This window comes from Ambystoma mexicanum, chromosome 3p (assembly GCF_040938575.1).
Source record: "Ambystoma mexicanum isolate Mex_15411 chromosome 3p, UKY_AmexF1_1, whole genome shotgun sequence".
Lineage (NCBI taxonomy): Eukaryota > Metazoa > Chordata > Amphibia > Caudata > Ambystomatidae > Ambystoma > Ambystoma mexicanum.
This window is the reverse complement of record NC_090925.1, coordinates 651,973,445-652,095,340: the sequence shown is the minus strand read 5'-3', so window position 1 is coordinate 652,095,340 and position 121,896 is coordinate 651,973,445. Positions and strand designations below refer to the sequence as shown.

Below are 121,896 nucleotides of genomic sequence, written 5' to 3'. Positions count from 1 at the left end.
CTTTTGAGATGCAATTTAACAAGTGGGACTGGTGTAATTACTATACCCACCTTTCGAAACTAAAGGGATATGATTCTGTGTCCCATGTGTTGCATCGTTATGGGAGGACCCAGCCATACTTGTTATTGTGCCCACATCCTGCAATAAGGCACTTTATACTGCAGCTACGGACAAACCAATTAGCAGTACTGGCTGTCCGCTGTCGGTCGTAGCTGCTAAGGGCCAATTCTGTCGTATTTGTGGTCTGCCTGACAAAGCTGAAGCTGCTAGGCATGCGCTTACCCTCTGTCTCCAATTAGGCTCTAGATATACATATAATCTTAGGAGCCTCGTTCACAAGTGTCAGGCTATTGTATCAGGGGTACTTCTGGGACTATTGCCTAAATATGGACAACATTTCTTCACAAATTTCCTTATATCAGGTTTGGCTACAAGTGAAGAAATTATTATTACTATCACATCTGCTCGATAAGGTAATTATTTCAGGGGAGCTAAGTTATCCTTAAAATACTTAAGGGCTTGTAACAAATTATGGGAGAACAGATGGCTGCAGCAATACAGTATTTAAGTTTGATGTTTCTAAATGAACGGTAAAACATAATGAACTGTTTTATTATTTTAGCAATGTTTAATGTTTAATTTAAATTTTGGAACTTTCGTAAAATTACATCTGAAAATGAATTGTATGGATTTTATGGATTTGCATTGTATTTTATGACATGTTTTCTTTTGTGTAAAGTTCAATTTGAACAAATAATAAAAAAATATATTATTATTATAAAGTCTTTATACACAGACAGCAGTTTTACTATCCATCACATACATAAGGATAGAGCCCTTGTGTTACAAAATACAGATTAATCAGCAATGGAGTGTTTAAGACACTTAAGTGAAACAAACATTTATTTCAAATTTGGGACTTATCCACTAAGATCATTCAGACTGGCCTCTTTCAGATATTAGAATATACTCATTCCCATGAAGAATGGATCAATGACAAGACTAACGCATGTTTCAATGTAATATATTCTAATACACCTATTTGTAATGTATTGCCCAACATTCACAATGGTTCACTAACCCCCTCCCACAGCAGAGCAGCTGTACATGGTATTTTAAAACTATTGGTTATATACCTGTCCTATTATTTGCAGCTCCTGATTCAGAAGACCACTGTCTATATTTAGGATACAGCACAGATTTTGTTCAACTTTTGGAAGGGAAAATATTAGAGTGTGGCATGACTCTTTGGAAGCCATACAGGGCCTCCTTTGCTATGCTAATGTGATTAAGAAACATGTTCAAAAGAACTGGAATATGGCATCACTTAATTCATTATTAAGATGGTTGTATAAGGATTACTTTTGAAATGTATTGTGTGCAAGACATAATTATTGATGAAATATCAGAATATGTGCACAATAGTAACTATAATAGTATTGTTTAGTTGAAACAAATGAGGAGTCAATACACAAAATGAACACAATGTTATATCCTTACATTCTTGAACTGTATTTGTACCCATTTGGAATTGCTATTGTTACATACCTTTGTATTAAAATGTTTTGAGAAAAAGTGGCTTAATCAGATGAAAGTTTATGAACGTACAGTTAATTTAACATTGTGAAATAGACAAGCTTGGAATAACAATACACGATTGGAGTTGATGTATTTCTAATGCTCACTACTCAGGTTTGTTTTGTTTTTAATTCTGTAGTGTGTACTGTGTTCATTTCTGCTTTGTATGTAAAATGAGCAGAAATGAACACAATCTGTTGCCATCAGATATCTGATGTTGTAAAACATTGTGGTACTGATGTGATATATGTACATATGTTTTCTATTTGTATTTTGCTTTCATGGCTTTTAGCTGAAATAAAACATATATGTATATCTTGATATTCTTTTTATTTTTAAACAATTTTTTCATTTTTCATTTTTGATTAGCTTACTCTTTATCCTAATTAGTTTTCCCGGTACATTTTGCATATTTTACTTTAGTTTCTTTTATGATTTGCCACCATTATGCTAACGTCATCACTTTTCAAATGTGATGATACCATCATCACTAATACCAGACCATGTATCTGGTCAGACCACTTACTTGTGGAGTTCTATGTTCAGTTCCTGGAGCAATTGGAGACAAAATTAAACATGACTAGAAGGATCTTTAGCAGGAACTTTAAGATCAAAGCAAGTTAGCTCTCTGAATGTATTCATTATATTTTGGAATCCACTTTTGACTAAGATTTTCTGTATACCCTAGCTACCTCAAGATCTTGACCAATAAGGTGGGCCAAGTGTCTCTAATGAGAAGAACAACCATTGGTGGCGGTCCACCCCAAGATACCTGGTTTGCCTAAGACCTTGGAGTTCTCAAAAAAGAAATAGGACAAGCTGAACGGATATAGCAAAAACTGAAAATCAAAATCAATAAAATAACTTGGAAGGTCCAGTCAAAACCTACAAGTTTGGCATTCATGAAGCAAAACATATTTTTTTTCAAATGCCCAGATAAAGAATTCAGAAAACACATTTAAAACACTCTTTGACATCTTAAAATAATAAGCCCAAAGCTCAACCCTTTTCTTTCCTCTGACACTGAGTGTATCAGGGCACAACAGGCATTTTCTGATAAAATCATGAATGCTCGAGAAGATTTGAGAAGGAGCTGCGACACATAGGGCAAATTGCCAGGTGAACTGAGTAATATATGTTTGGAAGTTACACATTATGTTGGGAAGTTACACATTCCCCTTGTCACTTAGAATTATAATTCCATCATATTACAGTGACTGATATGGAAGTTGTCTTAAGGAAACTACATCCCATTTCTTGTTTAAGAGATGTTATTGTGGCAAAACTAATTCTTTAGAACATTAAAAACGTTGCTCCCTTAAAAACAGTGTTTTGGTAACTCGTCCTTTGACTACAACAGATTACCTGATGTTATCAAGGATGTCTCTGTTACCCCATTAGTGAAGAAAACAGGACAAAACCTGATGGACTCTGCTAACCTCAGACCTATCACTAACTCTCGCTTCTTACTCAAGATGATTGATAAGATAGCCAGTATTCAACTCCAAGAACATCTGGAAGCTGTTGCTATTTTACATTCTAAGCAATCTGGTACCAGGAGCACCTTGTGGGACCTACTGTCAAACATGTTGAATGTTATGGATCGAGGGAAATCAGGACCGTTGATACTGGTTGATCTTTTGGAGGCATTGAACCTCCTCAACCATGACCGTGTAAGGGAGGAAGGGTCTCCCAGGCCCCCATTCATTCCTACTGAATGCACACAAAATGCTCATTTCATGGTTGACAACGCGCCTTTGGCCAAGGTGTGTGGCACCCATTGAATGACAGATAACCGTGCTTGGCATACAAGCCATGGGACTCCATTTTGTTCATTTTGTTCCATTTTGTCCAGTTGCTGACTCCATTTTCTTCTAGGCCACATGTAAACGCTAAAAGACAGTCTGCATCTCTCCCCTTCATTGTCCGTGCACAGTCAGCAAGCCAACCCCCCACCTCCTCCACTCTGCCGTCCCCGCTGCTGCCCCGTTCTCACAGAAACTTGGGCAAGAAAAGCAACAAACGAAACACTGTATCTCTCGCCCTCTGTTTACATCACTGCCCTGTGAGGACCCGGGCCGCAGCCTGGTACTGGAAAAAAACATTTGTCTCCACAAACCTGCCTCTGCACCAACAGACCCCTTAAAAGAAATATAGACCACAATCCCCCTAACCCCTCAGTCTTTTGATGTAACAGTTGCATGCCCCTTGCCCGTGTGCCACTCCAGTTCACCCCCTTCACTAATCCCATGTGTGGCCATATGTTCTTCTCGTACAAACAAACAGTAAAACTTCCTCTCAATAGTTCTAAGGAGATACTTGATGAATGTTTATTGAAATACTGTGTTAGACAAGCCACCTGGACCCATGTACCCTCACCTTTATTGTCCAGGTCAAACATCTAGTAATGTAGTTATTGCATGTTGAGATGTATAAATAATATTAGGATATGTGTGGCCATAAGTGCAAATGTTAGACAGCCTAAATCACAGCAGCATGGACATCGCCTGACCCCGCACTCCTCCCAGATGAGCCCAGCTGACCTGTGCGATCCACAATGTTACAACCTGGAACCAACCAATCAAGGAACACCATCCATATGTGCTACATATTGCCCAGACCTCTTTGTCCAATGAATACTACTAAATGTATCCCCTATAGCAGTTTTTGTAATATAACATGTATTTTCTGTTGTCTGGGCAGAGCGCCCTCGGAGTAAGCAGAGTCCTCTGGGTGCCCCATTGTACTTTATTTAATGACTTGTCTTTTACCTCACTTGCACTTGGTCCTGGTCTCATTCCCTACTGGGGTGTGACCATTAATGTCTCTTATCTGGTTATTTTGCTGTAATTGTGGGGAATGCCAGCTTTCAACCACCTTCTAACTACCTTAGCTACAGTGGATAACTGCTCAGAAAATGCTACCTACTGGGTTCTGTCATTCCTGAGAAATAGGAGGTCTGCAGGGCATTGGGGAAATGCTTCTGCCTCAGTCTCGATATTGTACAGGGTCTCTCAGGGTGCATGTTTGTCGCCGGCACTGTTCAATATCTCTATTAAACCACTTCGTGACATTCTTGCCAACATGGGTGCGCACTTCACTAATTACGCCAACGACAAATAACTGTTGTTTGAGCTCGAGGGGACCTACAAGACAGATGCTGATAACCTGAGTGTAATTTACCAAACTGTTAACCACTGGATGTCGGCCCACTGGATATGCCTTTACAGATATGAAATGGAGCTGTAGATATTTGGGTTCTCCCATTCTAGGACAGAACTCTCTCCAAGCTACTCCAGCTTCACTATTGAGAACTGTTTGATCAGTGTTCTTGAAAAGGTGAAAACACTGGGGGGCTGATTCATGGAATTATGTGCGCCAAAAAAACGGGCCTTGTGCACCGTTCTGCTCGCAAATCCCCATTTGTGAAACAGGGATTTGTGGGCAGAATGGCGCACAAAGCCCGTTTTCCGGCACACATAATTCCATGAATCAGCCCCTGGGTGTCTTCCAAGAAGCATCATTCGATTCAGAGTCACATGTGAGCCAATAAGAGTGTTAAGGTCTACAGGCACGCGGTTGCTTACATGCCCAAGAACAAAACGAATTATGGGTAACACAAGATCTTTCTCCACTCTGACTCCAAGGGCTTGGAAATTCCTGCCTGTAAATCTTCGGCAGGAGCACAACCTGCTTCTTTTCAGAAGTGGTTTAAAACCTCCCTGTTTGAATAAGCTCTTTAGCGTAGCTGTTCTACTCTTGTTGTGGTCCCGGCCTTTATGTTATTGACTCAAGTCTTTATGTGCGCACTGATGCCTGTGGGCTTTTGGTGCATTATAAACAAAGAATAAAAAAAGCTATCATCCACACTGCACTATTTTATGAAATTATGAGAAATACTTGTTACATATATTCTACATATTAAGCCTCCTTTGGCTCAATCGGATGTTTTTTGCTCCTGTGTTCTGCATTGAGTCTTTTTTGACAGACTTTTCTATAAGTGGTAAGTCTTGGGATGACATATATTTTGCTGTTAACAGCTAAGTAATAACCCATTTTATCTTAGGTTGCAAAAGATTTGATCCACAAAAAATATATTTTTAACCGTTTTTTTGTTGTTGTTTGTTTTCACATTAAGAACAATTTTGAGAGCGGAGAATAATGGTTGGGCTCAATTGATTATTTACATTTCTTTAACTGTGAACCACAGTATGATGTTTCATATTATTTTTCTTTAAGGTACTTTTTGATTTTGGAACTACTTTGATGCTCATTTATTCACTTATTTTTCAGAATCTCCACATTCTGTGTATTTGTGCACCCTACCACAGGTATGCTTTAATATTGACAAGCCAACACCAACAACGCTTTTCTGAGTTTAAAAAGGCTTGAACAAAAACATCCACCTGAAATGTGAAAGAAGAATGAGTAATTTAAGCCAAGTCACGCATGCCACGGCACCACATCAGTTGAAGTTAACCTCAAATTAAGAGCGACATAAGCAAATCATTGTGTTTATGCAAATTAACCAAAGTGCAAGCCCTTTTTTTCTGAATATTGTCTCTGCTTGCAGAGCAGTGCTATTTTATAGAGAGCTTAATCACTACGAGACACGAAGTTCTCAAAACTGTAGACAACTGTATACCTGGATTAACCCTTATTAGGCATAATCAGTATGGTATAGTCTGACAGCTTTGTGGTTAGAGTATCGGGGCATGTTTAGCAAACATCAACATCGATCTTGTGGGTTTAGAAAGGCTTGGAAATATCATTCCACCAGAAATGTGAAAGAAGACTAAGTCATTTGAGCCAAGTAACACATGCCATAGTGCCATCAAGTAGCCATCACTGGAATTTCACCTCCAATTCAGAGCCCAATGAGCAAAGCATTTTGGGCATGCAAATTAGCTCAAATGCAAGCATTCTGCACCAGGCAAGGGCATATTGACAAGGACAGATGTTTATTTATTTAGCCAGTTATGCTGTACTATTTTTCTTAATAGTGATTATCTTTTGTTGTTCATGGAGATTTCCCTGATGATGGATCATGTTGATATGAAATGCATTGGAATTATTGTCTGTCTCCATCACAACTAATAAACTGATACACCTCTAATAAATATGTTAATTTTGTGTGTACTTTTGCTGTGACTTTGTTAGAATATATGATATAAAGCAAAGTGCTTTGGATTTTCTGATGTGAATACTAAGCTGTCATCCCCTGTTTTACCACTTAACCTATGCTAAAATAGTAAAAGCCTCATTGTGGACAGTAGGTGTTGCCCTTAAAAAAAAAATGTGTGTATTATTTACATTCAAGCATGGATGAAGGGGATAAGCAGAGTTCAAGGGAGTGTTTATTTAATCCCTGCCAAGGCAACATACCAAGTCATAGGTTGTTATTCTGACAACCATATCAGAAGGTGATTCCTGGGAGCCTTGCAATCTATTCTGTTTTTTGGTTTGTGGGTCAGCAAAGTTGCCTGTCTCTTCAGCCCGCAAACACTTAATGATACTCCTGACTTACAAAGTGTCAGAAAAAATCTCAAAGAAGACACCACTGGACAGTAAAAAAACACCTGATGCCCATCAGCGGTTCAGTGTACCCCATTGGATAAAATAATAAGATTTCACCAATATATGTGCCTTCTGTGGATGAAAATGGAGCCTGAACACAAGAGTAAACAAACATCTAGTTGGGAAGTATTTCCCTACTCTGACAGAATTATGTTGGATGTTCATGCTACATTGCGCACCTGCTCACAGGAGTTGAACATCCATTTTATGAGCTCTTTCCTGCATTGAGTCCACCCCATAAATAAAAGTACTGGAAGTATTTATGGCATCAAAGATGTGTTGCTAAAGCAAACTATTCCCAGCCCTGACCCAAGCACACCGCTTTCAATGGACACCTCATGCAATACTGTACATATTATGCAAAGAACCAATAGACTTGAACCTGTCGATAGTGATTACAAGCAGGTGACTATCTCAAAACCTCTTCTGGGTTGTCTATGAGTCTGAAAGAAGTAATGGGGTATGTAGCTTAAAAGATTACAAATTGTACCATGTTAGGTGTTAAATAATAAACCAGTTCTGGTGTTTAGATTCACTACATATGACATTTTACAGACTGCACATTTCAGTCATCATGAATTCTACTAAATATTTTTGTATAGGGGCACCAGCGCAACACTAATACCACCCCTTACCCCTTGACCCCATTCTACACCTCCCTAAGCCCCTAAACCCCTACCCCAAAATACATATACACATAAACATATATACGTATATGTAATTGGTCAGATTTTACCATAACTGCACAAAATACAGACTTTAAAAAATCTTTTAAATCACATATTTTTCTCTGGTGCATGTAGTCCTGCATTCATTGTATTTACAAAATACAACATGACATGTGGTACACATGATGGTTGCATAGAACATGATTTGAGAGTTCTGTTCTGTCATATTTTAAAGAAAACGACATGCAATGAAAAAATGAAGTTAGGTGAGAAAAGTGGATTACATTTTTTTGACATGTCTATCTTTAGCAGGCATGTTCATTTTCATATTCAGCATTTCCTTGTCATGCATTTTACTCTTCTATGTCAGAAGAGAAATAATACGTATGCTTACAATTCTGCCAGTGCCAACCTGTTCTTTTATCATTAGGAGACGATGGGCCTCATTACGACCCAGGCGGTAAGGGGTTTACGGCAGCGTAAACAGCGCCGACCCTTACCGCCTGATTACGAGGTCCCTTAGTGCCATGGAGGTTTTAACACCTGCTTTTAGCAGGTAATTTACGGTGGCGTAATTAACGCCTTCCCCACTCCCATTATGCCCTATGGGGCAAAAATGGGAATGGGGAAGGGTAAATGGGGATTGGGGACTTACCGCCCCGCCAAGGTCAGAATGGGGCGGTAAGTCCGCCAACCACCATGGAGTAAACATAGTTTACGCCATGGTGGTAAAGTCACGGCCCAGGCGGTAACTTACCGCCTGGGTCGTAATGAGGCCCGATAACATTAATACTGCTTAGTTGCGGTAATATTAACTCACATTATTAATAACGTTTTGAAGCTACTGGTATTCACTGTAATATGCTGAATTTAGCTTCTTTACATGTGATGATTTCTCTAGTAAGTATGAAGGTTGAGTCATTCGAATTGCAACACGTTGCTTTTGACTCACTTCACAATTTTCATCACATCACATCACATAAAATAACAAGCTGCATTACCTTGTCAAACAATGACTACAGTTGGATACCCTAACCAATCAATGTCATTTGTTGTGTCTCTTGAAAGTGCAGTCAAAATAATCAGAGAAATTGCTTTTTTAAGGTCACATTACTTCTTGTTCTAAGACAATGACAATGGCTGTTTGGTTCACTTGCGTCTTGTAAATAGTTAACATGTATTGCCATAGAAAAGTTAAAACTTTGGCCTAGTCAACTGAAAAATTGATAAAAATAAAATCAACAAATGCATATATCTTCTTTAGTTGTGGAAGCCGCTGCCCCATGTGTTGAATGTGCAGGCCCAACCTGGCAAGAAATTCTTACTGTGCCACTAACCACCTACTTCTTCTCTGACATAAATATCATGCATTCACTATAATCCAAATGATTCAGGAGATACAACTTCTGTCTGTGGACTCACTTAAGGAGTGAGTGACAGACTCAACACTTGAATAATCTACCAGTAGTCCTGTAAGTCTTTGCTGTAGCCAAACATTTTCAATAAACTTCTATTTTACAAGTATTTATATACGTTTCTTCCAATTAAGTGCCCCCACACAGCTTTAGTGTAATGTTGGTGTTATTAAAATCATTAATACTATCATTATTGCTGATCACCTGGCAATAAAATGTTATTCCGATAGTCAACAATAGTCATTCTTTTTAGAGTGAAAGGTGCAGAAGAAGTAATAAGAAACTATTTGAAAGTAGTGTCCTATTTATGTGTCCAATTTATCTTTGTGAGTGTCTAGTTATGGACTAAACACTATAAAGATACAGCACTTTCCATTCAACACCATTCATCATACGGATGTAAGGAACAACATCAAGAATTGTGATGCATTTGCTACTTTATTGAAAAGTCACGCAGGGGACAAGAATAATCATAAAAACATTAAAGAGAATAGCCAGTTTTGCATTTGAACATGAATGAAAGGCTGTCCCCTGTGTAAAAAGCAGAAGAGTAGAGTATTTGGAAGGTTCTTATCAGCTTTTTTGTTTGAACCTCAAGGAGATGCAGCAACCAGGTTTAGTATTTCCTTAAAAAGAGAAGAACGCACATTATATTGAGCCAATCATTCTTGATCGTAAACCTAAACTCAAACAACACCAACAAAAGATGCACATCTATCCAGGCTCAATTGCAAGATGATTTCCTTCAAAGCACATTCAGTGAAATAATTCATGTAAAAATGATCACTGAACATAACTCATAGGGAGTACCCACTCAAGTACCAACCATAGACATCAAATCATTCTTAATAATTGTAACAAATAATAGAAATAATATCACATTTTAATGGAGATGAAGAACACTGTGTAAAAAAGTGTTGCTATTGTGGCTGCTGTGTCTGCTATGGCTGTCTCTTATCCACAGAGGACCTATGAGCCATTCAAGGAAATCTTATAGGATATTTGATACTGGGATTATTTTCTAATTATTCCCATGTACACCTTGCAGAGAGGTAGTTGGGTTTGAGCCTTGCCCACAAATCCCTTCTTATCAGTCTTCAGTCGCTCCTGCATTTACACATGCCTACTCTGGCGATACTTCAAATAAATTATATGAAGGTGTTCAAATAGACCTGAGTACATTGGTTATCAAACAAAAACATATGTTGCAAATTGCCTGCCTTTTCTATAAAACTGTTGTCGATATTCCATTCAAATTAGCGGATCAGTATTGACAATATTTTATTGGAGAGCATAACAACGATTTGCAAGAGACCTGGTTGATAGATAATGGGCTTCATTACGAGCCATACCCTTAATAAGGGCATGACTGCCTCCAAGCTCGGTTCCGTGTTGCCTGAATGGGGAAATACCGGGGCATTCCGACCTTGGAGGGCCTGGTATTTTCCCATTCAAGGAACCCGGACCATCCCCATTCCCATTTGAGCCCCCATAGCACCCATAGGGCTCAATGGGAATGGGGAGCATGCTAACAACGGGCCCATTAATAACAGGCCCGTTGTTAGCATGCTAGGCTGCTCGCGGGACCCGCTAAGGACGTCTGGTAAAACCGAGTGTCCAGAGTGGGTCCCGTGAGCAGACCTCGTAATAGGGCAGTAAGGGGTTAACGGCTCCGGCACCTTTACCGGCGCCATTAACCCCTTACCGCCCACCTCGTCATCAGGCCCAATGTGTTTAAACCTGGTTTTGTATGCTACCACAGTCCAGCTATTAAATGTTCGTCAGGATGAAAAGGTTGTGAGCTATTTATGAAGATTAACATCAAGCTCCGGTGTATTACAAAGTTTGTAAAAATTAATTCCGTTGATATGATGTCCTTAACTATTTCCTTCCCGATAGCTATACAACCTATATGTTTAATGTGTACTTTAGGCCTCAAACAAGGAAACTTAAAGTCAAGTTTCGTAATTGTTTAGAAACTGTGGCAGAGGCCCCCGGCAAGGAGATCTCAATACAGATCTTGCATCCACACGCTTGATAGCTGAATGTGAACAGGATTCAGATGTTGCATGGGCAATCCCTGATATTCAAATTGTGTCCCTGCCATTTCTCGTAGTCCGTACTCACTGATGTCGGCTAAAACATTCTATTGCTTGGGACAAGGGCATATAATGGCAGTTTAGATGTGGCTGCTCTGACCTATAGAAGAGGTGAGAGTAAAAACCACCTGGATTATATTCTCCTCGAAATACCTGCTTGGAAATATGAAAATTACATGTTCTCTCACGAGTAGGGATTTATCATGAGCTATTAGTCCCAACACTATATTTTGAGGATACTTTAACAAGCCAATCTCCTTCTACTCAGGATAAATTAATGATAAGATCAACAAATAATAGGAGGGTGAATTGAATAAGTGAGTAAATGGAAGGTATCATTCCCTATATTTAGGCTGCAGTTTTACATATAGTCGAAACGTGGTCTAAGGAAGGTTACCCTTTGTGTATTCATGTAAAAGAACCCTATCAGGAGCAGTTATCTGCAATCGTGCCCTTAATGACTATTGTGATAACTGAGGGAATCAACACCTACAATCGCTGGTACGATAAAGAGTGTCATAATGCCAAATCAAAACTACTTAAAAAGGAAGAGAGATAATGCTGGTAGTTACATTGAAGATTTGGGAGCTCAGTACAAAATATGGTACAAAGAAAGTAGGTAAGGAGGATGAATGGAAGAAAGTGAATCCCTTCAGTTGGCCTTCGTACTGACAGATTTGCACTGTTTCTGGAGATTACCGGACAACTATTCAGCTTTAGAAACAAACAAGTCACAGGACTTGGAGATAAACATCCCAGAACATGAATGGCCTGCATACTGTGGCAAACTGCAGGCAGCCCTTCTTCTTACTAATGATATTATTGTAAGAGCTGGAAGGAGTATTAATGCATAAGACACTTCAGGGCCATTTTGTCAATGCCCACATCTATATTCCAAAGGAGATGTGAAAGCAGGTGTAATGGCTCAAAAAAGGGTTAAGAGCCAGGCACAGATAAATTCCCAATGAATTATTTGATTTCTTTTTTGATACAGAAGAACTGATAGTTTGGGTTCCATTTTTAACATCCTGTTTGAATGTGGTCAATGTTAATAATAGGTTTGCACCCATGCCCAGCCATCAGGCAATAATTGTGCAGTTTTTTTTTTAAATAAAAAAAGGTGAGAAATGAGTCCTGACTTATTATAGACCAATCACCTTGACAGATGCCCTAGGTGATTGAGTCATTGAGAATGATATTATTATGGATGCCAAGACTGGTTTTATGAGAGGCAGACGGACAGTAGACCAGACATTTTATGTATACATAATTCCATTAAAGCTTAGAGACTGTTTAAATAATGAGTTTAATACAACTTTCTACTGTTTGAACTGGACTGTGCTTTGCAAAGTGATTTTCCACCTGTGTGGACCAATTCCTTTTCTTGGAGTTATCAGATTAAACAGCAATAACACAGCAGTGGTAAAATGGGGTGCAGGTTGTGTGACCATTGATTAATTTCCTATCAACACAGGTCTCCAAAAGGGAGGTGCTTTGTTTCAACTACTCTGCTTGTATATGTTAATGAATTGGCTCTATAAATACTCATTTCTGATAAAGCTCCCCCTTTATATAAAGAACACGATTTTACTGTACAATGATAGTGCTATTTACTCAAAGACTCCAGTGGGTATAACAAAAATGCAATTAGACATTGTACCTGACATGTGTATAGTACACTGTTTAAAGACAAATCATTCTCAAACATTGGCTTTAACCTGTTACAAATCGAGGCGACTAAAAGTCAAATTTATAAAACACGCTTAGCAATTCAATTATCTTTGGGTTAGGTTTTGTTTTGAGGCTTAAGGTCCCCCAGATTGACAAAAGCAGACTTTTTTCCAAAGTGTTGTTTAGGTGCAATTCAATCCTGAAAGAGAAAATGAGGAGATGGCATCTTTACTGACCATTAAAGTGACCATACAGCAACTGTGTTTGCATGCAAACTTTGTATTTATAGCTCCTTCAAAAATTGAAAACTGTTGAAAATAATGTTTTTAAAAGAAGTCAGACTGCCTAGTGTCTCATCTGTAATATGTGCATCTGAGGTGATCTCATTTATTTTAAAGTAAATGTGGCTTCTCTAGGCTGCATTCATCTAATAAAAGAGGATATGAATATGCAAGATCAGGATTTTCTAGTGGTCAAAGAATCTCATGAGAAGACTATGTATATGAGTTCTTCAATTTCATCACCAGGGAACAAATCCAGATGTGTCATTTAACAGATTAACAAGGAAATTGGCTGTTCCCAGCGTAACATAAGCCCTCCTAGCATACCTTAAAGGTCAATATCGGTCGGTAAGTATTAGGGTCACTTCTGCCCCCCTTCTTAAATATCAGAATTACCACTGATCTCTTCCAGCAAGGGGGCGTAGTTCCCTGTCGCTTATTAATAGTTATTGAAAAGGCTAAATCTATCAGATGGAATGAGAGGCATGCGCATTATTAGAACAGTATCTAAATCCCATCGATCAGACAGGCCTCCATGATGTGTCTTTGTAGACGTGTTATTGTCAACTGTGTTCCATTGCTGAGTTGCTGAGTTCATGTGATGGCATAACACATGAAGCAAAGTTACAGCACCTACTTTCAGATTGAGCTCGTGAGGAGGCCTTTGTTTTATTTTTTGACAAGTGTCATGATGTGGGTACAAAAATAGTCATATACCTTTGGTGACTAAGGTATAGTCTGTGGCCATGGGCAATAGCCAGATTGTCTGGGTCATGGCATAAGGTAATGACGGGGACAATCTGGCTACTGGCCATGACAGTTAGGGACGAAAAATGGTGTGAAAGTGGCTATGTGAACCTGGGACTGGCTATGTGGTAAAGATATTATGTGGTAAAGATATTCGAAGTTAGGATAGGTTTGAAAGGGAAAAAAGTGCTTGTGGTAATATGTTCATAGGATTTTGCAGGCTGCCATGGCAAGGGAAGTGGGGCTGTGTCCGGAGCCTCATCTTCTCTTTCCATGTTGGCTCTCTTGGAAAAGGATTTTCCTTCCTACAGCTGGATGCTGAATGCGTCCCTGCTATAGGAAGAAAAATCTATGTTTTAGCACACTGGATTCCCGCTTTGGGAACCAGGGGTGCTAATGGCACTTATCCCCCATTTCAGGGGCAGCAATGGACGAAAATGGTCCGTAGACCTCCTTATTTATTCATTAAAGCCTGCAGATATCAGGCTGTGTGGTTACAGTATTTGTTGAGGAAGATGAGGTGGATGAAGGCAGTTTACTACTTGCTGAGAAAGGAACAACCTTTCTGAGAGCATTGCAGTCATTGGATTTGGTGTGGCGCTACATGGAGGTGGTCCCGTAGGAGTACTGTCCTATGTATGTGCATCATAAGGCGCGATTGAATTCTAAGGAAAGTACTGTAAGAACATGTGAGAATAGCAACGTCTACATTTTTGACTGTCAGTGAATAAACTCACCTGGCCTAGATATGCCAGTGAACAGAAAAAGAAGGAGCTAGACATGTGGTGTCATCAGTGATGTCATCAATCATATTTTTGATGTCATCTTTGATGTCATGGGTGTTATTCTTACCATTGCACGGTGGTGGCATGAGTTATGGATGCTTAGCTTACCATAACTGGCAAATTTCAGGGATTTTTCGGTTTTACTTTTAACCATAATGTCCCTTTAACAAAGTTTTTTCACCAAATTATTTAGGTTTTTAGTAGCACAACTTAACCATAACACCCCGTTAACAACGTTTTTTTATTGAGAATATATATATATATATATATATATATATATATATATATATATATATATATATATATATATATATTTGATTCACAATCATACATCAACTACACTGACCATCCAGACATGCAATCTCTATTAATTTTCACATGAACTCTACCATTGGTATCTTTTACTTCTGAACTTGTAATTTGTTGAATTGTCCATTTGGTCTCAATCAATGGGAAACTGGAGAACATGTTATATTTTTCTGGGCAACCCCAGGCTCTCCCCACCAGATGTTAGCCTGCACCTTGTGTTTTGTGTCCTTTTTCTAGGTCCCCTTAGTTGTGGTTACTATTGTACTGTGATCTGTGCCCCTTAGGCTCTCTCCCACTCCCTAGGGTCTGATCTACTGTGGTTTCTGTTGTACTGTGAACTGTCAACTGTCCCCACTATGCTCTCTCCACTCTCTAAGATCCCACCGTGCTGACGGTACCATTTGTACTTTTGAGTGTACCTGTCTGGCCCTTTTGTGTGTTCTCAACTTTGTGATCCCCCCTCTGTGCATCCTGCAGTGCTGGGCTGTGCATCGCTCTTCTCGTTTTTTAATCCCTCCTCCTCCTACTTCCACCTCACATGCTCTATTGGGCTTTCGGTCTCTCCCCTCTCTTCTCCAACTACTACTCTATCTCCTAGACTATCCCTCTCACTATGTTGGGAAGGAAGAAGTTCAAGAAGGACATCCTGGTTTCCAACCTAGTGCTCCCTATCGCTGATACTTACATCAGTGCTTCCTCCAGACAGACTCTTACCAACATCCTCTTTGTTGTTTCCTCTCCAGACCTATGGATCACTCATATGGTTTCTATTATCTCTCCTTTTTCCTCCTCGCCTATTAATGGTGGTACTCAGCGGAAAGTCTGCCTGCCTTCTTCCACTCCTCCAAGACCATCATTAATGTCTATCTGAATGGCACCATCTTGTTCCAGTGCCCTCAGCCCAATCTCCTCCTTTTCGATAGTCGCCTCCTCCATTTTATCAACTGGCGTCCTTCTCCTGCTACTCCTACCAGCACCTCACTGGCTCTTCCACCACCTCCTTTTTCTGTCGCCTCTTTGCCACCTTGTTCTACCACCTGTGCCCACTCTCAGGCCCCCTGCCACTTCCGCAGGGCTTACCTCAATCCTGTACCCCTCCACAGAAGTCTTTCAAATGTCGCAACCTGCTCCATGTTGCTACTCTCAACTCTTGCTCTGCTGTCAAACACTCCTCTGACATCTGCCACCTCCTCAAAGAACTTGACCTGGATGTCCTTGCTTTCCCTGAGACATGGTTCACGGCCAGCTATGTCATTAGTTTTTACACTCTCCTCCCTTATGGCTGCAAGATCCGCTCCGAACCCAGCACCAACTTTACCAGAGTTGGAGTAACTCTGATTTTTGCAGAATCGGTCCCTGCTTCTGTCATTCCTACTAAGGCCTACTCTGCCTTTGAATGCCTGGTCTACAGGCTCTCACTCTTCTGGTCTCTCTTGGACTGTGGCCACTATCTACAGGACTGCTGGCGAGGTCGCCCGCTTCCTCTCACAGTGGGCTGACCTCACCTCTTCTCTCCTTGCCTCTACCTCTCAGCTTCTCCTCCTCTGAGACCTTCACATCCACCTGGATGCTTCTAATCCCTCCTCAGGGCTCTTCTGCAACCTCTGCAACACGCTCTCTCTTTCCATTCTACCTTCTGGTGTGACACACTCTGCCGGGCATACCTTGGATGTTCTCATCTCATCAGACATCCCACTCTCAAACCCACTCACCACTCCTCTCTCTTGGACTGACCACTTCCTGCTCTCCTCTCACCTGACTCTCTCTGTCCCCCAGGCTAAGCCCACCCCAGCAATGCCACTTACCTTCCCGGTCATTCAGTCCATTAAGCGCGTGTCAGTGGATGCATTTGTCACTACTTTCTCTGCTCTCCTGTGCCTGTGGTTGACTCACACTCTGACACAACCCTCTCTAACCTGTATCTTTCTATGTCTTGGTATGACTCTGACCTCGTAACCCCAAAACCCATCGGGCGCATTCTCTGATAAAATGGCTGGCTACCTTCTCCAAAGGCAATACAAACTCTCTGCCCTGTCCAAGAAGAGAGCTCACATCCAAGCCTGTGTCTCTGCTGCCAATAACAACAGAGCACACTCTTTAAAATCTGCAAGGAGCTGGCCAATCCTTCTGTAGTCTCCACTTCTCCTGTTCCCTTCCATGCCCTCTGGCTTTTCACTTCACCACTTAAACTCAGAACATCCTGTCCTCTCTCTCCTCGTCCTCTCGCTCTACCTCTCTCGTCCCCACTGGCTGCCTCTCCTTCTCCACCTCCCTTCTCCTCTTTCTCTCTGACTATACCCGATGAGGTTTCTAGACAAGTCTGATCTATGAAAGTGTCATGCAAACAGGTGCTCCCCTGCTCCTCCAGAACCATCAAGGACCACATTGACACCCTCACTCTAGACTTGGCTGATTTCTTCAATCACTCTTTTGCCACTGGAAATGTCCCCTCTCTCCTCAAACACTCCCTTGTACTGCCCCTCCTTAAAAAAACTTCTGCCAACCCTACCTGCATGGCAACCTATCGACCTATCTCGATCACTCCTTTCCTGGGTAAACTCCCGGAAAAGCAGGCCATCTCCCAGCTTAATGTCCACCTTGAATTTGGTGGATGTCTCCATGACCATCAGTCTGGCTTCAGAGCAGCCAGAGGCATGTAAACTGCTCTCCTGAACACCCCTGAAGATCTGATTACTAATCACGATTCAAGCCTTCCTTCTGTCCTCTTTCTCCTTGACTTTTCCTCTGCTTTTGACATGGTCATTCATGCCATCCTGATCAATCTACTCTGTGAGAAACTGGACATCTCGGATCAGGCTCTGAATTGGTTGTCCTCCTTGCTCGTTGTCCAACATGGATCTTTTCTCTTCACCACCTCTCTCTCCACATGTGGTGTTTCCCAAGGCCCTAACCTCTCACCCTGGTTCTTCAGTGTCTACTTGGCCCTTTTGGCTCACCTTATCTCTACCTTCTACACTAACATTCAGTGTTATGCGGATGACACTCAGCTCTCTGTCAGGCTCCCTTCAGCCTCCTCTCCTTTCTCGCTCTGTGATTTTAATCCTATGGCCTTGTAGACATCTCTAATTCCACCCTCACTTAATCGGGTTGAGCTAAGCGCACTGTTGTATGCAGACTATACAGGCTTACAGTATAGTCTGCATACAAGGCTATACAGGCTTACAGTTGAGTATGGATTATGCTGATATGTATTTTAAAGACCATCCTTCTTGAGGAACGGGACCTCGACGTCCTCTGTCTCACTGAGACATGGTTCACAGCCAGCTCTGCCACCAGCTTTGACACACTCCTACCTGACGGTTACAAGATCCTCTCCATGCCCAGGCCTAACCGTGCAGGGGGTGGTGTTGCCCTTATCTTCCCTGAGTGGATTCCTGCCACTGTCACTCCTACGCAGACCTACTCCTCTTTTGAATGTCTTGTCTGCCGACTCTCTCTCTCTCCTAGCCATTCCCTTACCGTGGCTACTATCTATCGGCCACCTGGTCAAATTTCCTCCTTCCTCTCTGAGTGGGCTGACCTCTCCTCCTCACTCCTGTCCTCAACCACTCAACTCCTCTTTCTTGGCGACTTCAACATCCACCTTGATGCCCCCAGTCCCCCCACTGCTCTCTTTCGTGACCTCTGCGACTCTCTCTCACTCTCTATTCTCCCGTCTGGGCCTACTCACTCTGCTGGGCACACTCTTGATGCTATGATCTCTTCTGACCTTCCCCTCTCCGTCCCTCTCTCCATTCCACTCTCCTGGAGTGATCACTTTCTCCTATCCTCCCACCTCACCCTCCCTACCCCAAAGGCAAAGCCACCCTCTTCACTGCCACCCACCTTCTCGGTCATCCGACCCATGAAGCGTGTGTCAGTTGAGGCTTTCGCTGCTACCTTCTCGCCCCCCCCTGCCCCTTCGGCTGACTCCCACCCTGACACAGCCCTCTCCATGCTCCACTCTGCTATATCTGTTACTCTTGATATCCTTGCCCCCGTCATGAGAATCCGCCTGAAGCCCAAAGCCAAATGTAACTCCTGGTATGACTCGGATCTCGCCACCCTAAAACGCAAGTGCAGGGTTGCAGAGAGGAAATGGCGTGCTTCATGTTCATCCTCTGACAAACTGGCCTGCCGCCTGCTCCAAAGGCAGTATCGGCTCTCCGTTCTCACCAAGAAGAGAGCCCTTATCCAAGCCCGCATCTCTGCGGCATCTAACAACTCCGCCGAACTCTTTAAAATCTGCAAGGAGCTGGCCAACCCTGTTGCAGTCTCTACCTCTCCTGTCCCCTCCCAGGCCCTCTGCACTGCATTGGCCTCTCACTTCATCTCTAAAACTCAGGACATCCTGTCCTCGCTCTCCTCCTTTCACCTCCCTCCCTCTCTTCCCTGCTCTTCCTCTGGCCCTTCTGCAGTCACCCCTCCTCCCTCTTTCTCTGCCTTTCCACTTTTCTCTGCTGACGAGGTTTCCAGACAAGTCCGATCTATGAAAGTCTCGTCTAAACAGGTTCACCCCTGTTCCTCCAAAACTATCAAGGACCACATCGACTCCCTGGCTCCTGCCCTGGCTGACTTTTGCAAACACTCCTTCGCCTCTGGAGTCTTCCCTTCCCCCCTCAAGCACTCCCTTGTGCACCCTCTTCTCAAGAAACCCTCTTCCGACCCCTCCTGCCCGGCTAACTATCGCCCTATCTCCATCACTCCCTTCCTGGGCAAGCTCCTGGAGAAACTGGCCATCTCCCAGCTTAACCTCCATGCTGAATCTGTTGGTAGTCTTCATGACCATCAATCTGGTTTCAGAGCTGCCAGAAGCACGGAAACTGCTCTCCTGAACATCCGTGAAGACCTGCTCTTGAACCTCGATTCCAACACTCGTTCTCATTCTGCTCGATCTCTCCTCTGCCTTTGACACTGTCAACCATGCCATCCTGCTCAACCGTCTCCGTGAAAACCTGGGTATCACTGGTCAGGCTCTGGCGTGGCTGACCTCTTTCCTTTCAAATCGACCCTCCCAGGTCCAACTGGGGTCCTTCCTCTCCGACATCTTTTTCTCCACCTGTGGTGTCCCCCAGGGATCTAATCTCTCTCCCTGGCTGTTCAACCAGTATCTGGCACTCCTTGCCCACCGCATCGCCGCTCTCTGCCCTAATTTCCAGTGCTATGCGGACGATACCCAGCTCATTTTCAGGCTACCCTCAGCCTCCCCCTCTCCTTCCCTCATCTCTGACTGTCTGTCTGCTATCCAGGAATGGTGTGCCGCCAATGACCTCTGCCTTAATGCCAGTAAGACTGAGATTCTACTCATCGGTACACCCACTCCCTCCTTCCCTGCAGCTCTCTGGCCTGCCTCCCTTGGCCCCCTCCCTGCTCCTACCTGCAATGCAAAAAACCTTGGGGTCATCTTCGACTCCACACTCTCCTTCTCTCCTCATATTTCTGACGTCGCTAAGAAGTCACACTACCAGCTGCACCTCCTCAGAGGTATTCTTCCCTTCATCTCCTTCCCCCAGAAGCTCACTGTCTCCCGAGCCTTGGTTCTCTCGAAGCTGGATTACTGTAACAGCCTCTATCTTAATCTGCCTGCCTCCACTCTCCGCCCTCTGCAACTCATCCAGAACAGAACTGCGAGACTTGTCCTTGGCCTCAAGCCAAGGGACCGTATCTCTCCAGGACTGAAATCTCTACACTGGCTCCCAGTGGCTGCGAGGATAAAGTTCAAAACCCTCTGCATTGTCCACAAGGCCTTCTGGGGCCTTGGTCCTAAATACCTTCAACTCTCTCTTCCCAAATATCTTCCTTCCCGAGCCCTTCGCTCATCCGCCTCCAACTCCCTCAGGGTCAGCCGCTTCTCGAAGCAACGAGCTGGGGGTAGATCTCTCTCCGCGGCAGGGGCCTCCCTCTGGAACAGCCTTCCTGCCTCCCTGAAACTTGAGGAGAACCATCTCCGGTTCCGGAAGCACCTCAAAACCTTCCTGTTTGCTTCTGCTTTCTCTCTCCCTCTCCCCTGCTGAACAGCTAATATTCTTCACTGAAACTGCACTGACTCTGCAACTGGACCACTCTTAACGGCCTCGATCCTGGGCCCAGCCACTCTCCACTTGCACTGATGCCCTGGAACCCCTCTGCACTGCGGGACTGTCTCTGTATCCCTACAGCCCCCCCCCCTTTTCCAGCACTTGTTCTGCACTCACCTTGCACTTGCCACCAGCTGGCCCTATTTATTTATTACTTTACGCCACTTACCTTGTACTGCACTTCCCCCCCTCCCCTTCCCTTTGCACTTTTCCCCCTCCCCCACCCCTGCACTTGCGCGATCTGAATGACACCTGGCCTAGTAGGATCGATGTCTGTCTCCCCTTGTTCCTCCCCTCCCTGCCTCGTCGCGCCTTGAAACACCTGTGTATAGGCGCGTTACAAATGCCATATCATATCATATCATATCATGGGCTGACATTAAACCTTGTAAAATCAAAGATCCTGGTTTTTGGAGAAATAAAAGAAGCACACTCCCAGATGGACACTTCAGAGTCAAGTGCTTGATTTTGTGAATGAATATAAAATACTTTGGCCTTCTATTGTGTTATAATGGGTCCTGGAGAAATCATATAAGCATAATCTACAGTCAGGCCCAAATCGCTTGGGTGGACTTTTGTGTTTCTACCATCAATTTGGAGTGAAACGCCTGGATAAATGTTTACAGGTAATACAGGTCAAGATTAACACAGCTATTATCTATGGGGTGGAAGTGTGGGGCGCTACACTGTGTAGGCCTGTGGAGGAGGTACAAAACAATGTTCTTTGTAGGTTAATCAGCCTACCTCCGAAGTCTCCTGTAGCTGCTGTATGCTATGAATTGGGTGTGATAAATGTCTCCCTTTTAGCAGAACTGCGTTTTTTGGACTGAAATCCTCACCAACAATAGTTGGATTACATTCCCCTGACAGCCGCAGGTTACTGCTTATTGCATGAATAAATGTATTATCTTTGCAAACGTGAGTCCCATGATTGAGGTTAGAGAAAACCTGCCCCTGTGGTTTGGGTTGTATGGGGACCTGATTCACTTTTGAACTTTATGTAGGTTTACAATGTACTTGTGGATACGCTAGCTTAGGCAGCATTTTAACCATTATAACATAAGAACCTGTATGGGGCAATGCACATTTTTATGAAAACTAACGATGTAACATTTTTATCTGATGCAACCAATTTTATTTAGAAAGTTTTTAATGTATCACATATTTTATGGGATAAAGGAATCTAGTTTTATATGCTGTCTAATGATGATGTTAAGCATTGTTGTATTATTGGGGGTCATTACGAGTTGGGTGGTAAGGGTTAACTGTCACCGGTAATGATGCCAGTGCCGGAAACCACTTGCCGCCCTATTCCGAGCTCCCTTTCTGACCAGCCGTTCTCTGCGGGTCCTGTTAAGGGACCTTGGAGCTAATAACGGGCCCGCAATTAGCGGGCCCGTTATTAGCGCCTTCCCCATTCCCATTGAGCCCTATGGGGGCTCAAATGGGAATGGGGAATGGTAAACTGAATGGGGACTTACCGGGTCCGCATAAGTCGGAATGTCCTGGTAAGTCCCCATTCAGCCAGACCGGACCCGGACCCAGGTTTGGAGGCAGCCATGGCGTTAATAGCGCCATGGCTACCTCCAAACTCGTAATGACCCGGTCATGACCCGGTCATTAACAGTTTGGAGGTCACAGGTCCACCAAATAATTCCAAAGTTGTCATTAACTAGAACCAAGATATTACACCAGAGAAACACTTGTTATGAATTGCCATAACTCTGACTTTGTTTACCTGTAATTATTGTATCACCAAAGAATGCCTCCAAGAAGTCCTCATCCTAATAAGCCACCAAGCCCATTTTGTCCTCCAAGTACACCACCAACAATCTCATTTTGTTCTCCAAGTAGACCACTGAGAGGTCCACCGTTTCCTCCTCCAGCTCCACCACCAAGTACTCCTAGTATGCCATCAAGAGGTCCACCGCCGTTTCCTCCAAGAATGCCTCCTACAACTCCACTAAGAATTCCTTTAGGTCCAATAAGAGATTCCTGAAACAAAAACAAGAATGACAATTGCATAATCGTTACAGATAGCAATTTATAACTGGCCACATCCACCTTTTCAATATTTAACACGAAGAACGAATTACATAATAATATAGATCCAATGAATGACAATTTATTTTTTCGAAATCTGATAAAAAAAAGACCACCCCATTCAGTGTGTGATATCATTAAGTGAAATTAGCTGGTAGCTTGGGCCATGGAAGTCGTGGAGGAAGGGATTATGAGCCACATTGAAAACTAATATCCTCAAGGATTTCCCAATAGTTTACAGAAAAACAAATGTGTTGGTGATCACCTGGATCCCTCCAGCATTTCTGAAAGAGACGAGCATGTAATGCTTCAATGACTCAAGAATGAGCTGTCCTAAGCTATGAAAATAGTACTTATTCATTTAGTACAACTCTCTACATATATTAATTGCCAAGTACAGGTAGTAGGGTCTTCATAACAAACAACACTTCACACCAACACTTTTTGACTATGGTGGATATATGAAGTATCATGTGCGAAAGACCATGTAAACATACTTACTTGGGGAATAATTTAGCTCTGAGCAATTTAACATGGGTCCACAGGTGTCTGTGCACCAGAAGCACAATAGCATGGGAGACGCCAGTGCATATTGCTGATATGAAGCTACAATAATATATAGATTTTGATTTTAGATTAGGATAAGGATCATGTTCTTCCCATACCCTGTCACAGCCTGAAAGAATGAACTAGAGCATAATTACATGGTTTACAGACTGTGAGCACAACATGTCCATTTATTGTGACAAATGAGAGGCAGGGTGAAGAAGCTTAGTTGTGGGTAAGCTTATCTACACTTGCTCTCTGATGAGCAATTCATAAATAATTCCAAGGATGCCTTCCCATGCACAACTCATTATTTCTTAACCAATGTGCTACAGGAGTTTCTAATAATACAGCCTCTAAATATCAGTGGATGACATCTAATATAAGCTTATACGAACCTGTGTAATCTTCTTACTATTATTATAAAATACTTCTCACCCTTGGAATGAGAGTTAGTAGGGCACAAAGACCACTCCAATGTAGCTAGATAACTCAGCAAGTTAAGCTATTGCCACTGATATCTCTGTACAGCCTTTGGAATATTGGTAAAGCTGATTGAACCCTTCATCCTTCCAGTGTTGATACATTGAGTACTGTTGAAGTGGGTGGTAGTCACAGGTGTAAGACTCGATTTGAACCAGGGTCAATCCAGTTTGTAATACTGTATAAATATGTGATATTAACATTTGAAAATAACTTTCCACCACATGGGCTGAAAAACATTTGGTCCATCCAGAATCCAGGTCCTGCTGGACGATGAAAGCTGAATGAAGATGAGCAGTTAGATCACCCATTCTGCTTAGACTGTCTTTTTGTTCCTTCATTGCTAGTATGTGCTTTTCCACGAGTTTGGGAAGAGACTAAATAGTGGGGCTGTAATTATTTTAAGGACTTTAATTTTGCCTCATTAATATAGAAAAAGAGGACTTCAGTTCTGGGTAGCCTCCGTAGGCTTATCTATCATTTTAATGTTATGGTATCAGAAATTGTGCTTGGAACGATGACTCCCAAGCATTAAACATTATCCATGCATCATAAGAGGCCAGTTGTGGGTTTTCAAAGTGCAAGTGGAAAGAATGTAGGCTTTGATTTGTTCAGAGAGTGCCTCGATATCTCAGTGTAATTTTCAATGGGAGACTTAATGTGTGTCATTAGCTTTACTGAACAATTATGGTGTTACTGCGATTAATTCCTTGTTTTTTATTTATTTTATTTATTGGGTATATTAATGCGCATATACAGCAAATCGTGTTACAAGGCACAACAAGGCGGGTGGGAGGTCAAGGATGAAGCAAAAACGGTCCTACTAGGCCTTGTGTCATTCGGATCTTTCAAGTGCAATAACAAGAAGTGCAGGGGGGAGAGAAGGTCAGAGCGGAATGTACTAATACTAAGGAGGGAAGGGAAGTATAGGTCAGAGGGGAGAGCGTGTACATTCTGGGGGGATAGGAGGGGAAACGGGCTCCTGACCTAGCCAAGTGCTAAGGGGAGGCCAGGTGGACACGTGCCAGGGGAATGCAGAGAGTGCAGGGGAATGGAGATCCACATGCTAAGTGTGAGGACGGGGCTGGAATGGCTCAATAGGGGTACAGGCCCAGCCAGGGTATTGCAGGGGGAGGGAGCCCGGAAGGGCAAGTGCAGGTTCGAGGATGTCAGGGGAGAATGAAGTGCTGGGGTAGACTGGGCAAGTAGGGCCTCATGCCTTGTGCGAGTCGGAAGGAACCAAGCAGCCAGTCAAAATGCGGCAGAGGGGGACATTAACAGGGGAGGAGGTGCAGGGAAGGAAGAAGATAAAAGGATTGTCTTGAGAAGCTTCCGGAACTTAAGGAGATCCAGTTTAAGTTTGAGATGGGCAGGGAGGCCATTCCAGAGGGAGGGTCCTGCCGAAGAGAGAGATCTTGTCCCCACTCTCTTCTTGGAGAAATGTCTGATCTGCCGAGAGTTGGAGCTTGAAGCCCAAAGGGCTCTAGCAGAGAGGTATTTGGGTAGAGAGAGTTGGATATAGCGGGGTCCCAGGCCCCAGAAAGCCTTGTGGATGATGCAGAGGGTCTTGATCTCCGCAGCAACTGGGAGCCAATGGTGAGATTTTAGGGGTGGAGAGATGTGGTCCCTGGGTTTGATGCCAAAGATAAGTATTGTAGTCCTATTCAGGATAAGTTGAAGGGGACGAAGGAAGGATTTAGGCACATTTAGAAAGAGGCTGTTGCAGTAATCTAGCCTAGAGAGGATCAGAGCTCTGGAGACATTGAGTTTCTGGGGGAAGTTGAGAAAAGGGAGAATGCCTCTGAGAAGGTGCAGCGTGCATTAGGCCTTCTTGGCAAGGTCCATGATGTGAGGAGCGAAGGAAAGAGAGGAGTCGAAGATGAAACCAAGGTTTTTTAACTCAAAAGAGAGTGAGCGGAGGGGGCCCATGGAGGGCCGCCAGAGAGTACAAGGGAATAAGACTGCTATGGTCCCAATGAGAAGTATCTCAGTCTTACTGGCATTAAGGCAGAGATCATTAGCAGCACATCATGACAGAATAGCAGTCAGACAGTCATGAATGAGAGAGGAAGAAGAGGAGGCAGTGGAGGAAAGCTTGAGGTAGAGCTGCGTGTGGTCCGCATAACACTGGAAGTGAGGAGAGAAGGTGGAGATGAAATGGGCAAGGGGGGCAAGGTGGATGTTGAAGAGCCACTTCGAGAGGATAGAGCCAAGAGGAACACCAAAGGTGGAGAGTGTGATGGAGGCGAGGAAAGGGCGCAGTTGAACCTGTGATGGACGGTCAGAGAGAAAGGAGGTCAACCAGTCCATTGCCAGGTCCGTGATCCCATGGGTGTCACAGAGCTGATTTATGAGGGTGGCATGATTGATCATATCAAAGGAGGATGAAAGATCAAGTAGGATAAGAATGGAAGGATAGTGGAATTGAAATTTGAGAGCAAGTCTTCACGGGTGTTCAGAAGTGCAGTTTCTGTGCCTCTGGTTGCTCTGAAGCCAGACTGTTGGTCGGGGAGACAAACAACAGATTCAGTGTGGTGGATCAGCTGAGAAATGATCAGCTTCATCAAGAGTCTGCCCAGGAAGGAGGTAAGGGAGATAGCGGTAATTAGCCAGGCAGGAGGTGTAGGCTGAAGGCTTTTTGAGTAGAGGGGGTTTTTGAGGAGTAGATAGAATGATCTAACAGAAAAACTAGGATACTAGCTCTGATGGCATTTCTCCTAGTGCAAGTACGTGAAGTGTTTCAGTTGCGGCCAAACTAGGGGGTGGGGATAAAATGGGGGTGAAGGACAGACAAACTTACTAATCCTGGTACATTTAGGTCATGCGTACGTACAGACCGAGGTGCAAGGAAGGGGGGTAGTGGAACAAGCGCGTCCAGTCCATCAGGACCCTGGGTAAAGTGCAGAGAGGTTGCAACGCTCATGGAATGTGTGCTGAAAGTGCAGTTTTGCTGAATATAGTGCAGCTGTCACAACCTTGTCCCCACCAAGTGTCCACGAAGCCCTAAAGACTCTGTTCGGCCCCCCTCGAATCCCTTGGAGCCAGTCCTAGCGCTGTTGGCATCGGAGACACATGCTCGGATGGGGTTTCAATGGGCAATGGACAAGCATGGCCGCCCCCATGCGGAACACTTTGGAACTGCATTCGGCGGTCTAGCATCTAGGGTGGGGCTCGCCCTGAAGGCACCTGGGATACCTGCTGGCTATTTAAACCATGCCCAATTGAAGGCACGTGCTTCGCGTTATTCTGCTTTAGCAGCGTGACGTTCACCGGGTCCTGCTCAGCATCCTGACCTGCAAGGGCGAGAAAAAGACAAGAAGCATTTCCAACTTACCTGTTCCACGGCATCCTTCAGCTGCTGAGACCATCCAACCCTCACCATCTTCCTCCGTCTCCATCCCTCTCATCGTGTGAGCAGCTTACCCGTCTGCCAGGAGGGTCATCTTCTATGAGACATTTTCCGCTTTGGTGGTTTCTTAAGACCCACTCCTTGTTTATTCTTCTCGAACTGCAAGACAACAATATCACAGGTTAGCCATTTGCAAGGACGCTCTCTTCGCCACTTGGCATTTCATCTTACCTTTTCACTCCCAGCTGTGGCCTCCACCTCGGCCTCCAACACCTGCAAGAAAAGGGGAGAAGGTTATTTGTGCTTACTTCACCAAAGGCATTATCGCAACTTCATCTACGAAGACTTACCTGAAAGTGCAGAGTCGCAGCCGGTCTGGACTCCGGCCCTCGCCAGTGTAGAAAATCGCCAGTACGGTGCCATTGACGATGCGCCCCTGCCCAGCGCGGCAGGATGGAGCGCACTCCTTTATAGAAATCAAGGTGAGAGACGTCCCAGGGGAGCCGCACGGGAATCGGGAGCCTGGGAGGCGGGTCACCAGGGAAAGTACAACAGTTAAGATTCATCTCCTGTCTCCTTGAGCCAACCCTCGACATCACGAACTCCAGGGAAGGGGAAGGGACCGAAGAGTATCCCGGCCAGACGAGAAGGTGTCCCCGTGGATACAAGGTGAGCATTACAGCAGCAGCCCAGAAGCAAGTGCAAAAGACTGATGGGGGGGAGCCTGGGACATGCAAGGCTCTGAAGGTGAACCAGGTAATCAGTCATCAAAAATTGAACAGAGTTAGGAAGGAGAAGGAGGAAGGAGGGTGGGGAGAAAGAGAACAGAGGTAAGCAGGGTAGAGGGAGAGAGAAGGAGGAAGAGAAGAGGAAGGTCTTGAGGAGTTTCCGGAACATAAGGTGCTCTGGCTCAAGACAGAGAGAGGCAGGGAGGCACCTGAAGAGGATAAAGATCTACCCCCAAATCTCTGTTTGTGAAAGAGGCTCACCCGCAGAGAGTTGGAAAAGGATGAATGGAGGGATCTAAAGGGAGAGTATTTATGAAGGGAGCATTGTACATAGTGCAGGCCCCGTCCCCAGAAAGCCTTGTGTATTATGCAGAGGGTCTTGAACTTGATCCTTGCAGCCACATGGAGGTAGTGGAGGGATTTCAGTGCTGGAAAGATGTGGTCCCTGGGCTTGAGGCCAAGGATAATTCTTGCGGTTCTGTTCTGGATGAGTTGCAGAGGACAGAGAGTCGAAGTAGGAAGATTGAGAAAGAGGTTGTTGCAATAGTCCAGCTTACAGAGAACCAGGGCTGTAGAGGTGGTGAGCTTCTGGGGGAAAGTGAGAAAAGGTAGAATGCCTCTGAGGAGGTGCATTTGGTAGTGGGACTTTTTGGAGATGCCTGAGATGTGAGAAGAGAAGGAGAAAGTTGAGTTGAAGATGACCCCTAGATGTTGTACCTCATTGGTAGGTGAGGGCGCAGACATGTTTGCAGACATCAACCATGGCTGGAGCAATTGAGGCAATGTTGTCCTTGATAGTTCTGGAGGGACAGGGGAGCACCTGTTTGGAAGAGACATTCATAGAGAGGACTTGTCTAGATATTTAATCTGGTGATATGGGTGAGAAAGAGGAGAGTCAAAGGGAATGGCAGAGGGGGGCCAAGGAAGCCTTGAGAGCGGGTGAGGCAGTAGGGAGGGGTGTAGAGGAAATGAGGACAGAATGTCCTTAGTTTTGTTATGAATGGAGAGGCCAGTGCAGTGCAGAGGGTCAGGAATGGCACAGGAGAAGAGTAGACTGCACTATGATTGGTGAGCTCCTTGCAGATTTTGAAGAGTTCAGCTGTGTTGATAGTGGCCCCAGAGATGCATACTTGGATATAGGCTTTCTTATTCGAGTGGATGGAAATTCTGTAGTGTCTTTGGAGCAGGCGGCTGGCCAATCTGCCAGAGGATGTGCTCCAAGCCTGCCACTTCTGCTCAGCAGCCCTGCACTTGTGTATCAGAGAGGCTATATCGGAAACATACCAGGTGTTTTGCTTGAAGGCAGGCTTCATGTGGATCCTCATGACAGCGCTAAGTATGTCTAGAGTGTTGGAGATGGAGAGGTGAAAGTTAGGAAGGAGTGTATCAGTTTAAGAGTCAGTAGCCAGAGTGGGCGGGGGAATAAAGGTGGTGTCAAAAGCAGTAAATGACACTTGCTTCATCAGTCGAATGATGGAGAAATAGACTGGCAGTGTGGGCAGAGGCTTAGCCAGTGGATCCAAGAGATCCAGGTGAGAGGAGAGGATAGCATGATCAGACCAGTAGAGAGTTGTAGTGAGAGGGTTGGAGATGGGGATGTCTGCTGAGATGAGTGCCTCTAAGGTGTGTCCAAGCTGTGGCCGGATGAGTGCTGGGACCATAGGGAAGAATGGTGAGGGAAAGAGAGTTGCAGATGTTGCAGAAGAGTCAAGAGGCCACATCAGGGGCGTCAAGGTGAATATTGAAGTCTGAGAGGAAGAGAAGCTTGGAGGTGGAGGCCAGGAGAAGAGAGGTGAGGTCAGACCACTCTGAGAGGATGAGGGAGGCTGGAATAGGAGTCCTGTAGATGGTGTCAAGAATCAGTGAGAGGATTGGAGAGACACTGAGAGTCAGTGAGAGGACTGAAGAGTCAGCCCTCAATCAGCATAATACCATTTTCAGAGTGCAGTAATAGCAATTGGTGTAAGAGACAAAGGGTGTCATTATAGGTTTGTCGGTGCAGTCAAAATGCCAGAAAAAGATGTAATTCCATTACTGGCACATTTACCACACCGCCAAACCACAAGTTTGCCAATGGGGGTCACTGATTTACCTGCAGCCAAGAGCTGGTAATATCTGCAACCCCCTCCTTGCCGTTTTATGGGACTCAATGGAATGGGCTTTAACGCCCTTTCCGCTGCCTGTAATAGCCCAGTAATACCTGGATATCAGCTGGCAGAAAGGGTATGTAGGTTTGCCCATAGATAACCCCAAAGACTGGTCATGAAGACATTTTGAGAATGATTTAGGTTCCTGCAGTGGTGAAGAGATCTTCAATCTAGTTCAGAAGTACACATCCACATTATAGACTTTGGGTGTCACAATCATGAAGGACCATATAATATAATCAATGTTTTTTTATTTTTTTATCAAGAGTTTCAAGCACCCAGGGAGAAACATTGGAAGACGTATTGACATAGAACACATGGTTTACCCATCCATTTTGCATTAGTGACGTGTTCTAGTTGATATTTCAAAATGTTAGGCAGAGCGAAGTTGTGGAGTTCTGCTTACACAGCAAACACTTTAGCAATTTTCAGAAGTCCAGTTGTTATTATGTTTGCAGATTGGACCTTTACAGTGACAGGCTTTCCTCTCAGACACACTTTAGTAATGTTCCAGTTATTTGTGACATTCATATTGATGGAATCAAATAGATTTGTGTCACTGTGTTGAAATATAATAAAATCAACATTCTGACCAGCATTTGATCATTTGATCTTTCTGTGCTGTTTGTAGATTCTGTATCATGCTGCAAAAAATAATGCAAAAGAAATGGGTTTCTTGTTGCGAGAAACCCATCCTTGTATTACTTTGAGCGTGCACACTTAAATCTTGCCAATGTTCAGGTAGTGAGTTGTCTAGATATATTTGAGCTACTTGACCTGATCACAGTCATCATGATTCTGATTTTAAGACACAAAAGAAAGAACACAGTTTACCAGTACTCCACTCAATGCTCCAAGAAGAGGTCCTAGAACATCTGTCTGCAAAGCAATGAAGAGTTATAAGTACAGATACATTACACAATAGCTAGCCATTGCAAGCTAAATTCACTTCTAAACAGGGACTAAATAGTGAAAGCCGTTTAGTAAACTGGCACTCTCTGTTGTTAAAAATTCACTAATAAATGCATACAAAGTGTCAAGTATTAAATGTGCTTTTACCACTAAAACAAGGACTCCACCCAACAAGTTGCCAAGGACATTTTCACATTTCTTTGGATCCAGATTTTCAACAGATCCTCCACTCTAAAATAATCGAATAGAAGCAAAACAGAAAACAGTTGGTAACGTTTTTTCACATGATTTAATTTCAAACAAGAATGCACAAAACAAGCTCATATGCACAGTAACAGGATTGTACATCATATACCAGTTAAAACCGTGAATATACGGTTCAGCAGTGATACAGTGTCCATGTTCCTTCCACTTAGGAAACATCATAGTTTCTTAATGTTCTAGTTGTGGTGATTTTGGGACAGGTAAAGTTTGGGTTTGGCATAATTTGGACTGATAACATTGTTAAATATCGGTATTGGTGATGATGTCGTACAGAAACATGGGCACCAAACATGGTAATGAGCTGTGGCCCCAAACAAAACCTTCATCAGTGACTGGGTTCAGAGAGGCAGAAGGCATGGACTAAGTCTTTAATGACATCAATGAGAGGTTAATGAGAGCAGCTGATAAGGGGCAGGCAGCTTTTATTATGCCACTCGATTGCTCAGCCACCTTTAAAAAAAATGGAGACCACTCGAAAAGTCCAATAAATAGATTGGAATTAAATGTACAATTTGGATTGGGTTCACGGAAATAAAGGTTTATCTATTTTCTTTTCAAATTAAAAGAGACTCGTTTGCCAAAAGGAACCCTGCCGGGGCCCTCCTAGTACAACTTTCTATTGAACTGGTGTATGTATCTAGTAACTGAGTTTGTACCTGGTCAGTGTACATGGGGTCCTAAATGGTCAGAGACTATATTTCAACATATATGTCAATTATTATCATCTGGTGGATTGGTTGGCTTGGGTAGAGAGGGCAGGTACGTTACTTATGTTCCTCTTCATGCTGTCTATAATTGTCTTCAACATCTACAACAAGTGAGAACTGACTCCCCCTCCGTTATTGGAAGACTGGTAATATGATCATCAGACCCGCATTCATTTGTCTGAAGCAGGAAACCTCATTTTATGGCAAATCTCTACACAAGGTGCCCCAATAAGAAACATGAAATTCACAAAGGACATGAACATTGATCATTCCAATCCATTCCATAAAGAATTTACAATTTAATTCCACATCTAAGGGATTACAAGCGAGTCCAACTAATAAAGTCGCTGAAAAGTGGAAATAATGTTTGAGAACTGTGCCTCTGAATCAGAAATGAACCATGAATCTGCATGTAGAAGGATTATTCTCCCAACAAAATCAAAATATATACCTCTCACCGGACGACTGAGGAATTATGGGGAATATATGGAGGCCAATTCACTAGCACTTGCGGGGGCAGAGAAGCAAGGACAGATTGCTAACAAAGCTCCCTGGATCACATTTCACCTCCCACATCTCCAATTCAGGTAGGCACTGCTGTTTTCCCTGCTAGCTAGAGAGTTTCTGGCTATAATGGCCATCCCTCCGCCCCTGGAGTTGAGTCTATTTTGTCTGTGGATTGTGGAGTTTGGGGAGGGTGGCTAGTGAAAGGGATGGGCCTGAAGATGAGTGCAGCCACGATTCTCTGATTGCAAGTAAGTCGTGCTTAAGCAAAGAGATGAAGTCCCGTGTTTCCACTGATTGTGCCGTTATGGATCTAGTGTTAAAAAGGGATACGTTTAAGGTGCTAGCTGAGGGGCACCTTGATCCTTTGCCATATCTTGCCGAAGACAATGACGCGGGGCAGTTTTTTTGCAAGGGGTGGTAGGGGAGTGCTGGGCTAACTTGTTGTTTCATGAGGTGGGCGGTGGTGGTGTGGTCTGGGCATTGAGTGGTGTGAGGCTCTTTTGATCCTGTCTGCACTAGAGGTGTCAGTCCACTCCGGGAAGTGCTGGCATGAGGGAGCGCGGGAAGGTTGTCAGGTATTTTTCTAGGGGGTGAAGATATGCGATTGTTCATGTGGTGAGGCCACGTATTGTGCCAGTATCATTCGGAACGTCATACGTACGTTAATTTCTTCGTGCTAGTGGCAAAGAGCTGCAGGCTGTGACAAACAGTTGCATAGCGTGTGTTATTCGGCTGTAGTTGTGCCTTGAAACACATTGTGCATAGACGCATTATAAATGCCCAATAAATAAATATGGAAATGCAAATGTACTTTTGAGGGTCGTAACAAGGCTGAGCAATGGATGATGTTCAGCTGTTGGTCCTAGAAGGGGCGGGCCATAAGGGATCATACCTGGTAAAATGTGCAGTGCAGCAGGAGTTCCGTAAAAAGGGATGATAAATTGTAGGGCCAGAAGAAGAGCCTGCATCGATAGTGTCAATATAGAGCGAGTCGGCTGGATGAGGACGTATCTTGGAAGGTGTAGATGGCTGAGCCCATCCATAGCAAGCAGGGCCAGACAGGCCAACGCCTTTCCTGTCGCCCTTCCCTTGAGAACGCCATCTTTGACGGCTGGTTGTTCTCATTTGAATTAATGGAGGTAGAGAGTCAAGCAGCAGCCAATCAGAGGCTGTTTTAGGCACCATAGAGAACTCTGCTTTGCAGTCAACGTCGCAGGACATCTTCCCTTTGAAGAGAGCTTACTGCTCTGCTGTATATCTTGTCGGCCATGTTGCAAAGAGTCTCTGGACATATTCCTAACCACAGAGGTGCTGACGATTCCATTGTGAGGGTGGTTGTGGGTTTGCAAGCACGGGCATTTTGTGGTCGTCCTTTCGTGCAGATAAGGGGGCCGCAGGGTCAGACAGGCATATGCATTTCATGTCGGCCTTCCCTGGAGGAAGCATGGCTTAACCTGTTGGTTGTTCTCATTTGAATTAGTTTGCACTCTGACTTGTAAATGTTGAAAATGTAAGGGACTGATAGAGAATTTATGAGATAAAGTGTGCAAAGAGTGTGTGCAGTATGTGCATTAACATTTAGAAATGTGAGCTGAGTAGAATAAGGTTAGTGGACAACTCAAATTCTAGCCTGGCTGCAGGTGCATAAATACAGCAGGGTTTCCGAAAACCCAAGTAAAATCAAACGTGAACAGCAATGCTTCATGAAGAAAAAGGTTTGTAGTGTGGCACTGATATGGCAGAAGTGACATTGGCCTTGAAAAAAAACAGTCATTGTTCATGCAAGTTAGAACAGAAGGTAAGTAGAAGGGATGCCGATTTAGCTAATAGATTTGCGCGCAGCATGCAATTGTGCCAAACGGAATACTGTTGAAAGGTTGCCATGGATGGAAGTTGAAACTAGAAAATTACACAGTTTAGTACATGGCATGGTGAGGGATGACATTGCATGGAGAAGGTTGAAGTAAGGCAAAGAAAATGTACAGAGAACGGATATGAATGGATGGAGTTGAAATAGAGGAGAAAGGAGGAAGTAGGCTGCTGACGGCTGTGACGGGGGAGAATTAGGGGATCAGTGCATGGGTCTTGGTCTGACAAGGGCGAGCTGAGGAATACTGAGTAACGCGAAAGGAGCTGACTTGTGGCGAGGGTGGGGGAGACATATGAGGGCCGGAGAGCCCATCCAAGTTACAGGAAGGTACGAAAATCATTCTGATGATGAATATAAATATAAATGAATACCGTCAGCAGAATAATTGGCAAGGTTTCAGATTTGACAAAAAGCAGAATTTAGTTTTTTGTCAGACTGCGATGATATAACATCTTTATCTTTTGACCACCTAGAAAGTGCTTTTACTAATGTCCTTTCTAAGAGCTGGCTTAAATGGGAGAGGTTTAATCCTACTAAATTGGATCTTAGTGTGGGTCTAATGTGCTCTGTGCTTATGTCTCTGATTCTGAAGGAAGGGCCTAACCGCCCTGCCCAACTTCCATTGTTTATTGAACTCATTGGTATTGTGTCCAATTCATTTCTGGTGGATAGTCGTGAGAGGAAACAGACCTGCAAGGCATGGTTTAATGATCACTGTAGAGTCACCAAACAAGTGCTTCTTTTTACTCTCCACTCATCAACGAGGACTAAACATGAAATTATTAAGGCTAGAGTAGAGTACCAGACTGCTTTAAGACTTAGGAAACAAGAACTGGAGGAACAAGCTTGGGAATCCTTGCTTACGGCGTTGGAGGCCAATGACTCTTGGGAGTGTGTGGACTGGGACCCAAATATTTGTTCATTAGCAATGGTAATGAGGCTTTGGTTCACGCTTCGTCCTGGGTCAAGCATTTCCCACTCTTGTATTCTGGCCAGCCTGAGCCCAGGGAGCTCAGTTCCCATACTACTTCTCTCATCTTCTCTTCAAATTAAGTTATGTTGGCAGTCTGCAGCCAATCTCGTGATCGAGCCCCTGGCCCGGATGCAGTCCCAGCAGACTTTGTTCATGTTTTCAAAGAGTTATGGGTGCCTTTACTTTCCTGTAGCTATAATTCCATCTTAGCCACAGGGAAAATACCACCTTCATGGAAAAAGGCCATTATATATCCTATTTTAAAATGGGTAATCGGGGCAGCAAAATGGCATATTGACCCATATCATTATTGGAAAAATGGATCTCCTTGAATGGCATATTGATGAATGTTCAGTTGGGATTTGGGACAGGAGTGGGTACGAGGGAACAGGTGGTGAATATTTATCTGCTGATAGCTGAATCAGTTTTTGTCAAGCGGGAGTCCTATGGACCTGAGCACCGCGTTTGACAAGGTGAATCGCAGTAAGCTATGGATGGTGCTCAGGTTCATGAATTTCCGAGGGAGATTATTGACATTCTAAGCCGCATTCATTCTGATAATGAGCGGTGTGTGCATTTTGGGGTCAAGGGTCAGTGCACTGCCATTTTTTACATGAATCTGGGGCTATGGCAGGGCTGTGTATTGGCCCCAGTCACATTTCCCTTGTATATTGATGGACTTCTCAATGCCATGGTGGAGTATGGCATAGACTATCTGATGGCAGGGTCTATGGCGTTGACTCTTTTGGCATACGCTGATGATACTGACCTCATTGCCCGGACACTGAATGTGCTTCAGAGGCTGATTGGTGAGTACACCACTTTCATGAACACATTGTATTTAAAGATTAATACTACGAAATCGGCAGTCATGGTTGGTGGCCCAGGCAAGAAGAAATTCAGAATGCATCCCATGTTGAGTGGCAGCCTGATGATTCCCAGGGTGTTTGCATTTTACTACTTGGGGATTCGTTTTCCCCCATCATTCTTAGGCAAACCCCACATAGCAAAAAAATATATGTGTACGGCTCAATCCCTAGATGCAGTTTCTCGCTTTACAGCTATGTGTTGTGGAGAACCTCTAATAAAGATCCTGAAAGTTTATAGGACACAAAATAAGGCTGTGACAAATTATGGTACCTTTTTATGGGGCATTGAAAAGGTGTGTTCTTTACAGTTGATTTAAAATACATTCTCAAAAAAGCTTCTGTACCCACTTTGTCTGTCCATTCAGAACTGGGTCTCGGTTTCACAGAAGACAACTTGCCTTTGGTTTTTTGAACTATATCAATAGCCACGTCATGGAATTGAATGGCCCACCCCCTGTTTCTTTGTGGTTTATTACATTTCAAATGTAAATACAATTTTAAAAAGGTTTTGCAGTCCGCATTAAAGATTTCCGTGAAGTTAAAGCCCTACAAATTCCTGCCAATAGAAGGTTAGAGATGATTCATTCTATGGACATCTTGCATCTTATGGTGACCAACTATCAGACTGATGGGCAATCATTAGGGCACGTTTCAATCTATAGAATCTTAGTTCAGATATAGCAAAATTGGGAGGCTTTTCGAATTCATCTAGTTGTCTCATTTGTAAATTCCAATTATAGGACATTTTACATGCTATGATGGTCTGTCCATTTTACTACTCTATACACCAGTTTTGACAGCTAAATTATAACCAGTTTTTTTGGATTTATTACTGGCTTATTCAAGATATGAGGCATGGCCACTGCTCTCCAATCTTGAGGGAGACATGAGACTGACAAATAGATACATGGTTCAGTCTATTGTACTTAGTGAGCCAGGCCTCCTTCCTAATATAGATATGGAGTGGTGACCGGATGTTTTATTGTTACCTATGACGGCTGTTTTCATTTTATATTGTTGGATTTTACTGTTTTAAGATGTTACAAGACTTTTGTTTTATGCTTAGGGAATCTTCTACAGCACTCTGCGCTTTAATCGATAGAGCGATTGTTTTTATTTTTTTTATTCTGAATGTTGTATTGTTTATATATATTCTATTTAATGTTATCTTTCTTGTTTATGTAAGTTTTATGATTAATGTATTTGTATTTTGTCTTTTCTGCACAAAGACGCTGAAATAAAGTAGGAATTGTTTGATTGAAAATGATATTAACCTTAACAGGACCAACAGGTTAAGGAATAAGCTTGGTCTAAATATGAGTGGAAGTTTAAAATATAACCAACCTTCTGATGGTGAATGAGGTTGTGAGAAAGAGAGAGGAAGAGACACAGAAATTTGAAAAACAAATGGTTTTATATATTGTTTCAATAACCAATAAATGCAGAAATCTAGCAAATCACTCATGTTATGAATGTCATGCCAATGTAAATGTTGATTTCCAATTGTAGTTTGAAACAGCTATTTCATGTGAAGTGGAGTCTGCACAACAAGTTATGTAACAAAATGGACGGATTCAAGTTGATGAGATGACATGTATGAAGTGATTAATTAGCATGTGTTTCAGAATTGTCAGTGTGAGATTATTTTATGTAAAAGCAAACTTTTTTTTTCAGTACTTTGAGCTCTGATCACCTGCAAGTGAGGTAATGATTTTATGATTCAAGAACATCATTTTTTCAATAGCCTGGCTTGAGATGATCCTTCTCCTTGTCTAAATAGCCAGGTCTTGTATTACCGCTGTGAGATGAGAAATGCTCACCCAATGTTAAAAGGCATAATAAGCAATCTAGTCATCCAGATTCAGGAATATGATAGTAGAGTACCATGAACACTTAAAGTGTAGCATGAAAGCATCCTGAAATCACATAACTCACCAAAGTGCATAGGTGAGTGATCTAGGTAAGAGGTAAACAAATAGATCACGCACCATGTATTCTATGCTACTTGTATACACTGCATGGTGGCATGAAAGAAAGCTGAACGTCAAAAGAATAATACTTACAGGAAAAAGAGAGATAAAGGCAATAGAGGATAGGAGTATACACACTTTCTGAACAGCCATTTCAGGTGCACATTTCAACAATATGCTGATCAGCTTTAGAGCAGAGAATAATGCATATAACATCTCACGACAGCAAAGGGTAATTGTACCTGAATCATTGCCTCCATTTCATAGAAATTTAACCCGGAGAGACCCTAAAAAGGAAAATATAAACCACAAGGTCACATATTAAGGCCAAATTTTAAGAGATCCAAAGACAAATGATCACAGACTTATAACTCAGAAGGGAACCCCTGTGTCTGACTTGCTACTGAGTTCTATGCCAGAGGTCACACAGCACCTGTCTGCAAGGCCTGGAGCACCTTTACAAGCAGCCTATAAATTAATATTGTTGCTAGCGCTATGTGCTTTGCTCAGACAAGACCATGATTTGCAACAGCGATTTGGCAGTTCTGTTAACGTTTTGCATATGTTTTAACAATATTTATGGGCGTTAAACTCTCTGATTTTTATAATGTGTACAGTGGCACTTACTGTCATAGTGTTTGCAGTATGAGATGATATAAATAGGTCTGTGCCATGCTGCAGCCTTTCTCCCTTTTACACTTTGTTTTCTCAACATCAAATTCCTCCTGTCCTTTGGCCTGCCTTTGGACTTTCATCATGACCATCAATATCAAATCTACCTTGTTTCATATTTCCCAATAGCATGATTGCATGAGCGCAATTGGCCTCCCTTATTATTGTAATTGAAGGCTATGAATGCATCTGTAGTCAACATATAAACAGATTTTTAGATAATAAAGTTGATTAGGAGAAGGTATGCTAGAAATTGTAACAAGTCTACCAGGTTATTCATCCAACTTTTTAATAATACTACTAAATTGCACACACCACAATCTGAACTGATTTGAGGTATTACATTTTGGATGCTGTCATTACCTAAATCAATGGAACTCATTTGATCAAGCTCTGCCGAATAATAGGCTGAGTCAGATTTGTGCCTATCTGGCATGGAGATCTGTTGGTAGACATGAAGCCCCATTCATTATCTTGACAGCGTACCAAATGTAATATAATGAGATATCCTTTGTTTATGCTATGCAGATTTATATTGTGATATGGATTTGTAGGTATGGCTGGGGGCTCTTCCTGAAGAGGGACCTTTGGATTTCTACTGGTCACTGATTCAAAAGGTTTGAAACCATTGAATATTTGTGGCCACTTTTAGTTGCATGAAAAATAGTCCAAAGTCATCCCTTTTATCTCCTCAGCCACCCACTGCACCCGATGGCCTCACACCCAAACCAGCACACCAAGAAGTGCTTTAAATAGCTTGCCACTTCTTGCAAGAGGGCAGAAAATAAAATACATAAAAATAATATTATGTACATGTCCCACTACCCTGCTCGGGCCTACCAGGCCCAAGTTGGACAGTAGAACATCCTATAGAACATTCTGGTGATTACATCTTTGCTTCCCTTACAGAGTCCTAAACGTCTCCAGACAAGTTAATTGATATATTTTAAAGGTTTCCTAGATATCAAGCCACTCACAATTCAGGTGGTGCTACATTTCCATGAGCTTGATAACCCAACGTTATTTATAAGTAGCAACCATGATTCTACAGTGCCTATACGGTGTTAGAAAGGAAAGAAAAGCTTGGAAAGCACAATTACTCCAGAAAACCCTCCCAGATTTTTGAAATAAAGGATTTGAAGACAGGGATAATCATGAATATCCTGGGTGACTAGAGTTCTGGAGTCAAAGTAAGACAAGGTCCAATCTCACAGTAAACGTCTCACAGACAGCAGATGGCTGTTACGATGGTCAGCAGCCATGCCTTTCAGCCATCAGACTTAGCTCACTAAACCCGATATATGCCATGCCAACCCAGAAACTCATGCATAGGAATGGAGAAAAGAACTGACGAACTAGTGTGCTGTTACGTGAGCTTTAGTCTGTGTTAACCGTCCTAAACTATTCTGTGCATGTGCCTGAAGCAGAGATAGAGAGGGCAGGGGTGTGCTCAGTAGTGTGCCAGGATACTGATTATTCTAGAATGCAATGCCCATATCAGAATGCATATCACATATTCCGAATCTGAAAGATCTCCTTACCATTTTATGTAATATTTCTTCAACGGAGCAGTTGAGCTCATCAGCCATTTCTTTCTAAAAAAAAAGAAATGTGCTTGTTAAGACCACACTGTAGCTTTTCTTTTCAAAGGAGATACCATGCATTCTAGCACATATAGTCCAACAACGTGTGCACAAAAGAAAGATGTCATGAATAATCCCACAATACTCAATGAGGACTAGATTTGCCAGTGATTCCTGTAGGGTTAAATGCACTGCATTTGTTACAAAACGCACAGAAGAGGCGAGACAAAGGGGGTCATCATAAAACAAACGAAAGGTGTGTTCAGGGACCACCAACCTTAGCACCAGGGGTGTTGCTAGTTCGGGAAAAGATCTGGGACTACACTCATGTTGGGACTGTCGGGACTCACTAGCCAGTCTTTTGGTTGCAGCCCCTGAGTTTATATCTATGACCAGGAGCTATACCCCCCCTTGCAGCAATGCCCCTGGTTAGCACATGCATGCAGTTTCGTCCCCTACATGAAATTATAAACATTTGCAAGGCAGAGTTGGATAGTGAAGAGTACACAAAGGCAAAGTCTCCTTTACCTTTCAGTTTTACTCTCCATCATTCAAAAAGTAAATGCACCCTTCAAATGACGCTTTGCAGACAGCCTTTACTAATACATTCCCATGAAATCTGACTTCTCTTGAGCAGGTTCTAATTCAGGGTGGATTCTATTTGAATCTATGGATTTTGCGCTTACATGAACATCTCATGCAAGGCATAAGACAAAGTGCACTCCCAAGACAGAAGAGGAAAGCATGGTGGAGATGCAAACTCTGCTTCATGACCCTTTACATTGGAAGCAGACGAACATGTATTGGAGTTGAAAGCGGAGGCCTAAAAACATGACTCCTTTCTTTTGTGGTTCAGTGTCATGCATGGCCTATTATAAAAAGTCCCCCAAAGTGTTGCACGTATATCTCGTAAATTAGTATGTATTTACATATCTGTCTAGACCGAGATTAAGATAGGCAAGCATAACAATAAATGTATGAACATGTGGATATATACAAGGGTTGACGGAGAGACTGCTAATAATAATAATAATAATAATAATAATAATAGAGAGTTAGATTTATGGGCCATATTTTTGTGGTCATCAGTTAACATAGTTGAAAAAAGTGGACAGGATTTCTTACCACGACTGAGATGAGACCATGCAAGTTGCATTTCATTTGAAAGTCCTTGTCTTTTGGAGCACTTTGCTGAAAGGGAGAATTGTGCAGGGAAATATTTATTTCATGGAAAATGGTCTTAAGAGGGATATTTTCTGATGCATTTTTCATCGTGCTTCAAAACAGTTGCTTTTGTAGCTCTCCTTTCATATCAAGAACATTAAAAGGTGTCAAGGATATGTTTCGTTGTACACAGGTGTCTCACAATTGACAACAAAGTTGGGTTTCCAATATCTGCTTCTCAAGAGTATAAGTATGTGTCAAATACAAAAACTACAACCCAGTGATACAAACATTCACAAAGACCACAGCAAGCGCCTTAACCACTTGATCTGTCTTATGAACCTCTGAAGTCTGTGAAGGATTAGGTTAAACTAAACAGTACAGTGATCCGTTCTCTGCCATTGCAGTCCATGCTGCTCTCCCCTTTCTTTTGCTAGGGCTCTGCTAGATTATTAGCCATTTGACAAAATTCACATTTACCATGAGCATCTGGTACTTCATCGTAGCTTTAGTTACGTATTGTACGTAGCAATAGGCATCTTCTTGCTGAAAAAATAGACATGTATTTGGAAGTTAGAAACAAAAGAAATAACACTGTTTTCAATGAATAGTTTGCTGAAATGTAAGGCATTCTTGTTAGCCCTAAACCTGGCTGTGGTCTTCGTGACAGAATATTCACTCTCCTTCGGGGTGGGCAGTAATTATTGTCATTGCCAGCAATAATTATTGTCATTGCCAGTTAAGGGTACATGAGTTAACACCACACTGCCACAGCGGGAGACTGTCACATTTAAACACTTGCCAGATAATTCCAGCCCATGATCCTGTGGACGATCAGGTGGAAATACCTCCACAAAGGCCTGGCCCATCTGGGACCACCCTCTGCTATGGAACGGATGTTTGTGGCCTTATAACCCGTGGAGAGAGCTGTGCCCATAGACCTCATCCCCCATATCATGGTTTAACTCATGATCTGCATGAGCCCCAAAAAGAATCCTCCCTCAGACTATGAGCTGCCAGAAATGGCATAGATGTTTCTCCATTTACACCAGTCCTGTAATACTGATCTGGCATGCATAGTGTGCATAACTAGGGGCCAAGGGTCCAATTAGTTTGCAACATGATCCTATGCTAATGTGGTTCTGCCCTCCCTGCTCTCACAGGTGGTACCAGGTGGTACCAGGTAGAATTTCACAGTAGTTGGATGTGTACTCTTATGGGATCTTACATCCTTTAATGACACGCCTGTATAAGGAGTGATGGTTCACTTCCAGGCAGTCTCGTTGCACCAACATATATATTGAGGTCTGCAATGTTATATCAACGTTTTCTTTATTCTAACATCGTGTTCGCTATTGGATAAAAGACGTTAGTCGCTTTGGATAAGCTTAAGTGAACAGCATCTCAGAAACAAAAGAAGGTGCCATTGGCTCTTAGTACAATTTCATACCGATTCCAGCACCTGTGAGTTACACTCACCCAAGCATTGCCTGCATGTCCCATGCTTCTTTTACTCAATTACCTTTGGCACTTGCTGAGTGGAAGAGCATTACTGAATCCCGCTCCAACATCTTGAACCTTATTTAATATACCGGAAAGAGCCAGGCGCCCAGCTCAGCATTGTGGCGCTCCAGAAACAAGAGTACCAGATATACCACAGTGCTTCTATCCCCCTGACCTGATTCCATTGGCCCTAGTGACAATTAAGACACAACTCCTATTTAGTATACATATACCAACAAATGAATATTCCTGAAAATAAAATTACTTACCTATGCTTGGCTTCATACCCACAGTGTCCCTTTCATCTAAACATCTGTATATTTCATTGCAGGGTAGGTATTTAGTGTTTTGATTAGTGTGTATGTCCTTTTAGTTTGATGAAAGTCTTGTATTTTTGTCGAACCTTGTCTGGTTAATTATTTTATTTTGGTACCTTAGCCCTATTGTTGTTTTCGGATATTCTATTTTTCGCTCACAGCCTTTTAAAGAGAATAGCCTTTTCTTGGCTACCTAAAAAGTGCCAAAGGAGGTGCAGCAAATAGTTTGTGCCTATTTCATATTTATGGTTGGACCACTGCTGCTTTAATAGTAGTGTGGGACTGAGTAGGAGGTTAAAAACCACTACTCATCCCTGTACTCCTGCAAAGAGATAGTCAATTCGTCACAGCGATATTGTTGTTTTCTAGCTTCCCACATTTACATAGAATTTGTGAACAATTGTTGACATTGGTATTTCAATTAATACCGTTTTCGCCCGATTTACTTGTGTAGTAAAGGGCCTAGTCTAACAACCCATATGCTGGCACTTGTTTCTGATACTCATGCATGATCAACATTTGCAGCATGGAGGTAAGTCAATGCAGAACACATCACTTGCTTTCACCAACCTTGATCTGCTCTAAAGATCTCACTGTGGCTCAGTGGAGAAGTGCAGTCACTGGTGGGATTTGCTTCAACTCTTAGTAAGAGGTTTGAATCCCAGCAACGCAATTCATGCATTCATTTTACTGAGGTTGCTGCATTGACTTAGGTGGCAAGCATCTCCTATCTGTGGATAATGCCAATGGTTGAGGAAGTAGCAAATAAACCTGTCAAGTTATTAGTGTGAGAAAACTTGAAATTATATAAGGGGAGGCATTCATTTTATTTAAAAAAAAAACAAAAAAAACAAGCACCAAATTTATATTTATTTAAAAGTTAACACATAATTCATGATTACTTCAAATTAATGCAGTTTTAGATTTGCTGAGGACAAAAGGTCTATTGTTCCCCAAGTTGGATCATCTGAAATTAACATTAAAAAAGAAAGAAAAAAAAACTAGACTCACATGTCAGTGTCGGCATCTTAAAAAGTACTGTTCATATTACAGGTTTAGAAAGACTTTGATAGAGTTACATATGGGCCCCAAATGCTACAATATTATTATGGTACCCATTGGACATATACACTAACGGGAAGGGATCACTGCTGGCCTTGCATGTTCACCCTGATTCACCAACTGCCAAAGGGCAATAAATGAGTACAGACCTCAGCATTTACAAATGGAAAAGAGAGATCTGCTAACCAAGAAATATAGAGCATTTAAATGAAGTGCCTCCAAAAGGATTAGATCTTGCTGTCCCACAAGTGGGACCTATTAACACGCCAAAATAGTGATGAGAACTATCATAGTTATATGAAATGGTCATAGAAACAAATGAGAAGCAAAAGCATTCCCCATTTTACCCAGTAAAATGGTACACAGATCTTTGCCTAAGCAACACGTGTAAAAGACAGAACATGTCTATTATCTATCAGAGGCTAATGGCATGCAGGGTATGATGAACAATGCTTGTGCTTACTTGCTGCCGGGTCCCCTGCATGTAAATTGTATCATTCACAAGAAAGGGTGGCTGGTTCAGAAAAGACTAAAACGAGACAATCCAGCTTTAACACTTTCATTTTAATCTTCATCTTGTGAAATAGCTAATGTTTTTTAGGTGGCTTTTATAAAGGATTTCTATGGAATCTCCATGGTGTTTAGCCTGCGCAAAACTGAGGCTGATTTCAAAGGAATACATTAATTTTACATCTACATGAAAATATGCATGCCCGCCACCGCCTGCCTTTGTCTCTTATCAAGAGACTTCAAGTGTACAGGGAATGATGTTTCTTTGGCAAATGGGAGAAGTGTGTGTCTCTCTAGCTCTAGGATATTTCTATTGTTCCCCTTCAGCAATTTGCCTAGTGATCGACCCCATCCAATTGTGGATATTTTCCATAGGTGCACATTAATGTTCTGTGGAATCTTTGTATTTAAGGAGTATTCCATGAGAAAAGGTCAATTTGCAATGGTATGAAAGCTTTCTTATGGGACTGAGCGAAGTGAGGGCATATGCCGCGCATTGGGGATAACAATTTCCTGTGATACTGAGAGGCCCTTGAGCAGCCGGGTGCTCAATATTTTGTCTTGAAGATGTTGAACAGAAAACAAACAATCTCCATGGTCATTCATCATCAGTTATAGCCCTGCAGTTTCTTCATCACAGTCCAGGGATTGACAATATGAGCCAGAGTAGAGGAAGTGGTAGGTGGTGGAGACAGGTGCACGGTGGAACGGAGCACATGGCTGTCCATGTGGGTAGGAGTTGAGCCAGAACAAAGGAAGTGGCAAGCTGAGGCAGGGGCCACTGGAGGAAAGGAATCTGTGCAGTTCAATTGTAGAAGTAAGTGGTAGAGAAGGAGAAGGGAACATGGAAGGCACCTGGTGGCATGGCAGATGCTGTCATAATCCATGACCACACCACAATGAAGACTAATCCCAGTTGGTGCTGCATATGGACTCACACAAAGAATTACAAATGTCTGCTCTGGGTGCTAATTTGGGATAATGTAATTCAGGAGCTCATTGTCTTGCAACTGCAATTCCGGTGTGTGGTGCATTGCTCTCCAGGGACACTGTTGCTTTCAGTGGGATCTCCAGAGAATGAGGTTTGATGTTGTTTTGTGGAATTGCTGCAATGTGGGGCACAGTTTATCTGAATCACTTTGACTTTTTGAGGCTGAGGCACTATTCCGCAGATGGACTTTGACTCAATGGAGCTTGGGGCGTGAAACTCCAGAATCAGGATGTTGTGATAGGATCTCGAAAAAAGGGACTTATTTTATAATGAAATATGAAGACAGAATTTACTTATTTTGTATTGATACATTCACCACGTAATCTGACTACTGCTGGACGTTCTGCATCTGTATGCCGTTGCCGCCCTGTAAGATGGGGTAGGCATCATGTATTTGCCTACTGCTGGACTTTCTGCATCTGTATGCCGTTGCCGCCCTGTAAGATGGGGTAGGCATCATGTATTTGCCTACTGCTGGACCTTCTGCATCTGTATGCCGTTGCCGCTCTGTAAGATGGGGTAGGCATCATGTATTTGCCTACTGCTGGACTTTCTGCATCTGTATGCCGTTGCCGCCCTGTAAGATGGGGTAGGCATCATGTATTTGCCTACTGCTGGACTTTCTGCATCTGTATGCCGTTGCCGCCCTGTAAGATGGGGTAGGCATCATGTATTTGCCTACTGCTGGACTTTCTGCATCTGTATGCCGTTGCCGCCCTGTAAGATGGGGTAGGCATCATGTATTTGCCTACTGCTGGACGTTCTGCATCTGTATGCCGTTGCCGCCCTGTAAGATGGGGTAGGCATCATGTATTTGCCTACTGCTGGACGTTCTGCATCTGTATGCCGTTGCCGCCCTGTAACATGGGGTAGGCATCATGTATTTGCCTACTGCTGGACTGTCTGCATCTGTATGCCGTTTCCGCCCTTTAAGATGGGGTAGGCACCATGTAATTGTCCCCTGATTTATCATCCACTTCTGTACGATTCTGCCGCCTCCTTGAGGTCAGTTTTTAAGGGATGTATTTACCTTCTCCTTTTGCACTTTATGTACGATATATTACCATCTGCAGGTTTCTGAAATGCTGGAATTTACCACGTACACGTCGTTTTCTGAAACCTGAAGCACTGAAACTAAGCTCAAGCGCCTCGATACCTGAGGGTTTTGTGCACTATAGAAATAAATAAAGTAAACTAAACTCCTAGATTTAATCTTGAAAATATGCTAAATTTTATGATATTTTAACATTCAAACTCAGCCTAAATTATCAGGGGCATGGCTCGTTATTATTATTAAATATTTTTGATTAGCGTTTGCACTGGCAGCCTTCTTATGAAAAATACAACACTCTTACCTTCATGCTTGTAGTCTGCTGTTGGTTATAGCCATAAGAATATTCAGTGGAAGCTGATAGAAAAAAAAGATGAAAAATAACTGTGACCCCTATCCATAGAACAATATCAGCAATCTTTTAAATGTACTCTTTTGCAGAGTGCAAATAGAGATTTGTTCTGCCCCTAATTTGAAATTTGAAATGTATAACGCGTTCATTTATAACGTGTCTAGCTTCCAAGACAAATGCGTTGGCCCTGAGCTATCCTTCTTCCCCATATTGTGCTCAGTTCATGTCCATTAACCTGTCAATTTCATATTAAAAAATGACTACCAAATGAAATGCTATATTTATTTATTTTCCATCGCTTGAAGTTGCTTTGCATTAACTTGTAACATGCATTCACCTAAAATCTGTTATGATAAGACAATGCACGTACAATGTGTGTGTTGATTAAGAGTCATTATGCACAAAGATACATATGGCTTAACAATAAATAAAAGCATATCACAAGACAATTTCACATACATCCAAATATCCATGAAGGGGAATTGTGAATGTGAATGAAGTTTAGAACATTGTAGCTGAGGCAGACAATGCAGATGTTACAGAATCCTGTTTTTTAACAGCATATTGTATATCTAATCACAGGGTGTTGGTGGTGGTGGTGGTGAAATACGGCCCAACTGAGATTGGCAACTTTTCAGTAAATTAAAAGAAGCTGTGTCAAAGAGTAAGTTGTGTCTGTGACTCAGTAGATTAATGTGTTGCCTACCGCAGCCTTCGATTGACCTCGTGGTCACAGGTTCAATCGCCAACGCAACCCCTTGGCCATTCAATCCCTCCGAGGTCAATACAATGAGTGCCATTATATAGGGTAACAGTTATCATCTTGAATCTGTCAATAGTATCAAGATACCTCTATGGGGGAGGACGAGTGCTCTACAAATAAACCTGTTATCTAAGAGGATGCCGGTGCATTCATGAAGAATGGGTGTCATTTGGCTGAAAGACCAAGCAATCAATTGCCCTTCCAACAGCATAAAATACCCTCTGGGGGAGAAATAATCCACCAGGACTATGGAGAAGGGCAATTCAGCTGTTAAATCTACAAATAAGCACATCCATGGCATTGGAGTGCTGTGGATTGTTTATGTATTGTTAGTTGAGACATTTAGAAGAGGCTATTTGAAGATGTTCCGTTTAAACGATTCACACTGTGCCATATAAAGATAGAATCATACATGTATAATTTGGAACATAGACATGAATATTGTTGCAGTGATCACAATATTTACCCGATAACTATGAACCTAGAGATAGTTGTTAAAAAATCTTTATTTTTAATTTGATGGTCAGAAGATTAAAATGTACACATTTTAAAATGGGATTTAAAAATTGCAAGCACATTATCTCCTCGCTTATTTAACATGCTTAATTTGCACAATCATAAAGTGCATCTTTTTTTATTCCATTTCAAAGTCTTTTATCACAGGCCATGGCTTAATACAGTGACAACATGTACTATACAATGATACTCAAATATGTGCAGACATGAGAAGATGGCACAGGGGATCATGGATGAAATCAAGTACTTATCTCCTCTAAAAGAGGAGCACAGCATCTCTATTACTTACCAAATGCACATGTAAACATTCAAAATGAAAAGAAAGTAAGAGTTACACTAACAAGCGTAGGTTGTGAAAACAGAGCACTCATGGAAGCTTGGGAGCTAAGGGATTCAGAGGGAAGAGAAGAACGCTTTGTTTAAAACATGTTCTACTTACCAAAGCAGCTGCTGAGAGCCAGAAGCAGGAAGACAATGGACACATGCATGGTTATGGAATGGCCAGCCTTTGAGTCTTCTACTGAGCTGCTGAATACTCGAGATTCTGTGAGTTCTTCCACTGCGTGGTGCTCTACTTATACTGAGTCTGGGAGCTCTGAGGTCGCACTCTCCTTAGCGATTCTCAGACGATAGTCACGTCCCTGGCATCATCGCCAGAAGCATCCAAATGCGTGTGCAAACAAAGCATATTTACATATTCTTTTTTCACTTATTGGGCCAAGGTTTAAGAGATTACTCTGATAAGCAGTGGGTGGAAAGTGAAATGAGTTGCATCGTGTGCTTTCTCTTTGTTTACTTGTTTCCATATCCATCGTTTTTCGTCCACTTCATATGCACCTCTCCTCTTGATCTTTACCATCAAATATCCGAATTGATGTATAATGATGAAAGGACTGAATGAAAATATTAAAAGTTTGTAACAAAATGCACAATAAAAATAAATGTGTGCACTTCTCCCACATATGTCACACCTACAAAATAGAGCATATTTGAATATGTGTGTGGGTACTTCTCCGAATGTAATGATATAGAATGTAGCATCATTAGTCTCAGTGGAGTGACTCATCAGCCCTCAGCAATGTGAAGCCTGCTCTCTACATTTTCTGGGCAAAATACCTAAAAGAGCAGAAGGTCTGCTATTTAATATATTGAGATCAGAGGCATGGAACTTGAATAGTCGAGATGCTGGCTTTAACTTACTGAGCTTGCTGAAAATTAGCATCTTCTTTCCATGCAGCAAAAGGATAAGTAAATGGGTGGTATTCCATAAATGTTTCACCCTGGTACATTGCAAGACACGTGCTGCAAACCCAAAGATAGAGCCTTCAAGTGCAATCATGACGGAGTGTGATATCACATACATAAAGTGAGGATGGGCACATTTCTGCACTAGTGAAATATGGCAAAGAAGTGGTTATATACATTCTAGTGAAGTTCTTGTTTAAAGTGTGATAAGAAAAACAAGATCTGGGTGTCAACATTGAAACGCTTTATAGGGGAATCGAAAGGAGGAGATCATATTTCTGGCAGATGACATATAAATTGGGAAGAGCATTGAGTCAACACAATGCGTGTGTCTAACCTTTTTGGAATGGGAGTTGAAGTGTGAGAGTTCTAAGAGATAGGAGAGAACTGGACTAAGAAGGCTGATGGTGATCCAATCAAAGGTTGACTCGCAGATGTCAATGGTTAAGAACTTGGCGTAATGAGTGCTGAGCAAGTGTTCTTTTCCCGAGATATTACCATGAAACCCAGGTTAAAGGGGGTTGCAGAGTTGATTTCTCTTAATATGCAGTAATATGTTTGGAGTGATGTGGCAGTTCAATAATTAGTGGGATTTTTGGTTTCAGGAAAGGAAGTTCAGGAAAGGAAGTTCCAGGATGGGTAGAAATGTCATTGTTTTATGGCAGGCTTGGAAGGTTTCAGAGGCAAGAGAGATGTTAAAGAGACGTGAGAGGTTAGAGAGAGAAATCACACATGAATACTTTCCTTGAGAAAAGCAAGTGTGTGCTTACCACATATGGGTTTCCATTGGGTCCTTGCAATGCACCAGCCTCAAAGTTTGGAGGACACCTCACAGAGGTAGTGAGCAGAAAAAAATAAGAATGTTGAATAAATGAATCCTTGCTTACAGCAACTAGAGCCAAGTCAGAAAACTCAGAGATGAGGCCGAGGAGTCGTATTATGTTATAAAACAGACAATGACATTTTCTGACAGTTGGGAAATGTTCTAATGTTTCCTGGTCACCTCCAATTAATATAATCAGATGTGGAGAATAGCATTTGATGCCGGCTCTGAGATCACAGAAGCTTCTACTAAAGGCACTTAAGGTTAGTCGATCTTGCTATGCCTTTGTCATACATGGGGGTACATGGACAGTTAGCCAGCCATGTCCCATTGCTTAGATGCCACTGAGGACACTTCTTGATCTGCCCCCTGTGCCGCCACTTGACTTTCACCTTTAATTGTTTCCTGGTTTCTTGCAGTCACTTCACACTGACCAGCCATATCAGCATCCATTGCTTTTTAACCGATGATAATCTGCAGGGCTACCTCATCAGCTGTGGCCTGCTGCATTGCTGCACCTGGGTAAGTCTTACGTGTTTGCTTCACGCTTTCCAACCGTAGGTCAAACCTCTTATTGCTTTCCTTTGATCAGTTTAATTTTCAGAATGGCCCCATTCTCAATCCCATGCAACCTATGGCCATCTTTTGACGATTAGGATACCTGGCTCATTGAATCTACGTTGATTCTACATTCTCCCGCGTTGGGCTCACTTGAGTTCTACACTCCTCACTACCTTATTTCTTAAGCACAGCGCACCCCCATTAATTTATGGTTTTCGCTGGCCCCGCCGCATGGGGCTTGTAGTTTCGGTGGTGGCATGGTGAGCTTCATGTCTCTAAGGTGATGGGGTCCCTCAGACTCTACCATGTTTTTTTCATACTTGGTGTAGTTAGTAAATCTTTCTATGCGTTATCTTGAGTTTTTATGCTCACGTTTTGTTTCCACAGGGTCCACACTTGTCATTGGTCCTGAGGAAGGCAGGCATCACTTGTCTACATCACCTAAACACCTCTCTCATTTTTTTCTTTGGCGTTGACCCTTAACCATTTCTTTAGATTCATGTTTGCTGTTTGTATTATATTTTTGTTTGACTTTTGCATACATTCGCTATAAGTGTGTGAGTAATTAACATGCATCCAAGTAGGAGCATGTATGTTCAAATGAGTTTCTCCAGGTTTGGACTCAAGTATTCATTTTTTTTTTAAATATGTATTTTTTGACCAATTAACTTGATTATACACAATAAAAATAATCTTCTGTATAAGTTAATTCACATGTATCAGAATCATTTATTGTGGGATACTGCATATGTTCCCTTAAAAGTGTTTGAATGTCTAATTAATGTCAGGATTCAGTCCTGCCCTGCATGCTTCATGGAATAAAAATGCATAATGACTAACTTTGTATATAAAACCAGTTCTGATGGGAAAACGTCTGTTTAGTTACTTAGTCTCTCCAACTCCCATCATAGTGGAGATACTTTCCTTTGTGGATTATTGGCCCTGAGATCACAGCAAGCAGTTGGCTTAACGTAGTACAATCGTTCAAGGTAATGGGCATTCCTTGGCTCACACTGACTCAAATTGATCCAAACAAGTAGTACAACGAGATAACATTTCATTTCCATGTAAACGTTTTGGCAGGTTCCCCACACACCATTTTCGGTCTAAGACCCGCACCTTTGATATCGATTTAATATAAAGTTAATATACATAATGTTATAGCAAAATCATATGATCCTGAAATGTTTTAATATATATTTTTATTGAACCCCAATCATTTGTATAAAAAAAGTTATATACATTTTATATTATTTTTGTATAAAGTTGATATACATTTGATTAGGACCCCAATATTTTTATATATAAATGTTATGTAGTTTAAGAATACCAAGAATGTTTAATATAAAATTATCTAAATATAAATGGGTCTGGGCAGTTCCAAGGCTATGACGGAGCTGGGGGAGGAACTTAAAACACTGCTATAGAACTATTGTGGTAGACATGGGAAACACCTGCACTCTTCCAGCTTCCCAGGAGCTATCAGGCGTGGTATCTAGGAAACAATGATAATGAACTCTACAGTTACGATGAAGGGGAAACACCCACTGGAAGCCCCTGGGGTTCCAATGAGAGTTATATCCCTGGTTGTCTTACTCTGTTTGATGGGATGGAAGAAGCTCGGGACTTGTTGGCCGATCGTTAGGCTGGTGAGCTCTGTGAGAACATGGCTACTCTCACTGTTGGCAGTTAGCCGCTGCTCACTGCCACTGTAATGGGGCAGTCTGTTGGAGACTCCATTCAAAACATTAAGGAGCATGTGCGTTACGTGCCATAACCATTGCTAATCTGGAACGGAGTTCCTGGGGTGATGACAATGTGGTTGGGAGCAGCTGCTGGCCATGGCCATGGTGCCTGGATGACCATCGGTGGGGATAGTGAACTCTTAATAGAATGACTATGCATCTATGGTTTTGCAAGAGGATGCAACTATGAAACCAGACAGTGACCTTGCCCCAATGGGGCCTCAGGAAAAATGGGGCTTCATGCAGCCCAGATATCGTACCACCTGTTGTCCGGTGGGTATATTTTAAAGTGACCATTTTTTTTATAGGTTGTAAGAACTAGCCGTAGTTAAAACCATGTGTCCCTGTTTTGTTTACAACCTTTAACCGATAAAGTGGACATCTGTGAGGAGAGTCAAGCTGTAGAAGAGACTATCATTATTTATTGAAACCAAATTGAAAACTAGGGGATCGCTATAATAGCCTATTTAAGATCTGAGTTTCGCTAATGGAGACCGATAGCGTTGGAGACAAAGGACACCCCCATCTAAACTGCTTCAATTTTAAAAGGGGGTTATTCGCCAATTGTATAGCCCACAATGTTTTAGATATGCATCATTCTTCCCCATTCTCAATCCTTATCTGTGTTAGTGACTTCATCACTCGCATAATTTCTATAAGGTATTTAGAGCTCTGTGTAAGATATTTCCAAACATTTGTGAGCATCCTGCTGTGGATCATCAATTTATTGTCCTGAGCACTATTTGTGAAAGTGTTTGTTTAAAAATGTTTTCACCACAATGGCCGTAGAACCTTAGATAGCCAGGATGTTAATCCAGGTCACAGTCGATGTGGCCGTATCAGCTTTAATGCTATCTGCCCCCATTAGCGAAACACAGGCCTTACATAGGATATTGGAGCAATCCCCCGGGTATTCAATTTGGTTGAACAGCAAACACAACAAATATTGATAGTCTCTGCTACAGCTTGGCTCTCCTCATCACCATCCATTTAATCAGTTGGTGGCTTAAACAAAACAGAGACGCATTGTTTTAACTATGACTAATTCTTGCGCCCTACAAAATACAAACGCTTTAAAATATACCCACTGGACAACAGGTTGTCTAATACCTGGCCCGCATGAATCCCCATTTTTCCCAAGGCCTCATTGGGGTAGGGTCACTCTCTGGTGTCATAGCCACATTTTCTTGCAAAACCACAGATTCGTAGTCATTGTCTTCACGATTCACTTCACCCACGGATGGTCGTCCAGCACCAGGTACCCCTTTCCAGATGAGCAACGGTTATGGGAACATGCTCATGAATGTTTTGAATTAAATCTCCAAAAGACTACCCCATAACAGCGTCAGTGAGCGGCAGCTTGCTGCCGACTGCGGATGTAGCCATGTTCTCACAGAATTCGCCAGCCTCGCGATCCACCATGGAGTCCTGAGCATCTTTCATTACATCATACACCGTAAGACAATCAGGGATATAACTATTGTCAGAACCCTCAGAGCCTCTGGGGGCGGGGGGGGGTTCCCCTCGTAGTAAATGTGGTGGTTCATAATTGTCATTTCTGGATACCATTCCAGATAACCCCTGGGAAGCTGGAAGAGCACACATGTTACCCATGCTACCATAAAGGCTATATAGCAGTGATATAAGACCCTCCCCTGTGCTGTTTTAGCCTTAAAACCACCACAGACCTATTTGTAGTTCAATCATTTTATATCAGACATTCTTGGGATTCTTAAACTATATACAATGTATATGAAACATACTGTCATTATCACATTTATAACAACTTTATATAAAAAATAACATGACATGTATATAAAGTGTATATTACAAGTACTGGGCTCCAATAAAATTGATATTAAAAAATGTGGGGGTCCTATTTATTTTGATATACAATATATATTAACTCTATATCAAATTGATATCAAACGGCTGGGTCTTACACTGGAAATGGTGGATGGGGCACATGTCATAATGTTTACAAGGAAAGGAAGTATACACCATTGTACTACTCAAGCATAAAGGAAAAGCAGCTTGTTGCTGCAATGGAAACACGTGTACATATAATGAGATACATAGGGCCTGATTCACAGAAGTATTTTTGAATTGTTTAATCCCATATGGAAAGGTTCTGGGAATCATGCCCATGGTGTACACTATAAATACTTGCAAAGGTGTGTCTAATAACATGTAGCAAACTAAATTATATAAAGGTTTTCAGACGTTCAGGCATTGGCACCATGAATCTTCAGAAAGAGTGGGTTTAGGGTTCTCCTACTGAGGTTAGTAGTTGATCTAGACAGCTCTGTCACTTCAATCCTGAGAGTGCTTCATTGAGTACTTCTGAATAGGATAATATTAGTATCTTTCATTTGAAGCACTATAAATAAATGGGTACTGAGTGATCTGTTAAATGTTTATTAATAGTTTGATGGTTGGCAAGGGTTGCATCCCATAGCTTGGGTCCTTATACTGCACAGCAGAAAAGTTCCTTTGACTTAGCTATATGCTTGTCCACTCACCGGTACACTTGGTTATGTGTCTCTGACTGTCTATCTATCTACTAAATGAAACCTCCAAAGAAAATCCTTTTACAGCATTGGTTAGAACACTACTAGATTATCTCTAGATTTATTTTATTTTATTATCAAGATATATTCTTTGTACTTCATTGTATTGCAAAAGGTCACCATCATTTTTTGGGTGGGACCAAATCATTAGGCTGTATGGACATTTATTTACAGTCGAACTTCAATTCCCACCATATAGCCATTCCATCTTCAATGGCCCCCAGAGTCGTGTAAACATTGGCTCTTTAGAAATATTAAATCTTCTTTTGTTTAGACATAATCATTTGCATTGATTACCCCCATTATGATCCTGGCACATACTTAAGTAGTGTCTGTTTTGAGTGTGCCCAGAAATGTCCAAACCATGATTATTTCCTATAATTGAATTGTAGAGGCATGTTCAAATCTCCTTCAATTTTCCTGGAACGAAGAGGGAGACCCTTGGTGTAATTCATCACAGATGGAAACGGTATGAACTGCTATGAGGTGACCTGTGCAAGATTGCTTCTGTGCTCTCAGAAAATGTTAAGAGAAGAGAACCCACCCACTGTTTCATCTATGAAATCAGAGATTTCGAAACAACACCGCATTGAAAAAATAACGAACTCCATTGAAATCTTTTTGTCAAAAAAGCCAAAGGTAAAATACTTGAGCTGCTGATTTCACAAGGAGCACAAACAAACTGACCAGTCACGATCTCAAATGTGCTCCAAGGATAGCTTCCGAAAGATCATTATTAAAAATCCTCTTAAAGCGTGCATGAGGAGCGTCATCTGTTGGGTTTCCCAGGTGTCAGTGAACCCTCTACAAATATGTGTTTACTTCGTCTGCTGGATTATAGAATGAGCCTTAAATGATTGCTCAAGTGACAGAACCGTGAGATCAGAGTATATTGGTGCTTGTGCCATCTGTTCAAACACTGCTATTGTTATTGGATTATGTGTGTCCACAAGTTCATATTTCATAATAAGGAGTGCTGATAGCATATTGTTTGCTTTACATGAAAAAGAAATTGTTATCACTGATCTCAAAAGGGATGACATTACTTCTCTACAATGAATGATATACATAGCTCCAACAAATCACCTATTTCTTAATACAATAGCATCATTTTACTTTACAGTAGACACCACTTGTCTGGCAATGTTCCTCAATGTACCTCAGGCCTGAAGAATAGACTAGCCAATCCTATAGTACTATATTCCTAGCCACTTGGACAAGGCTCCACTGCAGAATCACCTGTAGATTAATCTTCAAATGATTTCCCAAACACTCTGTTTTATGGCTTATTCATTTATGTGATTATCAAATCCATGAAGCCCTGGAAAAGCTGTACTTTGTATGCCATGGTTCAGAATGGTATATACCTATTGGCTAAATTGATCACTATTGCTTCTTCTTAGATCCTTTGCTTTTCAGTTTTATAATTCCGATCTTCCAGTGTGCTATGTAGAATGTTTGGCCTATCACAAAGAATTGCTTGCCTGGGGACATTCTATGCTAATGATTTTGAACTTAGGGTCCGATCCATTTTGGTAGTGCAGTGCTATCTATTAACCATCTAAAGTAATGAATGTAGGACAGAAAATTGTTTAAATGTGTGTGGCATTTATATCAGTACTCATTTTAAGTTATTAAGCCATTCAAATACTTAGGAACATGGTTGAACTGGACGTGCCATTCAGCATGCATGTCATGGAAAAGTAAATCAACTGCAATATGATTGGGTCCTGGCAGGAAAACAAACGCTCAGACTGTGTTGGGTGGATACGTACAATCATTGATTTATCGTTATCAAACAAACGTCTGCATGATAACACTTTTTGGGCAAAAACTGTGGGGAAATACTGATAACGATACTTATACTGAGCAAGAGTGGGACATTTTAAAGGCATGTTTGGATTTACCACACGTTTGAGCCCTATGAGAATGGAATTAGGTTTACCAGCCCATCTGCTCTGGCTATGAAATCCTACTGTTTTCTTTATTCAAACCTTCTTGTGGTCATGCTATTTTATTATAGATTGTTCACTTGACGAAATTATTGAAGTTTGTTTGTTCGTTTTATTTGCTTATAATTTGCTTATATAGAACGCTGAACCCTGAGGTAACTAGGTGCTTAACTTGTGGAACTAGTTACATACATGGGCGTGCAGGGCCAATCACGGCACGTGGCAGCGTGTGTAGGTTATTAGGCAACCAGAGAAACAAAAATATGGGCAGCCATTTTCAATGCAGTAACTCGTGTGTGGTAATGGCAGCTGACTTACCACATGAGTCGGGCATCAGTGGGAGTGGAATCATCTCTATTGAGGCACTGCAGGCAACAGTAGGTAGCTGCAGAAAATGGGGGATCTCTGGTGCATATGATAAGAGGCGAGCCACGATTCTCGATTGGCTGCGCTTCTGTGGGACTCCGATGTGAAGAGCAGATGGTGCATGGGAGGGCTCCAGCCAACCTACAAGGTTGGCTATGTCTGAAATTCAATTAGATGTTCTGGCCACACAATCCAGGACATTATGAACATGGCACCTGCACAGTCTATTATCACTGATATCTAGACCTAAAACTATCAATGGAACTCACCTGTACACCAGCCATTGCGGGACAAAGTTCAGAGCTGCCAATACTTGAGTGTCAATTCTGTAGTTGTTTCCATTTGCATGTATTTCCAGGATCCAAGAGTAGTGGGATTTTAAAGCTCTGCTTCTAGATTTGATCGCCAATGTCCAGAGTAGACCTTTTGCTCCTACTACAACCATCCCTGGTCTGCTGATTCAGAAACCTTGGGCTTGAACTCTTCTGACGGGGTCAGTCCGATCCTCCAGTGAACTGATTGCTACTTCAGATGCACCTGTGGGAAAAGATAGAACATACCAGAAGATGGCCCGCAGTCATGGAAGATCTATGGGTTTTTTCCCATTGATTTCTATACAGTAAACAAATGCAAATATTTCAAATCCTTTAAAGTGACTTAAGAAGATACATACCTCCACACAGGCACTTTTCCCTATTTCCCATTGGTACTGTGGAGATTCTAGTCAAAAAGCTGTAATTTTAGAATTACCAGTGATTTATTATAGGTTTTAGTTTAATATATCCTTGCAGTTCTCTCTCCTCTGCTATAAGAAGTAGCAGTGTTAGAGTGACCCCTTAATATTGCATTTTTTCTATCTATTTATAGCGGGTGAACAGGGACCTATTTATGCCCAGAACTGATTGACTCATTTTATTGTATGCGTATTGGCCCCTTGGGCATTATTTAGTGTATGTTTAAACATTTCTTCATTCCTGTTGATTAGTACATATGCCAGGTTCTTAGCTGTTATGGGTTGTCCACCTTATTGTATTGTACAGAGGCAGTGACTATCCAAGTAGGCATGTTAATATGCCTTGCCTATTTATTTTGTTGGTGTATATTTCACATAATTAACTGTCATTTTAGGCTAATGCAATGCTTAATACCTGGTGTGTGTATATATTTTAATAGTATATTTTGACTGGTGTATTTTGATAGCAGCCCATCCCCTCTTATGATGGAAGACTGACTTCTCCGCTGCATTCCCCACTGAGAGACTCTTTGTCTAACTTGGTGGGCACCTTTTTCTCTCACTAAGAATAGGTCTCCTCGCTCCATTTCCCAGAGGGCAGTGCAAAAACCGTTCTAACAGTTGCGCAAATATTTCTGAACTACAAAAGCCAGCCAGGTATTTGAAGAATGTTGATTGTTAGCTGGCCTGGCAAGAGTATTTGAGATTTGAATTAGTTTTGCCATCTCAACCAGAATCCTCAAATTCTGGGACAAGCGGTCGCCAGACCCCAGAGTAAACGCCAGCTCAAAATGATTTTAACATGCAAGTGCTGCATTTTTAAAATACCTTTAGGCAATGCCCCTGAGTGTAGTTTAATGGGTTGCATGATAATGGGCCTCATTACGACTCAGGCGGTAAGGGGTTTACGGCGGCGTAAACAGCGACGACCCTTAACGCCTGATTCCGAGGTCCCTTAGCGCCATGGAGGTTTTAACACGGCGCTAAGGGACCTTGATGTTAATTACGCCACCGTAATTTATGGTGGCGTAATTAACGCCTTCCCCACTCCCATTATGCCCTATGGGGCAAAAATGGGAATGGGGAAGGGTAAATGGGGATTGGGGACTTACCGCCCCGCCAACCTCGGAATGGGGCGGTAAGTCCGCCAACCACCATGGCGTAAACATAGTTTACGCCATGGTGGTAAAGGTACGACCCAGGCGGTAACTTACCGCCTGGGTCGTAATGAGGCCCAATGTCTGGTAAATGGGCACAGTAGCCAGCATTGCTTTATATTTAATGCTTAACTACACTAAATTATTGCTAAGACAGGGATGTAATTTCACCAAATGTGAGGGTTAGCAGAAGTGAAATTACTTGCCCTAAGACATCACTGGAATTGGTTCACAAAGCATTTGACATTGATGATATCATAGAAAGTTGCATTTCTGATGCAGAAAACCCTCACTAAGTGTAGATGTATACAATAACAAATAGTTTCTAAAGTAGACAGTTATTTTGCTTAGCAAACAGTACTAAGTTTTTAATGTGTGCACATCCTGCATTTGTTTACTGCCATTTGATAATACATTGTGGTATGTGCACATCCTGCATTTGTTACTGCCACTTTAAATTGTTCTGGTGTGTGCACACACTGCATTGTGGGAAGGCGATGACGGTTATCTGCTCCCTCACAATAATCAGTTCCCAGTATTTCTTTTTTCCTCCCAGTTCTGCATTCTGTCTCCATCTATTCCTACTCCTTCCCCATGCCTCAGTAGCCTCAACATGGTTACATGTACCTCACTCTCTGCCATTTGCTATGGCGCTCTCTATCACCCCTATCCTCCCAAACTGCTTCTCTATCTCCTATCCATCGCCTCTTACTACGTCTGGCAGGAAGAAACTCAAGAAGGACACAATGGGCTCAAACTCAGGTTTTCCTATTGCTGACACCTACGTCACTGCTTCTGCCAGAGAGACACTTACTGACATCCTATTTGCCGTTCCCTCACCCGACCTATAGACCCTCCATATGATCGCTCATCTCTCGCCTTTCTCTTCCTCACCCATTAATGGTGGCATCCGCTCGGAGGTCCGTCTTGCCCTTCTCTTCACATCAAGGATCACCATCAATGTCTATCGGATTGGTACCATCATGGTTCAGGATCCTCAACCCAACTTGCTACTCTTTGATAAGCTCCTCTGCTGCCTTATCAACCTTCTTTCCTCTTCTGCACCGGCTCCGTTGCCACCGGCTCCTTCAGCATCCCTGGCTCCCTTGCCAACAGTCCCTACCTTGGCTCCCTTGGTGCCACCTAACCACGCTCCTAACCTACCCTCAGCTTCCTTGCTGACACTCCCCTCATTGAAAACCTCATCAGCCTCCTCTTCTTTGGTGCACCTCTGCGGCCCTCTGTGACCCTTCACTGGCTTCCCTACCAGTAGTGTCATCCACTACTGTCCCGGCCCCCGTGTCAGCCTGGGCCCTCTCTGCCTCCTTCTATCTCTGTCCTTCGGGCACACTTGCCGCTCATGGGGGAGACCTCTGTCCCATACAGCCACTGTAAGCCTTTCAAAGATGGCCATCTGCTCAACATTGCCATGCTTAACACTCCTCTGACATCTGGAACCTCCTTGAACTCCTGTATTTTGATATTCTTGCCCTCATCGAAACCTGGTTTAAGGATAGCTCTGTCATGAGTTTAGACACACTCCTCCCTGAAGGCTACATGATACTCTCTGCACCAAGAGCAAACATGCCATGGGGGGAGTAGCAGCGATCTTACCAGAGTGGATTCCTGTGGCTGCCATTCCCACTCAGGCCTACTCCTCCTTTGAGTGTCTGGTATGCATGCTCTCCCTCTCGTCTAGCTCCTCTCTCTTTCTCGCCACTTTCTATTGGCCACCAAGATACGCCGAACCTATTCCTCTCAGAATGGGCTGACCTAGCCTCTTCCCTACTCTCCTCCTCCTCTCAACTCCTCCTACTGGCTGATCTCAACATCCATCTAGACTCACTCCTCAGGACTGTTCTGTAAACTTTGTGACTCTCTCTCCCTCTTCACTCTACCCGCTGGCCCCACTCACACTGCTGGCCACATCCTGGATGCTCTCATCTCAACAGCCATCCCTCTTTTGATCCCTCTAACTACTGCTCTCTCCTGATCACTCTTTTCTCTCCTCTCACTTGAGGTCCTCTTCTCATCTTGTATTGGTAAGCCCATACTGCCTCCTACCTACAAAGTCATCCAACCCATGAAAAGAGTGTCAGTGGCTACATTTGCCTCTACATACTCCCTGCATTCTACTCTTGTGGCTGACTCCCACCTTGCAACAGCCCTCTCCAACTTCAACCTCTCAATTTCTAACATTCTAGACACTATTGCCTCTGTCATGAGGGTTCAACTGAAGCCTACCAAAAAGTGCAAGTCTTGGTACGACTCCAAGCTGGACTCTCTTTTTCTGGAAAAACTCCTAAAGCAGTTGGCGATATCTCACCTCAGCCTTCACACCAAATTGGTTGGTTGCTTCTATGACCACCAGTCTGGCTTTAGAGCATCCAGAGGCACAGACACTGCTCTTCTGAACACCTCCGAAAACCTGCTCTCAAACCTTCTAACTCTCCCTCTGTCCTCATTCTACTTGACCGCTCCTCTGATTTCGACACAGTAAACCTCACCAGCCTGATCGTATGTCTCTGTGATACCCTGGGCATCACTGATCAGGTCCTGGCATGGCTAACCTCCTTTCTCTCCGACCGCCCATCCCAGGTGGAACTGAGGCCCTTTCTCTCCAGTTGTAGGTCAACTGGTCGAATCTAAATGGTCGACAGGACAAATGGTCGACACCAAAACATCGACAGGTCAAATGATCGAATTTTTAGTTTGTTTTTTCACATTTTTTTTTTTGGGAGGGTTGGGGGAGTCCCCCCAACCCTCTTTTTTTTGCTAAAAAACCCTTTTTTCCCTAAACGAAAACCTAAAAAATATATATATATATATAACTAAAAAAAAAATTTGATCATTTGTCCTGTTGACCAAATTGTGTCGACCATTTGTCTGTCGACCAGTTGTCTGTCAACCATTTGACTAGACACCTTTCTCTCCTCTATCACTTTCTTTACATGTGGTGCCCCCCAGGGATGTAACCTATCACCTGGTTCTTCAATTGCTACATGGTCACCCTGGCCCGTAGGATAGCCACTTTCACCTCCAACTTTCAGTGTTATGCGGATGACACACAGCTCTCTTTCAGGCTACCCTCTGCCTCTTCCTTTTCCTCGCTCACTCCTGACTGTCTGTCCACTATCTAAATGACCTCAATGCCAGTAAGACAGAGATTGTCCTCATCGGGAACCCTGCTCCCACTTTCCCTCTTCCCCTCTGGCTGGCCTCCCTGGGCCCTGAGCCTCCACCTACCAATGAGGCAAAAAACCTGGGGGTCATCTTCCACTCTACTCTCTCCTTCTCTTCCCAAATCCCGGACATCTCTAAAAAGTCTCTCTATCAACTGCACCTTCTAAAAGGTATTCTACCTTTTCTCACTTTCCCTGAGAGTCTCACCATCTCCAGAAACCTGGTTCTCTCTAGACTGGACTACTGCAATAGCTTCTTTCTTAGCCTCCCTGCTTCTACTCTCCATCCTCTTCATCTCATCCAGAACAGAACCGCAAGACTTATCCTTGGCCTCAAGACCAGGAACCGCATCTCTCTGCTGCTGACATCCCTCCACTGACTCCTCATGGCTACAAGAATCCAGTTCAATACTCTTTGCATTGTCCACAAGTCTTTCTGGGGCCTGTGCTCTCTCTATCTGCAATGTTCTCTCCCTAAATACTCTCCTTCCCAAGCCCTTTGCTCATCTTACTCCAAAGCTCTGCGAGTGAGCCGCTTTTCCAAGCAGAGATTTGGGGGAGATCTTTATCCTCTGTAGGTGCCTCCCTCTGGAACAGCCTCCTTGCCCCACTCCGTCCTGAACCGGATCACCTAAAGTTCCGGAAACTCCTCAAGACCTTCCTCTTCGCCTCCTCCTTCTCTCTCCACTCCCGTGCAAACCACCTCTTTATGCTTTCTTGCTCTCTCGCCTGTCCTCTCTGCTCAGTTTGCTGACTGGCTGCCTGGTGCACCTTCAGAGCCTCACAAGTCCCAAGCTACCTCGCCATTCTTCTGCACATGCCTCTGGGCCTTGCGCTGCCACTTCACTACAGCACTTTCAGTTACAACCCATGAGAGTGGTGCCTCTTAGCACTTAACCCAGGTTCTGGCTGGACTGGGTACATTTGATCCCCATTAATCCCCCTCGCACTTCCTGCCTATGAACTACACAACCTTAATGTATCACGTCTAGTTAGCTTGTTTCTCTTGTCTCCCTTATGTCTTCCCCTTCCATGCATGGTTGCACTTTAAAACACTTTCTGTATAAGTGCATAATAAATAAACAATCAATTAATATAACATTGTTTCAGGAATGGTAGTCGGATGAGATTGCCAGCAGGACCATCAGCACAGTTAATGCCATTTTATGCCACTTATCGTCTCACATCCAATGGGCCTCATTCCGAGTATGGCGGTAAGGGATAGCGGCCACCGGTAACGAGACCGGTGGCGGTAATCCCTTACCGCCATACTCCGAGTTCCCTCTGCGCCCTCGCCCTTAACGCCTGCTTTGAGCAGGTGTTAAAGTCGAGGGCGCAAAGGGGCCTCCAAGCCAATAACGGTGACCACAATGAACGGTCACCGTTATTTGCATCTTCCCCATTCCCATTGAGCCCTATGGGGGCTCATTCGGGAATGGGGAAGAGCCTTGGTGAATGGGGAATTACCGCCCCGCCAACCTTGGAATGGGGCGGTGATTCCGCCATCCACCAAGGCGCTGCCGGTCCGGGTATGGCGTCAACCAAGGCGTTAATAGCGCCATTGGTTAGCGCCGTACTCGGAATGAGGCCCAATGTCTTTTATAGCCGAACCGTAAAATGATACAATTGTCATATTCAAGTACAGCATTGCACAGACAGGAACTGACATCATTTCCCCAGTGTGATTGCTTTGCACAGGTACGGTCTGAGCTATACCTTTTGACCCTCTTTCTAAAGAGGATGCGCATGTGTGTCAGTAGGTTGAGATGTACTGTACATGCAGAGTTCCTGAGACAATCATGCCATAAAGTTAACCTGTATCGCACTCCATTTGTCCTACTAAATATAATGCAACTTTTTATACACCACTTAGTGGAGTACTCCCACTTCTAAGTGCTGTAATAGTAGGTATCATAGGTGCCCAATTTCACAAAATCCAATGTATTGACCTTGGAATGATGAAGGGTTGAGTTGTGTGCATCCCTCTATGATGAGCGTTGAACTCACTGAACCATCACAGCGACTCCAGTGGTAAACTAAACCTTTTGCTTAAGACTAGTTCCTTAAGTTTAAGTACTGTTATTAAATACATGTTAAGTTACTGCAAAACAATCTTTGTTTTCAGAAACATCCACAGTAAATTAAGATTTAATATGAAAACATTCCAGACATCTCAATTTGTCCTATATCCAAGGTGCGCTCATTTTTCAGAAGTGACATTTTTTCAAGTGCTGTTCATTGTATTAGCTGCCTATGCTACCCGTGCTGTGTTGGAAGAAATTAAGTGGTACAGACCTTCGAATTGACTCTTATGGACATTTATACTTATATTGCTACTAAGAAGTGCTTAAATCTAATCCCTACAGATTGATATTATATTTTTGCTTGCTTTTAGGAAAAACATTGTGAAGTTCTTCGCCCTCTACCCAGAATCACCATATTAGCAATTTGCAGAAGTGCCATTTTTGCAAGTGCTGTTCACTATTTATGTGCCCCTCCTGTACCTTCTATGACTAAAAAGGGTTTAGAGCTAGAAATGGTAGGAGATGGATACTGGCAATGGCTATATGAGCAAAGGGAAATATAATCCAAGCTACCCCTCCCTTCTGAACGTGCAAGGTGGAACCCTACTATAAGCTAATGATCATTAGAACTAGCTGTTGAAATTCACACTCGTAATTTGAACAGATAAAAACCAAACTTCAATTTAGCAAAAGTGAAATAGTAAAACCTATTAAAACACATACAGCATACAAAGGGGGCAACAGGATTACTATTGTTGACCACATAGAGCAAAATATTGTGTCATTTCACAAAATACTCAATACAGAAAAAGCAATAATGTGTGGTAACTATTTACGAACAGATATCTACTGTTCACATACTCAATACACAAATAGGAATGATGTGGTATCAATTTACAAACACATTTCTACTGTCGACACAATAGTGTTTCTGGCTCAGATTGGGTGATCCAAAACAAAGAAAGTCTTTCTGATGGTGAAATGGCTTTCAGAAGCTCCGAGCTTTCCTCAGGACAATGCGAGGATAGAGAAGATCTTTAGAGGCAATGTGGTTGGCGTCAAGGGAGTTGGAGATATTTTGGACTGTCTTGCGTACTGTCTCTATGGTCTCTAGTGCTCAGTGGCTGAATGTGATGACGGAGAGCTGTGGCCAGGAGTATTCTTTTCAGTGGCTGACCATAAAAGTAACAAACTATAGCTATGCGTGTAACATAGTACATTTGTCCACCAAAACCAACAGTGTAAACTTTAGAACATCTCCATTACAGCATGGCTCGTACTAAGAAGCCTCAAACCATCCAGGATATAAGTTTAATGTCTGTGATGTCCTCGAGATCAAAGGTGCTAGAGTCGGCCTATCTAGAGCAGAGAGAATGTGTCAGTTATGTGGGGAGAACACACTGAGCCTCATTACGAGTAGCGCGGTAAAAATGGGGTCATTACCGGCATGGCAGAACGAGCGGGTCCGTGCTCGTATGACCCAGCTAATAGCGGGTGATTATGAGTGCGCGAGCACGCGCGAACCCCCATGCCGGTAATGGCCATACCGGCATGCCGCAAAAGGCCATCCAACCCCCGATAGCGCCATCACGGGTCCCACTGATACTGGCACCGCCTAGGAGGAACCCCTAAATACCGACCCGGTAATACCAACATGCTAATACCGGGCTCGTAAAAACGGACCTAGAAATAACATTGCGTCAGAACGGGAAATGGCCCAGCGGCCATCTTTAAAAACACAATCCATTGCCATCCTCCCTAACCACCAGTTGGTACCTGTTGAGCTCTGTGGCAATATTTTGAGGATGTCCAAGGCTACTCAGAAGACCACCCCCCGGCTGCAGAAATATGTTAGTGAACACTCTTGCTGCACATGCAGACCTCATTAAATCCCATGACATGAAGCGTGAGGTCCAACAGAAGAAAAAGGACATCTGTCAGGAGGTAGCCCGCAAGGTTCAGCTGTGGGGACCACCCCATGTACTGTCAGGGACTGCCGTAAGAGGTGGGACGACCTTTGCTTCAGAGTCCGCAACATCATGGCAAGCAACAGGAGGGTGGCCACGGCCACAGGAGGTGGTCCCCACTCTCCTGCAAAAATTATGCCCTGGGAGGAGACCGCAAGCAGCTTCATCGATCCAGAGTGTCGATCGAGGGATTCGGGGAGATGGAGATGGGTGCGGCATCATCCCCAGAAGGAGGTGAGTGACCCTGCTCATCCCTGTAGGGGAAACCATGACATAGCACAACGTGATGTAGAAGAGAGTCTAGGCAAGGCAATGCACGTCCCTACACCTACATTAACATATCCAAGTCCAGATTGCGGTCCAAACCCTGCCACACAGAAATGCATGCTGAGTGCCAATCCCATAACCAACACACGGCCAACACACCTGGACCATGCCCATGTAACACATCACACAAACCCCAAATCAACGGCATGCCACCTGCCATGCAGTGAATGCCGAAATGCCCCCTCAGAACACCCTGTGTGACACACCTGTAAAACATGAATGAATGAAAATTGAACAGCACAATTGTATGCCTTTGGCATGTAACACCATCACTGATGCCCTGCATCTCTTCTACCCGCTAGGCACCTATGAGGAAGATGCCAGGCAAGAGAACACCGCGAGGACTCCAAGTCCCAACAAAAGAAAAGGGCTATCGCCACCAGCACCTCCATGGCAGACAAGCAGGCCACACCCACAGGCAGTGTCCCTGACCGAGCCGAAACACAGCCAAAAACACCTGCTGCCAGTGTGGCGGACACACTTCAAACCCAGCAGCCCACACCCACACCAGTTGGATGGGAGTCCCTACATGTGCCGGCCACCACCGAGGATGACTTGGATGGCAATGTGGACCAGGAGGGAGTCACAGAAGTGACATGTCCACACAGCCCAAGACTATGGTCCACCCCCAGCCCCATATCGAGTACTCACCCACCTACAGCAGTGCTAATCCCTGCCTCCATGACTCGGACCTGAGCACCATCGAGAAGGACAGCACCCAGAATGCAGGCCCCGTGAGTGCACCACCCAGAATGCAGGCCCTTTGAGTACCCCACCCACCACTCCAGCTCCCACCAACACCCTCGAATCACGTCTGTCGAGGGTGGAGGCCCGACAGGAGGCCATGTCGGACCTCCTGTGGCACTACATTGCCGATGGAGAAGAGACCAGGTGGGGAATCGCCACTGCCATTGAGGGGACCATAGCAGCCATTGCAGCAAACACAGCTGCTGTGAATGCGTCGGCTGTGCTCATGAGGGACTGTCTGGGGGCAGTAACACAAGTACTCACTTCAATCCTGCTCCGCATGCAGCGGCTACGCCTTGGAGCAGGCGTGGAACCTGCCTCCGACTCATCAACAGCCACCACACCTGTATCCTCAGTCCCCACCAGCCCTGTGCGCCAAACCTGAAGGAGTGCACGGCACTCCGAGATGCCGCCCCCGGATAGCAAAAAGTCCCTGAAGTAGTGTGGGGAGACAATGGGGGTGGGGCACATGGTTGGGGGTGAAGGGGAGCATTTTATGGAGTATATTGGGGCGTTTTGGGGGTTTGGGGTGGGTTAGGGAGTTCACTGGGGTTTTTTGGGGTTTGTTGGGTGGGTTTGGGAGTTCACTGGGATTGGAGGGAGAATGCTCACATTTTTGCTGTTTGAACTAATACACCCGTTGTGTGAAAAAACTTTCAATGGCTGGACATTGTTCATTTTGTGTGTATCCATTTAATGTGTGACAGTGTTCAGTGGCCAACTCCCAACAATCCCTGTGTGCATGTCCACATGGACCCAGCGTGTCACTGACACATGTCTATCATAGTCCCTGTGGTTCAGAAGTATTCGTGAATCAGTGCTTGGCGTACTGCATGGCCATCCTGTGCATCACGTAGTGGCATGGGGGCTACTTCACCTGCGTCTCCATCCTCATCATCCTCACCCGGTGCATGCATGTCAATGTCAGGTGGCAGTGGTACATTTATCCGATGCTCATGTTGTGCAGCATGACACAGGCCATGGTGATCTTTGAGACCTTCTCAGGCCTATAAAGGAGTGCCCCACCAGACCTGCTTAGGCAGCGGAAACGTGCCTTCAACAGGCCAGAGGTCTGATCAATCACAACACGGGTACGGTTGTGAACAAGATTGTACTCCTCTTCATGGCTGTTATGCGGGTTCCGCACAGGGCTAAGTAGCCACGGCCTCAAGGGATATCCTCCATCACCTTCAAGCGAATACAAATAGGTGTGTGTCACTCTGAGCTGCCACCTTCAGGAGGCACAGTCATGGCCGCAGCTATTTGATGTGGACATGCACATGTCCCTGTACGTATGCAAGAATGTTCACTAGATGCATACTATACTGCTATGAGGTGTGGTAGTCTGGATGGCGTTCAATAGATGATGAAGGGTCAAATAATGTATGCTGAGGCGGATGTACTGTGGTTGTACAACAATGTTAGCCTCCCATTTATGCTGTGTATTATACACTGTGCATGGTCACACCAGCCACATTGCGACAGTTGCAATCATGTGCAGTCATGCATTGCTTGACATACCAATGGTGGCGTGGTTGTGCCTCTTACTTATTGTCATCGATATGCATAATTGGTCAAATGTTTGCCAGTGATGTGTCATTTTGGGTTTGGGAGATTCAGGTCAGGAGTGTCTAGCTCTGCATGCATTCTCCAATCACTGTCAATTGCCTCCCAGGTGGAGTATGCATCCCCCCTTTCCCACCAAGGTGGAGTATGCATCCCCCCCTTTCCCACCCAGGTGGAGTATGCATCCCCCCTTTTCCCACCCAGGTGGAGTATGCACCGCCCCTTTCCCACCCAGGTGGAGTATGCATCCCTACACATCAGTAGCCCATTGCACTGCCATGGCCCAGTCAAGCAACTCACCAAGCAGCCAGGCACATGGTCCAGCATGTTGCTCCATGTGACAGGGTAGCGTGGAGTTACGCAGCACCATGGCATCATGTGTTGATCCGGGAAATCGGGCGCAGCATTGATATGATATGATATGTTATTTATAACGCGCTTAATACCCAGAGGTTTATAAGCGCGGACCGGGGATCGAACCTGTGTAACTCCGTGTCGTCTTGTTTCCAAGATGGGCACGTTGCCACTGAGCTATCCTCCCGGGACTTGTGTGACGATCTTGCCGGAGTCACATGCCATTTGCACATTGATGGAATGGTATTGCTTGCAATTGCGGTACACCACCTCTATGGCATGGGGGACTACCAATTCCACATGGGTGCAGTCCAGGGCACCAACACAATTGGGCATGCCTGCCAGTGCATGGAAAGCTACTTTGGTGTCGGTTATCTCCCGGGCAGTCCGTGGTAGGGATATGTGGGTGCTTGCGTGCTTCAGGAGGGCATCCAACATTTGGTTCAGCATTCGTGTAAATAGTGGTTGCGAAATGCCATGCAGCTGCCCCACTGTGTGTTGATAGGTGCCTGTGGCCAGGAAGTGGAGCACAGACACCACCTTTAGTAGCGGGGGGACGGCAGTGCGTATTTCTATGAGGCTGACAATGTCATTGTGTATCATGTACACTATGGTGGTGATGGTGTCTCGGTCCAACCGGTACAGGGTGTGAATCTGCTCAGGGGTTAGGTTGAATGGACTGGGTCTGATGCGAGGGATTGGTGGCTACCTACGAGGCACTGCTGGCTGCGCTGGTGGTAATTGCTGGCCCTGTCTCTCCCTCCTTCTCCTCCTGCATCTCCTCTGTGCTGCCTGTGGTTGCTGCTGTAGTTGTTGTTGTAGTTGATGTTGTTGCTGTAGTTGTAGCAGTATAGGCATGTCCTCCAGCGCCATAATTGCAACAGCTAGTGGTAGCATTTTGGTGTAGGAAGGGGTGTGGTGTGTGGGTGTACTGATTTTATACTGGCCCAGCCTCTATTGACTCCAACAGTGGTGATTGTGTGCACCTGTGGCAGTTGGCTTGATTGCTGATTGCTGTTTGCGGGTGGTCCGCGATGTCTGTATGGCCGGCATCGTGCAGCCCCTGATTACTGGCTTCCGGATGCCGGTATTTGCATGTCCGCGTGGGTTGTGATCTCCTCCTATTACCGGCATGCCAGTATTTGCTCCCCGAAGGGGCGCGTGTACGTGCCCATGCCATTTTTAGAGGCACCGTTATTTAGGGTGCCGCTAATAGCGGGTTGGCGGGTTATAATAGACCAGAGCAGTAAGCGATGCCGGTAATCCTTTACCGGCATCGTTTTATTCTTACCTCCAACCTCGTAATGAGACCCACTGTAAACTTTAGAACATCTCCTATTGTACTGTGAGAGCCTCTGCTCCATAAGGGAAACCTTCCTAAAATCTTATAACAACCAATATGCTTTGAATGATGTGTCAACGATCTGGCCCAAATTTATGGAGGGTGGTGACCTACATTTTATATTTTTTAAGATAACATTTTATTGGAAGTTCATTACCATTTTAGATGAATTGTCTAATGGGATGTTTATTGATTTTTAAGGTGTAAAGGTTTGACTTTGTTTTTCTGGGTGTTACTACTATGTGGTGTATATGGTGTTTGAACCTCAGTGTAATGTAGTCGATTACTGATGTTTTTAAGGAATATGAATTGTGTTTGTGCAAAAATGTATTTGTATTTTCTTGTATTTATGTGGTATATATGGTGTTTGAACCTCAGTGAATTTTATTCTATTAGTGATGATTTTAAGGAAGATGAATTGTGTTTTGTGCAACTATGTATCTGTATTTTATTGGATTTATACATGTTGTATTGTATACAAAGGCGTAAGGCTACGAGTATATTAAATTAAATGAATGTGACAATTTATCAAGCTCTTGTTTCTTTCTTTAAAATCTAGCACATGTAATTTCATGTTATATTTCATCATCATCTTCATCATCATCATTTAGCATTTGCATATCGCATTTCGCCGGATCGTGGTTGAAACCCTGAGATGGAAATGTTCGAGGGAGAAAAGACTGAAGATTATTTTTCTGAAATAACCATCAGTCTTTTCTCCCCAGAACATTTGCAACTTGGCCCTTGCCCTCACCTACACCCCACTACACCCCCACCCACACCCGCCTACTTACCTTGCTGCCAATTCGCTGTGTCCCTGCAATACCTGTTCCCTTTCACTTCTGTGATCGGGGACCAGCGCCGCAGGGTCCTTTCCTTTTTGTTTTTGGGACCTGCTCCGGGGGATACCCCAGCAACTCCCAATCACAATATAGTGACCAAGGGTGCGGGGGACACTCCTGCAGTCCCTGCCTCTGAATGAGGGATTTGGTCAAACTTTTCAGCCGTTCTGTATTTTCGAACGGCCGAAATTCGGCCAAATCTCGCATTCAGACTTTTGAACTCTGTCTTTTTGGTTAATACCCCTTTTACCATTGGTATGGTCCCAACACAATAGTTTGAACACTCTTGGGGGAGCGAAGTCCAGTTATGGGAAATGGGTTAGAGGAGTTTAGAGTGTGTGTGGGCATTTTAGCCAAAGCGAAATTTCATAGTGGCAGCCCGGTCCCTACTAGCTGCCAATATTGAGCTGGCAAGTGGATGAGTGCTTTGAATTTTACAAGAGAGAGTGCAAGAGTAGTATATACATCAAGTGTCCAGCTAGACCTAATATTTTGACATGAGGATAGCTGCATTTTAGTGGAAGAGGTGTCGTGCAATATGTTTTTGGGACTGGAGTATGGTGGAAGATGTGTGTGGGTGAGTGGTCTTGCCTTCGGCTATCTTCCATAAGCATATGTACGCGCCGGCTGTTCCTGACTTCTCGGTTTTGTAGATGTGGCATGGACTCTCTTGTGGCTAGCTTAAGTGTCTTGCTAACTGTTAAGTATCCAGCTAAAATGTACCCAAGCAGTGGCTAATTTGTTTGTCTCACTAACTTTCCAATATCCAGCTAAAAATACAAAGAACTGGCTAACTTGAAAGTATTGCTAACGTTGTGCCCAGTGGCTAATTCAGATATCAAGCTGAAACATAAAAATCTGTTGCTAGTTTAAATGCCCCGCTAACTTTCCAATATCCAGTTAAGAATTGACAGCCAATAGCTAACTTGGAAGTTGCGCTAACTTTTGTGCACAGTGATAATTCAGATATCCAGCTAATAATTACCAAGCAGTGGCTAACTGGAAAGTCTCACTAATATTGGGTAGAGTGGCAGATCCAGCTATTCAACTACAATTTACCACGCAGTGGCTAGTTTGAATTTCTCTCTACCATTCCAATTTCCATCTGCAATTTACCAAGCAGTGGCTAACTTGAATGTCTCGCTAACTTTGAGTGCAGTGCCTAATTCAGCTATCCAGCTAAAAGTTACCAAGCAATGGCTAACTTGAAAGTCTTGCTAACTTTGGGCACAGTGGCTAAATCAGATATCAACTAAACATTACTATGCAGTGACTAACTTGAAAGTCATTTTAGCTTTGGCCACAGTGGCTAGTTCAGATATCCAGGTAAAAGTGACCAAGCAGTGGCAAACTTAAAAGTAATGTTAACTTTAGGCACAATGGCTATTTCTGATATCAGCTAAACATTATCAAACAGTGACTAAATTGAAAGTCTCACTAGCGCTGGGTGCCATGGCTAATTCAGATATCCAGCAAAATATGACCAACAGTGGCTAACTTCAAAACCTTGCTAGCTTTGGGCGCAGTGGCTAGTTCCGAAATACATCTACAAATAAATAATCAGTTGCTAATTTGAATGACTCGCTAGAACGTAACCCCTTAAGTGCCAGGCTACTATGTAAGTCTATTCAAAAAGGATGAGCATACTTGTCCTTGGAACTTTTTAGAATAGTGGCTAGTTCAAATATCAATTCAAATTTGCGACAATGGATACCTCAAATATGTAGCTGAATGCAAAATAGGAAGTAGTCAGAAATGCATCTAGATTCAAAACAGCAGTAAATAGAAATGCATATATATTTAAAACATTAGTAGCCAGAAATGTGCCTAGGTTCAATGCATTGGATCTCCTCAAAATAGCTCCTAGATGCAATACATTGGCTTTGCTAGAAATAACACCTAAATTCAATACATTGGCTGTCCTCACTCAAAATAACACCCGCATCCAATACATTGGCTATGCTCAATAATGCACCTAGATTCAATACATTGGCTGTCCTCTAAATAGCAACTAGATTCAAACATTGGTTGTCCTTAAAATAGAACCAAGATTCAATACAATGGCTACATTCAATAATGCAACTAGATTCAATAAATGTGCTGTCCTCAAAATAGCGCCTAGATTCAATACATTGTCTATGCTTGAAATAGCAGCTAGATTTAATACATTGGCTACGCTCAATAAGGCACATAGATTCAATAAATTGGCTATGCTTGAAATAGTACCTACATTCAATGCATTGACTATGTGAGATAATGCACCTAGATTCAATACATTGGCTATGTTCAGTAATGCAACTAGATTCAATACATTGGCTGTCCTCAAAATAGCACCTAGATGTAATACATTTGTGATGTCATCTTTGATGTTGTGGGTGTTAGTCTTAGCAGTGCACAGTGGTGGCGCGAGTTATGGTTGCTTAGCTTCCATAACTGGCAAATTTCAGGGTTTTTTTGGTTTTACTTGGAACCATAACGTCCCTTTAACAAAGTTTTTTTCACTGAATTTCATAGATTTTTAGTAGCACAACTTAACCATAATGTCCCTTTAACAAAGTTTTTTCACTGAATTTCATAGGTTTTTAGTAGCGCAACTTAACATAATAATAACTCTGACTTTATGTACGTGTAATATGGAACATACTGAACTCCCTCTACTGAATTTGATGTCCGCGAACACTTTTAATGTCCGCGGACATGTTCGGACAACAGCACCACTACCCAAAAAGTCTTGGGGGTATATTTAATTGTTATATCATAACATATGAACATTTTACAAATTCACAAACCAACACACATACACATTATATGTAGTAATAAATAAGAAGTGTAACCCATATATATAACACACTAACCATTCATTTAAATACAATATTTTCTAAAATGGAATATACCAAAAGAAGAAAGATAGGCTTCCAACATGATTACCTCACAGGAACTCCACAACTAAGAACAACAGCAGATCTACAGACCACTCAGAACACACCTTACCTGAAATAGTAAGTTTACTGCATTTTACTCATATATTTGTAAACTTTCTGTATTAGATACAAAAAAGAATGATATTATGTTTTTTTTCTCACAGAAATATCTTGTACTCTGGAGTGGCTAGAGGAGCATTTCCCACGTGAGGAAATGTCAAAAGATAGTGAATCTAATGGTAGACACTTTACTATATAAACCAATTAATTAATATTATTTTATATACAATTACCATATATATATATATATATATTTTTGTACAGACCATACAAAAATTGAAAATAGTAATGAAAAGCTGTATTGGATAAGACAGTTCAGCACATAGAAGAAAAAATGGACCTACTCTTGGCAAATTTTAATAATTTGAAAAACTTTGTGGAGGATCACTTCAAACAAACAACTACATACCATTGCCCCACATGTACCTGTCCCCCTCACCATATCCCAGTCAATTATCCCCAAACCCTCTCCATGAACCAAAACGTTTTGTTGAGACTTCCATCCCTTCTTCACCTCATATAAATCCTATTGAAACCCCTAATTCTCCTGTTTTTGTTTCAGTTTCTGCCTCACCTTCTCTGTCATAAATTTAACATACATGTAAAATCAAGTAAAATTATTATATTGTGTCCTAATTAATTTCTTGTTTTTTTTTTTAAAGCAATTCAGGTGTCCGCGGACAGGGCGGATGTCTGGAATGTCTGTGAAGAAACGAAAATTGAGGTGTCCTAAGAACACTATATCTGTCCGCACTGTACACTAGCAAGTTGAAACTGTTCTAAGAACACAGGCTGTGTCCTAAAATGTTCATAAAGAAACAAAATGGAAGTGTCCTGAGGACGCTATGCCTGTCCGTATTATTGGCAGGCAAGTTGAAACTGTTCTAAGAACATAGGCTTTGTCCTAAAATGTTCGTAAAGAAACAAAATGGGAGTGTCCTTAGGACGCTCTGCCTATCCATAATGTTTGCAGGCAAGTTGAAACTGTTCGTAGAACACACGAGGTGTCCTGAAATGTTCGTCAATGGACGAAATGTGGGTGTCCTGACGGCGCTGTCCGTATTGTTCGCTGGCAAGATGAAAGTGTTCTTAGAACATATTACGTGTCCTGGGATGTTCGTAAATAAACAAAATGGGGGTGTCCTGAGGACGCTATGCCTGTCTGTATTGTCCGCAGGCAAGTTGAAATTGTTCTAAGAACACAGGCTGTGTCCTAAAATGTTCATAAAGAAACAAAATGGGAGTGTCCTGAGGACACTCTGCCTGTCCGTATTGTTCGCAGGCAAGTTGCGACTGTTCTAAGAACACACGCGGTGTCCTGAAATGTTTGTCAATGGACGAAATGTGGGTGTCCTGAGGACGCTGGCCGTATTGTTCTCTGGCAAGATGAAAGTGTTCTTAGAACATATTATGTGTCCTGGGGTGTTCGTAAATAAACAAAAAGGGGGTGTCCTGAGGATGCTATGCCTGTCCGTACTGTTCGTAGACAGGTTGAAACTGTTCTCAGAACACATCAAGTGTCCCGGAATGTTCGTATATAAACAAAATGGGGGTGTCCTGAGGACGCTATGCCTGTCCGTATTGTTCGCAGACAAGTTGAAACTGTTCTAAGAACAAACGCCTGTCTGTAACAGTTCGTTTCACTTGTGACGCACTTTTAATCTCTCCAGGACCCGAACAGTGTCCGTAGAACACCAATGCGCATGCGCAAAATAGTTTCAATGCATTTGGTGTCCTGCGGACACCCGCTCCCTTCGCGGACATGTTCGTGAAGCTATCATGTGACCGCGCCCATGATCAGCGTATGTTCTGATTGCGAACACTATTTGTGTCCCCGAACAATTTAAAACTACATTTTCAAGTAATCTACAATATTTTCCAACAAAAAACAAAAACTCACCATAGAACAAGTCCCACATAGTAATCCTGAGTTTCTACATACTTTTTGTGACTTTTTTAACCCTTTCTTCTTTTCAATCTGTCCACGGACAGCACGCATGTCTGTGAACCGTGCACAAGCACCCCTATAAAAGACCACGCCCTAGAGCTCATTCTCATTGTGTTACTGGCTATCCTACAGAGCACAGCAAATTTTGCTGCCAATTTGCAGATTTCCATCGCAAACTTGATGGCATCCATCGCTCCACTACTGCGACCTGGTGCTGCATTTCCTCAGCACCACCCCCACCCCCTCCACCACCACCACCTCCCCAGGGGACTGAAGAGGGGAACAGGAGTGAGGATGCACAGGAGGAAGAAGAGGATGATGAGAATGAGGTAGTGGAAGTCCCTACTACCAGCACTCGCCGTGAGTCTCGTGTGTGGCAGTTATTTACCATTCGTGGTAATGGTCCTAAGGCACGTGCGAACTAAGTCACCTGCAATGAGTGCAAAATGGTACTCAGTCGCGGGAGGCATGGTTCATACAGCTTTGGGACAATTACCATGAAGCGACACCTAAAGTCATTCCACTCGGGGGCCTTTCGCAAAGTTGTTCCTTGCGAGGAGCGCAGCAGCTTGACTTCCTCTACTTCATCCTCTGTTTCCGATCCTGTCACCACAAGGAACACTCCTGTGGGACAGCGTATTCCTCAAGCTGCTGCACAAGCCATACGCAATGCTGATGACCCTTACCTTTCGAGGGTCACAGTTGTGTGTATGTGCTGCGACGCAGTACTGTGCAGGGGGGAGAGACTTTGTAGTGCTTTTGAGGCTATCGTTTCAGAGCACGAAAAAGTCTGCTCACTACCCAAGTGAAACCCACTCAACATCTTGCTCTCTCAGCTCGCCCTTTCTTATCCCCGTGGTTGGTGTCCACCCCTTACCCTCCTTTCCCCTCCTCTCCTAGTGTGTCTTGTATAAAAAACCAAAACAAATTTAAAACAACAAAAATAAAAAGGCTCTTTTCAGAGCCGCCTTTTAGAGTTAAAAAATAGAAGTGAAAATAAATGAAGCAGGACTTCAGGGGTGCTACCCTATCATAAACATTGCAGTTTTCTCTGGGAGTAAGTGGTGGCTCTGAAAAGAAAATATCCTTTTGGTGGTGTTTATTTGTGTTTGAAAAATTTGAAATGCTCAACACCTACTATAAAATGGATGCTCTAATTCCAAAAAAGGTCGCAATGCATTTTGTACATTTCTCAAAAATATCTGATTGCCAGCATAAGTAAGATGGACTCCATCTCTGAGAAAAAATGTATGTACTACGAAACATAATATTTTCATTGTGAAAAGAGGACATGCCAAAATCTCTTAGAAAGGCACAAGCAGCCTTATTGACATTCCGCCTTGCTTTCTCCATTTGTGGACCAAATGAAGAAGAACGAAGCCACATTTGTCTCTGCGCAATCCGTGAAAAAATTACCTGAGAATTCGGAAACATGTGCATGACCTTCCCAAGTCTTTCTTTCATTGCAAATTGCAAAGAAATTCCAGACACATGTCCTAAACTGTTCCCTCCACCATGAATTACAATTATGTCTGGATGTTGCTCTGTCTCCAAAGTAGCACAGAGAGGTAGCAAGTCCAACCACTTCATTCCACGTACTCCATGCCAGTGCACTTCCACATGTGGGAATCCAAGATCTACAGCTACGGCACAGCTTTCTGCATGCACCTTCAACCAATGTATCCACGAGTCTCCCAAAATCCAAACAATCTGTTTTTTGAAACACACAGCCATAGCTATCTGTTCTTCTCTCAGCAAAAAGAGTATCTAAGAAACTCTCTTCTGGCACAACACACGCACTAAACTTTCCTGACCAATCGCTTTGTTTGTTTGTTTGTTTGTTTGTTTATTTATTTGTATAGCTCTCCTGACCCAGGGGTATATGTGCGCTTTGAACATCAAGTTACAGGCAACTTTAGGGAACAATAGCACAGTAGTGAGGCATATGTATAGTTGACAAGAAAGAAGTTAGTGCATAGATAATAGTAGGCAAACATAATAAATGATACATTTGTACATTAGGTATGCATAAATACATGGCTGGTTATTTGTTAAGTAACCAGGTGATGACCTTAGTTCTGAAGGGTTGGAAGGTGGGTGTGGATTTGATATCCAGTGGAATGGTGTTCCATAGTTGTGAGGCTAGAGCTGGGAAGCTGGATCCACCAGCTCTTGTGAGGGAGTATTTGGGCACAGTCAGTTGTAATGTATTAGAAGATCTAGTCGTTCTGGTATTCTGTCTTAATGTAAATTTTTAGTGAGATAGGGCGGGGCTCGGTGGTTAAGAGCTTTGTAGGTGAGGCATATGGTTTTTAGGTGTATTTTTTGTTGGATGGAAAGCCATTTGCATGAAATTCTTGTAGCGGAGATATGTTCTCTTCTGGGAATATTTAGGGCGGCAACTTATTGATTACCGTTTTGTTGGCACCTACATAAAGGCTATTACAGTAATCCAGTTTGGATTGAATGAGTGCTCTGGCTAGAGTGAGGCAGCTGTTGGGGGAGATCAGCGGTCTGCAGGCCCTAATTAGTTTACCAGTGTAGGCAGTGGCTGAGGCAGTCATATTAATTTGTTTGGCTAGGTTGGTATTCGTGTCTAGGTAGAAACCAAGGGTTTTTACCCTCTTGGCAATGGGGATGGTGTTGCCGTCAATGGTGCAGCTGGTGTAGCTGGGACAGAGTTTCCAGATGGTGTTGGGTGAGCCGACACGGAGCAGTTCGGTCTTGTCATCATTCAGGCAAAGGCCATGTGTTGTCATCCATGCCTGAATGATGGAGAAGTCTTCATTGATCCAGTTGGCGTCCAAGTTGTAATTACCGGATAGGGTGAGGAGTATCTGGGTGTTATCTGCGTAATTCGTGTAGGTGACACCCATATGGTCCAGCTTGTCGAATAGGGGCTTTGTAAATATATTATACAAAGTAGGTGAGACACAAGATCCTTGTGGGACACCGCAAGTAATGGGGATAGGGTCGGCTGCTGCTAAGGGTGAGAAGACCCGCATGGTCCTATTGTCCAGGAAGGATTGGATCCATGTGACCGCAGAGTGGGAGAAGTGTGCTGCTGATGACAAATGGTTGCACAGGATTTTATGGTCAACGAGGTCAAAGGCATCGGAGAGGTTGAGGAGAAGAAGAATGGCAGCCTTACCTTTATCTTTAAGTTCGTCTATCTGGCACTTGAGATCAACAAGGGCCGTTTCTGTCCCGTGTTGTGGTCGAAAGCCAGATTGGCGAGCTCCTAATAAATGGTTTGTCTCGAGGTAATCCTGGATTTGTAGATAGGCCACTCTGTCAAGAATTTTTAGTAAGAATGGGACGTTGGTAATGGGTCTATAATTCATGGGTATGTCTGGGTCGAGGGTTGTTTTTTTTAGTAGTGGTTGGACCCAGGATTGTTTCAGATTATTGGGGACCGAGTTATTGGAGAATGACAGGTTTATTAATTTAGTAATGAAGGGGGAGAGATCCCTGGCTGCATCTTTTACGATCTGTGCGGGGCCACTGTCCCCCTTGCAATTCGAGGGTTTCAAAGATGCTATAATTTTTTGTACCTCCGGTATGGATACCCTTTTGAAAGTAAAGCCTGAGCTAGTGGCGGTAGGTGGAGGAGGGGTGGAGCTGGAAGTAGGGCCATGAGTGAGTTGTTGTTGTTTGTTGTCCATTTTGGTTTGGAGCCCTGAAATTTTGTTAGCAAGAGCATTCTGGATCCCTGTGCACCAAGGTGTATCCTTAGTGCAAGAAACAGTGGGAGGAGTGGGTTTTTCTAATTGCTTTAGGATGTTAAAGAGCTCCTTTGTGCTAGAGCTTGCCTGAGAGATCCTGGAGTTGAGAGATTCTCTCTTTGCACGTTTAATCCTATTTTTGTAGAGAGTGGAGATATTGGTGAGATTGGTTCTGTTATTTACTGAAGGCACTGATTTCCATGTTGCTTCAAGTTTACTTTTTTGTTGACGGAGAAGTTTGAGCTCTGGGGTGTACCATGTATTCAGGTGCACTTTTGGTTTCCCTTTGCACATTTTTAGTGGGGCAATGATGTCGATGGCTTTGGCCATGGGATCATTATAGACGTTGACCAGTTGGTTCAAGTCAGTTGTAGCTGGTGGTGCGTTCAGAGTAGGGGTCACCAAGGGTATTAAGGCTTCCGCTGTGATGTTACTCTTTTTCCTAGTTGGACAGGCAGGTGCAATAACCGGCCTTTTCTGCTCTAAATTGCTGGTATTAATGTCAAATGGGAGTAAGTTGTGATCAGTCCAGATGATCTGTACGGGATCTTTCATGGTAATGTTGCAGTTAAGGGCAGTTACCCAGTCAAGGATTCTGCCCTTCGAGTGGGTGGGTTTGGAGCAGAGTTGTTGGAGGCTGTTCCTCTAATGCTGTGGCCAGGGCAATGGCTGGGGTGTCGAGAGGGTCATTAAACCCAAGATTGAAGTCTCCAAGTATAATCATTTGTGCTGACGGTTCGGAACTTTTGGCAACTAGTGAGGTGATGTCTTCCTCAAATTAGCCAGATGGGCCCGGGGGTCTGTAAATTAAATGCAGCATGATAGTGCTCTTGGGGGAAGTTTGTAATTTGACTGTGAGATGCTCACATGATTTAAGTGGAGGAGAGGAGGCTAGTCTAATATCAAGCGAAGACTTAAAGATGATAGCTACACCACCTCCTCGAGCGTTAGGTCTATCTGCTCTAAGGATGGTGTCGTTATCAGGTATAGCTAGGGTGAGAGATGGTCCTGCAGCATCATGCAACCAAGTTTCGGTTACAGCGAGGAAGTCCAGATTGTTAGTTAGAATAATATCAGCGACTTCTATGGAATGGGCGACTAGTGATCTAACATTTAGAAGAGCTCCTTTAGGAATGGGAATGATGGAATTGAGAGGTGTTACAGTGTAATTGTTGGTCTTATTGGGTTGTTTGGCTGGGCGTTTGCTGGTTCTGTGGTGGGTTCTGGCACCAAGTCTAATGTTCCGATCGGTAGGGATGAAGGTAGTGGTTCTAGAGACAGTTAGGTTAGCGGTTAAGGAGGTGCTGTAGTCAAGGGTGGGGCATGATGTTCTCGTGTCGATAGGGTTCTGTTTGGAGATATCTGAGTATATATTGGCTGGGACATCAGAAGAGTGTGCGTGGCCAAAGGTAGGATAGGCGGATTGTGATACCGGGAGGAAGGCCAGTGTGGTGGGCAGGAATGGTGTGGGGCAAGTGATAGGGTAATGTCTCGGGCAGGTAAGTCTGGCTAGACCATTTTTGTGGGCTATGTAACTATTGCCAGTGCAGAGTATGTTGCTTTGCATGATACAAAAGGGGAACATGATCGTGGTAAGGCAGAGTAGCATGCTAAGGCTGGGGTGACGTGCAGAGGAATGGCGAATAAGGGGCATTGATGACATGAGGTACATTAGGCACAATACAATTCAGATGTGAACAGGAAGAGACCATAGGGCACAACACAATTCAAATGTGGTCTGGAGGCGACCATAGGGCACAACACAATTTAAATGTGGTCTGGAGGCGACCAGAGGACACAACACAATTCAAATGTGGGCTGGAGGCGACCATAGGGCACAACACAATTCGAGTGTGGTCTGGAGGCGACCATAGGGCACAACACAATTTAAATGTGGTATGGAGGCGACCATAGGGCACAACACAATTTGAGTGTGGTCTGGAGGCGACCATAGGGCACAACACAATTCAAATGTGGTCTGGAGGCGACCATAGGGCACAACACAATTCGAGTGTGGTCTGGAGGCGACCATAGGGCACAACACAATTCAAATGTGGTCTGGAGGCGACCATAGGGCACAACACATTTCGAGTGTGGTCTGGAGGCGACCATAGGGCATTCTCATTTGCATGGCTCCCCAACCCAAAAATCCCCGGATGTAACACCCGATGTCCGTGGACTACCGCCATGTCCGCGGACATATAATGGAAAACAAAAGATACAAATGAATAGGTCCAAGGATGCTAGGCTCAGAACAACACCTCCACATGTATTATCAAACTCTGCATTGCTAAGGAAGGAATCACTCTTCAATAGTATGTTGTAGAGACAAATCTCATTTTTTTTATATTAGAGTTGTGTGCAAAAAGACATAAATCCAACATTTAGAGAAATTAAGACATCAAAATGGTTTGCTAAAACAGAACAATCAGACAAAAAAACAGAAAGATATTTACAACACACAGTGCCAAAAAAACATTTTTTGGGACAATCTCCAAATTGTGTGTGTGCAACAAACCCGACTCCTATTAGGATTTGCCAAGAAATTCACATATTACAGTGTACATATTCAAGACAGCATGGGCTGGTCTCTGTATGATCCTCTCGCTGGAGGTCGAAAAATGCTGATCCAGGGTGGTATCAGTGGGAAACAGACACGGCTTGCACAGCTGTGAGGGTTGCAGCAAGGGCAGCCTGTCTGCAAAAAAGTATGAGCTGGAGCTCCTCAGGCTGCTGAGTCATAGATGAGACTGCAGGGGCCTGACTGCAAACCTTTCGCAGACATATCATAACATGAACAATCCTTTTACCATTTCCTTTTCACTTTCTGTGCCATTCCCTCATTGGATATAGCTAAGAAGTCACTTGAACATCCACCAATCACATCCAAGACCTGTACATCTAACTGCATCATCATAGATCAGCACTTTAAATGTACTGTTAATCTCTCTAAGTACAAATGTCATATCATTGGAAAGCACCTTCTACCAGAAATACTGTACACGTCTCCAAGGTTTCTACTTGCAGCTGCATGCATATCCATATGCATGAACACAAACCACAGGTATGCATATTTTCTATATAATACATGTACAATTTTTATATAATCATATAAACAGATTAACTGACTTTTAGCTTGTATAATCTATAACATGAATTTTCTGTCATTTTTTCCAGCTCCCAAAATCAACTGTCACTTCCAAACCTATCTGCTATTTAATTTCTTTTTACACACACATGTTGAACTAACATATTTAAAGTACAATATGAAGAGTTAACATACTCAAACAAAATTGCATGCACACTGTATGTTCAAAAATCAAACAACAATACTTGTACAAAAATGTAAACATTTTTTTACGTATATTTATATAGTGCGCAAGCAGTCCATGGCATTGAGGCGATGTTACTTACAAGAGATTAGTTACAGAAATAGTGGTAATAAGTGGTACATTATGAATTCCACAAGGCATACAAATTATATTTTGGTTGGTACAGTTAGTCATTACAATACAGTTTATGCATTAAGAACATATGATATGTATTCAACTGGAGCGACGCATCTTATGTGAATAAGATAGTTTTCATGATTTTGAGGAAGGCGCTGAATGTCAATGTCAATTAAAAAAATCAATGTCTAAATTAAAAACAATGCTATATACAAACAAAATTCCTTATTTGTTTCCTTTACAATTGCAGTGAAGACCATTCTCCTGAAAAGAAGCAGCCGAAGTTGAACTAAGAAGAAACCTGCTCATTTTTTTAAAAAAAAGTAAGTTGAATACCACCATATTATTTGTACTATTATTCAAACACACTGTAAGGTTAATTCATGCTATTTCTGTGTCTGAAAATAGAGATTGTGCACCATTCTCTCTACAAATCCCCATTTCTTAAACAGAGATTTACAGGCAGAATGACGCACAATTTCTTAGTTTTCGACACACAAATAACCCAACTCAACCCCTAGAATGTTCATATTATAGAACACACAACTGTTTTAATTGTATACCATTAGATTTACTATTTCTACTGCTCCACACCACCAGCTTACTTTCTACTATCATCTGAACCCCAGTTTAGTAGCACATAAATTCAAGAATAGCCATCCCAACTAGTTGTATTTGCCCAATGCACAATCACACACAATTACATATATCTTTATTATCTTACTCACACACTCATGCAAACAGCACTCATACATTAAGAACACCCCAACCCATACCTTCTTTATTTTTTTCAACATACCATAAAGAATGCCTACCAAAAATCAAGTCGAGAAAGCAACGCAGTAACAGAGCAAATTAAAAAAGAAGTGTCCAAAACAAGCATCCATCTCTATTAGAATTTGTAAAAAAAGTTAAAACAAAACAGATAATACAGTCATTTAGCGAAACAAAACAAGATTCAAGTACAGAAACTTTGCCTCCTCTATCAAAATGTAAAACAAACCACAAAGCAATTAAAAAATAAGCTACCACTACATATGAAACTGCTCCTATATATCTTGATATAGTGCAAACTAAGCATACCAAAAAAAGTATTTTAGCAAAAATGTTCCATCACAGAGTCCTGCAAAGCCTTATAAAAACAGGAGAGAAATCAAACTCAACCCTTAAAACCTATCGTAGGAAATTAATCTTAGAAGCGTTGATAGACAGTGCAATCCTTCTCAAAAGAAATTTATTTTAGTGTTAAACAAAATGAAACCACTAACAAAACTAATTACTAAATTACAAAAAAGACTTCTCAATAAACGAAATGTCAACATAAATAACTTCTTAAGTATCTGTGGAGGTGAATGGAGTCACACTACGAGCACAGAACCATACTTTAATGAAGAAGCATGCAAACAAAAGCAAACAAATACAATTGCCATACATAGCAGTGGACGAGGTTATGAAAAAGTTACTAATACCATAATGGAACAAGAAATACTACTTACAAAAATATCCACAGAAAACTTCGAATTACCTCTCCATTCAACTGAATCAGAACGTCTAGTATACAAATGGCCATGCACGTCAATGTGTAACATTCCCAAAGAATCTTTCAAGTCTCTACGCCAATTCCTCAATCAATATGTGAAAGGCAAAGAGAAAATGAAAATTAAACTACTGCAAAATATGGATACCTGTCCAGTGTGCAAGGTACACAGGACTACAAGGACATTGATTGGCCTACATTTCATTTCAGGACCTACTTGCAAAACCACCTTCCATTATATCAAAATGATATCAACACATCATTCAACTATAAGAAATCTAGTCTATAAACTGTACTATGCTAAAAGTCCTGCTTTAGCACTAGCCAATTTAAATAACATTCTTCTACATGGTACAGCAAAAGACCTACTTGAAGAAATCGACTATATCCCAAAAAATATTTTGCACGTGAAAGCCACTTACAGAATGAAATAGCTTTAAAGCAAATTAGCAACAATTGTATGCATGGCAACCTTCTACTATACATACAAAAAAGAAATACTGAAATGTAAAAGTACATCTGCTGAAATACCAAACCATGTGTGTGTATGTTGCCGTAGAACTTTCTATAAAAGTAACACAAAAACTGTAGACCTAACATATAAAATAGAAAACAATGAAGATTCTAAATGGTTTGAATTAGCTCTGTACCTTATAGAAGAAAACAAATACGAAATAACTGACCCCTTAACACTTTGCAGCTACTGCACTACAAAACTTGACAACAACCAAACTCCTTCATGTGCTATCACAAATAATTTGGAATTATTTCCACTACCAAAACCCCTACAACAACTCAATTTATATGAGAGCATCATAATTCAAACAGTGCACCCCTTTCAAGCAATAATACACCTTCAACCAAAAACAGCAAAATTACCTCCCTCTGAATTAGTGAAAGGTACTCGTGGAAAAGTAGTGTATTTACCATTAGATCTAAAAGAAAATGTGCACACTCTAGGAGTGCAACGTCCAATGGAGCAATCTTGAATTATCTTAGTAAATGGTGTACCTACAAAAGACAAAAGAAATTGGCAACAACTGGTAGATTTACATAAATTTAGACAGGCTTTCCAATATCTAAAAGACAATAATGAATACTACAAAGAAATTAATATTGAAGAAAACTTGAAGGATACCACTGAAATAATTCAAGAGACACAAGAAGCTGGTCAATTTGAGCTCCTAGATCCTGCTACAATATCCAATACTTTAGACCATTATACAATTCATCCATTGCATTCTAATGACACCGTAGAAGATGCACTAGAAACGTACCAAATGCGTCAAACAAAAGGATCACCAATCAGCATATGGGAAAAAAAGTATAGAAGCACATGCTTTTCCTCTACTTTTTCCTACTGGCAAAGGAGGAAGGTACGATGATAGACCTATTCAAATAACAGCATCAGAATATCGCTCATTACGGATGAATTCTGAAGATCCCAGATTTAGACAAAATGTGGAATACATATTCCACCTACTCTTTGAAAGTGAACTAGCAACTTTATGTTACGGAGTTGCACACACATTCAAATCAGGATCCCACTTTTAAAATATGTCAGCTACACAATTATTACAAAAAGTGCAACAAAAAGATGAGGTTTTACAATCAAATATTACACATCTATTAGCAAATATGCGTGGTACTAAAGTATACTGGTTTCGACGTCACAGAGATGTAAGTTGTATGATAAGAAACCTTGGCCACCCACTTGGTTTGTTACATTAAGTTGTGCAGAATATGCATGGGAAGATTTACATGATTTCCTACACATATCAAACAAAAACAAAACAAACATAGAAATACTAACACCTAGAGAACTTTTTTCTCTAGATCCTGTTAATGTTTCAAGATATTTTCACCATCGCTTAATTGCTATGCTACACTTTATTTATAATAAAACTGCTCCTCCCCTTGGAGAAGTGCAACACTTCTTTTGGAGAAAAGAATACCAAGCCAGAGGAGCACTACATATCCACATGCTTTTATGGATTAAAGATGCTCCTAAATTTGGTCAAGACAGTGATGCCACTGTTTTACAGTTTATTGAAAAATATGTCACTTGTCAAATTCCATCAGAAGCAACTAATAGTGATTTCCAAGCACAAATTTTACAATTTCAAAGACACAAATGTGGCAAATATTGTCATCTCAAATACAAAAACAAAGGGAAATACTATACCAAATGCCGCTTTGGTTTCCCTAGACCGGTTACAAAAACAAGTCAAGTGAACAGCTTCATGTCTTCAGTAATACATAGTGTTAAAGGCAAATCACCTAAAAATATATGTTACATGAAAAGAACAGAAGAAGAAAAATATATCTATGATTACAATGCAATCATTGCCCACTTATGGAATGCAAACATAGATGTGCAGCACATTGCAGACAATTCCACTGCAGTTGCACAATATGTTACAGCATACTTAACCAAAGCAGAAAAAAACAGAGCTACAAGACCTCTGGAATGACCTGTCATCAGAAAAAACACTGTTTCAAAAATTATACAGCTTGGGCATAAAAATGCTGTCCCATAGAGAACGTTGCTCCTATGAAGCAGCAGATCGTTTAACTGGTACTGCTTTGTATGGAAAATCTGAAAATATAGTATGGCTAAGTCTTGGTCCGGCTAAATCTAGAAGAAGAGTTCTAAAATCATACGAAGCTATAGAAACAACAGCCAAGCATGATCCCAACAGCCAAGACATTTTAAAAAACAATTTGCTGGACACATACTACCCACACAGAAGTACCACTTTGGAAACCATGTGTCTATACCACATAGCCCAAAACTTCACATACAAAAATAATATAAAACCCGATGAAAAAAAAGGTAGATACAGAGTGACAAATTGAGAAGGCAGCTTAGTAAAACTCACCAAACAAAATGTAATTAATCATATCAAATTGTCATTAAAGACTCCTCAACATAAAGAACTATATTACATGTCCCTGCTACAACTCTTTAAACCATGGAGAAAAGAAGAAAAAATACTAGATAACTATGACTCCTATGAAGATGCTTCCAAAGCAGATGAAAGCACTATAACTAATGTAAACTTTACACAGTACAAAACAATGTTGCACAATGATCAGCAATACGAAGACAAACTGCAGGCCCAACTAGGTAAGGACACTCCTGAAAGTAGTCAACCTTCTGTAACAGGAAGCCAAGAACCACTGGGAGAGCCACTAATAACAAATGAGGCAGAATTAGCTATGACAGAAGTAGAAAACACCATGTGTCAGTATGAAGATAAAGAAGACTTAACTATACTACAATCGAAACAATGAACAACATAGCATTTTTGAAGAAGTAACAAAAGAAATTTCACATGCTGTACAACATGAAAACAAAGAATGCACCTGCCAAAATTACAAACCTATACTACTGTATGTCACTGGTGAAGCTGGTTCTGGCAAAACATTCTTAATCAAAATCATCAGTAAATTCCTTCAACAATTGACAAACAACAAACTCTCAGTTGTTGTCACTGCCCCACATGTTTAGCTGCCTACAACATAGGTGGTGTCACTTTACACGGATTACTACTCCTGCCAGTAGAACACCAAAACAAATTAGACTATTACAAACTTTCTACAGAAGCTGCAATGGAACTACGCAGAGTATTAAAACAAATGAAAATGCTACTAATAGATGAAGTGAGCATGGTCTCCAACCTAATGTTGGCCTTGATTCACCTCAGATTACAAGAAGTACTCAAAATAAACTACAAAGAGCTATTTTGAGGAAAACACATTATTGTTTTCGGAGATCTTCTTCAATTGACACCAGTGAAAGGTGTGCCTATTTTTAAAACCTTGGGACACAAACTCGGCCGTAAAACTGTTGGCAGCATTGGAAATGTCAACCTCTGGCAATATTTCCAATACAGAGAATTAACAGAAAATATAGGGCAATCTGCAGTTCTCACTTATGCCAACATCTTAAAAAGTATTAGAGTTGGTATATTATCTCAAGCAGCACAAACAATATTGAAAACCCAGCACATTCATGCACTTTATGGCCATAATGCATGTGCTTACGGATGTTATGGAACAATTAGCCCACAAAAATGTAAATTGTATGGCCTTAATGTCAACTCTTGCAAGCTGTTTCAAATTCAATGAAACAATGTTAAAAAAAGAAATGCAACCAATAATTGAAATTAGCGCCACAGACAAACTAGACATACATGGTATGACACTACCCATGTGTGAACAAGCCACAACAAGACTAAATAGTTTAGAAAATTCAATCTCCAACACAGCTGGATTGGAAAAAATATTAAAATTATCCTTAAATTGCAGAGTAATGCTTAAACGTAACCTTGACGTGGATCAAGGACTAGTTAATGGAGCACTGGGTACAGTTGTTGGCTTTCAAACATACCCACGTGACAACAATATTCAGTTTGTCAATATTCTCTTTGACAAACTTTCAGAAGTGAAAGGAATAGGACGCTCAACAGCTTGATTCCTTCTCTTCAAAGACATGTATGTACGAAGAGAACAATTTTCTCTAACTCTTGCATACGCAGTCACCATTCATAAATCACAAGGTCTTACCCTAGACAAAGCATTGATAGAAATTGGTAACACAGTCTTTAAAGAAGGCATGAGCTACGTAGCCCTATCACGCTTACGTACACTTGGACGGTCTATTTCTAATCAACTTTGATGCAAGTAAAGTAAACGCTGATGTTCCTTGCATTTCAGAATACAATTGACTTTGTTCAATATACACCCCCCACTTAAAAACATATCCTATTCCACAAAAAGTAAAATGTTCTAAAAGAAAACTAAATCAAACAGAAATGCAACAGGATGTCACTGCAAATCCTCCAAAGAGATCAAAAGAAAATAATACTTTATCAAGTACCACAATCAAAAAAGAACCTATTAGGGAAAGTAATCCAGGTACTTCTTCAAAGAAGGAAGACAAACTCCAAAAAAAGCACTCAGATACAGAACTACCTGGTCCATATAAACTTTCAAATGTAAATGGTGTAAATTGCTACGCAAATATAGCAATGAATATTCTATTTCAATTACCACCAATAGTTGACAAAATTTACTTACACAGTACAGACCAATTGTGTTTGCAAATGTTAGTACTTCATAGAAACGCAACAAACAATCCTGACAACACGTATAGTGTTAAAGGAAAAAGATAACAATTGGACTACTGTGCTGGACTGGTGAAATTCACTATAAACTCACAGGAAGATCCACAAGAATTTCGAATGTACTTACTACAAGTACTGGAAAACAAAACATACCTATAAATGAAATCTTCCAGATTTCATACATGTGGAAACATACATGCACTCTGTGCAACAATGTCACACAAGAACAAATCCCCAATGAGCGCTTTGTATATGTATCAATACCTAATTGTGAATCCGTTCCATTTCAGTAACTTGTACAAAATGCAAACCATGGTAGATTATGTACTACCTGCAATTCAGATAATCGCTCCACCTTACTAATACAAACACATAGTAAATACGTAATACTAATGCTTCTATGTTACAATGTAGATGGTACCAAAAACAACTGCAAGCTGACTGGATTCACACATGGTCAAGTATCACTTGGTAAAAAAACCTTCACAACAATAGATATAATCTACCACACAGGAGCCACAACCAATACAGGTCACTATACTACATATATAAAAAAGAATTGTGGATTTTTCGGATGTAATGATTGTACCATTACTCTAAAGCAGAGATTACCTGCAAATCTTACAAACACTTATTTAATCTTCTTAAAACCAAAATGTATTAACTAAACTGTACTTAAACATTAACTAAACTTCTATTAGAAAACTATAAACTGTTACAATATGCCAACAGCTATGTAACTGCCCCACGATTCTACAACAACTAAACAGATAAATGAATACCACTAAATTGTATGAAAAAATAAACTGTTAGAATACGCCAACTGGTATCTAACTAGCCAAAGATTTTCAATAACCAAACAGATAAATCAATACCACTACATTATAACAAAAAATAGACAGAATACGCCAAATGGTATCTAACTAACCCAAAATTTTACAATATCCAAATAGATAAATCAATACCACTTCATTATAACAAAACATAGACTGTTAGAATATGTCAGCAGGTATCTAACTGCTCCAAAAATCTGCAACAAGCCAATATACAGAGCATTAGACAGAAACAACACGTGAACACTGAAAACAAACAAACAAATAGACTGTAGCATAACAAAAAAGGTTTTTTTTAATCCAACAAGGATTTTTCTTCTTCCACAGACCCAATGATTTCAGAAACAAACACAGAAACTGAGCAAATTGCACAGTACACTGGTTTGTAATCTACTAAATATGAGGATCAAACAAAAAATGTGATTATTCTATGTTATAAATTGTTACAAAATACCAATACTAACATGATCTTTTTTTTTATCACAGAAATAAACAAGAAATACATGTACTCCAGTTACTAAACCAAACAGTAAGTATATTATATTAAGTAAAACCATCACAGCAAATCACACTCATAGTGACTTATAATTTTGCTGCCTATAAATGTGATCTTGTCCATTCACCCAAGACTATAGACCCTGCCCACAACCACCACAGCATATCACACCCATAGTGGTTTATAATTTCGTTGCTTATAAATTGGTTCTTGTATCCAAAACTTATAAGCCACTATGGGTGTGATATGCTGCAGTGGTTGTGGCCAGGTCATAGAGTCTTGGGTGAGTGGCCATATGGCCATGCTCCCAAGACTCTATGCCCTAGCCACAACCATCGCAGCACATCACACCCATAGAATCAAACATTTCAACTATGCCATATGGACACTTTTAATGTCTGCGGACATCATGAGTGTCCTTAGAACAGTTTCAACTTGCCTACGAACAGTACGGACAGACATAACGTCCTCAGAACACCCTCATTTCGTTTATTTACGGACATCCCAGGACACGTAATGTGTTCTAAGAACACTTTGAACATGCTTGTGAACATGCGTTGTTAGAACAATTTGAAATTGCTTGCGAACAGAACGGACAGGCATACCGTCCTCAGGACACCCCCATTTTATTTATTGACTAACATCCCAGGACACATGATGTGTTCTTAGAACAGATTCAACTTGCCTGCGAACAAAACGAACAGGCTTACCGTCCTGAGAACACACCCATTTTGTTTATTTTCGAACATTTCAGGACACAGCCAGTGTTCTTAGAACACTTTCAGCTTGCCTGCGAACAATACGGACAGGCGTAGTGTCCTCAGAACACCCCCATTTTGTTTATTTAGAACATTTTATAACATCTGCGTTGTCCGCGGACAAAGCGAACACAACAGGGGGGTCTACCACCTAAATCAAGAAAACATTTAACCCATCTCTTACTCCCACACCCTCCCCAAACACTTTCACACAACAACACACTGTACTAAATAGTATTTTTCAACAAAGTTTCACCGCAGGCGTTCCCAAAAATCTGACGCGCTTCACGCTCTTCACTGTCCAATCAACGAACACGTTGCATGTCCGCGGACATGACGCAAGCCGATTGGCTAATCAGGACACTGTCCGCGGAGCGACAGAAAAGTGTGTCCGTGGACCGAACATAGCTATCACAATTTTTTTTTAACCTATTTTTTGCTCATTTTATAAAAAACGACTGGACGGATTTTCACAAAATTTGGTGAAAATCCATCCAGCGGTATGGGCTGTAGATGTGAGCAAAGTTTTTCCCCATTCAGTCTATGGGAAAAAAATAAGTTTTGGGACCCCCCTTATAACTTTGCCCCCCCTGAACCAAACCTCACCAAACTTTGCAATTCAGAGTGACCCATATACTTTTTTTGCAAAGATTGGTGAGGATTCGTCCAGGGAGAGCGAAGTTATAAGCCTCCCAAAAAGTGCTCTTCCTATGGAAACAGCAACTTAACCATAACTACACAGCCACTACCGTGGCTGTGTAATATCATACAAACACAATAATAATAGCAATATAATACATAAGCACAAGTAATTGACTGACCAGCAATTTCTACAATAAACTGCACACAAACCACTACCGACAAGGTAGTAAAGAGTAAAAATCATTTAACAAGCACAAGGTATCCGGTTACAAACTAATTCTAGTGCTGAGAAGAGGTGTAGGCAACACCTCTCAAATCCATGACCTTGCTGCTGACTAGCCCAAAAACACACCAAAAAGTGATGAGTGGGGAAAACGTTGATTCAAAGCCCTGGTCCCCAAATACTGCTACTAATAATATATAAGCAATACAACCCAAGGAGGGGGGGGGCATTAACAATGATGTAATGCACCAGGGCAACCGTTAGAATGTCCCCCTCCAAGGGTTATATTGCTATTATTACCCCATCACTTTGTACTGGGGTATTAACAGTGTATTTTTCTCAGGTTGGGAAACGCCGTGTTCACTGTTTCTCAACTCAAGGAAAAAAATACAAAAAAATAAGGCCACCATGGATTAGGGTGAAGTGAACTACACATAGACCCTTCGGGCTTTCCCTGGTGGCTTTCATGCGATGGAGACTCTCCGGGACACTATTGTTCCCGGCAACAACGAGGGACAGCAGCTCAGGGTAAGTTGAGTGGGGGTAGGTGTGGAGGATAAATATAAGGAAAAAGGGGTTGGGTGGGTTATGGGGACACATGGACGCAGGGGAGGACTTACCGGATTACCCAGCAGGGGACGATAGCGGAAGATAGCAGCTCTCCAACTCTGAGGAGACTCTGAGTAGGGGCTTTGCCATTTGGTACAGCCCCTGTTCTGAGCCTCCTCAATGTCTGAGTGGCTGAGACCATGCCCCTGTAGGGTACTAATATATTATACAAACTAACTACATGTACTAGAATGCAAAATAGAAATAGGGCAAGGACAAAAGAAGATTCCTTTGAGAATAACATTAAAAACATTTGCATAATACCTTTAAATGAAGAGTGAACATTGACCCCCCATTATGCATAAACAAGTAATTTCCAGCCCCACAGATCCTATCTACTTTATCTACGTATCCCATATTTAAGGAGTCTGAGAATAAAAAAAATGAATAAAACATTAAATAAAAAGCAGCATTCCAAAACACTTACCATTTCATAAAATGTCCTTGTTGTTTTGTAAAAAACAGTTTGAAGATCACATTGTTTTTTGTCTATATTAGCTGCCTCTAGGTAAGACAAAATAGCATCCATGTGTTATTGGCTCAATTTCAATGTATGCAAACCATGCAGGTTATCTGCTCTGTTAAAATTCTATATATATATATTCCAGTACATTAGGAAACCAATTATAGGATCACTACACAAGTGCTACCATCACAGCATGATGCATGGCCCTCCCAGGTAATCCACATAATGGACCACACTATGACATGGTGGTGCTCATACTGAAATCATGTGGACGGCAGGGAGCTGTTACGTTTGCACATTAAGGTAGTCAGGTCCCGCTGCCAAGTATTCCTCATTGGAACTGCAGAGTGCAATAAGGTAGAGAAAAAGGAGGCATAAAGGCTTTTGCACTGTGCCGTCCTATGAAGTAAACACTGCCTGCCATGTCCGCATGGCAGGCAATGATTACAATGGATTCCTATAGGATTCCCCATGCAAAACGCCAGCACATTCTATTGGAATCCACTGCATTTGCTACAGCATGAAAATCCATAAATGCTTCAGTGTTTGTATGACATAGAGGAAGGTAGCGGCAGAAACATAAGATCGATTTCACCCCTCATGTGTGAGGTACAAATTAAGGAAAATGTGCAATGTTGTGAATGAATAGCATAAAAGCATTATGCTTGGCTTTTACACTATTCATTTACTTTACACGCTCATTGAAAATGGGATGCAGAAGGCTCCCCATGCTAAAAAGGGCTTACAGATCTCCAATACATTATTGCCTACTAACAGGCCTAATGTGCCTCTCTGTCATTCCTATATGCTGGACCACAATGCACTTCCAAGGTCTGCCTGCATCCACCCAGTTTCTTGACTATGTCCAGCAGGGATTGAGAAAATGTTAGAGCCATCTCATTACTCAGTGACCTTTCGACCTGGGAGTACAGATTGATTGTACTGGAGTATGCACTGAAGAAAGAATCAATTGAGGCATTGAATAACCCAGTTGTGGTTTGAAGAAGATAAGTGAGCCTGACCAAAGGGCAAGAGAACAGGCATGGCTGCATTCATGCACCAGCCAGTTCAAAGTGCGGGAGCAGATACGTATTAGAAACCTCAAGAACTTTATTTATTGGGAGTGCTTTCACGAGGGCCTCCATAACTTGATCATTAGGTCCTCAGCCATGTATGTGTTTGGCAACAAAACATGTGTTCAGCCTTTTCTCGAATTAGCAGATCGTCAAGTTACCTAATCAGCTGCAAGCCTTGGGGATGGATCTGGGAGGCAATTAGGTGAATGACCATGTTAAGCACCAAGTAGCAGATGTAAAGCCAAATGAGAAGGAAGTTAAATGCCAGACCTGGCACACCTATTGAAATATGAGAAAGCGCTGGTGAAAGAACAGAATCAGGATGGTGAGATAAACATTCAATCCAAGTATGTTATCCCCACTCTTGATGCAGGGTATCCATTTGGAGGAGAATCCCCTCAAATTAGAAGTGGTGGTACACCATACAGATATTGAGGTTATTGATACTGATCATGGGTCTCATCATCAAAACTGTCCTCCATCTCCACCAAGAAGATGAACCCAAGCTTTTGTGCCTTTAGGGGGAATACCTGTGACATTTGTGTCTACAATCAATGCCTGACTCTTGTCCAGGTGCTTGGCAGAGGGGTGTTTGCTTCATGGGTCAATTACAACAGGATATCACGTAGCTGGCTCTTCATGGCAGCTCATGCACAGGATATCGAAGTTATTCTGGCCCAGGCCTCCTTAAATAGAATCAACCTTGCACCCACCTGAACAAGAAAGGAAGAAGTAACATACATGACCAAGTATTCTCCATGGGAGATGCATTTCTTGCTGTGCAGCGTCCTGGAGATTCAGTGCACCATTGCACATCCGTGTGCAGTGTGTCCATGGTTTGGGAAGATGGACACACATTCCTTAAAGTAGTCCTAGAGTGTGATACATGTCTAGGAAAGCTAATGGTCAGGAAACTGCATGCTCTGGTTTACAGCCCTTGCAAAAACACAGCTATTTCTGTTGACCCTTTTCACAGTGTTAAATGCTCCCACAAACATACTTCTCTCATCCAGGAAGGGACACTCAAATAATATACCCTGGGTGGAAGAACCAAGTTCATTAGTAGTCTGCCAGGCCAACTTGGAATTTATTTTAAGGTGAATTCTTCTGCAACATTCCATCAGCAGAGTGTCAGATACATTTCCCGATAGGCATTGGATCAATTGTAATCAACCCACCATGATCATAGGCTTCAAAGATTTTTCTGAGACATAGAATTCTGCTGTTAAATTTAACAAAATCATGAGTGGGTTAGATATACCAAGGAGGTGGTCCTGGTATACCGTTCAGCCCTTTGCATCACCTTACTCTGAGTAGAGATGGAGAAAGGAACCATCGGGTCCAGGTCGGGGTGAACAGATTTTGGAATGTCAGTTCTACCACATGCTTTCTGAGTGGAGGTAAGTCTGAACATTCCTTACCAGGGCGCTCTACATACAGGGAGTAGGCAGCTTTTAATCACCTTGGATCTAAAATTGATTCGTTAATTTGCATTGTTGCAACCTAATTCCTCAAAATGCATTTAGAAGAATGAGATTTCAGAAAAGAAAAGTGTAAAGTGAACTAAAGTCAGAAACCAAATCAAGCAGACAGCATAAACATGATATTACTCAAACCCAAATAGTAATTGCAGATGAAATGCATAGTTACACTAAGGGGTTGATTCATGGAATTAATGTGCGCCGAAAATTCCCACGCAGAGGTGCCAAAACGTGCGAATCGCAGGAAAAGTGCGAAAATCGCAGTGCAAGTGCGAAAATCGCAGGAAAACCAGCGCACAGCGATTAATGGAAGTGCGTGCGGGAGAAAAACATTGGATGTGCGCTAAAAATGTGCGCCGCGCAAGCCGTCGCACAGGTCATCCAACAGCGTGCGCCACGGCCACTGCGAAATCGCACATAGCGCGGCGCACATCACAAAAGTAGGCGGAACACGGGGCGTAACACTCGGAATGGGGAACAACGCGTGAAAATATGGGCGTCACGGGGGAAGTACAGGAGGCAAGTGCACGGAACGCCCACACGCTCGCCTACAACCCGTATTCATGGAATTGAATAGGGCAAACCAGCGCACGGTCAAAGACGCGCACAGGGCCAAACAAGTATGCCACAAGAAAGCAGGCGGTAGCGCCCCTGCGACTGAAAAAAATGTACGCCAAAATGTGCGCTAACAAAAAGCACCCATATACAGCCATGATGAATGGGCCATACAGTGGCCCTCTAGGACAAATGAGGTGCAAAGGGGCACTGACAAACACGGACACCCGCTGTGTGAAAAATAGCGTGTGCGCGTGTTCCTGGGTGCGTGGGAAGTTCAACACGCGATTAGCCTGGGTACGTGTACTCCGGGGTGCGCGGGAAGTTCCACACGCTATTAGCCTGGGAACGTGTACTACGGGGTGTGCGGGAAGTTCCACACGCGATTGGCCTGGGTAGGTGGGGGTGCGCTGGAAGTTCCACACGCGATTGGCCTGGGTACGTGTACTACGGGGTGCGCGGGAAGTTCCACACGCGATTGGCCTGGGTATATGTATTCCGAGGTGCGTGGAAGATTCACACGCGATTTCTGCAGGGTACGTGTATTTCGGTGGTGCCGGGGAATGCTACACGTGATTTGGCCATGTGGGTCCTCCCAGGTGTTCCCTCTACACCCTCCACGGCCCCTGCAGGCAGCCCACACCACAGGGTACTACCCTGCACCCCTGCTCATTTCCCACAGGCAACCCACCCACCATGGCCATGCCCACCAGCCAACCCACATGTCACCTTGCACTACTGATCACCAACACATGTCTACCACCACTCCCACCCCCCAGCAGTGCAGGTGCAGCCTCCACCAGTCCCCCACTCATGTCTCCCATCACCCCCACCCCCCAGCCACCAGGGGCAGCCTCCACCAGGCCCCCACTCATGTCTCCCACCGACCCCACCCCCCAGCCACCAGGGGCAGCCTCCACCAGGCCCCCACTCATGTCCCCTATTACCCCCACCCCCAGCAGTGCAGGGGCAGCCTCCACCAAGCCCCCACCCATGTCTACCACCACCCCCACCCCCCAGCAGTGCAGGGGCAGCCTCCACCAGGCCCCCACTCATGTCTCCCACCACCCCCACTCCCCAGCAGTGCATTGGCAGCCTCCACCAGGCCCCCACCCATGTCTACCACCACCCCCACCCCCCAGCAGTGCAGGTGCAGCCTCCACCAGGCCCCCACCCATGTCTCCCATCACCCCACCCCCCAGCCACCAGGGGCAGCCTCCACCAGGCCCCCACTCATGTCTCCCACCACCCCCACCCCCCAGCCACAAGGGGCAGCCTCCACCAGGCCCCCACTCATGTCTCCCATCACCCCCACCCCCCAGCCACCAGGGGCAGCCTCCACCAGGCCCCCACTCATGTCTCCCACCACCCCCACCCCCCAGCCACCAGGGGCAGCCTCCACCAGGCCCCCACTCATGTCTCCCACCACCCCCACCCCCCAGCAGAGCAGGGGCAGCCTCCACCAGGCCCCCACTCATGTCCCCCATTACCCCCACACCCCAGCAGTGCAGGGTTATCCTCCACCAGGCCCCCACTCATGTCTCCCATCACCCCCACCCCCCAGCAGTGCAGGGGCAGCCTCCACCAGGCCCCCACTCATGTCTCCCACCACCCCCACCCCCCAGCAGTGCAGGGGCAGCCTCCACCAGGCCCCCACTCATGTCTCCCATCACCCCCACCCCCCAGCAGTGCAGGGGCAGCCTCCACCAGGCCCCCACTCATGTCTCCCATCACCCCCACCCCCCAGCCACCAGGGGCAGCCTCCACCAGGCCCCCACTCATGTCCCCTATTACCCCCACCCCCCGGCAGTGCAGGGGCAGCCTCCACCAGGCCCCCACTCATGTCCCCTATTACCCCCACCCCCTAGCAGTGCAGGGGCAGCCTCCACCAGGCCCCCACTCATGTCCCCTATTACCCCCACCCCCCAGCAGTGCAGGGGCAGCCTCCACCAGGCCCCCACTCATGTCCCCTATTACCCCCACCCCCCAGCAGTGCAGGGGCAGCCTCCACCAGGCCCCCACTCATGTCTCCCATCACCCCCACCCCCCAGCAGTGCAGGGGCAGCCTCCACCAGGCCCCCACTCATGTCCCCCTGCACCTCCACCCCACAGCCGTGCAATTTGCCTGGGTACGTGTACTTCGGGGTGCGCGGGAAGTTCCACACGCGATTGGCCTGGGTACGTGTACTTCGGGGTGCGCGGGAAGTTCCACACGCGATTGGCCTGGGTACGTGTACTTCGGGGTGCACATGAAGTTCCACACGCGATTGCCCTGGGTACATGTACTTCTGGGTGCGCGGGAAGTTCCACACGCGATTGGCCTGGGTAAGTGTACTTCGGGGTGCGCGGGAAGTTCCACACGCGATTGGCCTGGGTACGTGTACTTCGGGGTGCGCGGGAAGTCCCACATGCGATTAGCCTGGATACGTGTACTTCGGGGTGCGCGGGAAGTCCCACACGCGATTGGCCTGGGTATGTGTACTTCGGGGAGCGCGTGAACTTCCACACGCGATTGGCCTGGGTACGTGTACTACGGGGTGCGCGTGAACTACCACACGCGACTGGGCCTGTGAGAGTGGGGTACATGTATTCCAGGGGTGGGCGGGAATATTTACCCGCGACTGGGCCTGGGAGAGCGTGCTATGTGCATTCCTGGGGTAGGCGGGAAGATTCACACGTTCGCCTACGACGTGCCGAAAAATAAATGTTCCAATCCTGAGACATGTACTCCAGCATGAAGCAGGCGTACGTCGACCCGCGCAGCATAAAAGTGCGCGCAAACAACAAACAAGCTCATACGCCAGGATGAATATACCATTCGTAGCAGCAGTGGCCGTGGGTTACCAAAGGAGGAGGATAGTGAGGGCCCGAATTTTCACTCCCAGAACCAGCCTTTTTGGGATGCCTGATGACCTGGTGTATGTGAGGTACAGGTTTCCCCCACACATAATACTGGACCTGGTCAGTGAGTGGGAGGATGTCCTCACATCACCCACCCTGTGCTCCCAAGCACTCAGCCCCCTGGAGAAGGTCCTCAATGTACTGCACTTCTTGGCCACAGGATCATTTCAGCGGACAAGTGCCATAGTGGGTGGGGTGTCACAGGCCACGCAGTCACGCTGCCTACACCAGGTCTTGAACATCATCACTGCACGCCCATCAGTCCGTAGGCACATATACCTGCCCAGGACACCTGCAGAAAGGCAGGCTGCCACCCTCGATTTCTACGGTGTGGCACAATTTCCAAAAGTGCTAGGTGCCATTGACTGCACCCATGTGGCACTAAGTCCCCCCAGGGCATCTGAGCACATCTATAGGAACCGCAAGCACTGGCATTCCATCAACGTGCAGGTGGTATGTAATGCAAAGGAAATCATCACCTCAGTATATGCCAACTATCCAGGGTCCACCCACGACAGCTTCATTTACCGAATGTCTACCCTAAGCCGGGACCTAGAAGCTGGGCAGCATGGCGATACATGGCTGCTTGGTGAGTATGAATGCCACTGCACATGCATGCATGTCAGATGCAGTGTTATGTCACTACCCCACTAATGATACCCATCACCTCCTCACCAGGGGACAGTGCCTACCCTCTGAGCACCCACATGATGACGCCAATTCGGAACCCCATCACGCCTCCAGAGGTAAGATACAACACAGCCCATATTGCAACCCGGGGCATAGTGGAGCGCACATTCGGAGTGCTCAAGTCACGCTTTCGCTCCCTTCATCGTTCTGGCGGGCAGCTGTTATATGCGCCCCGAGTAGTGTGCAGGATCATAGTGGCAGCATATGTCCTGCACAATGTTGCAACACGCCGGGGCCTGGCTGTGGACATGGTGGTGCCCCCACATCCCCAACCACATGCACGGCCGGTGCGCATGGGAGGGGAGAGGGCATGGGGTGAGGTAGCCCGTACGCAGCTGGTGGCTAATTACTTCACATAGAAATCACACCGCAGTGGAGTGCACACAGGCCTGGCACATACCATCTGCAATGATGACTCGACCTGACAATTAAGACAAACAAAGGGACTGTCAACTGTCAGAACCATAGCAGCCTGAGATTGTTCATGTAGAAGTGTCACAATGTATGCATCCCTACCTACACAAACACCACCAATGCAGTGTCATGAAAAGACACTTCCATGCTGCAAAAATGAATACCCACTTGCAAAATACAACATGAAAACAGTGCCATGTCACCCACCCCCTCCCCAGCACGGCCACACAAAACACCATGACATGTCATGCAATGTGAGAGGAAAGAAATTAATCCCCACAACATGCCCCAAGTGTCGGCAGCTACAGTGTCCCTAATGGAAACATGTCCACACATGAAATGCTCACAGTAATGCAGGACCTACAACCAACATAACCAAATACTTACCAAGAATACCAATCACCTACACAACCTGCAACCTACCTTAAACATGACATTACAGACTTAAAAATTAGCTAGCCTCACCACCTGATGATGACAGCCCTACGAACACTTCCAAGTATACAGTGTTAGCGCCACGCAAGAGTGTAGGTGCACTGCTTACAACATGGACTCCAGTTCCAAGGTGGACCACATTGTGAAGACATGAGGAATGGACCTGCAAATATGGAGGATGAGATGGCTGCAGAGGCACATATCAATACACCACGCAGTGTACAATACAACAACAATATGCACTATGAATGTATACACAGTATTGACTACAGACTGCCCACACAGCTCATGGGAGTCCAATGTCACCATGTACGTCAATGTCACTTGGGCACACCCTTTGCAAGCCCATGGAAACGGGAAGCAGGAGGGGTGTGTGTGACAAAAACCCAAGCATCTGAACCAAATCCATGACAAGCCTGCATGTGCCCAGCCACAATGCAGCGTATGCCCACGGGAGCCACACAAGGCAACACACTGTCCCAAAAAAACAAAAAAAACAAACAAAAAAAAAATCAAAAATAGCCATTAATGGGCGCGGAGGGGTGGGGGAGGCCACAGGTCCGAGGACAGGGTGCACACGAAAACCCACCTGTGTGGATCTTGCGGAAAAAAAAACACCTCCATGGGCTCATGGCCTACACGGCTACCCTATTGTGGGAGTATCACTGCTGTCACTATCCTCACCCTCTGCAGCTGCATCAGGAGGTGGTGGCACTATGGGAGGCAGCCCACACAAAGCCCTAGTCTGTTCCTCCATGGCTGCAAGCATGCGGGTATGGTAGGTCTCGTTCTGGAGGATAAGTGTGCGGAGGTCCCCATGCAACAACTCACGGGATTACCGGACCTCCGCCCTAGTTGCCTGCATCTCAGCTGAGAGCGTACGGGTGAGACGCTCCAGCTGCTGTTCTGTCCTTCAGTTTGTTGAAGCCTCAAGCTCAACAAGAGTCGTCCTGAGGTGAAGGAGTTCCAGCCTCAGGGCTTCCCTGTGGCCCTGGGACTCTATGGAGATGGCTTCCTGCAGAGTCACCAGTGCCGCCCGCCTGTCCCTGTCAGACGCCAACATGTCCTCCCTGTGTGACTGGCAGATGGAGTCGGTTGCCTGCTGTAGTCGCTCCATCAGCCTTTCGGGGGGGACAATGGAAGTGGCCACCATATCCAAGCCATCATCTCTGATGATGATGCCTGTTGGGTTGCCATACCGTAAATGGATTGCTCCCATGCGGTATTGCCAGGTGGCGTACGGCCACCACGTCAGCGGACACCACACCTGTCTGGGGCAAGGCGAACTGCGCCTTGCTGTGCCGGCACTGCCTGAGGCTGCAGGACTGCATTCCCCCTCTGATCTGCTGGCCCAGGAACAGGATCAGATGTCGCGGAGTGTGACCCTGCATCCATAACCACCAAAGGCGTACCTGCCAACACTGACATCCCCATTGAGGGTTCTAACCCTGGTGCAGGTGGGTCGGACAGAACAGAATCCCTCCCAGGAACATTCACCTGCGACGGCACGTAGGTCTCATCATCCGAATGGACACCTGAATACAGCTCGGGGGAGGTGCAGCCAGAGACACCCCTTGAGAGCACGACCTGCAGCAGTTGTGGGTTCTCACCCACCACCACACCACGTCCCTCACTGGTGGTCGGTCGGCCCTCAGACCCCTCCTGGGTCTGCACCATCTCCACAACCCCAGCAGTATCAAGTGCGTCTTCCCCTGCAAAGACATAAAAGAAAACAAATGGAAACAGGCATTAGCACTATGGCACACAATTAGGGCTGAGAGGCTACAGAAACAGTACTTGATTGACACATGTCCCACATGACTAAAACACTCCCATGCATGCACCGTCACTGCGTGTGATGGGGAGGCAGATGGCACACATTGATGACACCAAGATGGAAGATGAACACATTTGCTGCATGTTGCCTAGCAATGGCATCACACATTGTCCAGTGATTGGCAGGTCAAATACACATGCCATCACACAGATGGCATGTACCCTAGCCATGAAGTGAAGAGGGAGAGGAGGTCACCAATTGTTCATTCAGTCCAGTTTGCTCATATAATTGATTATTTTCATTGTAATGGTTCAAATGTTTAACCTGCAGCTGCCAGTCAAAAATGGTCCTATAGCACAGGGACATGTCCAAACTAATCATGTCCACGAAACTGAGCCAGTCCACTGTACCATAGCCATGTCAGACATGTGACAATAGGACTGAGAAATCCCGAGTAAAAGTGGTGGTATGCAAACAATCTGCCTGAATAAACAGAGGTAAATAAGCAACAGTGTTGTGGCAAGATGACACTCCAAGGGCAACTGGCGTGGTGTTGGGCTGCATGTCTAATGTTGGCCGAAGGGATGCTGCTATACCCAAATGCTGGTGCCAAGAATGTATAGGAAGAGGCACATGGGTGAGCCGAACCACTCAGGCACACACACCCTCCCCTGGCACCCAAACAGAAGCCCTCCCACACACACTATGCACATGGATGACACACACACGCATGTGCACTCACCAGACAATGCCTCATAATCTGCCCACGCCTTGGATCTGTTCCTCCGTGACATAGGTCCCAGCAACCTGCTCATGTGGAGTGAGTTCTTATTCTTTGCCCTGCGCTTCTGGTCATTCCAGCGCTTGTAGCATTCATTAGCTGTGCGCCTAACAATTCCAAGGGCACTTACGATGTACGCAATGGTCTGCCAGTGTGCCTGACGTTGTGCAGGTGTGGTCTTGGATCCTGCAACAATCACCATTTCGCGGTCATGTGCGGACACATACTCTACAAGTGCATTCAGTTCAGCCTCATTGAAGCTGGGCTTCCTTGGTGGGCCGGACTGTGCAGCCGTGTCTGGGACATCAGCCTCTACTGGACGAGCACTCTTCGTCTTCCGCTTGGAAGGTGGTGGGGATCCTGAGTGTCCTACGCCGCTCTGGACACTAGGGGCAGGAGCGTGGGATTGCACACTCAGCATGGGAGTTGGTGCAGGCATTAGCTCAAGTGTGATGCTGTCAGGGGGAATGTCAGCATGATGGACTTGGACAGACACTGTCCTGGACGGGTGTGTGAGAGGTGGGGTGGATGGAGCCGCAGCTGCCCCTGCAGACTCCCCAGCCTGCCTATGCAGGGCAGCAGATGACCTAGCTGCCCCTGATCCACGTGGCCTGATGACACCAACGTTCACCGGCGCACGTGGCCTAGACCTGCTGACCTGGAAGTCAGCCATGGAGTCACCCTGTGCCAGGTTTGGTTCCACAGTGGGCTGGTCCAACAAGGGCTGAGCATGGATGGTGTCAGCCACGGTAACCTCAACCAGGGGGGGGGGAATGGGTGTCCCTGACTGCTCCTCCACACATGGGGGGCTAGGGGCACCCTGCAAGTCACGGCCACGTCCCCTACTGGATCCACCACGGCCATCACCTGGGGCTCGGCCACCTTTGCCACCCTTACGGCTTGGTCGCCTCCCAGCCATGGCACTGATGTTATTGTGCGTATGGGAGTCGATGTGAACTATTGTCCTGGGCAATTGGGGGTCAAAGGGGTTGGGTACCAGATGGTAATCGTTCCCTAGTGCTCTAGCAAGGCTGTATGTCACCCCTGGGGAAAGATGACGGGTCACGCAACGCACAGGCACCCCAAAAAAGCGAAGTAAGGTGCACGCAACCCCTCCAAGACCACGTGCGTGGAAAAATAAACCTGCACTATGCTGTGGCACCCAGGAACACAAGAATGAACGTATGCGTGTCACATGCAGCCTAGAATGACCTCTGAAGGGGTACGCGACACAAGGGCCAAGCACAGATGTTAAATACGTGCCAGGAACAAAAGCGTGAAAAATATGCGCGTGTGCACGTTGGCAACACCCCCACCAAAAGAAGAATTGTACGCTGTCTGAGGAGACAGGACAACGGTAGAAGGGAACGCTGTTTGAGGAAACAGGCCCAGGAAAAAGAGGAAAAGAGAAAAAGCTGTCAGAGGTAACAGGGAGTACGAACTGGAAACGCTGTGAAGTAAATCGCGTGTGAACTGACAAGAAGTACAGATTTCACCCACTCGCTCTCCACGAAAAGCACGTACAAGGAAATGGCGTTCTACACGTACCTTTTATACACACGTCACAGACGCGCATACGCAATGAGGCCATTTCCACCAATTACGCGCTTTGACACTCGGACGTGTATCTCTTCATTTTGACACGCGCCATTCTCTACGGCCAGGCGCGTGACGTCACAGCTGCGCATGGTGGCCTTTGGGCCAATGAAATCGCATATACGAGCACAGGTGGTAAAACTGCACGTCCGAGTGTCATCGCGTGTAATCGGAGGGAAGTGAGCGTACACGCGATTGGCCGAGGTACGTGTATTTCTGGGGTGCGCAGGAAGTTCCACATGCGATTGGTGGAAATCCATGTGTGCTCTGTCATCACGTGTAATGAGGGAAACACCCGCGCACCTCACGTCACAGACGCGCTCACGCGCTAAGGGCCTTTGGTCCAATGAAATCGCATATGCGTGCTGACGTGCATACGCGCTAAGGGCCTTTCCTCGATTTACACGCAGACGTGCAGGATTTTCACGTGCCAAATCACTCCGTATCAAGCTGGCCACGCGTAAGCACACGGAAGACCACGCTCCTGCCCACAAGGCTGAATTACTGCCCCCCAGAGCCCTGAGCACGCTCCCACCTGCCATCTGCTGCTGCCTGACTGCCTGCTGCCCACGTGCCCTGCCATTTGCTGCCTGCACATCAGCCAGGGGTGCTGTTGCTGTTACCACCCCTGCTGGAACCGAAGACTCCCGACTGGGATTCCATCGCTCCACAGCCCATCCCCAGGACCCAGTTGCCCACCCACTCCTGCCTCTGGGGTTGTCATGTCGGGCACTGCAACATCTGGCACCACTGACAACCCCCGGCCAGAGAGGCAGAGGGGCACCAGCTTCAGTGCCAGGGAAGTTGGTGTCCTGGTGGAGCAAGTCCTGGGGCAGTATGATGCCCTCTACGGAAGTGTGCGCGCCGACAAGGAATGACGGATTCGGATCTGGACCGACATCGTGACTGCCATCAACGCGGAGGGGGTCCGCGACTTCCAACATGTCAAGAAGCGCTGGGAGGACTTCAGGTCCAGGACCCTGAACAAGGCCCGGCGCCTCTTGAAGGCAGCGGATGCTAAGGGGCGCCGGGGCCACTTGTCGGAAGATCAGATGAGGGTCCTGGAACGCATATCCCCAGCGCTCCACGTCCAGGTCCTTGAGAGGCAGACCCATCTGGAGTCGAGCGGTAAGTGCACATGCATCATGATTGTAAGCTGTGCGTGTGGTGATGTGCCAGTAGTGTGCCGGTTGCACATCTGTTTGTATGGGGCCGAGTATGGGTGGGGGTGTACAGGACCGTGAGGCTAACACATGCGAGGGCTGTCATGTGTGAGACATGGATGGTGCTTGTGTGTGTAGGCTTGCATGCCAAATGCAGTTGCGTGGGCACACATGTTTGGATGAATGTGTATGTAAGTGGGCATGTTCATGATGTCACGCATGTATGTTGTTTTCAGCTGCATGTATCAGCACTGCGTACATGTGCATGTGTGTGTATTTGACAAGGGTGCAACAGTGAGGCAACATGGATGCATGTGACAGCGGGATGTGGAAGCCTGATTGGCAGATGTGACATGGATGCCCATCAGAACACTGCGACAGTTGGCTGAGGTGTACACATGCATGCAAGTGTGGTGGTGGCATGCATGTGTAGTGCACTCCCTATGTTGCATGTGATGTCTGGCTCACCTTTGCCTGCTCATGCTGTTGTATGTGTATGGATGGTGCTGGCAGTTGCGATGTGGCTGTGGTATGGCTCATGTGTGCAAGTTGAAATGACATGTGTGTTGCCGATTGTGATGCCATGTCTGAGGTTTGCCAATGCCACTCATGTGCAACTGTCATGTGTGTTTGTGTCCATTGTACAGTGCCCTGATGCCTGTGTTTTATTTCTCCCTGTCTGCAGCGTCAACTGATGAAGAGGGCAGAGAAGGTGCTGTGGAGCACAGTGGCGGGGATCGCCACCTTTCGTTTGCATTATGATTTGTGGTTTTGCATTTTTTCGCGTACCTGCTGTTTTTATTTTTTTTCTAAATTTCTATTATTGTTTGTTTATTTTTTATTCAATTTATGTTGCTTTTAATACATATTTTTTCTTCAAAGTTCAAAGTGTAGTATCATCTCATTGGTTTCATGCATACCATGATATGGGTTTTGACATTCACTGACACCCATTGGGTGTATGTGAGGGACATGTGTTCATTTGCAAGCTTGCAATTGTGGTTTGATCATGTTTTTGCCATTTCTAAGTGGGTGGATGCAATACTCGGGTGGGTGTTTGGCATTTGGAGGCTGACCATAAGGGCCAGGGATCTAGATTGTGGGGGCCTGGTGGAGGCTGCCCCTGGTGGCTGGGGGGTGGGGGTGATGGGAGACATGAGTGGGGGCCTGGTGGAGGCTGCACCTGCACTGCTGGGGGGTGGGGGTAATAGGGGACATGAGTGGGGGCCTGGTGGAGGCTGCCCCTGGTGGCTGGGGGGTGGGGTGGTGGTAGACATGAGTGGGGGCCTGGTGGAGGCTGCCCCTGCACTGCTGGGGGGTGGGGGTAATAGGGGACATGAGTGGGGGCCTGGTGAAGGCTGCCCCTGCACTGCTGGGGGGTGGGGGTAATAGGGGACATGAGTGGGGGCCTGGTGGAGGCTGCTCCTGCACTGCTGGGGGGTGGGGGTAATAGGGGACATGAGTGGGGGCCTGGTGGAGGCTGCCCCTGGTGGCTGGGGGGTGGGGGTGATGGGAGACATGAGTGGGGGCCTGGTGGAGGCTGCCCCTGCACTGCTGGGGGTGGGGGTAATAGGGGACATGAGTGGGGGCCTGGTGGAGGCTGCGCCTGCACTGCTGGGGGGTGGGGGTAATAGGGGACATGAGTGGGGGCCTGGTGGAGGCTGCCCCTGGTGGCTGGGGGGTGGGGTAATAGGGGACACAAGTGGGGGCCTGGTGGAGGCTGCCACTGCACTGCTGGGGGGTGGGGGTAATAGGGGACATGGATGGGGGCCTGGTGGAGGCTGCCCCTGGTGGCTGGGGGGTGGGGTTGATGGGAGACATGAGTGGGGGCCTGGTGGAGGCTGCCCCTGGTGGCTGGGGGGTGGGGGTGGTGGTAGACATGAGTGGGGACCTGGTGGAGGCTGCCCCTGCTCTGCTGGGGGGTGGGGGTGGTGGGAGACATGAGTGGGGGCCTGGTGGAGGCTGCCCCTGGTGGCTGGGGGGTGGGGGTGATGGGAGACATGAGTGGGGGCCTGGTGGAGGCTGCCCCTGCACTGCTGGGGGTGGGGGTAATAGGGGACATGAGTGGGGGCCTGGTGGAGGCTGCCCCTGCACTGCTGGGGGGTGGGGGTAATAGGGGACATGAGTGGGGGCCTGGTGGAGGCTGCCCCTGGTGGCTGGGGGGTGGGGTAATAGGGGACACAAGTGGGGGCCTGGTGGAGGCTGCCACTGCACTGCTGGGGGGTGGGGGTAATAGGGGACATGGATGGGGGCCTGGTGGAGGCTGCCCCTGGTGGCTGGGGGGTGGGGTTGATGGGAGACATGAGTGGGGGCCTGGTGGAGGCTGCCCCTGGTGGCTGGGGGGTGGGGGTGGTGGTAGACATGAGTGGGGACCTGGTGGAGGCTGCCCCTGCTCTGCTGGGGGGTGGGGGTGGTGGGAGACATGAGTGGGGGCCTGGTGGAGGCTGCCCCTGGTGGCTGGGGGGTGGGGGTGATGGGAGACATGAGTGGGGGCCTGGTGGAGGCTGCCCCTGCACTGCTGGGGGGTGGGGGTAATAGGGGACATGAGTGGGGGCCTGGTGGAGGCTGCCCCTGGTGGCTGGGGGTGGGGGTGATGGGAGACATGAGTGGAGGCCTGGTGGATGCTGCCCCTGCACTGCTGGGGTGGGGGTAATAGGGGACATGAGTGGGGGCCTGGTGGAGGCTGCCCCTGCACTGCTGGGGGGCGGGGGTGATGGTAGACATGGGTGGGGGCCTGGTGGGGGCTGCCCCTGGTGGCTGAGGGATGGGGGTGGTGATAGACATGAGTGGGGGCCTGGTGGAGGCTGCCCCTGCACTGCCGGGGGGCGGGGTGGTGGTAGACATGGGTGGGGGCCTGGTGGAGGCTGCCCCTGGTGGCTGGGGGTGCAGGGGGACATGCGTTGGTGGGCAGTAGTGCAAGGTGACATGTGGGTTGGCTGGGGGGCATGGCCCTGGTGGATGGGGTGCCTGCAGGACATGTGCAGGGTAGGCCCCTGTGGTGTGGGCCACCTGCAGGGGCCGTGGAGGGTGTAGAGGGAACACCTGGGAGGACCCACACATGCAATTCACGTGTGGTGCTCCCCGCGCACCCCTGTAATACACGTACCCTGCTGGAATCGCGTGTGATACTTCCCACGCACCCCTGAAATACACGTACCCTGCTGATTTTGCGTGTGATACTTCCCGCGCACCCCTGAAATACACGTACCCTGCTGCTTTTGCTTGTGATACTTCCCGCGCACCCCTGTAATACACGTACCCTGATGGAATCGCGTGTGATACTTCCTGCGCACCCCTGAAATACACGTACCCTGCTGATTTTTCGTGTGATACTTCCCGCGCACCCCTGAAATACACATACCCTGCTGCTTTTGCGTGTGATACTTCCCGCGCACCCCTGAAATACACCTACCCTGCTGCTTTTGCGTGTGATACTTCCCGTGCACCCCTGTAATACACGTATCCTGCTGGAATCGCGTGTGATACTTCCCGCGCACCCCTGAAATACACATACCCTGCTGATTTTGCGTGTGATACTTCCCGCGCACCCCTGAAATACACGTACCCTACTGCTTTTGCGTGTGATACTTCCCGTGCACCACTGTAATACACGTACCCTTATGGAATCGCGTGTGATACTTCCCGCGCACCCCTGAAATACACGTACCCTGCTGCTTTTGCGTGTGATACTTCCCGTGCACCCCTGTAATACACGTACCCTGCTGGAATCGCGTCTGATACTTCCCGCGCACCCCTGAAATACACGTACCCTGCTGCTTTTGCGTGTGATACTTCCTGTGCACCCCTGTAATACACGTACCCTGCTGGAATCGCGTGTGATACTTCCCGCGCACCCCTGAAATACACGTACCCTGCTGATTTTGCGTGTGATACTTCCAGCGCACCCCTGATGCACACGTACACAGGACAATCGCGTGTGGAACTTCCTGCGAACCACTGAAATACACGTTCCCAGCTTGGCGTTTGCTGTTTGCCAGCCCTGTGAACTGGTCCAGGGTTAGCGCAGCCCTTTGCGATTATTTGGGGATTTTGAAGGCTTTTCCTTGCGCCAGGGCGTTCTTGGGGGCGTAACTGGCGCTGCTGCAGGGTCGCTGCGCCACGGCTGGTTTTGGATGCGAAAATCCATGAATACGCTGTGCGCGGAAATCGATTTTAGCGCACGCGGCTGGCGCAGACATTCGCACGGGCACGCTGTGCGCCAGTCGCGTGCGCCACTTTTGTGCAAATTTCTATGAATTACCCTGTAAATGTTTCTAGGCACAACAGGTAAATGATAATTATATGAATATGTAAAAGTACCAAAACAATATTGATAACATTTAATGAATATAAGTACATATAGGACATCAATAAATCAATAATACAAGGAAAAAACGTATGCCAGTAAGCCAAAATCCTTAGGCACAGGCAATAGTTAACATAATTTCGAGCAGCCAGAAAGTAGGATGTTGGATTTGTGCAGACAGTGTTATGTAACTGAATGACATTCTGTGACATCATCCAATGGCATGATTGCCTTTATCCTATTTGGAAGATGCAGCTGAGGTTTGAGTATCTTTAACTAAGAAATACATGATACCCTCTGGAGCAATGTTTGAGGGAGACACCCGGGGGCCCTGTAGACCCCAGGGCTCAGGGAGAGCTACCTGCTATGCCATAACACATTTGGATGTAGTATGTAAGTAACCCCCAAGCACCTCCAATGTTTAATCAAAATCTATTCTGTATATTCCCCAACCAAATGATCATTTTCTTCCTCATCCCAGTTGTTTTCTGTTAGCATTAAGGAAGGTTCCCCTATATTAGGAAATCAGCAAAGTAGCAATTCCATTGCACAGAAATAAATACAATTTTGTGTGTGCATAGGAAGTCTAGAAGACACAGCATGGGTCATGTTCTTCTAACTATAAATAGCACAGCCCACCTTCCCACTTCTGTGCATTTGTGTCCCACCTCTCCAACTGTCATCATTTGCAGTATAGAGTGCTATAAACATGTGATAACCCTGGCAGATCCAGTTTTACACGTTTCTTTTATACTTTGCACTGCACGGAAGTGTAAATGTATGCATGTATGAATGCAGGGCCTTTATAAAGCGTGCACTTAGTGGGGAAGCATGAAGCATTTGCCACATGTACGCTGCAAATGACTCCCACAAGTCACACTTGAGGGAGGCATTTACAATTTACCTCTGTGATCGAGCTAGTTTTAGTAGGTTCTAAAACAGGCTGATTCCTTGGTTTTATTGCAAAAGCGAAGTGTTTTGTTGGTGTAAAACCATTCCGTTTTTGCAAGGGGAGTGGGAAGACAGGGTGGAAGTGGTATTCACGCTCTGTGCCCGCACTCCTATATGAAAATAAAACCAAACCGAAGAGGTGTAAAGACATGTGTAACATATTTATGCATGTCTATCATTTTTCTGATGCTTCCAGATACCACCAATGAGCCCCAGTAGGTGCAGCTAGTTCACTGTGTTGCATGGCTTGCTTCACAAAACCTTAAGCCGTGCACCCCAAAGCTGATGGATCAGAGTCGGAGATAACACTTGTGTCTGTGGACTCAAAGAAGTAAACAGAAAGTGCACATGTAGAATGATAACTGTACGGAGAAAATAATAATGCAAACGATCTTGAAGTGAGCTAGAGAAAGCAAGTGCCCTCAAGGCCACCAGGTTGAACCTGCAATGCTCAGAGATAGTGGATAGTTCTCTTGACCCCTCAGCCCTTTCATAACTAATGACATACATCAAACATATGTTATCAATGTGACAAGCAGGAGAAACACAAACGTGGGAGGTGATCCTAAAAAGTGTTGGCTAGTACTATAACCTTGTGTTGGAAATAAAAGAGACTTGTCAATCACAACCTTTAATGAGAAACTTGAATCCCATTCAACAGTCTAAATAGAGTCAGAATGAGGCTGGTTGTGTGGAGTGGGTAGGTATTCCAGAGAGTTGTGAGTTAACACAAGAGCAATACAAAGAGAGAACAATAGAAAATTAAGCCAAATACCTCAAACCCTGAGTGAGTTTGGATAGAAAGGTGTAGGTAGCCAACTGAGGCCTAAAGCTACCAAGGAAGAGCAACATGATTAGCCTGACAGGTGTCATAAACTGGAATCTGGTGAGCGCTAGGAAATCTCCAGAAACAGAGAGTATGAGAGAGTGAAGTGTTATCACCCTGCTGCAGCTGGAACCTGGCAGGTAGTGGAGAGCATGAGAGCCAGGGGAGGAGCACTTTAGGCTCAAGCTCTCTTGGCAGGGTGGGAATTGTAATTACTTCATCCAGTAGGGTTGACTATCCTACACAAAGAGTCTCCATTAGCAAGAGGGTTTCCCAAGGTCTTGCACATGTAGAATTTTCTCATCCAGAAGAACCTTAGCACAGGTTGTGAAATCATCCTGTCTTCTTCAGATAGAAGAGTAACTATTAAAATCATCAAATACAGTAAACATGCAAGCGTTAGCTTTCAGAAATCTTTTGCCCGTGCAAAGAGAGAAGTCTGTTCGGACACTTTCAAAATGGCTGACACTGTGAATGAGCTGAAAGATGCTCTCATGGCACAGATGCCCTAGGACCTTGTTTTTTTATGGAGTTGGACAGTGGACACTAGGTTCTAAAAATTAGATATTAGTGCTAGATGTAGTTATTTCATCATCAGAGGCGTTGCTAGGGAGGGGGCTGAGTGCGATATAAACCTGGTTCTTTGGGTTGTAGCCCGCGATAGAAGTTCACAGGCTATATCCAAAAGGCTAGCTAGTCCCAAAACCCGACAGTCCCAACTTTAGCTTATCCCCAGATCTTTTCCAAACCTAGAAACACCTCTGTCCATCTTCCTGACAGAGTTGAACCTAGTGTACGGTTTTATGTGTTATCTAGTGTACCACTAAGCCCATTGAGAGTTTTCTGACCCGGAAGCTGGTCTTTGGTACAAGCAGGAAGGGACCATACCAAGAGTAAAGTAATTTGTCCAAGAAAAGACAACATTGGAATAAAAAAGAGATAAATAGAAATAGATCGAGAGAGAGAGAAAGACAGAGGGGAAGAGAGAGAAAGAGCAAGAGAGGGGAAGAGAGAGCCTCCAAAACAGCTGGGGTGAGAAAAAGAAAGAGAGAGAGAGAGATTGAGGGGGAGATTCAGTAGAGAACTGGGCATAAGACTAAAACAGTGGTCCACTTTGTTACCCACCTGATTAACACATTTGATAAAATGTAGCTACTATCTTCAATTTATTGTGTATTCATGTTTTAAGTTGATTTTTGGTTCAAATGAAAATAAAGCAATTTGAAGCATTCCAAAATCTGTGTTGCATGATCTGGTTCTTTCTCCCATCTGAGAGTTTCCAATAACTAAATACTGACATCTTTGATAGGTACCAAGTGCACCATTTTCCCTAGATCCTCTCACAATGACTCAATAGTATCTTCGCTCCACGGTTACACAGGTGTGACAGGATATGAAAAGAATAGCATTGTACTGTCTCCCACCTTCATCATCAAATCAATCCAGGACCAAGTGTTTTTACGTTCTTCCAAATCATCAATCCATCTCTCTAATTAGAGATCGTCCCATCATCTCTAAAAACAGCTTTCACATGTGTGAAACCTACCAATCTGAATTTGGACCCAAACACCATCAGAAACAACTGCTCAATCAGCAACTGTCCATTCATAAGGAAAGTCAAGGTAAAACATTTGTCTATACAACTGTGTGAACTAATAAACACAAGGCTACCGATCTGAGTTCATACCCAAAATCAGCAATGAAACAGATATAATACAGGTTGATAACAATACTTTGCTTATCAGGGAAGGAGTAGATTATTGTCTCTTTGTCCTATTTGACCTCTCTACAGGTTTTGACGCCATCTGTCATACAACACTGCTAACACTTCTTGCCACACTGTTTTGGTTTATGACTTTGTGCTTGACTAGCTATAAAACGAACCAATTGAGGAAAGTTGAATGGCTTTAGGGACAATTCGAAAAATGAGTCAAGGCTATCCCACCCTTAAACGCACAGGCAATGGTAGTGGCCCACAGGGGGCTAAGGTGTATTTTTCTCAGCCATTTGTGATCAGGCTAACAATGTTAACACTGTTAAAACAAAGTTTATTCTACATTAAAGATGTATCAAGTTTGAAAAAACATGTACAAATATCAAAGACAAGATTGAACAATGTATTCATAACACAAAGGAATATGACAATTTAGACTCTGAACAAGTAGGGTTAGTAGGTAAAATTGATTTTATGTGCTGCAAGCAACGACAGCACATTTCATCTGTCGACACTTTTGTGTGTTTCTAGCTCCAAGTTAACTCAGAAAAATGCAGGTTTCAGTGGTTGTGTTGGCCTATGAACTTTCTTCAGGACACTGGTGTGGAGAGCAGTGTGGGAACCTTGGAGATGGATGTTGCATCGAATCTAAGTGGAAGCAAATAAAACTGTGTCAGAATGGTGTATCTGGTCAAGAGAGAGGCACACAATGTTGGACTCTTCTGACTATGGGACACTACCTATCTACTATTTCTTCTCTGTGTCTCGGGCTGAGTTTGAAAGGACTGCCTGCTATGCAGTGATGTATTATTTCTTCATCTCTGGAGATGGCTGCAGAGAAAAGTCGAAAAAAGGGCTTAATGCCCCTCATTCTCCAGATATATGGTCACATTTTCTCTGTATATGCTGACAGCCAGCTAGTATCAAGGAAATTACCTGGTGGTCTGTTTTTCCAGTCGATGTTCAGAAAGAGCAGCAGTTTCTCTGGTCCAGCGAACCTGGATGGGCTGTAACTGTAGGTTGTTCTACAAGGCAAGTACAGATTTTCGAGTGTTGAGTAGGTTCTCAACTTAAAATTTAAAAACAGAAAGAAAACACCGGAATATCATTGTGTCTCATGGTGTGTTGGGTGAATTTCATTCATTAGCACTGTCATACTGTGCAAAAACATAGGTGCTGGGTATTTTATAAAAAGGGGGGAAACAAGAAGGTAAAACCACTTGTTGTGAGTATGAGTATTTACAATGTTGTGGCTATGAGGAGAGTGGCGTCAGTTACTAGGCAACTAGGCATGACAAGGACCATTCAATAAGTGGGATCGCGTAGTGGGACTATGACGATCAGTGCAGCGTGACGGAAGCAAAATGCTTCCATATTGAGATACCATGTATCTCCTCGGCACTCCATGTAAGGGGGGAGTGCCGGTCTCACTATATAAATTGCTAAGGGGATGAAAATCCCTCTCTACCCTTGAGAATGGTAATTCTACAAGGTAAGTAAAGATAAAATAAAAATGGAGGCCCTAGGGACAAGCCATCAACACTGCGCATGAATTGCTGCATGCTGCAACAAATAAATGCAAATGCCCAAACAGATACAGGAAAGGATCTATTCAAAAATACACTGTGGAGTCAGCAAAATGACACCCATGAAAAGAGTAAAAGAAAGGCTGATTGTGGTAAAAGGTTCCTGCTTATTTAGGAAGATGGAAAAAGAATCCACAAGTCCAGCAAACAGTGCTTGGGGTTTCACAGTCGAGGGCTTTTCAGCATAGAAAAGAAAATCGAATCGAAAAGACAGCAATAATAACATTCATTTCATGTGAAGAAAACAGTGTGCATTCAGCACTTACCACATTTGTTTTCCCACCTAATCAAATCACAATAGCAGTGTGTGAAAAGATGACACAAGCACCAATATGATCTGATCTCTCTCACTAGTGCAGTCACGTATTTCTCCTTCTATAAGCTCTACAACCCAGTGTACAAATATTTGTAGAGGGTTTACAAGCACCTGTGAAAAAAGATGACACTACTGTTGTAATGATTAAGATCCGGTTTATTTAGCCTTGCTCAAAGCTGTCTTTAGATCAAAGTTGAGATCAGGTCGGGTCTCACGCTTGTGCACCTTGCACAGTACTTAGATCTTGTTATTCAATTTTTCCCTTTTATAACAAGGGTTGAATGGAATATTCCTCATTTGGAAATATGTGATTGGTAAGTGATGCAGAGTTCAGGGACAGATTATTTTCTCTGAGGACTTTCTGTCAGCACAAGAAGGCTAACATCTCCACTTCACCTCATGAAAGGCCACACCTTTCATATCGGTGATGAATTACTCCCAGAGTTTTCATCTATGTATCTTCAAACCTGAAGCAGAATTGCACAGGCATCTACAATGAAATGAAAGTAAATAAGCATTGCTGAAAAATATTCAGATGCAGAGCAGAGTTTACTTAGACCAGTGTCAAGAGCAGAACAGGGCAAATTCAATGGAAGATGCAAAGTGCAAACATACAAAAAGTAGCTACTGGTAAGAATGTATGTGTATATCTCTTTAAAGCCCACTAAAGATGACATACATGTATGATGGTAAATAAGCCCATTGATTAACAAGTGTCCATGCATTCTAAGGATGTAATCCCATCCTAACTATTTATTTATTTATTTTATTTATTTGCATTTATAAAGCGCACAGTCGGCCCAGGGGCATCGAGGTGCTGTTACAGAAGGCTTTTTTTATGATACATGCGTGACATGGATATCTCAAATTACACACATACATTACAGTCATCAGATGTGTAGTTACTTAGGATGCAGTTTACGACGTCGTATCAATACATGTGGTTCTAGCACAATAGTTTTGTTTTCAGCAGTTTGCGGAAAGTGGGGTAGGATGTTTCGTTTCTTACTGAGGTAGGTAGGGCATTCCAGTTCTTGGTTGCCAGTACATCAACTATAATGATGAACGTTTTCACTATGGAGTTAGCAAGGTGGCTGCATCATGCATCTGTTGAAAAAGTACGTAATAATGAGACAATCTGGTAATGCTCTAGCCTGTGTTGTAAAATTATTTCATTTGGTGGTTCAATTCATTAGGCAGACAGTCAGAGGCAAATAAATGAGTGTGTCACACACTGGACCACCATTCAGTTATGCAAAGTAAGGTGACTGCTTCCTTGTATATGACCCTGGCTATGGAATCCATGAATTGAAAACCCTCAGATCACACCATAAGTAACCATAAATAACCTTCTAACAGATAACTTCTAAAAGATCCACTGTGCTGTAAATAAATGTTGTTACTAGATGTTAGGGGAGTTTTCCTAAAGTCCACTTGAGGTAACTTCATAAAACTATCCCAATGGTATACAGGTCCCCAGCTCTTAGGGCCCGATTCATGTAATATTCTGCAGGGAAAATCGGGGACTTGTGCATGAAATTGCGTGCAAGTCCCCATTCATCGATTCATGGAAAGCAACGCACGGGGCTTACCTGGGACTTGAGAGGAATCCACATTGGTCCGCCACGTCACTGTAACTCGACGAACGCCTTGCGTGAGACTCCAAGAAGAGGGTGAGCCGGGCCTGCGTGCAGCCACCTAAAAAGGGGGCGGAACATGCAGAATGAGGAATAACAGGCGAAAATGTGGGTGTTACGTTATGTATTCATCGAATTGAACAGGGAACATCGGGTCGCGAAAAAACACACACAAATCCTGGAACACCTATGCCACATGATAGCAGGCATAAACATTAACGTGCACCTTAACAATTGCATATAAAGCATGCAAGCACAACAAATGCATGGATACATCCACAATGAATGCACCAATTGTTGCAGCAATCATCCAGGGACACAGCAGGAGGAGGATGGGCATGGCCCATATCTTCCAACCACAGACCAGCCTTTTTGGGATGCATGATGATCAGGTCTATGGCAGGTATAGGTTCCCCCCATATCATCCTAGGCCTGATCTGGGAGTGGGAAGATGACCTCACATCACCCAACATGTGCTCCTAAGCACTGAGCCCCTTGCAAAAGGTGCTCACTCCTCTGCATTTTTTGGCCACTGTGTCAAGCAGTAGTCGAGGATTTTTATGGGTTTGCGCACAAAAGTGCTAGTTGCTATTGATTGCACCCATGTTGCTCTACGTCCACCTAGAGCAACTGAGCACATCTACTGCAACCGGAAACATTGGCACTCCATCAATTTTCAGGTTGCATGTGATGCCAAGACCATCATTACTGAAGTGTTTGCCAACTATCTTGGTAGCACACATGATAGTTAAATCTTCAGGATGTCCCCGGGTTTCTGTGGTGCTGCATCGACGCTGGACTGAAAGAGGTGCAGTGCCCCTGATGACCCTCCTCTGCGGCCCTTCCACTCTGATCCAGACTATCCCCTCTGTTTTGGACTGCACTGTTAACCGAGACTACCTTGAGCCCCACTGCCGCGACCGCACCTACCATCGCGCCTGCAGCACCTACCATCACCTCCTACCCACCATCGGGAGCTGTGTCTCCATCCGACATCTTGCTACCCCGGCCCGCCACCATAGAACAGAGACAACCGAGTGTCCCTCTACTGCGGCTGCTCTTGCCATTGTGCCTGCTGCGCCAGACAACACCTCCACTGCAACTTCCATCAGGACCAACTTCCTCGAACTTGTAACTTCCATCAGGACCCTGTGCCGCGTCCGCCCCTGCAATCGCGCCAGCTGCACTAGACATCACTTCCACTGCAACTTCCATCGGGAGAAGCGCCTGCCTCCTACCTCTGGCTGCCCCGGCCCTCCGCCCAGCCTAGCACCGTAGCAGTCCACAAAGTGACCCGCTGCCACACTGAGGTAGGACCATTTTCACTGCCAATACCCACACACTGCAAGTGACCGCACCCACTCCTATACAGAGTGACCCACAGGCACACTGAGGTAGGAGCCACTTTCACTGCCACTACCCATACACTGCAAATGGCCGCTCTCACTCCCATAAAGACTGGTGAGCCCCCTCTACTGTAGCCACACCGCAGGCGTGTCATAATGCCCTCTATACTGCAGACCACCTGTGGACTGTCGCTCTGTCTGGCCTTCTGCATGCTGTGGCACCTGTCACTACTGCCACTGAGACTACCATTAAAACTGGGCCTCCCTCCTCCATCTTCCTATCCCTGCCCCTGCTCAACCCAGCACTGTCAAAGACCACTGTGTGACCCAGCCTGCCTGCGCTCTGCTGCAACGGACTGCTGCTGCACTGCGGGCGTGCCACTTCACCCTCAATAATACAGACCAACTGTGACTGTTGCCCTGTCTGGCTCTCTGCTTACTGCTGATCTTCAAAGGATCCTACCACCCTCATCAATTCACCTCGGACACTCTGCAGCTGCAACCTTCACTCCACTGCCTGGACTCCCACTCAACTGCTGTGACTTCCAATCCTTCTTCTCTAAAACCTCACCCTCCCCAGCCCTCTCACCCTCCGCTCCACTGAACCTGCAACAGCTCCTGACACCGACTCCAATTGTGGGCACTCTGCTGTGTGGCAACCAGCACTTACTCTCATCCCCTTCCTGTCATGCACTCTACCTGCCTTTCCCACCGTCTGCCTCCTTCCATCTTCCTCCCCCTCTCCCTCCTCCTCCTCCCCTTCCTTTACCTTCTACCCATCCCCATGTCCTCCCCGTCTCTCACCTCCCCCCTGCCCACCTCTTCCCCCTCGCACATTCTCTTCTCACACTAATCTTATCCACCGCCACACTACCAATCCCTCCAGTATCATCAACATTGCCCTCTGGAATGCCCGATCCATATGCAACAAAGCCACTGCGGCCCTTTATCTGTTCTTCCAACTCAACCTTCACTTCCTTTGCA

General features: G+C 44.3%; 1 protein-coding gene across 2 annotated transcripts; it reads right to left on the bottom strand.

Annotated features, from left to right (window-relative positions):
• Window positions 1-9,657: 9,657 nt before the first annotated feature.
• On the bottom strand, window positions 9,658-49,594 carry LOC138579580 (uncharacterized). Of its 2 annotated transcripts, none has more exons than XM_069649850.1 (10): window positions 49,499-49,594; window positions 47,733-47,785; window positions 42,475-42,540; window positions 41,956-42,021; window positions 40,789-40,842; window positions 38,818-38,862; window positions 31,563-31,646; window positions 31,338-31,382; window positions 22,946-23,202; window positions 9,658-9,864 (listed from the first exon to the last, which is right to left on the bottom strand). In XM_069649850.1, exons 1-9 carry the CDS (start codon window positions 49,545-49,547, stop codon window positions 22,987-22,989), a joined length of 678 nt encoding a protein of 225 aa, XP_069505951.1. In that variant the 5' UTR covers window positions 49,548-49,594; the 3' UTR covers window positions 9,658-9,864; window positions 22,946-22,986. The 2 variants fall into 2 exon arrangements, with proteins under 2 accessions (XP_069505951.1, XP_069505952.1); XM_069649851.1 differs by lacking the exon at window positions 9,658-9,864 and adding an exon at window positions 9,878-13,207.
• Window positions 49,595-121,896: the final 72,302 nt, after the last annotated feature.

What these genes read in the sequence shown, in the direction of transcription:
- LOC138579580 (XM_069649850.1), bottom strand. Translation starts at nt 49,547, where the DNA reads ATGCATGTGTCCATTGTCTTCCTGCTTCTGGCTCTCAGCAGCTGCTTT. An exon ending in TGAAGTACCAGATGCTCATG is followed by an intron (nt 42,022 to 42,474) that starts GTAAATGTGAAT and finishes TCTCCCTTTCAG; the next exon opens with CAAAGTGCTCCAAAAGACAA. An exon ending in GAGCATTGAGTGGAGTACTG is followed by an intron (nt 23,203 to 31,337) that starts GTAAACTGTGTT and finishes TTTTTGTTTCAG; the next exon opens with GAATCTCTTATTGGACCTAA.